General features: G+C 50.2%; 9 protein-coding genes across 26 annotated transcripts; 5 read left to right on the forward strand and 4 right to left on the reverse strand.

Moving 5' to 3' along the window:
* Nucleotides 1-30,282: 30,282 nt before the first annotated feature.
* On the reverse strand, nt 30,283-35,557 carry RGP1 (RGP1 partner of RAB6A GEF complex). 3 transcript variants are annotated; one of them, XM_027105554.1, is made up of 9 exons: nt 35,451-35,557; nt 34,756-34,890; nt 34,242-34,378; nt 33,869-33,952; nt 33,618-33,767; nt 33,197-33,343; nt 32,858-32,985; nt 32,461-32,650; nt 30,283-31,956 (listed from the first exon to the last, which is right to left on the reverse strand). In XM_027105554.1, the coding sequence occupies exons 2-9, from the start codon at nt 34,869-34,871 to the stop codon at nt 31,733-31,735; spliced, it is 1,176 nt and encodes a 391-aa protein (XP_026961355.1). In that variant the 5' UTR covers nt 34,872-34,890; nt 35,451-35,557; the 3' UTR covers nt 30,283-31,732. The 3 variants fall into 3 exon arrangements, with proteins under 3 accessions (XP_026961355.1, XP_026961356.1, XP_026961354.1); XM_027105555.1 differs by lacking the exon at nt 35,451-35,557 and adding an exon at nt 35,238-35,339; XM_027105553.1 differs by lacking the exon at nt 35,451-35,557 and adding an exon at nt 35,136-35,338.
* MSMP (microseminoprotein, prostate associated) lies at nt 30,530-31,618 on the forward strand. The gene is made up of 3 exons (XM_027105560.1): nt 30,530-30,659; nt 30,846-30,954; nt 31,328-31,618. Exons 1-3 carry the CDS (start codon nt 30,530-30,532, stop codon nt 31,506-31,508), a joined length of 420 nt encoding a protein of 139 aa, XP_026961361.1. The 3' UTR covers nt 31,509-31,618.
* On the forward strand, nt 35,418-46,531 carry GBA2 (glucosylceramidase beta 2). 3 transcript variants are annotated; one of them, XM_027105550.1, is made up of 17 exons: nt 35,418-36,296; nt 39,391-39,482; nt 39,779-39,894; nt 41,742-41,960; nt 42,267-42,506; nt 42,732-42,834; nt 42,993-43,146; nt 43,237-43,362; nt 43,562-43,734; nt 43,972-44,076; nt 44,286-44,393; nt 44,494-44,645; nt 44,768-44,874; nt 45,021-45,163; nt 45,243-45,358; nt 45,458-45,649; nt 45,945-46,531. In XM_027105550.1, the coding sequence occupies exons 1-17, from the start codon at nt 35,962-35,964 to the stop codon at nt 46,230-46,232; spliced, it is 2,769 nt and encodes a 922-aa protein (XP_026961351.1). In that variant the 5' UTR covers nt 35,418-35,961; the 3' UTR covers nt 46,233-46,531. The 3 variants fall into 3 exon arrangements, with proteins under 3 accessions (XP_026961351.1, XP_026961352.1, XP_026961353.1); XM_027105551.1 differs by lacking the exon at nt 45,945-46,531 and having other exon boundaries at nt 35,847-36,296; nt 45,243-45,391; nt 45,518-45,634; XM_027105552.1 differs by lacking the exons at nt 35,418-36,296; nt 39,779-39,894.
* On the reverse strand, nt 46,391-50,539 carry CREB3 (cAMP responsive element binding protein 3). Of its 4 annotated transcripts, none has more exons than XM_027105557.1 (10): nt 50,423-50,539; nt 50,074-50,211; nt 49,821-49,968; nt 49,677-49,744; nt 49,470-49,568; nt 48,154-48,260; nt 47,975-48,043; nt 47,244-47,328; nt 47,062-47,146; nt 46,391-46,983 (listed from the first exon to the last, which is right to left on the reverse strand). In XM_027105557.1, exons 2-10 carry the CDS (start codon nt 50,209-50,211, stop codon nt 46,667-46,669), a joined length of 1,116 nt encoding a protein of 371 aa, XP_026961358.1. In that variant the 5' UTR covers nt 50,423-50,539; the 3' UTR covers nt 46,391-46,666. The 4 variants fall into 4 exon arrangements, with proteins under 4 accessions (XP_026961358.1, XP_026961359.1, XP_026961357.1 ...); XM_027105558.1 differs by having other exon boundaries at nt 50,419-50,539; XM_027105556.1 differs by lacking the exon at nt 50,423-50,539 and adding an exon at nt 50,307-50,412.
* A 152-nt stretch (nt 50,540-50,691) lies between these two features.
* Nucleotides 50,692-82,582, forward strand: TLN1 (talin 1). 3 transcript variants are annotated; one of them, XM_027105546.1, is made up of 58 exons: nt 50,692-50,910; nt 56,875-57,042; nt 57,286-57,383; nt 57,648-57,777; nt 57,879-58,031; nt 58,296-58,438; nt 58,548-58,675; nt 59,401-59,461; nt 60,116-60,220; nt 60,548-60,703; nt 61,462-61,563; nt 61,733-61,809; nt 62,019-62,199; nt 62,374-62,487; nt 62,601-62,709; nt 62,899-63,107; nt 63,272-63,370; nt 63,775-63,825; nt 64,378-64,545; nt 64,736-65,030; nt 65,592-65,758; nt 66,601-66,729; nt 66,892-67,008; nt 67,111-67,224; nt 67,430-67,564; nt 67,730-67,858; nt 68,034-68,136; nt 68,274-68,482; nt 68,827-68,946; nt 69,151-69,348; nt 69,540-69,679; nt 69,857-69,950; nt 70,053-70,142; nt 70,257-70,379; nt 71,671-71,814; nt 72,303-72,464; nt 72,703-72,843; nt 72,937-73,118; nt 73,319-73,451; nt 73,669-73,770; nt 73,856-74,026; nt 74,112-74,261; nt 74,369-74,470; nt 74,550-74,669; nt 75,433-75,579; nt 75,750-75,916; nt 76,024-76,207; nt 76,298-76,423; nt 76,528-76,644; nt 79,500-79,685; nt 79,827-79,934; nt 80,460-80,565; nt 80,765-80,889; nt 80,991-81,116; nt 81,250-81,312; nt 81,423-81,605; nt 81,754-81,882; nt 82,012-82,582. In XM_027105546.1, the coding sequence occupies exons 2-58, from the start codon at nt 56,913-56,915 to the stop codon at nt 82,135-82,137; spliced, it is 7,677 nt and encodes a 2,558-aa protein (XP_026961347.1). In that variant the 5' UTR covers nt 50,692-50,910; nt 56,875-56,912; the 3' UTR covers nt 82,138-82,582. The 3 variants fall into 3 exon arrangements, with proteins under 3 accessions (XP_026961347.1, XP_026961348.1, XP_026961350.1); XM_027105547.1 differs by having other exon boundaries at nt 50,692-50,868; XM_027105549.1 differs by lacking the exon at nt 63,775-63,825.
* A 5,357-nt stretch (nt 82,583-87,939) lies between these two features.
* On the forward strand, nt 87,940-95,687 carry TPM2 (tropomyosin 2). Of its 4 annotated transcripts, none has more exons than XM_027105562.1 (9): nt 87,940-88,288; nt 88,726-88,851; nt 91,938-92,071; nt 92,170-92,287; nt 92,385-92,455; nt 92,595-92,670; nt 93,171-93,233; nt 93,392-93,461; nt 95,544-95,687. In XM_027105562.1, the coding sequence occupies exons 1-9, from the start codon at nt 88,175-88,177 to the stop codon at nt 95,624-95,626; spliced, it is 855 nt and encodes a 284-aa protein (XP_026961363.1). In that variant the 5' UTR covers nt 87,940-88,174; the 3' UTR covers nt 95,627-95,687. The 4 variants fall into 4 exon arrangements, with proteins under 4 accessions (XP_026961363.1, XP_026961365.1, XP_026961364.1 ...); XM_027105564.1 differs by lacking the exon at nt 92,595-92,670 and adding an exon at nt 92,915-92,990; XM_027105563.1 differs by having other exon boundaries at nt 94,429-95,672.
* Nucleotides 95,688-96,056: 369 nt separating this feature from the next.
* On the reverse strand, nt 96,057-103,245 carry CA9 (carbonic anhydrase 9). 3 transcript variants are annotated; one of them, XM_027105568.1, is made up of 11 exons: nt 101,904-103,245; nt 101,029-101,058; nt 100,604-100,774; nt 100,328-100,470; nt 100,154-100,246; nt 99,021-99,087; nt 98,021-98,178; nt 97,669-97,813; nt 97,512-97,538; nt 96,984-97,065; nt 96,057-96,852 (listed from the first exon to the last, which is right to left on the reverse strand). In XM_027105568.1, exons 1-11 carry the CDS (start codon nt 102,514-102,516, stop codon nt 96,786-96,788), a joined length of 1,596 nt encoding a protein of 531 aa, XP_026961369.1. In that variant the 5' UTR covers nt 102,517-103,245; the 3' UTR covers nt 96,057-96,785. The 3 variants fall into 3 exon arrangements, with proteins under 3 accessions (XP_026961369.1, XP_026961367.1, XP_026961368.1); XM_027105566.1 differs by having other exon boundaries at nt 96,057-97,065; XM_027105567.1 differs by lacking the exon at nt 100,154-100,246 and having other exon boundaries at nt 96,057-97,065.
* A 7,596-nt stretch (nt 103,246-110,841) lies between these two features.
* On the forward strand, nt 110,842-114,518 carry ARHGEF39 (Rho guanine nucleotide exchange factor 39). 3 transcript variants are annotated; one of them, XM_027105570.1, is made up of 9 exons: nt 110,842-111,185; nt 111,397-111,491; nt 111,758-111,878; nt 112,140-112,258; nt 112,858-112,928; nt 113,180-113,308; nt 113,471-113,700; nt 113,954-114,042; nt 114,229-114,518. In XM_027105570.1, exons 1-9 carry the CDS (start codon nt 111,021-111,023, stop codon nt 114,239-114,241), a joined length of 1,032 nt encoding a protein of 343 aa, XP_026961371.1. In that variant the 5' UTR covers nt 110,842-111,020; the 3' UTR covers nt 114,242-114,518. The 3 variants fall into 3 exon arrangements, with proteins under 3 accessions (XP_026961371.1, XP_026961370.1, XP_026961373.1); XM_027105569.1 differs by having other exon boundaries at nt 110,845-111,185; nt 114,226-114,518; XM_027105572.1 differs by having other exon boundaries at nt 111,070-111,185; nt 111,304-111,491; nt 114,226-114,518.
* A 260-nt stretch (nt 114,519-114,778) lies between these two features.
* On the reverse strand, nt 114,779-118,143 carry CCDC107 (coiled-coil domain containing 107). 2 transcript variants are annotated; one of them, XM_027105574.1, is made up of 6 exons: nt 117,539-118,143; nt 117,290-117,450; nt 115,503-115,563; nt 115,324-115,414; nt 115,115-115,227; nt 114,779-115,031 (listed from the first exon to the last, which is right to left on the reverse strand). In XM_027105574.1, exons 1-6 carry the CDS (start codon nt 117,642-117,644, stop codon nt 114,784-114,786), a joined length of 780 nt encoding a protein of 259 aa, XP_026961375.1. In that variant the 5' UTR covers nt 117,645-118,143; the 3' UTR covers nt 114,779-114,783. The 2 variants fall into 2 exon arrangements, with proteins under 2 accessions (XP_026961375.1, XP_026961374.1); XM_027105573.1 differs by having other exon boundaries at nt 115,503-115,566.
* Nucleotides 118,144-121,896: the final 3,753 nt, after the last annotated feature.

Here is a 121,896-nt window from a genome sequence, read left to right on the forward strand (position 1 = left end):
TTGTCTGTATTTGGTGGCCCTACTGCTACCCATACAAAGCCTGGGAAACCTAAAGGTCCTGCTGGCCTGAGCAGCACCCAGCTAGGAGCCAACTTTATCTCTGTAGGGTTGGTAATGCCTCTCACTACTTCACAGACACCATCTATAATTTCTTTTGGGACAGGGCCAGCCCAAACACCTCATATCTGATCCAGAACTAAACTGTGGAGCATCAATTAGCTAGCTGCTAGAAGCTATGGTAGTTTCCAAGTTGCCCTCTTCCTTAGTGCAAAGAAGTCCTGAGGCCTGTCACACTCAGGCCAAAGGATCCTCAAGACTCTTGCTGAGTTCTGAGACTGACATGGGATTCAGGCTCATGCCAATCTCCATGTCAAGCCCTGATGCCCCAAACAAACTCCCAGTTCAGTACTGAACTTGGAACCTCCCTGATTTCACAGCTAACTCTGGACCCTCCGGTTTGCTCTACACCAAGACTGTGCCTCCAAGCCTATAGGATTCCAGAGAAACAAAACACCTTACAGTCTTCTCTCTGCTTAACCAACCTGACCTGCAGAAAAAGGTTTTGACTTACATGTGATTGTCTCCTGCACACAAGACAGGTCCAAGAGAACTTGCCAACAGAGGGCAGAGAGCAGCCGCGGAAAGTAAGATAAAATAAGGCAGAAAAGATACATTTTCAAATGCAGCATTTCAGTAAGGGAGAGGGAGAGGCAGCATAAAAAAGAAACACAGTGGGAATTCCTTGGCGGTCCAGTGGTTAGGACTCCTCACTTTCACTGCGGAGGGCGCAGGTTCAATCCCTGGTGAGGAAACTAAGATCCCACAAGATCCCACAGCCACACGGCTGCAGCCAAAAAAAAATTTAAAAACAAAAACAAAAAACCAACATATTGAAACATATTAAAGGTAAAAAAAAGACCTTACTAAAATTCTGCATTATTTCTTTTAGCCCTAGTGAGGGAAAGAGAGACTCCTGGAAACAGGTCAAATCCCCATTATTGCTCATGTGGCCCACTCCCCTCCCCCTCCCGACTCCCCTCACCTTCCACACAGCAGCACACAGCATGGTTCTAGACCTTGGGTTCACCTTCTCATCATGTTCAATATCCCCAAAGAGCTGCTATTATTGTTTACAGGGTCAAGGGTTTTTCACTTTGAATTCACACACAGTTTTCTTGTATAAGTTAAAAAAGTTTTAAAATTTAAAATATTTTCAAATCAAATCCCAGCTTCTAACTTACCTGTCTGGATATGTATTCTGAAAGTTGAAATGATACATACTGTGAGGGCCACAGATAGCAGTTTTGTGAAAAGACGGTCCAGAAGAGCAGTTTTTTCCATGGAAAATGCTTCCTGGAGAGCCAACGATGCCTAGGAAGCAATTTAAGAACTGTCAGGAGAAGCCACCGTACACATTTATCTCCATGATGATTCAAGCTCCAGGTGAACCCATTTTTTCATCCATCTGCTCCCTCCAAGCCTGGACCAGCACCTCTGTGAGTGTCCAAGAAGGTCCCAGTGGTTCCCATTGCTCTTCCACACTTGGCCTGTTCTCCCAGGTTTATATACCGTTTCCCTATGTTCCTGTTCCCACCCTTCACCATTGTTAACATCCCCAGTAATGACTTACCACCCCTTGGGAGCATCTGATGCCATAAAGTCTTAAATATAATATTCTCGGTTATATTTCCTTCTCTACTCTACTTAAAATTATACTTTCTTCGCAAAATCTTTCACTGAGAAAAAGTGGCAGGTGTTCCCTCACCTTTTAAGTCCTGCTCAATTTACAAATATCTCACATAAAAAGAAGCAAAGGAAACATAATCTTCTAGATCTAAACAACAGCTTCTAGAGAATGGAAATGTATTAATCCCTATTTTAATCTTCTGCTCTGCTTAGAATTTTCTAGAGAAGCCAAAGACTGGGACAGGAGGAGAAATCTGAAGCAAGATTTAACAAAACTATACTCATTTTACATGGTTGAATTACGTCATAGAAAACAAAAAGAGTAGCTACAGTGGCAAGGTAGGATTGGTTGGCAGACAGACTGAAAGCAAGAAGATAAGTTAAGAGGCTCCTGGAGAAATCTAAGCTTGAAATGCTAATCACCTGGTCTAAGATGATGGAATAGTAATAGAGAGAGAGAAACAAATACAAGATGATTTGAAGGAAGAAACAACAGGACTTGGTGGCAGACTGGATCCACAGGTGAAGAGGAAAGAGTCAAAGATTCCTCTAAGGCTGGGGTCACAAAGGCACAGGCCCTCCAGGGCCACGCAGGAAGTGTAAATGTGAGAGGCAGCTGGATGGGGATTCACAAACCACGAAGGCCCTGCTCCATCTAAAGTGGATGCTGCCACTCTGGGATGGAGCCCAGAGTCTCCAGTTCTTACAGTTTTTCCTTTGGACTGTTTCAATGCCTCTGCGACAGGTCTCTGGACCTCCAGTCTCACCTCTCTCTAATCCATCCTCTGCGATGACAGGTTCAGATGCCAGAATGACCCTTTTGAAACAAAAACCTAATGATGTCACTTCTCTGCTTGAACTTCTTCAATGGTTCCCCATGGAAGCTGTGCTTTTCAAAGTGATATTTTTAGCAGCAAAACCCTTCCTTCAAACAAAAGTTTAAATGTAAAACAGAAAAGAAGCCCAGGTGCTCCAGGAGAAGTAGTAGAAGTGAGCCCAGAAATCCACAACCCCTGCCCTTCATGCCCTCTCAGAGAGAGCTTCTGAGCCCTGAACCTCTGGGCGGTAGCCTTCAAGCAAGGGGAGTACAGAAAGATTTTCCAAGGGCTATGTATATACAGATCGTTTCAAGGGAATCCATTTCCAGGCCCTAGTCTTCCATATGTGCTCTTTCCTAAAATTCATCTTCTGGAGAATGAACTTGGGCTCACATAGTCCTTCCCCCGCTTTACAAAAGAAAGGCATGTCCCTTGCCGCCAAACCTTACTATGATGAATTGTTCTAGAGTGTAAATACTGGGGCACCCAACAAAGGGATATATAAATGAAGATATTGGTTAGGGAAATGTTTAAAGATTAATCAAGGGGCCTTAAACTAATGGGGCTTCCTGCCTTCCTTACCATATACATATTTCTGTTAAGGGTAAAACGTGGCATTGGAAATGGGGTGTTTAGCCCATGCTGAGATTCTCTACAATTGGCACAGCCAAAGGAAAATACATTAGTGACATACTTTCTTTTAAAAGTAACTGGAGTACACATTTGAATTTTACCATATGTAAATTATACCTCAATAACCTGACTTTTAAAAAAATGTAATTGGAAAGTCTTACGGGCCATGAAAAAATTCAGATACACTGAAAAAAACCCATGGATAAAAAATTCAGTAACTTATTTCGTATTTGGCGTGCTCTATTCAATAAGACAGTTCAAAGTCTACTTTGTCAAATCATCATGAAATATTTTTTATGATTATAGTCAATCCTCAGCTTATTTCAACTTATAAAATGATTAGTATTTTCTATCTCCTGTTAACAATACATAAATGTAAACTTGGATAATAAATGTTAGGTTTCAACTTAAAACGGTGTGAGGGGGTTATTGTTATTTTAGGGAGCTCATGAGCAAAACATCTGAGCTCTGTGGCTCCAAACAACACTTTGGAAACCAATGGCTACATAGTGGCTCTCGGTCCTATCAGACCTAAGTCTCCATTATTCTAATAAATATTTTAAATAACAGCACCTTTACTAACCTAAAACGAAATTCATAGATAATACAAGCTATCTATACACATAATTTCAAAACACCAATAAAATGTCCTAAATCTAATGTAAAAGAGAAATAAAAAACAGTAACTTATAATAAAATAATAGGTATTTCAATACATAAATGATTGGACATGACCATCATAGAAGACTTACTGAAGCACTCAGATTCTTGCACCTAATTGTAGGAATGAGTAAGTTAGGGTTTAAGAGAAGTAAGATCAGAAGCCGTTCCTTTAAAAAAAAAAACAACAGATTAAACACCAGTGTTAGGATAAGTAACAACAGACCAGATTTATTTATATATGACACCCTATACAAATGTTTAGTGGAACATTCAAAAATCATGCAGAACTCAAGTCATTTGACATCCAAAATGTATTGCCAGTGTTGAAGTACAAAGATTAGCAAGATAAAAAGTCCTTCTCAGACTTCCCTTCGTGGTCCAGTGGTTAAGACTCTGCACTTCCACTGCAGGGGGCATGGGTTCAATCTCTGGTCAGGGAACTAAGATCCTGCGTGCAGTGCAGTGCAGCCAAAAAAAAAAAAAGTTCCTTCTCTCATAAAATACATGACCTAGTGGGGTAGGCAGGTATCTTCTTAAAGACAATATATTCTTTTTTGTTTTAATTTATTTTATTTATTTATCTTTGGCTGTGTTGGGTCTTTGTCTCTGCACGGGCTTTCTCTAGTTGCAGAGAGCGGGGACTACTCTTCACTGCAGTGCGCGGGAGTCTCATTGCGGTGGCTTCTCTTGTTGCAGAGCAGGGCTCTAGGTGCGCGGGCTTCAGTAGTTGTGGTGCGTGGGCTCAGTAGTTGTGGCTCGCGGGCTCTAGAGCTTAGTTGCTCCGCAGCATGTGGGATCTTCCCAGACCAGGGCTCGAACCTGTGTCCCCTCCATTGGCAGGCAGATTCTTAACCACTGCGCCACCAGGGAAGCCCTAAGATGTTGTTTTTAAAGCAGGTAGTTACTTTCTACCCTACCCGGCTAGTCTGTGTATTCTACAAGGGAAAAATTTCTTTCATGTTTAATCTTTGTACCTCAACAGGGGCAATACATTTAAGATGTCAAATAAATGTTTTCTCAACGAACAAACAAGAGTACAGATGGAGGGATTCACTTTACAGAAAAAGGAACATATCCTCTTAGACTGCAGGGGAAGATGGAACAATGAATTCAGGGATGGATTTAGTGGTAGATAAATGTAACTATTGGTTGAGCATTGAACTCAGCTAGGTATAAACATTGCCACCCACCCCATCACAGTCTTCATCTGTGCCTTGACATGTCTCCTTCCCACTCCTCACAATAGCACAGACAGATTCCACAGCTCTCCACTCCTTTTTAGTTATGTGACAATTCAGTCCAATCCAATTGATTTAAACTCCAGTCTCAGGTCCAACACAGAACTCGTCTCCTTCCCTCTTCCAGCGCAAGACTGAGCCATGGCTGAAGGAACCTGAAGTGGGGAGGAGAGCATGCTCCCTCCTGTGGCTTCTCCTCCTCTTCTACTTCTCTAGAAGGTTCTCTACAAGGGGTCTAGCTCTACAGGGGTTGGGAACCAGGAGGAGAGCAGAGAGGGAAGAGATAACCGTCTCCTCACTTAATAAGGTGTCTGTCATCACAAACCACTGTTGGCTGTGGATGACAGGCCACCCGAGCCTGTTGTTTGACAGATGTCAAAATGCCAGCTCTCTTATAGGGCACTTGTGAGGCCTCTCCACTGAGCTGTGCCCTGATGGAAACAATCCCGCTCCAGGTCACCTCCTTTAACCCTCCTAGCTTCTGTCCAGCAGGCAGCCTCTTGCATAGACTACCAGCAAGATGGCTCAAGCCCAGCTATCTTCCTCAGTATTCCCGGAACCACGAGAAACTCACATGTCCTTGCTAAGCCAAACAGAAGGAATACAGGCTATTCTACCGCTAAGTCCCTGTCTTTCACGCCTAATTGCCTTTCTTCTTCTCAGATAAATGCAGAGCTAAACAAGTCCACTGTCTAAACACAGAGTCTAGCCAGGGAATGAGAAATCAGCCTCTCTTTCCTGTAGACTCTCTTTGATACCCTCCTGCTTGGTTTGGGGGGGGCAAAAGGAGGGGGAGGTACTCCCTGGTAGGCTCATGACTCCCTCCCTTGAGTCCTCTTACACCTCACACAGACTGGGAACAAGGTGAGGTGATGAGGGATGGGTGGGGTTAGTGGTTAGAGGTACCAGGGCCAGTTCTGCTATCTCTTTGTAAGCCCTCGAGAGGGTGACTGACCCCAGCCATTAGCTGCTCTCTCCAGAATGTGTGGTGCTTAGTGTTTCTTTGTCCCCATTTTTAGACCTTAGTCACCAATTCCAGGGCAACAGGAAAAATTCGACTCAATATCTTCTATAATATGACAAGTTCTATGAAATAAGGGGCTCTACTACATGCCTTAATGAAGATGCAAAATCATCTTCTGAGTGAGGGACAGAACTAGGAGTTGAAGGTTCAGGCAGAATAAAGAAAGAAGACAGAGACAGGCTGGGGGTAGAACATTGAATGAAAGCCATGGACACGTTCTCTCCCTACCCCCCACCCCCAAAAGGCACATATATATATTACACACAAAAGTTTGCATATCGTTTTGGGGACACATGGACCCAGGATCTTCTGAGACCCTTGAAGGCCAAAGGACCCCAGATTAACAAATCTTAGTCTAAGAGAAAGGAAGCAGGAGGTGAGAGTCCAGTGTTCTCTATGTAGGAGGAAGGAGTGGTATTTATGCAGATAAGGCAAATCCTGAAAGGTCAGACATTTAGGGACGTGCATACACCCAGAAGCAGTCCACACCAGATGCCAGTTTTCTAAATGACATGTTTTGTCCAAACTATTCTGATTGGTTAACACGGTTCAACTTATTTTTTCCATATCATGCCATGATACCCACTTATATACAGATTTTTTTTTTCGATTAAATAGGTACTACAGTACTACATGGTTGGTTGAATCCGCAGATAAGGAACCACGTATGGAGAGCTACCTCTACAATTATACATGAATTTTAAACTGCCTGGAGGGCTGGTGCCCCTAAACCCCATATTACTCAAGGGCCAACTGTACATATATACATATTTGGATGAGAATACGGCTCTAAAAACAACAGGTGTGCTACATATGACTGCAAAGACCCCATGTCAGTAGATGAGATGGTCACTGTCTTCAAACACCTGCTAGGTCCCTGAGAGAGAAAAATGGAGCAGTAATGTGATGCCAGTCTCTGCCAACAAACGGCAGCTGAGAACATGTCCATCAGCTACTGAAAGTAACTAAACTATCTAACAAAAAGGGCCGAGAAGATTGCCCACTATCTGCGATTCAGAAGAGAAGAACCCTGATGTTTTTCTTTCAAATCTAAGCTTTACGCTAGTCTGACAGAGGACGAAGAAACGAATTCCAGGATCCCCAGATTAAAACCTACTTATGATGAAAATGAATGTAAAAGTACTTTGTAAGTTGTAAGGCATTATATAAATGTTAATTATTATGGTAATTATTACAGATATTTCCTACCTAAAAAGGAACGAGACCCCACCATCAGCAGTTTGAGGTCACAGTCTGGAAAGGTGAAATGTTTGAAGACAATGAGTCTGCTTGTTTTCATGGCAACTGTGCAAAGGTCTTCAAAATTTTCATCTCCTCACTGAAAAGTCTAAGAAGAGGAGCCAGTCAGTGATACATGCCCAAAAGAGAGTTTAGGAATTCGGTTAAATTCGGTTCAATGTAACAAATATTTATTGAGAGGACTTCAGAGGACACAAAAATAAGTCAGAATATAGTTGCCTGCCTCACCCACCCTGAAGAAGTGTACTAACTAGGAAGGGACAAAAGCCAGTTTATGTGGCAAAGTGGTGACGGGCTCCTTCCTGCGCCCACTGGCCCAACCCACCCATTCAGTCCTTGGCCTGTTTCTTATCAGATCCACGCCGTTCCCTCTCCAGCGAGGCTGACATTCACAAACTGAGCCCCTGGCTCCCGGATCCCTGCTGAATGCTGTCAGCGAGGGGCACTGACAGAAGAATGTCAGAAGGAAGCCAGAGCCAGTGTTTCCTCCCCTTCTCCCTCTGCCTTGGCCAGCATCTCCCGCAGAAGCTGTGTGTCCCCTGTGGCTGCAGCCGCCCTCAGGCAGGCGCTCCCCAGTTCCAGCTTCTAACTCATCCTTGTTCCTTCAGCCCAGGGATGATAAGACGATTCCTGCTGTTGCTAATCTCTGGGTTGCCTCGCCTTCCCTTGAACGGCTTCCCAGCTCTTCCTTCACTTTTATAGCTAATTTTCTGGATGAAATTGCCTCTGATTTAAATACTTAGAGTGATTTCTGTTTTCCTGGCTGGACCTCGAAATGTGGCAGCTAAGCCAAAAATGAACTGACTGCTATTGAGAGCAAAGACCCCGATTCCAACATTGCTAAATTCAAAGCTCACTGCTATTGGTGTGAGTTCAGACTGAGTTACACAGAGGAATGAAGAGACAGAATTGATTTTCCTCTTCTTCCAAAAGAACACAGGAAATCAGAAGAGAAAAAGAGTTGGGGAAAAGAGAGAGAAAGGAGCATTATGGACTCCCTACTTCCCTGTCGTCAGGATAATTTGGGGAAGGGGCCGCTGACAAGGGCAAGGACAATCCCGCCCCTTAAAATTCGGAGGAGTCAAAGAGGAGACTAGACCTGCACAGGGCCAAATTAGGGTCTTTAGAAACCCCAAACACTGAAAGATTATGGTATTCCACCCGCCAAAAAAATTAATAAAAATAAAATCAGTCCTTTACACTTACAATATAATACAATGTAAATATAAAGAAGTACAATAAATTTGATTTTTTTCCCACAGTAACTACTTTCACATTTAAAAAAATATATCAAAATCTTTTCCTCCAAATCTATTTCGTGGCCCTGCTTTGCCGGTGCCCTAAGCACACATCTAGTCTACCCTTTGGATCATCCAGTGATGGACCTGGGCAGCCTGCCTTGTCCAGAGCGCCAGTGGCCAGCCTCTCAGGGATGGTGCATGTACTATTATGGGGGGTACGAGATGCTGGAAGGCTGAGTCTCCTAAGGACCCGGGAGTGGAGAGAAGGGATTCTTAAATTCATATGGGCCCAGAGGGAACTGTAGGCTTTAGAAGGGAAAGTGAGCTGGAGTGCCAACCCTAAGAGTCTCCGAAAGAGCAAGAGGATGTGCAGGGTTCACCTGCTGGTGGTGAGGTAGACAGTGGACGTGGCTCTAAGGAGTTATCTATGCACCATCCATCAAAACCACCACTGGCCATCATCTTCTTAGAACAAGCGATTGGTACTCAGCCATAAAAAAGAACGAAATAACGCCCTTTGCAGCAACATGGATGGACCTAGAGATTTTCATACTGAGTGAAGGAAGTCATACAGAGCAAGACAAATACCATATGGTATCACTTATATGTGGAATCTAAAAAAATGGTACAAATGAACTTATTTACAAAACAGAAATAGAGTCACAGATGTAGAAAACAAACTTATGGTCACCGGGGGGTGAAAAAGGGAAGAGGGATAAATTGGGAGACTGGGATTGACATATGCACACACTACTGTATATAAAATAGATAACTAATAAGGACCTACTGTATAGCACAGGGAACTCTTCTCAATACTCTGTAATGACCTGTATGGGAAAAGAATCTAAAAAAGAGTGGATATATGTATAACTGATCCACTTTGCTGTATACCTGAAACTAATACAATATTGTAAATCAACTAGACTCCAATAAAAATTTTAAAAAGGACCAGCTATGGGGAGAGGAGAACGTGACAAGCTGTTGCAGAGGGAGGAAATGACCAAGATGAGACTCGTGACAAGGATACAAGCCTCCCTACAAGTGGCTGGCCTGCATCCTTGAATTAAAATTCTGAAGGATAGAACTAAACTGGTAGAATGCCCAGAGATATATACCTGAAATGTACAAGAGTAAGCTTTCCTCTCTCAGTGGAGAGGGGGGATACCAGTTCTAAAAACAAAAGTTAAAATCTCTACACCTCCAAGTCTGTGACTTGTGCAATTAATACCAATTATACATTTATCCACTTCCACGATTTTAGCTAGTGCCAGAGGTTGATAATACCCAGATTTCTATGTCCAGCTTTACTTGCCTTCATGCTCAGGTGATTCCTTCTGCCAAGAAAACCCTCCCCATTCCCATCCCATATTTCACAAATTCAAATCCTAACCCTTCTTCAAGGTCTGGTTCAAATATTGCTGCCATCTGTTAGAGAACTGTCCCTCACCTGAACCCTCACGGTGCTCTATCTGACCTCTTCTGCGAGGCTTTCGCTTTCTGCCTCATATTAGAGTATGAGGGTACATCTCATCCCTCCTGCGAGGCAGTAAGCTACTTGAAAACAGAAGACATGTTTTATTCGTTTTTGGATCCTCTCAGCACCTACGGCATTTGTTGATGGAAAGAACAGTATCCTTTGGAGTCTAGATGATCACTCCCAAGATGATGCCTTTAAAAAACTGTTTCTGAAACTTCACTTTTTTTTTTTTTTTTTTTTTTTTTTTGCGGTATGCTGGCCTCTCACTGTTGTGGCCTCTCCCGTTGCGGAGCACAGGCTCCGGACGCGCAGGCTCAGTGGCCATGGCTCATGGGCCCAGCCGCTCCGCGGCATGTGGGATCTTCCCGGACCGGGGCACGAACCCACGTCCCCTGCATCGGCAGGCAGACTCGCAACCACTGCGCCACCAGGGAAGCCCCTGAAACTTCACTTTTGATGCTGCCTTCAGCCGGTTTGAGACCACACGAGAAAATCAGGCTCATCAATGACTACTGCTAATATTTATTCTGTGCCGTATGCCAACTACTGGGCCATGCGTTTTGCATCTAGTTGTCTCATTTAATCTGCCTAACAACTCGCTAAGACAGGTACTATTATAGTGCTCATTTGGTAAAGACTCTGAGGCCTAGAGGCATTAACCAATTGCCCAAGACTGTCCAGTTAGTAAGTGACAGACCTGGGATATGGCCACTTCAGGGTCACATCTACATTCAGTCAAAAACTGTACTACCAAGATGGACCATTCACCTTGTTAAAACACTTCTGTTTTCATAAAATTTATCTTCGAAGAGTAAGTATTTGCCACCAACGAATATATATATATGCACACACACACACACACACAGACATAAAATGGCTATAAAACTGAAATAACAATGAAGGACTATTTTTTCACCTATAAAAAAGGTTTTTTGAAATATTAATACCTGACGCTAGCAAGTGGGTAGGAAAATGGTACTCTCACATACTACTAGTAAGAGTACAATCTGGAACAACTTTAGAGAGCAACTTGGTGATTTCCATCAAAAACCTTTAAAATATTTTTACCATTAACCCACCAATTCCACTTCAAGAATTTTAGCTAAAGAAAACAATCATAGATTTAGCTTCAAAGATACTCAATATAGCACTGTTTGTAATAATGAAAAATCAGGAAAGATCTTAAGTTTCTAATAATAAGACATTGTATAATTAAATTATGTTACACTCATACATTAAAATCCAAGCAGCCCACTAAACATTGTTTCAGAGATGTGTGATATCAAAGATTGTTCATGATATATCATTAAGTGAAAACAGAAAGTTGAAAAATGTATGGAATGAGCCCAGTTTCATTAAACACACACATACACACATATAAATACACAGTAGACACCTGGGATGATATAAATCAAAATGTTAAGAATCACTATCTTTTGGGGATGAGTCAGAATTTTACATATAACTGTATTTTCAATGATTATGTATCACTTTTATAATAAGAAAAAATTAGATGAGGATTAAAAAAAAAAAAAGGTATCACAGGGATGAAAGGATACCAAAAAATGTTTCTTCAAATGTCACTGAAATAGGTCTGTAGTTTCCATTTAACAAATATACCATTCTAAACTGATGGAGCTTTTATATACAAATTAACCAGTATATTTATTTAAAAAGACATATTACTTTAAAACACTTTCTACCTCTTTTATACAACCCCACCACAGTTAGTATGCAGCTCAGTAAATACTGTTTTGTTTTGTTTTTTTTGCGGTACGCGGGCCTCTTACTGTTGCGGCCTCTCCCGTTGCGGAGCACAGGCTCCGGACGCGCAGGTTCAGCGGCCATGGCTCACGGGCCCAGCCGCTCCGCGGCACGTGGGATCTTCCCGGACTGGGGCACGAATCCGTGTCCCCTGCAACGGCAGGCGGACTCTCAACCACTGCGCCACCAGGGAAGCCCTCAGTAAATACTTGTTGAATAGAATTGAATAGTCTAGTGTAAATTTTTTATAAATAATCGAGATGAGGAAGAACCCAGTGAAGTTTCTACTTTACAGGGGACAGTAAGTTCCTCCACTATACTTTGAACACATTTGACACTGTCAGCCAACACCTTCTTCTTAAATCTCTTACCATGGCTTCCACCACAGCTCATCCTCCTAGTCATCCTTCCATCTCAGTGTCCACTGATCGCTCACTGTGGTGTAGATCCTCTTCCTCCTCTGAACTGTGGCCATCCACCCCCACCCCCATCTCCCCACCAACGCTCTGGTCCTCTGCTTTTGGCATTCTTCTTCCCATAGTCATTTCCTCGGAGAGTTCATCCACGATCATGGCATGATCTATCACCTCAGTGGAGATAATTTCAGGTGGAACATGACCTTGTTTCCCTGGGTGTGGGCATGTGTGCTGTCATTGCTACATATATAAGGCATTTTGATATTGCACAACAGTAATGATTAGAATTTTACAGTATAACTTACCAAGGAAAGGACTGCTTGGAGGAACTGAGGAAGAGTTGTTGGCATCGATGGCAGTAAACTACTTCCCCCGTCCCATAAAGTAAACCAAATAAAAATACACAAATAGGGACTTCCCTGGTGGTTCAGTGGGTAAGACTCCACGCTCTCAATGCAGGGAGCCCGGGTTCAATCCCTGGCTGGGGAACTAGATCCCTCATGCATGCCGCAACTATGAGCCCGCATGCCGCAACTAAGACCTGGTGCAGCCTAAATAAATATATTTTAAAAATACAAACAGAAAAAGTCAGCAAAGCATGTGTTTAAAATTCTCAGGTTAACGGTATCATACTTTGTTTGGGGAAGGAAGAAACTAAGTAAATGAAATAATTAGCCTACAAAATATTTTTAAAGGTCCTAGATTCTATATTTATAAAACTCACTTATATGAACAAAGTACATATTTTTATTAAGCAGATCTTTGTTTTTTATTTTTCTGGTGATCAGTCCTAGTCAGCTGGTCACATTACTCTTTGGACTCAGCGTCAAGATGAATCTTCTAACCGCCTCCCTCCCCTTCCAATCAGATTTCTGCCCTTAAGCTTCTGTATAGAAATTACAAGCCACCACTGGGCTTATAGATTCATTATTTAGACCCAGGGTATGTTAATCATGGGTCCTGAAATAAGCTAAGGGCTACAGTCATCCCTCAGACCCAATACAAGGAACATAAAGGTTACAGACTTTTGGAATAGGAGGGTAGCAATTTGGGGCTAATTTTTGACTAATCCTGGCAGGAAAGAAAGCACATGGTAGAAAGCTCCACAGAATATTACTCCACAGGAAAAGCCATCAAAAGCCTTAAGGCCACGAACAAGACTGGGCCCAGATACTAGCCAAGTTTCTACTGAACTTGCCACTCTGATTCTGCTGCCCAGTTGGTTCCCCTTGGTTCTTGATCTTTGATTTAGTTTGGCTTGCTCTCCCTTTCTGAGGAGTAGCTTTCATATATACATACTTCTTTTTTTTTAATTTTAATTTTATATTGGAGTATAGTTGATTAACAATGTGTTAGTTTCAGGTGTACAGCAAAGTGATTCAGTTATACATACACTTGTATTCTATTCTTTTTTTTAAGGTAGAACCACCTTAAAATCTAGCTAATAAATATGCTTCAGCCAAGCAAAACAGAAGAGAAGGAGATGACTGAGAACTGAACTTCCAAGGCTCAGAGCAACTAACACCTCTAGAGGGGTAAAGGAAGCATCTACACTTATTTAGGCCTAAAACTGGGCTGTGCTCGGTGGTGACTGCTTATTACAAGCACAAGGAGGCAGCTTCCAGGGCCTGTCAGTCAAGCAGAGGGGTTATTAGAAGTATGTATATATATACACACTGCTGCATTTAAAATAGATAACCAATACTGTATAGCCAGGGAACTCTGCTCAATATTCTTTAATAACCTAAATGGGAAAAGAACTTGAAAAAGAATAGATAGATGGGGGGGCTTCCCTGGTGGCGCAATGGTTAAGAGTCTGCCTGCCAGTGCAGGGGACACGGGTTCGAGCCCCGGTCCAGGGAAGATCCCACATGCCGTGGAGCAACTAAGCCTGTGTGCCACAGCTACTGAGCCTGCGCTCTACAGCCTGCAAGCCACAACTACTGAGCCCGTATGCCACAAATACTGAAGCCCGTGCACCTAGAGCCCATGCTCTGCAACAAGAGAAGCCACTGCAATGAGAAGCCTGCGCACTGCAACGAAAGGTAGCCCCCACTCACCCCGCAACTAGAGAAAGCCCACACGCAGCAACGAAGACCCAATGCAGCCAAAAATAAAATAAATTTTTTAACAATTAAAAAAAATACTTAAAAAAAAGAATAGAATACAAGTGTATGTATAACTGAATCACTTTGCTGTACACCTGAAACTAACACATTGTTAATCAACTATACTCCAATATAAAATTAAAATTCAAAAAAAAGAAGTATGTATATATGAAAGCTACTCCTCAGAAAGGGAGAGCAAGCCAAACTAAATCAAAGATCAAGAACCAAGGGGAACCAACTGGGCAGCAGAATCAGAGTGGCAAAGACAGAAAAAGAAAAAAAAAAAGTTGAGGATACCCTTACACACTTCTAAGAAGTGATAAGAATGCAACCAAATCTGTGGGAGGGCTCAGGTCCATAGACTGGGATTCACTCTGATCGTTCCAAACCTCACCAGGTTAAAGGCAGAGGCTTGATGGTAATACACCTGTGTGAGAACCATTTCCTTCCTCTGAGCCCCTGCTACCTCCTGGAGTCCAGGTTTCTTCAGATTCGACAGGCAGAAGGCTGCTTGGTTATTAAGGTAGGTGGGGAGCTCCAGGTGTGCTCCTCTGGTCCTCTGTAGCCCACCCACCCCATCAAACATTATAGGTAACTTCAGCACCATCAGGAGTCCAGCCAAACGCTCTGACACATCTCTAGAGCAAACTGTAGTGGCACACCTTCTGTGACACCACACTGCCGGTTCCTTCCAACCAGTTCTCTCTGTCTCTGACCGACTCTTCCTTCTCTACCTGTCCCTTGGGTTGACTGGTGTTCCTTGAGGCTCTAGATTTTCTCCACCCAACTCTCTTGTCTACAATTATATCTATACGCATAACTCCAATGACCATTTCTATAGGCCAAGAATGAATCACCAGTCCATTTCTGTCAGCTCTAAACTAATATATCCAATTGCCTACTGGATCTCTTCACTTGATGGCCTTGCAAGCACTTCGAACTCCTGTGTCCAAAACCTGACACGTGATTTTCCCCCTAAATATCTTCCCACCCCATTGTTCTCTTACTCAGTAAATGACCCACCATCCACCCACATGCTCAAGCCAAAAACCTGAGTCATCCTTGAACTCTCCATCTCCCTTACTCTCCACATCCATGTCTTGCTGGATATACCTCCAAAATATGCCCTCAAGGCCATCCACTTCTCCATTGCCTCTACCCTATGGAGTCCAAACCACCATCGTCTTTCACCTGGACCAAAGCAACAGCCCCTTAAGTGGTCTCCCAGCATCTAGTGTTGATCCTCTCCAGTCTTCTGTCTATAGAACAGCCATAATGCAGTGCTGGCAACGTCATTCCTCTGCATAGAAACACTTGAATGGCCTCCATAGTAGGATGAACTACCTTATTATGGATTTCATGGTGCTCAATGATTTGGTCGCTGCCTATCTCTTCAGCCTCATCTCACATCACATCCCTCCCCTCCCCCTCTAGGCTCCAGATACACTGAACTTCTTTCATTCCTTTCATATCTGTCACCTTTGCACATACTGTTCCCTCTGCCTGAAACATTCTTCCCAGCTTTCACCTGATCACCTCAAAATCATTCTAAAGGTCACAACGTAAACATCACTACTTCCTTTGTAGACGAGGTCCCCCCAAAATGTGTATTCCAATAATGTTCTGTACTTTCTTAGTAATATTTTTCAAACTTAATATTGCTCAAACTTCATTATAGTTATTTGTGTTTATTTCCTTACCGCTACAAAATACTGTATCCTCAGTGCCTAGCACAGTGTATAGCATAACAGACTCAACTAATATTAGAATAAATGAGAAAATGAGTAAATGACAAAATCCAAGAAATTTGGATGACTCCCCAAAACATGGTCTCCTCAGGATGAGTGAGGTCAGATAAAAGGTAGAAGCCAATGGAAACAGCAGATCACAGGAATGTCCTCACAGGTTTGACCGGGCCAGGTGTAGTGGATGTGTTCCAGTCACATGGTTCTTCCTTGGCCATGGGTCCAGCCAGTGCTGGGACACTGGTGCTGCTAAGGCAGGTACACATGGGTAAGCAGTCCCCCTGAATCTGAGTGCACTGAGCATCCATCCTAACCTACCTCAGATGGGCCCAGTTAGCCCCTCTTGGAAACATGTGCACAGGCCTGCACATTCCTCACTCACTCCTGCCTTACCTCGTCAAAGGTGGTAGATGAGCTGACTGACACCTTCTACTCACATAAAGGTTTTGTACATCTTCACAGTTGCTGACACCACATCCTTCAGAAGTCCCTGAACCAGTCTAATGTAGTCAGGTCTGATCATTTCAACAGTCTTTAAGGTACTGCTCAGACTCTCTTGAATAAAACTTGCTCAGTCTCTCACATAGCCACCTCTCCCCTGCTTCTCTAGCTGGAGATGGATCTGGATGTACGAGGGGAAGGGGACTTTGTAGCAGCAGGAGAAAGTTGAACTCCTTGAGCTGGTGGTCCTCTGGCTTCCTAGATCTCCAGAGCAATGTTCCTTTGCCCCTGTTTGCTGCTTATTCTGCTGGCTGGTAAAACTCTAGGGTCTCTCCCAGCCTAGAAACGGCCTGAATGGCCCCCTCCAGCAAACTAAATTGCACTGTCTTCCCCGGCACCATCTTTCTTCTTCTTCTTATTTATTTTTTTGGCTGTGTCAGGTCTTAGTTGCTGCACATGGGATCTTTCATTGCAGCGCACAGGCTTCTCTACTTGCGCTCGGGCTCCAGAGCACGCGGGCTCAGTAGTTGTGGCGCACGGGCTTAGTTGCCCCACGGCATGTGGGAATCTTAGTTCCCCGACCAGGTACCGAACCCACGTACTCTGCATTGAAAGGCAGGTTCTTAACCACGAGACCACCAGGGAAGTCCCCTGGCACTATCTTTCTGAGCCTGGTTGTGATGCCTATCACACCCCTCAGATGCTTGCATTTTCAGCACAGATGCAACAGAAACCCTTCACAGTCTCTGTACCAAGGGCTTCCCGGTTGCACATGGGAGATGCCCCACATCTTAACCTCCAGGGTCAGACATTTTCACTGATACCTCTTTCAAAATATCTCTCCATTTAATGTCTACATTTTTTTTTCCTATTATCTAGTTCTAGTCTTACTGGGCTGTGTCCAGGCTCAGTAAGAATGAGTGCCACGATGGACTAATGACATTTGCTATGGCTAGATGATAGGGGAGTTATACCATGAATGGTGTATGTGCTGGTCCTTAATCTCTTTTTCCTCAAATCCATTAATCCAAATTAATCCACCCTCCTTATTTAATCCACCCTCTTTATTATCAACCAAAATCCTACTTAACTTTCAGGACTAGTTCAAGCTTTATTTCTTCTTTAAAGGTCAAGTGGGCCACAGTGATCTCATCCTACTCTGAATTAACACCACTTATTATCTGGTTATCTAATATTAGTACTAGTTTATAAATGTTAATAGTAAATGGCACTTATACTTGAGGTGGCTTGAACAATGGTGGTATATTTAACACAAATAAATTATGACTGGGTTTAAAGAACATACGAATGGTTAGTTATAGAAGATATCTGGCATTCTGGCTATCAGGAAAGAGATCGAAGAGTTCTCTGAAGATACCATCAGTGAACTCTTTTTGGCAAAAAGACATCAAAAACAGGATTAGAGGCAAAAACAAAACGCTTAGCTTAAACCAAGGAAGAGAGCATTAAGTCCAGTCACTATACCTCAGCAGTAACAGGAGCATGAGACCATTTACTACCATTTTCCATCCTGTACTGCTCCACCACTTCCCCTACTGCATTATAGCGGGCTGTGTGCAGCCCAAGATTCCCTTTTCTCTACAGATTAGTGACCCTTTGTGGAAGGAGGTTCCTGCTCTATCATACAATAAGATTAAGCAGATTGCCAAGGATCTGAAATACTTCCTTCAATTGAGGAATCACAGATAGAGGCAATGACATCTTCTTGACTTTGCCATGCATACAATGGATGCTCACTAAAACCCAACCTCTCCCATTAACATGTAAACTCCACAGAGCAAGGACAGTGTCTAGTGTGTTCATTGCTGTAACTCAAGTGCCTGACTCACAGTAGCTGATGATACATATTTTACTAATGAATACTTAATACATAGTATTAGATGAAGACAACAATATACAGAAGAAAAGTTTAATATTTTGTTCTACAATATATCTGCTTTTGAGAGAGGTAATCATCTTTATTTTAGATTCCCCCTTTCCTACTGCATCTGTTGTGCAGTGAGGACAAAGTTAAAGAAGTCAAAATGGATCATAAACATAAATAGACCTAAATGTGAAAGTCAAAACTATAAAACTTCTGGATATAGAGGAAAACACAAGAGAAAATCTTTGTGACTTTGATTTCTTATGCAGGGCACAAAATGGACTAACTAGACAAGAAAAAAGTAAGAAATTACACTTCACCAAAATTTAATAGTTCTGCTCTTCCAAAGACACCGTAGAGAAAATAAAAAGGCAAGCCACTGAACGTGAGGAAATATTTTCAATTCATATACTCACAAAGGACTTGTATCCAGAATATTTTAAAACCTTTATAATAACAAGAATATATAAAGAACTCTTACAATGCAATAACAAGAAGCCAAACATTCTAATTCTTTAAATGTGCAAAAGATTTAAAAAGACTTCACCAGATATAAGATACAGGTGGCAACTAAGCACATGAAAAGATGTTCAGTATCATTAGTCTTTGAGAAAATGCAAACTAAAACCACAATGAGGTATCACTACAGAGCTACTAGAATGATTTTTTTTTTAACTGATGATACCAAGTACTGATGGAGATGCAGAACACCGGAATTTTCATACAATGCTGGTAAATGTAAAATTGAACAGCCACTTTGCAAAAGTTTGGCAGTTTTTTCTTTATCAAGTTAAAAACATTCAATTAACACAGGACCTAAGATTTCACTCCAAGGTATTTATCCAAGAAACATGTGTACATATCCTCAAAGACTTGTATGTGAACGTTCACAGCTCGAAGTGGAAAATAACTTAAATGCCCATCACCAGGTGAATGGATAAACTAATTGTGGTATATCCAACAATGAAATACTACTCAGCAATAAAGGGATGAACTATTGGTATACACAAAACCATGGATGGATAGAAAAAACATAATGCTGAATTAAAGAAGCCATACACAGGATACATACCGTATGATTCCATTTACACGAAGCTCTACAGTAGGCAAAACATCTACGGTGAAATCTGATCAGTGGATATCTGAGGTGGGGTGGGGAAAGACTGACTGCAATGGGCAACAGGAGAATTTGGGGAGGGTGAGAGAAATGTTCTACATATTGACTGCAGAGATGATTACATGGGTGTAAAAATCTGTCAAAACTCAGTGATTACACATTTAAAATGTGTGCATTGGACTTCCCTGGTGGCGCAGTGGTTGAGAATCCGCCTGCCAATGCAGGAGACACAGGTTCGAGCCCTGGTCCAGGAAGATCCCACATGCCGCGGAGCAACTAAGCCCGTGCGCCGCAACTACTGAGCCTGTGCTCTAGAGCCCGTGAGCTACAACTATTGAGCCTATGTGTCACAACTACTGAAGCCCATGCACCTAGAGCCCGCGCTTCACAACAAAAGAAGCCACTGCAATGAGAAGCCCGCGCACCACAACAGAGTAGCCCCTGCTCGCCACAACTAGAGAAAGCCCGCATGCAGCAACGAAGACCCAACGCAGCCAAAAATAAAATAAAATTTTAAAAAAATTTTAAAAAATAAATAAAACGTGTGCATCATCTTGTCATTTCAATAAAGTTGAAAAAATAATTATTCTGCAACAGTTAAGGAGCTATTTAAGTCTTTTTTTGTTATTAATGGTAGCTGGCCAATAAGTCTTTACAGAGGCTAATCAGTCCATTGTGGTATAAGATTATCCCTGGTCCATCAGCCTTCTGAAACATACCAGAGGAATGGATTCTCTAACCAGCAGAAATAGAGTTAGGTCAGGGAATTTGCTTTCCAGTTCACAGAAGTTAGAGTGTAAATTTGCACACCCTCTTGTGATTAACTCAAGTTAATTTTCAAAAAGTCAGGCCTAAGCTATGTTAAGAGGTGAAGAAAGGTATTTTTTATCAGAAGGTTAATGCTTCAAAAGTGAAGAATCCCCCCGTGAGAAAACAAAATACTTTTGGCACATACTCTGATTGGGGTCTGGACCTTCCAAATACGGCAGACAGTCATCTGGTGTGTGTGCTGGCAGGGACACATACACGGGAGAGGGACAGAAATGCCTCCCTGGCCACAGTCTACATGACACAGGGGAAGAATGGCTCCTCCATCAGAGGAGCAGGTTGTTAGAACAGCCAGAGGGATAAGGTTTTTATTTGTAACTGGACTCACAAATGTTTATTATGATCATTTTTTAACTGTCAGTCACTGAAAAGGCTTTCTGTGCAAGCACAGGAAGGGGAGAAAGCAAAGTAAAACCTGCTAACTGCCCTCTACCTGCCCTACCTTACCCTTCTCCTCTGCCCCATCCCCTTAACTCACTGCCCCTCATTCTCTAGTAAAGGTTAAAACCACACCAGAGGGACTTCCCTAGCGGTCCAGAAGTTAAGACTTCCACAGCGGGGGGCATGGGTTCGATCACTGGTCGGGGAACTAAGATCCCACATGCTGTGCAGCGTGGCCAAAAAATATTCAATACATAATTGAGAAGTAAACGCTTCCATCTTAAAAAAAAAAAACTAACAAAAAAACAAAGCACACCAGAGGGCTTGGTTGAGCCAAAAGAAAAGGCAGGCCTAGGATCCAGATGCAGATAGGTGGGGGAGGGGTGATGAAGTCAGTGGACATTTGTCATTTCCAGCCCCCAGCATCCTAAGACTACTCTGATGTCCTTTCAGGCTACTGACTCTCCAGCTCTGTGTACAGCCTTGTTGGGAGAGTAAAATCAAATGTTTGCCCTCCCTCAACAGAAACCAAGGAGCTTCCCTAGGGGGTCCTTCCCCCAGATCCTTTCTCTCTATATCCTGATAGGGCCACAGATGGGCCATGACTTAAGCTTGACCAATCAAATAATCTCATGCGACTTTTATTTCTTTCAAAGAGTGATGCAAGAGGCAAAGAAATGGCTTGCAGTGGAGCCAGGCAAGACAACTAAGCAGTTCTTTCTCTTGTCAGTTCCAAGCCTGGTTCCTTAGGTTTCCCTTCCACTCTGTGAGGCTTTCCTCAGTGGAGAAATACTTATTTTAAGTTCCCACCTTCCTCCCCTACTTCCCAACTTTTCTTAATCCCCCTCATCAGAGTTAATGTCTGTCACCAGTTTGGTGTGTTTTTTTCCAGTTTCTATACATCTCATTTTTGTTTTTTAAAAATGCATGTGTCATATAAATTGGATTATATTATACGTATTGTTATACAACTTGCTTTTTATTAGCTGTGATCTTCTATTTCTTTTGTATCTTATCGTCATCCCTGATTAAAAATGTACGTAAAAATTCTACCAAAGTTGGAGTCTAGCGGTAGGGTGGGACTTGGTTAATCTCACTATTACACAGCCCGTAAGAGAATGCGCTCAAGTTCAGCTGGCTGAACAAGAATCCTAAGGAATGCTAGCTATGTGCCAGGCTGTAAAGTTCTCACAGGCGACATAAAGGTTCTTGAGCAGGGAAATCTCATAATGAAGACAATGTTTCATGAAGAGTAACTTGGCAACAGTGAAGATAATATAGGCAAGAAGTAGCGATTGGACAGCAGGGAGACTAGTTCAGTGGCTAACAGAGAAGAGGAGATCTGAAGAAATAAAATTCTGGATTACTGCGGTGGTCAGAAAAATGGACAGAAACTTTTCCTGAATTTTAAGGTAGACTAGTAGAGTGGAAGAAACAAATGATTGGAATTAGAAGAGTTAGATTTGAATTGCAGCTCTGAAATTTATTAGCTGTGTGACATTTGGTAAGACACGTCCCTGCTCCATATCTTTTCCCCTGTCAATAAGATGAAGAAACTGGAATATCAGGGCCTTTAAGCGTTGGGGTTTTTTTCCAGCAGAACCCCCGCTCCCTGCACAGGTAAAGGGCTCAGAGCCCCAGCTCTCCTTCATTACACCTCTCAGCCACCTCTGAGGCATTCCTGAGGAATCAACAGAGGACTAGTGCACAGCATTAGAGAAGTCTCTAAACACTCTACTACCAAATCTAATATTCAGTGACTCAGGTGGGTAAACTTGGCAGAAGTGTCTAGGAAAATCGTACTGACCACAATAGGTGGCACAGAATCATATTAGAAAGGGTGAATTGACTTCTGATAAATCTGCCTGTTTCTCTTTACAGGTCAAATCTAATTAAATGTCCAAAATCTCATCCAATGCTTCTGCAAATGGTAATCTGACCTCTATATAAACAATTACAGTCACAAATAATTCATTGCCTAACAATTCAGCTCATTCCAATTTGAGGTCCTCTAACTATTCAACTGTTCTTCCTTATTAAGTCAAAATTTGTCCGCCATCACTGCTATCTGAAATAAAGGTCCTTACTCCACCTTGTGAAGCTAAACCAAGTAAATCTAACCCCTCTTCCACAAGACAGTCCTGCAATTGTTTGAGAAGAGCTCTCAAGTCTACCTTATCCCCCCTTATTCTCTCTTGCTCTGGCCTACCAGGAATGTTCCACAGAAGTGGCCTGCTCCAGTTTTGGATCAATTCAACATTCTCTGAGCATCTAAGTACAAGTAGATCTGCACTTATTCACAGCTTTAAAGACTTAATCAAATCAGATGGTCTTCCTTGAAACAAATGACTAGCTTTATAATAAAGTGTAAATAGAACCTAAATTCATTATCTGGTAACCATTATTTTCTTACTAAACATTAACTGGTGCCAGTGTATCAGAAGTAGATTGCTAAATCTTTTAACCCAAAGCAAATTGTGAAAACATCTACTCAGGGATCCAAAAAGATCCAAGACTCAAGGTGCAATGTAGCAAGTATAAATAACATAAATAAAGCTTATACTCTCATCAGCTCTCAGGGGAATGTAATTCTCACTGGTACAAAAGTTAATTATCACCAAGGTGACTTGGAATATCAGTGTTAGTAAGAAAGCTTCATTCACCATTCCTCATCCCACCCACTCCACATTCCACCACCAGGTCTGCAAAATCAGGGGTCTGTGGCTTAGGCCTGGGTATCCTCCAGTCTGGGTAATTTGGGGATGGGGATTAGGAGGTGTGACTGAGTCCCTAAGGAGAAAGCGAGCTGGCACAGCCAGTCTGTGATGCCTGTGGGAGTGCTGAGCCTCTACGGTTTCCTGTGCCCTGGTTGTCCTAGTAACCTGAGGCCTCCCTATTTGTGTTGGCATCGTGGGGTCAAGAGCGGAAGCAAAGCTGAAGCACCAGGAAGACTTGCAGGGAAAAAATGCGGGTAATGCAGCAGTTATGCCACAGGAAGGTCAAGCCTAGGGCATAAGAATTACCTCTCCCTAAGGGGAGCTGGAGGACGAGGAGCACACCCAAGAACCCTTCTCCAAGGAGCAGGGGTCAGAGGTGTGCTCAAAGAGCATGGACGAGGAAGGCTCAAGGAAGAGGGGAAAAGACGTTTCTGAGAAGGAAGGGAAGAGAAGGGAGAGGGACTTTAGGGACTCTCAGGGAGAGAGATTAAATGAGTGATTTTTTTTAAGTGTTGCTTTTGAGATATGGGAGATGAGATATAGCCTTCATCTTCTACCCCTTCTAAGAAACTTCCAACAAAAACTGACATTACTCAACAGGGCTTTGGGGGCTGGATTTGTGTTTTTTTCTAGTTGTGACAACATGTAAGACTGGCCTCCAGACAGATCAAGAGCCCAGTTACATATGTTTTTACCAGGTCTGAGGTGACCATAAGATTTCTGGAGCAGCCAAAAGACAGCCCTGTGACAGTGTACTAACTCCTAGAGTTTACAGCTATGCTAACACAAGACTCACTCACCTCCTCCAACTATTTAAATTTAAATTAACTAAAATTTAAAATTCCATTCCTCAGTCACACTAGCCACATTTCAAGCACTCAATAGTCACATGTGGCTAGTGGCTACTGTTTAGACAGGACAGGTAGAGAACACTTCCATCATCATAGTAGGTTCTATTAAACAGTGTTGGAGTAAAGAAAAAAGCTTAGATAAATAGCTAACAAAATACAAACCCTTTCAAATCTTTAAAGAGCTGCCACATTGAAAAACAAGTAGACTTTTCCCATATGTTTCAAGGAGCAGAACTACGGGGAAAAAAATGAGATGCTATAGCAAGGCAGATTTAGCTGAACAACCTCTAGTACCTAAAGCTAGATGACAATAGAATGGGCCACCTTCACCACAGGTGGCAGTAACCCATTGCATTCAGTAGAGACAGTTAAGCAAAGACCTCCTTGGTCATATTTCAGAGATAACAAAGAACTAGATGCCTTCTCAGTATCTAGTTTTGAGTCTACAATTTTAAGAAAAGAGCAATTTACAAATGAGATAAAAGTGAGAGTCATAAACGGCATTTTAAAAGTCACTACTACCACAAGTAGACTGTGGGGCAGGCAGGCAAAATTAAAGCATATAAGTAGATAAGTAACTTAGTCAAAATTAATGATGGGTAGCCGGGGGTTAATTATTAGTGGTGGGGCTATCATTTATGTACCGATTTATAAGCAGAAAAAAATTAAAAAGAAAAAATTGGTAAGAATGGTTCTAATGGTGCAGAGACAAGGCCGGAAAACTTCAATACAGGTTATCAAGAGAAACTTGACTATAGTTGAAACCAGTACCACAACCCAAGAATCTTTTATATTCTCTAGCCAGAGAGAATATGAGCTGTTTGGGTACAGCAACTGTCTGTTCTTGGGACTCTGCCCCCTTCATCCCATCCTCCTGCCATTCACCACAGCCTTACAAGTCATCTCTCTCAACTCCTGAAACTCAGCCACCTTCAAACAGTTTCTTGATCTCCACAGGCAAGACTCTGTCCTCTCCTTCTCGTCTGAATACAGAATGCCAAAGGATACTGTCTCTTAACCTTCTATCCTAGCTATGAATTTACTCATCCTCATCTTCCACCCCAAAATGTATTTGGCTTGATTATAATGTAATATAGTGAATATACATATTCATAGTCATTTACTGACTTATGGTTCTATTATGTGTACTTTGGTGTGTATACATATGTGAGAGCATTCATGCACACACATGTGATAACATCCATTATTGGTAAGCATTTAGGAATCTGGCACCAGGATTATGAAATGCACCATTACAGTGCCTAGCATGACACCAAGCTTAAGTGGTCACTCAATGGACTTTACAATAGCCACGTCATGACTCTGGATGCAAACTGTTGGAAGACGAGACTGAAGTAGATGTGAATTTGACGACTTTTTTTTCTTGTAGGAAACAGAATGGAAGCATAAGCGTCTTGTGCTGTATATAGAGGAAGAATGTTTAATCACAAGGAGAAGGTTGAAGCCTTGCTGAAAGAAAGCATAATAAAGTGTACAAAGAGTCCAGAATAAGAAAAAAGTGATAGAAGAGGAAGGAAGGCAGAAGTGGATCATGCAGAATAAATAAAGCCTAACCTTTTAAAAATCCGAGGTCTTACCAAAGAGAAAGGAAGAAAAAGAGATTTCAACATAAGAGAGTTTAAGATGGAAAAGAGCCAGAAAGGGCTGTAGGCTTATAAGAAACAAAATCAATGAAGAAGCAGTGGTGTATGTTGGCAAAGAGAAGTGTAGAGTTGAGGGGAGGGAGAGAATTTATGGTAGAGGAAATTGGTGTGAAGTTTTCCTCTAAAGATGCCCAGCAGAGCAAAGAAGGAATGAAGGCAAAGGCCACTAGGAATAAGGTAGGGCTGGGGCTGAAACAGCACAGGAGAAAACAACAGGGCCCAGAGTGGGAAACTATATTCTTTCTAAAAAATTAACTGACCCAGATTTTCTTGCTTGGGGCCAAAGGTAACTGGAATTTAAGGATCTTGAAAATAAATTATAACAATCCTAATCTTTGCAATTGCCTTTGGCCCAAGATAACATCAATTTAAAAGATCACGATAGAATTAGCGTCAGTTTCTGACACTGTAGAGTTGATTTTAGAAGATAAATAAGACTAATAAATTGCTCTGTTTATAGAAATACTATCCTGAATAACAACTTTAGCTGTATCTCTCTATCAGCCACAGGGTAAATATAGAAACTTTATAGTTACATACATGTCCACAGACGATAATAAGTAACCTAACATATATGGTAAAGCTGGGTTACTTATCTTTCTATACTATAGCCCAATGAAATGTTTTACTGGATTTAGGATACATAGTGCAAGTTAAAGGGCTGCACAGACAAAAGTTAACATTTAAAGTAAAGACCGTAAGATGAGGGAGAAGAAAACTAGAACTGCTATGCTACTGACATAGAACTGAAGCATTAACAACACAAGAACTCCCACGCATCAGTGAGGGGAAAATGGCACAAAAGCAAGACAAAGGAAAAGACTCGATGCCATGTAACAATCTTGGTAGCCTCACTTTTGGGTTTTAAATCAAATACTGAATCAGATTCTTCAACGTTTCTCTTTTTAAAAATTCAACGAAATTACTTAACTCGTTTGATAAATGTAGTCATGCAATTTTAAATGACTATAAAAATTAGAGTATCAATGCCTAATCCTTTGGCAAAGACTGAAGGCGACAGTAGCGCTAGACACAGATAACCTTGCGTTTAAGCTCCTCACTACTGCTTAGAGACCATCTTCTGCCTGCGAGGCCAATCCGAATTCCTCATCTCGGCATTCAAAGCCTTTAGTGACCTCGCCACAACTGTACCCAAAGAGCCCTAACTCCCACTACTCCCTAACCTACCTCTCACTCTCGGCGCGCACGGCCTCTGGACAGACCTGATCTCTGGGGGGGAGGGGGGGTGGCCATTTCCCCTTTTCCGCCTGGGTGGAAGTCTCCTTCCATCTAAGGCTCTGGCTGGCCCAGGCCTATCCAGCACTCCAGCCAACCGCGCTGTCGCTCCGCAGCCACGCACTTCTCCCGGCCCTTTCCGGGTCTCTCCTCCCCGACTCTCTCGGTGTTGCCCCGGGGCCCCTCTCCCTCAGCTCCAGTGTTCCCCCGGGGACTCGCCCGCCTCCCCGGGCAGTCACAAGCTCTGCGGGTCGATGGGTGTCTGTTAGGTGCTTCGAGCCTGGGCGAAACCCAGACCCGGACCCCTCGGGGCCCTCCCCCCAACTCTTTCGGGCGCTTCTACGACCCTCCCCCGGCTCCCCACGCCAGCCCAGCTGCCCCTCGGGGCTCCGGCCCCCAGACCTCCCCGCCGCCGCTGCCAGTCCTTCCTATCCTATCCGGCGGGGGTCGGCGGTGACTCACCGAAGGGCCAGCGGCTGGGGGGTCGGAATGCGCTCACTTCCTCCCCGCGCGCACCTGCCCGGAGCTGTTGGAGCGCCGCCCAGCCGAGCCTCCGGCGGATGTTTTTCTGTCCCCGCGTGGTCAGCGCTCGCCAGCCGCCCCCTCCCGGCCCGAGAGCCAGCCGTCGCGCCCCCCTCGCGCCAACTGGCATCGCGGAGTTGAGCCCTGACCACAGAACCCCCAGCCCCCAACACACGCGGCAACCACAAGCGTGGCCTCTGGCCCCTGAGAAGCTAGGCAGATGCACACGCGAGCGCGCACACCCGCAGGCGTGCAAGAAACGGGTTCAACCAACACCTCCCCGCCGCCCTTTCCCCCACCCAACTTCTGGGAAAGGGCTCCTGGCTCCGCCCCAGCCTTTCTTTCCAGAAGACCCCTACTCCTGCCCCTATATGCCTACCTCATCTTCATTACAGGCGGTTAACTCTCACCTCTCCTGTCCCATGACCTCACACACACCAATCCCCATCGGGCCCCCCCTGCCTACAGCATGACCACCACCACCACCTTCAAGCTCCCTAGCTCCCCCCTAGTGTCCGCCCCCTATTGGTTTGGCTCCAGGATACAGGAGCAGAAGGTAGTCTATGGTCCAAACATCAAGGGTGTCAGCTGGTGCCCCACAAAGGCACCAGCAGAGCTACTGACCACTGACAAGACTTCTGGGCCCTTCTATTAGTCAGGCCTTCTAATCCACCTGCTCCAGCCCTGAGCAGTCCAAGGCCATGCCTCCCACACGCCAGCCTATATCCGGGCACCTTGCTGCTCTGTGAGTTTTCTTTTCTTCTCTTGGTGCTCCTCTGAAATGGAAAGGATATCAGACCTGACTAGGGGGAAGGTGCGGTGCAGTCCGCATCTCCAGCCACTTAAGCTGTCTTCTTGGAAGAAAACAGGGAGTTTGGGGCGGACTGGCGAAGTTGTGTCTGAATGGTGAGGAGGTGAGAGGAAGGGTATCCCTCTGGAAAAGTCAGCCAGAAGTAGTTGGATCTGAACCACTGGGTGGCAGGGAGTGGGAGTCTTGGGGTAAATGGAACTAGAGACTTACAAGGAAAAAAGAATAAATGCCAAAGTGATTGGCCCTGTGGGTAGGAGGAGAATAGCTGGAACAGGGGTCTTTGAAGTGTGAAAAAGGGAAAGAAATCCAGCTTGATTGGGGCAATTAGTACCAATGAGATGGCCAGCATTAGACTGGTCAGAAAGGAGAACTTGAGAGTTCACTTGAGTGAGGATGGGAAGAAGTGGATCAGAATCCTTACCAGAAAAAGCAGGAGTCCTAAAGTTAGCTAGAAGGATGGAAAAAGGATACCTCTTCCCAGGGTAGAAGTGAGGGTACTGACCTAGGAAAAGTAGGCTCATTAGCAACACTTTCTCAAAACAGACATTTAGAATTTCAAGCATACACCGACCAAAAGCAAAATGTTGCTGGAGGCAGGTTTTGAAGGCGGTAGGGATGACAAGAAGCTTAAGTGTGAAAGGGGCAGAATTCTGTGCCAGGAGATAGGAGATAGCAGCCCCAGCAGAAGCTCTCAGCTGTGCACACAGAGCTGCTCACCATCATTCAAAGAAAGGAACGTCTAGCACCAGCCACAGGAGTCACTCTTTTCGGAGGGCTACGTGCCAGGGACGGTACTAGGAGCATTACACGCATTATCTCATTTCATCCTCTTGACAACTCTATGAGTTAATATTGCTATCCCAATTTACAGATAAGGAAACAGGTTTAGAGAGGTGAACTAACTTGCCCAATGTCACACAGCTCTTAAGTAGAATCAGGATCTATATCCAGAGTCTGACTCTATAACCTATACTCTTAATCACCCATCTTTAGGTTCTCCAGAACCTGCAGGAAACCCAAAAAAAGGATGTCAGAGGATAAGTTCCTAAATTCTCATTCCATAATGTACAGGAGATAAGGGCGGTATCTCTGTGAAACTGGAGTGACCCATACCATTAGGGCATTTAGAGATGTTCTTCTTTGAAAGAACCATCCCCAGACACGGGGAGAACCTTTATTTGCAGTATGTTTAGGGGTGATGAACAATGGATAATCTCTGGGATGCCTGTAAAAAAGAGACACCTGCCCCCCAGCCCTAATCTCTGAGGGGCAGCCATATCTCTAGGATACTGCAAGGAGACCCTGCCCTAGGGTCTGAGAGAAACATTCTCCACTCCAGGTGCCTGTTCGCTCTCCTGGAGCCTCTGGCTGTCGCACCCTACTGCATCTCCTCGGTTTGGCTGGGGCACAGGATTAGCCATCCCCAGGAAATGCCTCCCTCCGGTCCAGGCAGGGATCCCAGCGTACACACCCCTGGAGTGTGTGTGTGTGTGTGTGCGTGCGTGCGTGTGCGTGCGTGCGTGTGTGTGTGTGTGTGTGTGTGTGTGTGTGTGTGTGTTACAGGGCGGGGGGAGATGGTGGAATGCTTCCTCTCCAGGCCAGGGAGGAGTTCTGGGGACCACCTGGGGGCCCCCACCCGTCCCACCTCCTTGCTGGGGAAGTGCCCAGTCCAGTGCCCCTTCCATGGCCACCTCCCTCCCCCTAGCTGTGTGGGGCATGAATCAGCTCTCACAGCTTGTTAAAGCTAGACCTCTTGTTTTCATGCCCTCACCTCAGGAAACAGAGTTACAGCTTTTCCAGCTCTACTCAGCAGGGGGCCAGGGTCCTCACTTTATAAGCATCCCCAAGCCTGTGAGAGGGCACGGAGATGGTGCGAGACAGGAGCCCAGGGGAGAAAGACAGAAACTAAGACTCGAGGAGAGAAACAAAGAAAAGCCAAGGAGACAAGACCAGAGTAGCCTGAACAGAAGCCAGGAACGGTCCGAAAGGGCCGTACTGCGGGAATGGCCTTATGGATGCTCTGGGCTGGACAGGCTAAGGGGACCCTGGGCGGCTGGGGGATCACCTGCTTGGTGATATCTCTGCTCCTCCAGCACCCAGGAGTCCACAGCAAGTGCTACTTCCAAGCTCAAGGTAAAGCTGGGTGAGGCGTTAAGGAAGGACAGGAGCAGAGGGCACTGGGAGGAAGGGGGCTCAGGGGTGATCCTGTGTCAGAAGACCCAGACCCCCCCGAGCTGGGAAACAGGAGAGGGTAAACGCGGGGGCGGCAGCACTTACTCCCTGCGCTCCAGCACACTAACATTTCCTGCTCTTCCCTAGCGCCCTGCCACCATGAAGGGAAATATTTCACCCTGGGCGAGTCTTGGCTCCGCAAGGACTGTTTCCACTGCACCTGCCTGCATCCCGTCGGTGTGGGCTGCTGTGACACGTGAGTGACCACTGAGGGCCAGAGAGAATGGCTCTGATGTAAGTGACTGAGAGATGGCCAGGTCATGACTAGATTGCTGTGGTGTGAGAATGAACAAAGTAGCAGTATGAAGCTGGCCGAACCTGAAGGTACCAACAAAAATGTGAGAGAGAAGGCTTCAGGCTACAAAGTAAGGGGAGTTGGGGTGGATCTGGAGAGAAAATATTCCTGCTATGAAACGAAAAATATCCATATATGGCAGGCAAGAGCTCGGTTAGGGGGGACAGGGGCACTGGGGGAAGATATGGGAGGAATGCTGGGAGGGGGGATGCGAGGCAGGGATAAAGGTGGACCTTCACTGTCCTGACTCCTTCCCCGTCCTTTGGTTCCCCAGGTCCCAACATCCTATCGACTTCCCCGCTGGGTGTGAGGTACGTCGGGAGGCAGGAACGTGCCAGTTCTCCCTGGTGCAAAAATCTGACCCCCGGCTGCCCTGCAAAGAGGGAGGGCCCAACCCAGAGTGGGGCTCAGCTAACACCCCTATTCCTGCGGCTCCTGCTCCCCACTCCAGCTAAACTCAACCGACCGCCCTTTTGCTGACTGCCCACTGCTGCTGCCACTTCCAGGGAAACCACTAGAAGCTGCCGATTTATTCTGAATAAATAAATTAATGCTACAGCTGAAAGCCTGCCTCTCATTATCTGTGCCACTGGACCCCAGGTGGAAAAAATGGGCCCTACTAGAGTCCAGGTGCTGAGTTCTCAGGATCCTGAAGAAAGTAGTGCCACGTGGGCCAGTTTCAGATGGTTATGGTGCTGGTGCTGGGGCCTGGGGCCGCATATGAGGCCAGGGTAGGGCTTGTAGGCAGCACCTTGATGGGGAGGTCCCAGCTGAAGGTGTCCACGGGCACTTGCTCAGGCCCTGTCCAGGTGACAGGCTCGGGCTGTTCCATGGGAGGTAGGAGCACCAAACCTGGTTCTCGGGATGTTACAAATTCAAAATGCAAACGCCACTTCAGGGATACTGTGGGAAAAAAGATAAAGGTAGAAGCATTAGAAGCCAGGAGTAAAACCCAATGACAGGATGTGGTTAGCAAATGAGAAAAAAAAAACCTGTATTCAGGAAGAGCGGGGAGGTGTGGGTCAGGGAGCTAGGATCGAGAGTTTGGCTGAAGAAATCTAGTGTGTAAACTGGAACCGTGACAGTAAGGATGATGGCATCAACTACCTAATAACCCAAGTGTGAGACAGTCAAGACTTCGTAGCTTGAAGTAAATGCAATGGCGAGTCAGAGATCAGTGCATCACAGGGTCCCAGTGGGTAGGGGGAGTGAAGATGTGCAAAGCTGTTAAGAATTTAGGGGTCAGTGCACCCAGGAAACAGGTTGAAGGTCTGAGAAAGTGTTAAGGGTCACAGACTGGATATGGGTATGTCTGGGAGTGTGTTAGGAATCAGGATTCATTATACGCTACCTAAACGCAGCATCTTACCGTGCCCCCCCCACCCCCGGTAATAGTCAGGGTCTCACCAACGGCTGTGCAGAAGCCTGGTGTGGAGCTGAGAGGGATAGGGAGGGAGAAGCTCGTTCTGGTTGTATGTAGGCAGGACTCCTGGTGCCGGGCATGAGTGACATGAGACACAGAGGGGGCACCCCCTGCCCCGCGGCGCCGCTGGTACTCAGGCTGCACACGCTCCTCCGTCTGTAAGCTCACTGAAAACTGGGAGCAAGAAGAGAAGTGCGTGCTGGCAGGCGCTGGGATGCGCTGACTCCGGGTGGGAGGGCAGCCCAACCTCACGCTGTTTTACTAGAGGGATCCTGGGTGACCTCACTGCCCATTTCTACCTGCCACCCCTCTTTATGCAGGCCCTCTCTTTCCACCCAGACCTTCAGACCCAGTTCCCCCAAAGTCCCTCTCCTTTCTCACCTGCAAACAAGCTACAGTTCCTTCCCCTAAGTTTAAGGTCCCCACCACGTCCTCGCCAAGTCTGTATACAGATTTGAAGATGCCAAATGTCCCAACTTTTCCTCGGCCATCACTGATGTTGTACAGATCTGGGGAGAATGGGACACAGTAAGCCTGGGGTCCGCACTGGGGAATGTCTAGGGCTGGAAGCCAGAGGCCAAAAGGTGGGGCTTTTCCTTTAGAATCTGGGGTGAGGTATCACTGGATCCTCAGGAGAATGTGGCAGCTAGAAGACTCAATCTCTGAGACAGGAATACTATGAGGGGAGGATGGGGTGGGACAATGTGAAGGGCTTCTCACGGAGGCTGCGGCAGGATGTGGCAGCCATGAGGCGCTCCCCAGCCAGCTCAGCGAGCCATGAGTCCTTCTTGCCACATTCATCCTCTTCCAAGAATGGACTGGATGGGGCAACTGCCTCCTCCTGGGGAAAGCGGACATCTTGAAGGCCTGGAGAGAAAATGAGTGGAGAGGTGGTGGGAGAGAACAGAGAGAAGAGTAGTGGGTAGGGTTTTAGACTCCAACCTGAGAGGGCTGTAGGTAAGGGGGGCCACGGCTGAGGTACACATCTCACCTATGCTCCAGAACCTTCTCTCCCCAACCCCCTCACACCTTCACTAAGACCAGGAAGCTTCCCTCCAGCCCCTCTCACAAACCCTCTAAGGATCATTTCTGCTTTGGTGAGGCTCTTCTCCAGCCCTTCCCTCCAGGAACCCTTACTTACCAGTCAGCACAAGAACCCTCAGAGGGACCCTGAGTAAAGTGATGGGTGAGTTGACACGCTGGCAGCCAATGGTCAGTTTGTAGACATACTTGACTGACTGACCCCGAAAGGAGGGTGGTCCCTCTATAGGCAGCACTTCGCTGTAGGAGTCTGGTTGGGAGGTAGTAGTCAGGGCAGCCAGAAGCAGCCAGAGAGGTCCTCCCTCCAGGAGCCTTAGAAGGCAATCGAGGGGTCAGGGGGCAGTCACTCACATGACTTCGACTCTCCAGGGTCTAGCCTCAGGTCACAGAATAGGATTTTTGGTGGAGTGGAAAGGATACACTGACCCCTCTCACCTAGAAAAGATAAGACTGCAACTTAATAACCCCATTGTCTAGTACTGGAGAAGGCTAGCACAGCAAGTGGGGGCAGTAAGCACTGCCAACAAAGGGCAACCCAAACCAAGCCACTCCTCTTTTCTCGTTGTGAAATAGGAACACTTTTACGCCGCCAAAGCAATAACTACACTCTTCCACATCCCCAGTGCAACAGAGACTATAATGACCCACCAGAACAATCTGACAATTTCACCCTTGGGTAACAATGATTCCATCCCCCTCCAAAGGCAAATGCCCCATCTCTAACCTCGGTGTGGTAGAAAGACAGTCTGGCTCTCAGGCTGGACATCTGGCTGACTGGAGTCAGGGGGAGGCAGTGCTACTCGACTCTCACTGGCATGGAACTGGCAGTGGATTTGGGCACTGGCCCATGCCAGAGCCTCACTGTGGGAGGAGGAAAAGAGGACATCAGAGGGCAGTTCCTGACCTCACAAATGCTCCCCCAAACTCCGTACCACACTGAGAAGACCAACACAGTGAGGCGGCTGTCCTCTGGATCAGAGAATCCAGAACCCCAAAGAGAAACCATTAAACAAAGAGAAGTATACTGGGTAAAAGGAGGAGTGGGGGAGGAGAGAGGAGAGGAGAGTGGTGGGCTATGTCACCCACATCTTAAATGTTAAATAGCCTTTCCTACAATGAGATCACAATGAGCAAGAAGGTGGTGCTGTAGTCACAGGACAACCTGAGCTCTGGCTCAGCACTATAGATACCAGACTTCCTCCCAGAAGGACCACCTTCTTCAGTACCGGCACCCCCACCTGGATGCAGAAGTGGCCGTGGGGGGCAGGGGGTTGGTGACGGTCACCACACACTCCAGCGTCTCCCCTGCCAGAAACACAGGACCTCTGCTGAGCTCTGCTACCACTTCAATCATGGCAGCTCCGGAATCGGATCTAGAAGGAAACAAGGGGTATCAGAGGTCAGTACCACGGCCCGGAGGGGTGTCTCAGGTGAGCCTGGGGGTGAGGACCCGGGGAATGGACGTTCAGCACCAGGGTGTCAGAGGGAAGCGCCCAGATTTGGGATGCGGGAAGGCGGAAGGGAGGTATGGCGGCAGCTGACTCGGCACTGCGGAGAGAGAGGGAGTCGCTCTGGATCCCAGCCCCCAGCCCCGCTCAGCGCCGAATATTCCCCCTACCCCGCCGGGACCCCCAGGCCGCCTCCGCCCCCTTCCCTCGTGGTTCCACGTCCCAGCCCAGGGCCACGGCCGCCCGGCAGCTCGCGCCCCTAGCCCGGACACCTCGCACGGTCGAAACTGGGGGCTCGGTGCACCGAGGCCCTCGGTCGCCCGCCCCACCGGGCCGGGACCTAGTGCGTGGCTGCGGCCGCGGCAGAGGCGGGACTTCCCTCCCCCCCCCCCCCCAACCTCTTCCCCCTCGGAGCCCCTTCCGGCCGGAAGCGCCGGGCCGGCAGGGCCGGAAGGGGCTCGAGTGGTCCCGCTACCCTGGGTCACCTTCCCACGGGCTGGCACCCGGGTACGAGCGCCGTCCCGGATACCGGCCGGCGGGACCCGGCGCCCACTCCTGGGGGGGCCTGGTGCCACGACCCAGGGACTGGACCGGTGCTGCCGCGAGCTCCCAGGCCGGCCCCGGGGGCGGTGCCTGGCGGGCTGGTCCCTAGGGCTCCTCCCCTCTCCGCGGGCCCAGTCGCCCTTTGGCAGGGCCAGCTAATCACCGCGGCCCAATGACGTCGAGACCCGATCCTTCCCGCCCAGGACCCAGAGAGAGGACCGAGGGGGAGACCGTGGCGGCTTTATTGCTGTCGCCGCCACCGCAGCAGCAGCAACAGCTCCCCGGCTCCACGGAGACACCAGCTCACCTCAGCTTTCCCCAGAGGCCGGCCCTCCGAGAGAACACCTAACAACAATCCGCGCCCACATCTGGGCTTGGCTGGCCAGATACTTTGTACCAGAAAGCTCGGGAACCGAGACCACCGAGGTCGTGGGGACCCAGAATCCAGGGAATATGAGAACCGGAGTCCCAGCCTCGGAAGAGACCAGCTGTGCCAAAGGGGATCCACGGGCTTATTGCCCTGAAAATACTGGAGGCACTGAGGCTGTGCAGGTTACAGACTGCCAGAACCCTGAAGACAGTCAACCCCAGAATGAGCAGGGCTACAGCAATCCGCAGGACTTTGGGCCGCTGATGGCTTCCTATGAGGGTAAAGCCAAGGGCTGCCAGGTGCCTCCCTTTGGCTGGCGCATCTGCTTGGCTCACGAGTTTGCAGAGAAGAGGAAACCCTTTAATGCCAACAATGTCTCGCTAAGCAACCTAATGAAGCATTTGGGCATGGGCTTGAGGTGAGTAGATCCCATTGCCTAGACTACCTTATTATACCTCACTTTGTTCCAGCAGCGGCAGGAAAGGGTGAGAAATAGGTGGATACCTTGTCCTAGTCAGGTGGCCCCCATTCCCAACGTAATTCTTAAGCCCATGGTTTTGGAGGGTGAGACCAGGTCACATCTCTTTGCAACCCCCTTCCTTCCAGTAACTTGTCTTTTTAGCAAGAAAGAGCAGGAGCATTTGGGCCTTGTAGTCATTTAGGCTCCCTCTCACATACACGCTCTTTTCCAGAGATTGCTCTTTGGGATTAGCTGTACTTTGTGACAAGGTAGGAAGGGATACTCTGGCAGCTGTGGTACTGATACAATGTTGTTTTCTGGGGAGGGGGTGGGATTTCTCAGCCCCAGATTCTCCTGAGCAGCTGGAGTATTCATTGAACCTTTTTTAGGCACAGCATTTAATAGTCCCAACACCCATCAGCTTCTTTCCTCAAGCTTTGGCTCCAGGGAAAGGGTGAGAGCCTTCCTGCTCTCAATCATAAGGAGAGAGCGATAAGAGGTGCTGTTCACTCTATTCCAGAATAGATGGCCCGTTATATAAAAAGCAAAGACCTTTGACCAGAGAGGCACTGCCTTAGGTGTCCCCAGAGCTTAGTAATAATCTTCCAGAGCATTTCCTGGTCTCCCCCTACACAAGGGTGGCAGACACTCCAAGAGCTTATCCTGGGCTGTAGAACTCCTCCAGATTCCTCTAGATCCCCACTGAATTCAAGGACTAGTGATGGGGCCAAGACCTATTAACAGGAGCAGGTGGATGTGAGAACAGAAAGCATCACCCAGAGGTCATCCTGAGTCAGTCCACACAGTAAACACAGAGCTGGGGAGGGAGGCTTAAAGTTCGGGAAACCCAGGCCTGGCAACCTCTTAAATAGGGGCTCCTTCTCTTCCACAGTCAGTGCTCTGGGGCTGGGGTGGGGAGCCCGTGTACCTAACCCAAGCCCTAGGCAGTGGGAAGGGCCTGTGGCTGCCTGGGTATCTGACTTCTTTGCCAGCTCCCCTGGGTGGCCTGTACCAGACAAAAATAATCCCTCCAGGCTGCTTCTGAAATTGACCCGGCCTAGTTTTGACCCCAAAAGGCTTTGGGTCAAAATAGGATCTAGGGCTGGGGTACTGAGAGCAGCACATTGGGGTGCATGTGGTGGGGACGTGGAGGTCAAGAACCCATCTGTAGGCATCCTACCCCCCAGTCCCTAAGTATGAGCCAAATCACAGAGGCCTGAAGCTGTGTTCAGCCCCCTGGACTTGGCTCTGCATCCCAGGACAGGGTGGGGATCACTGACACAGGGGTTTTGGAATGAGATGAGGTCCTGCATTGAGGAGAAAGCAGGGGTGAGACAAAGAAGAATTCTGAATGATTATTCTTAAGTGGGGGCTGAAATTATGGAAAAGGCCAAATAGGTCAGGAATGGCCAGCAGCTAAGTGGAGTGAGAGAAAGGTGGGCTCTGAGAGGAAGCTGAACTGGGGGTGGGTACTGTGATTAGGAGCTCCAGCAAGACAGAGTTCTCTTGGCCTTGGAGCGGTAAGAACTCAACTTTGGTTGCTCTCCCTTTCAGCCAGAATCCATTCATTCAGTAAATATGTATTGAGTGCTTGTTCTGCGCCTGATACTCCTTTGTTCTGCCTATCTTCATATCTTGCATTTCTCCCTCACTGCCCTAATCCGGCGCTGTGCCCTCCCTCCCTTCACCAATCCTTTGTGGCCTCCAGTTTCAAAGTCCAGTTTCCTCTAAGCTGGCAAGGAAGATCTGCCTTCCAATCATCCCATCCTTCGTCTTCCCTCCCTCTCCTCTCACCCCCAGAATGTACCCTCCCTGTTCTTTAGTCAGATTTTCCCTCCCGTTGCTCCTGTCCCTGTTCATTTCTCTTATGCCCCATTGTCTGTACATACGTTCTTTGTAAATTCAGCAAATAGTTACTGACTGCAGACCATGTGCCCTGCCCTGTGCTTGAAGCTGTGGGTAATAATCAACTAGTCTTTGTCACTGTCCCTTTCCCCAAGAAACTTAAAAGTATGTCAGACTCACATGAGGAACACTAAAATAACAGGACAGTGTCTTACTGGGAGCTGAGACAGTGTATGCACAGATATTCCACTTTGTGGCTTTCCTATCTACTGTGCCATTTGCCCTTCCAACCATTCCTTGAGGTAGGAAGGGCAATAGGTATCCCCATTTTGTAGATGAGGAAACTAAGCCTCAGCGGGGTTACCCAATTACATGGTTACAAGTGGTGTGCTTGAACAATGTGTATAAACTAGCTGGTGAGGGAGAAGAGTGGAATTGGGAGAGAGTTTGGCAGGGCAGGGGTTGCTTAATGAGGACCCACTCTGAATGGGAATTTGTAGGAAGGAAGATTAGAAAATAGACTTGAGAGAGATGTCAAAGCCTTGAATCCCAAACAGAATCTTTTGCCTATTGGATACAGAGCTGTGATAAGACCAGGAAAATGTTGGGGTTTTTAGAACGCTTTACTGGGATATTATGAGAGAGCAAAATTAGAAAGCTTATAGTTTAAATGCTGAACTTAAAAGAAAAAGAAAAAAAAAAAGAAAAAGACTTAAAAGGAAATGCCCCCAAATGTAAACACTGGTTGTATATAGGTGGGATTTTTTTCACCTTCCACCTAGTGCATTCTCCAAATTTTCACCTTTCATAATCAGGAAGAAAAATCATCATTTTAAAAAGAAGAAAGTTATCGCAGCAGCCTATGCCTGTATGTGGGGTGGGAGTGATTATAAATCAGGAAACCATAACTGGAAAGTTCCTGGAGTAAATTAAAGCAGTGGTGGTGGAGTTAGTGGTGTGAAAAGATCAGAAAGTTCCTTCTAAGGAGAGTAGAGAGGAGAAACAAAGACAGTCACATACTGTGACCTGGGGTGACTGGGAAGATGAGAGGACCTTGAATTGTAGAGATGTTGAGAGTAGGAGAGGTTTGGAAGTGAAGGCGATGGGTCCTCGGGACATTTAATGGGAAGTCACAGCTGGGTGTCCAAAGAGAGGCCGGTGACTGCCGCCCGCCGCCCCTCCACTCACACTGCCCCTTGCTCCTTAGGTACTTGCAGTGGTGGTACCGGAAGACCCAGGTGGAGAAGAAGACACCTTTCATCGACCTCATCAACTCTGTGCCCCTGAGACAGATCTATGGTGAGCCTCACTCCAGCTCTCCCCAGTCACAGAGGGCCCAGCGTCCAGGCCTACTGCAGAGCTAGGCAGAGAGGCTTTCAGCTTATTTAAGTTGCTCTGACCCATCCCCTAGGGTTTTTTCCCCAGCTTTATTGAGATATAACTGACATATAACATTGTGTAAGTTTAAAATGTACAATGTGTCGATTTGATATCCCCATGGTGTTTAGAGGAATCCATCTTTATAGTCTAGAAAGTGAGAAATGGGCTCGTTTTCCTCTCTCATGCCCCACTAACCATCCTGATTCTTTCTCTAGGTTGTCCCTTGGGTGGCATTGGGGGAGGCACTATCACCCGAGGCTGGAGAGGCCAGTTCTGTCGTTGGCAGCTTAATCCTGGAATGTACCAGCACCAAACAGTCATTGCTGATCAAGTAAGAGCCAGGAGGTGGAGGAGAGGTCCAGGCAGTACTTCCCAGGCCAGGAAGGGTCTCTTTGCTAGTGTAGGATGTGGCAATTAGAGATGTACATGATTCAGTCCAGTAAGTACTTTCAGGATGCTTTCTGTGTGCCCAGCCCTGTGCTAGGATGTACTATAGGAACGAGACACTCAGAGCACACATTTCCTGAAAGAAAAAAGGTACCCCTGTGCCCTTCATTTTTCTAGTAAATGCCTCCTACCTACTTTGCTGCCCCAGTTCCACTAGCTGAGCCAGTACGCAGCCACAGAGAGTCAGAGAATTCCAGGATCACTTAACCTGGTTGAAAGATCAGAAGGGAAAACAAACCAACAGTCTACAAATGCACAGGAGGACAGGATGCAGAGCGCCCACTGCTCGCCCTGATTTGCCAGGCTTCAGCCAGAGGCCAGCTTCTCTGCTGGTGGTCACTCCTCTGGAGGTCTCTCTGGCTGGGGGCCTGGGAAGCCCCTCTCCCAGGCATAGATCTCCAGACTTCTTCCCTTTTCTGAAGCTTCACTTCTTTTCGCTGTGTTCCTTCATCAAGGAGTGATGAAGGCCTTTGATTGCCAGAGGCATGTGGTCCACCTTTCATCATATCTCTCTAGTGCCCTCCCATGTTGAGTTGTCCACCAAGTTCCTATTTCCTGTCTGAGGGAGGCCTCCAGCTTTCAGCTTATCTTCAAAGGAGAAATGACTAGCAGACCTTGAGTCCTGTTAATGATAATGCCCTTCCTAGTTCAGGTTTACCAGCCTTGCCCAATGGCCCAGGCTTCCTCTGTGGCTCATCCCTGAGGTATCCCGGGGGAATGTCTTCCAGCCTTGTGACTCTTTTGTATAATATTTAATATTTAAAGACAATCCTACAAGGGAAGTACCATTATTAGGCCCATTTTACACATGAGGAAACTAAGATTCAAAGAGATTTAGTAACGTGCCCAAGGTCACGTGGTTGGTAAATGGAAGCACAGGGATTCAGAACCAGTTTTCTCTGCGGTTAAAAACCTGTGGTCTTAACCATTACCTACTATTCCAACAACATAAAAAAATTATTTGATATATACACTAAATATAACAGGCATATATACATTAAAGATATCAGGCATACTTTGAACCAAGGAAGAGATATTAATCCCTCATAGCCCTCCTTCCAGAGGAGTCAGGGAGTCAGAATGTGAGCACATTATAACATGCTAGACTAGAGGGGTAGGGGGACACACAGCAGAATGACTCACTGCTTGAGGAGAGGAGATGGCATTTGACCTAGGCCTTGAAGGATGAGGGGTTTTACCAAATGGAGCATGAACATGAGCAAAAGCGTGGAGGAGGAAATGTAGTGCTCTCAGGGAACAGTATTTGATATGAGCAGAATATAAGGGCTCGAACAGGTAATGAGTCTGATGGGCGGGGAGAGGCCACATCAAGAAGGACCCTGAAAGCCAGGTAGATGAGTTTAGACTTTAGCCTGAGGGCCACGGGGAGTCACTGAAACATTATAAACACAGACTAACATATCTTGATTTCTCTGTAAGAAAGGTCAGTCTGAAATCCAAATTTCAGAAGAGGCAGAAGAGTAAAAGCAGAGATGGTGAGGGCCTGGCTTAGGGCACTAAGACCACATTAGTGAAGGGAGATAGATGGGGGAGGCACGACTCGGTGGTCACTCCGAGCCTGGGGGGGAAGGCCTGGGGGATGAGTGAGGCTGTGGTGCGTTGGTCGCCACTGCGGGCTCTGGCAGGGCAGGAGCTACTCTGAGGAGAGGGAGACTTGTTTGAGGTACCTGTGGGTTACCCCGTTCCAGCCCATGTACCTTCTTGGTTTAGTTCACAGTGTGTTTGCGCCGGAAAGGGCAGACTGTGTACCAGCAAGTCCTGTCTGTGGAGCGCCCGAGTGTCCTGCAGAGCTGGAACTGGGGCCTGTGTGGGTACTTTGCATTCTACCACGCCCTGTATCCCCGAGCCTGGACTGTCTATCAGCTTCCTGGCCAAAATGTCACCCTCACCTGCCGCCAGATCACACCCATCTTGCCCCATGACTACCAGGTGAGGCTCCCCTTCTGTGTTTCCTCCATTGCTCTCCCTTCCCCAGGATCTGTCTCTCCTGGAAGTTCCATGACCTATGCAAGAGGGGGTGGAGAGTGAACATCATGCTGGTTTCCCAGGACCACCACCCAATTGGTCTTCTGTCTCCTGGCAGACAGCCTGCCAGGCAATATGGGGAGATGCAAGTGGAAGATAGAGTATATTGCCGGGTATTTGAGTCAGATCATCGGTGCCAAGGACTGATCCTGGGGAGTGGGGCCAGAAGGGATACGCTGGGACCATCTGAGTCTGATCTTCTGCTCCCAGGACAGCAGCCTGCCTGTAGGAGTCTTTGTGTGGGATGTGGAAAATGAAGGGGATGAAGCCCTGGACGTGTCCATCATGTTCTCCATGCGGAATGGACTGGGGGGTGAAGACGATGCCCCGGGGGGGTTGTGGAATGAGCCCTTCTGTCTGGAGCGTGATGGGGAGACTGTACAGGGGCTGCTTCTGCATCATCCAACCCCTCCAAATCCCTACACGATGGCTGTGGCTGCACGACTCACGGTATGGAGGAGGCTGCCCCATACCATAGCCTCTGAACCCCTACTCTCAGCCTGGCCCTAGCCCAGCCCCCATGCCACCATGGTCTCTTCACTTCCTCACCTCCTGAGTCCCACCCTCACCACCCTAGCCTCTGGAACTTGGAGGCGGGAATATATTCAGGGGAGTTAGTCAGGAGCCAGCGTACCTGTGGAGTTTCTCCTCACAGAGTCTTTGGCCCCTTAACAGGCAGATACCATGGTAACCCACCTCACAGCCTTTGACCCTGACAGCACTGGGCAGCAGGTGTGGCAGGATCTACTTCAGGATGGACAGCTGGACTCCCTCGCTGGTAATGGGGGGTCTGACAGGGAGGTGGTGGGAAGAGAGGTTGTCCCTGTCTTGGGAGCAGGGGTGGGAGGCCTGGTAATAAGCAGGCTTTAGTCCCATGTTAGGGACCCCTGCGGCTGAAGGGGGTGCCTGTACTGATTCATCTTGCGCTTCTCTCAGGCCAAAGCCTCCCCTCGCAGAAAGGAGTAGGCATCGCTGGGGCAGTGTGTGTTATGGGCAAGCTGCCACCTCGAGGCCAGTGCCGCTTGGAGTTCTCACTGGCTTGGGACATGCCCAGAATCATGTTTGGAGCAAAGGGCCAGGTCTACTACAGGTGATGGGAATGAGAGCGCACAGGGTCCGTGGTGCTGGGGCTCTGAGCTGGAGCCCACATTCTCATCCCTCCCCTTTCTCTCCACCCCAGGCGGTACACAAGGTTCTTTGGCCCAGATGGTGATGCAGCACCCACCCTTAGCCACTATGCACTGTGCAGATACGCAGAATGGGAAGAGAGGATCTCGGCTTGGCAGAGCCCGGTATTGGATGACAGGTGCCAACGGGGCCCACCTCTTGCCTTTCTCCCAGGCACTCACACCTCAACTGGGACTCCTTGATTCAGTCTCCACCCACCAAAGTCAGCAGAGTTGGGCTGGGATTCACTTGGGACCCCTACTCTGCTGAACCCCAGAATCCGTCCTTTCCTGGGAGGTCCACACTCACTGGACTGTTCCCTCCTCCTGACTCCCCAGATCCTTGCCTGCCTGGTACAAATCTGCGCTGTTCAATGAACTATACTTCCTGGCTGATGGGGGCACAGTATGGCTGGAAGTTCCTGAGGACTGCCTACGAGAGGAGCCGGTGGGGAGCATGTGTCAGCTCCGCCCCCTCCTACGAGAGTATGGTCGATTCGGCTACCTTGAAGGTATGGGCCGCTGGTGTACGCAGTATGGCAGGCCATATCCATGAGGCCAGTTGGTGCCCTGCCCCCAGGCGGGATGATGGGTTTTGCCTATCCCAGGGTACTGGTTGGGATGAGGGGTAAGTGTCAGGTATGGAGTGTGACAGTGCCCCACCCCCAATGCTAGAGGAGCAGCTAGGCAGGGCAGTATGAAGGATCAGCAGGAATCCTGGCAACAGTGTGTCTCCTTCATTTCTCCAGGCCAGGAATATCGCATGTACAACACATATGATGTCCACTTTTACGCTTCCTTTGCCCTCGTCATGCTCTGGCCCAAACTCGAGCTCAGCCTGCAGTATGACATGGGTGAGGGTCCCTTTTGTGCCTCTTCCGCCCTCTTAGCTCCCCACGCCCCTGAACCTTTGTGGTCCCTCACACTGCCTCTTCCACCCAAACATAATGTGGATCCTGCGTATTGGTTCCCCTCTGGAGTCATACACACACAGTTCTGTGCCCTACCCCAAGCCTACCCATTCCCTGCCCCGCGCCCCCCGCTTGTGTATCTGCTCCCCCAGCTCTGGCCACTCTCAGGGAGGATCTGGCACAGCAACAGTACCTGATGAGTGGGATAATAGCACCTGTGAAAAGGAGGAACGTCGTGCCTCATGATGTTGGGGATCCAGGTAAAAGTCCCTCCACCACAAGTGAGCTTCTCTTCCTCGATTTTTGCACCCTCTACCCTACCCTGCAGTGCAGATGAAACAGGTTTTCTCCCCTCCCCAGATGATGAGCCATGGCTCCGGGTCAATGCATATGTGGTCCATGATACTGCGGACTGGAAGGACCTGAACCTGAAGTTTGTGCTGCAGGTTTATCGGGACTATTACCTGACGGGTGACCACTGCTTCCTGAGGGACATGTGGCCTGTGTGTCTGGTAAGGGATGCATGTGCAGTGGTCATGCCAGGGGCATGCTGCCTGGTGTTTGGGGAGAGCCCGGCTGGCTACTGTTGTCTTTTCTTAGCATCTAGGTCTTCAGTATCTTGGTCCCTCTCTAGGCCGTGATGGAGTCTGAAATGAAGTTTGACAAGGACCAAGATGGACTCATTGAGAATGGAGGCTATGCAGACCAAACCTATGATGGATGGGTCACCACAGGCCCCAGGTTGGGGGGTAGGGATTTCCAGGGGCCTGAGGTGGGGAACTGAGCATCAAGGGATTGTGGACTTAAGGACGAGTGACTGCCTATTATTTCTACATGGGAGTGGCTAGAGCTGCCAGGCTAATCCCTGAACCTGTGTCTCTGATCAGTGCTTACTGTGGAGGACTGTGGCTGGCAGCTGTGGCTGTGATGGTCAAGATGGCTGCTCTGTGTGGGGCACGGGAGGTCCAGGATAAATTTTCTTCCATCCTTAGCCGGGGCCAAGAAGCCTATGAGAGACTGCTGTGGAATGGTGAGTTGGGGGATCCTAAAGAATCTTAAGGCAGCTCTGGGGAGGCAAGGAGCCCTACTTTGTCCTTCCCCTTCTCCAGGCCGCTATTACAACTATGACTGCAGCTCTCAGCCTCAGTCCTATAGCATCATGTCTGACCAGTGTGCTGGCCAGTGGTTCCTGAGGGCCAGTGGCCTAGGAGAAGGAGACAGTGAGGTGAGAGACTAGGAGGAGGAACCGGAGAGAAAGGTAAGGGTTTTTCCTGGAGGTGGGAACCAAGTTTAAGAGACTGTGTTTCTTCCCTTGCCCCATTAGGTATTTCCTACCCCACATGTGGTCCGTGCTCTCCAAACTATCTTTGAATTCAATGTCCAGGGCTTTGCAGGAGGGGCCATGGGGGCTGTGAATGGAATGCAGCCCCATGGTGTTCCTGATAGATCCAGTGTCCAGTCTGATGAAGTCTGGGTGGGTGTGGTCTACGGGCTGGCAGCCACCATGATCCAAGAGGTAATTCACTCCCTTCCCCAACTCTCTGCAATCTGTACCTTGGCCTAGCAAACTTCCTCAGCCATCAAACTTATGTACAGCCTGATTCAATGTCATCTTATCCATCCAGAGAGCCTCCCCCTTTTCCCTGGCATGCATTCTATCTCCTGCCTTCAGGCTTCTGCCTGTGAGTCAAGTTTATCTCCCCCACTGGCTGGGAACTCCCTGAGGGCACAGACCCTATTCTCTCCATCTGTCCAGCTGAAATAGCTACTCAGAGGTTGCCAAGTAATATGACTGCCATCTCTCCCGACAGGGCCTGACTTGGGAGGGCTTCCGGACAGCTGAAGGCTGCTACCGTACTGTGTGGGAACGCCTGGGCCTGGCCTTCCAGACGCCTGAGGCGTACTGCCAGCAGCAGGTGTTCCGCTCGCTGGCCTACATGCGGCCGCTGAGCATCTGGGCCATGCAGCTGGCCCTGCAGCAGCAGCAGCATAAAAAGGCCCCTGGGCCAATCGCCAAACAGGACACGGGACTGAGCACCAGGCCCAAACTTGGACCAAAGGAAGCTGTGGCAAACCCAAGCCCAGAGTGCGCCTCGTGAACTGTGGAAGGAGGCGCTAACAGCCCAGCCTTCAGCCTGGCCCTTCCTCCTCCTCCACACCCACCCCCACTCTCCTGCAGCCCTGAGCCACCAGGACAATCATGCCCTCCCTTCTCCCCACCCAACCGCGCCAGTAAAGAGGGGTTGAGGGTGACCCATGCGTCAGAATCACTTATTTATTTCTTTCTTCACCCCATCCCCTCACTGCATGAAGTGTTCAAGGAGGTCAGTTGATTCCCCCAGGCCCATTCATGGGGTGACAGACATACATGGGTACAAATAAAAGACCCAGAAAGCCAGTAAGTGTGGTGTGTTTGAGTCCTCAGGCTTCCTGACAGGGCACCAGGACCTGAGGCGAGCCCCCTCCCGTCCCTTTTCCTCTGAACACAGACTGGGGGCTGCAGACCATGACTGAGGCCCCCACATCCTCACACCTAGCCTGAATATCTGCCCGGCAAGATAACAGACGTGGAGCTGTGGGTAGAGAGCCATCCTCCCTCACTTGTGAGATTTGCATGCAGGGGAGAGATGGGACCTGGGCAGGAGGACGCTGAGAAACTGTCAGGCAGTGTTAACTTCAGGGGAGGCTCTGTGCTAGGAGCTTGAGGCATGTGATAGAAGAGGCAGCAAGAATTGCTAGGAGCCTGGAGCTCATGGTCCAAGCTGTCTTTTGGTACCTCTGACTGCAGGGCAGGCAGCTCCAGCTGGGGAGGGTCCTCGCTGGGGAGGGCACGAAGCTGGCGGGACAACACTGAGGAGACAAATGCCGTTCAGGGCAGGCTGGGCTTCTCCCCTAGCCCTTCCTTAATGGTATCCTCAAGGATCTCACCTCCACGCTCAGCTGGCAGACTCCCCCTTGTGTCCGACGAGTACATCACAGGTACGAAAAGGAGACAGAAAGAGAACAGCAGGACCTAGAGTGCAGGAGAAACGAGATGAAGAAGGGCTTTGCATTGCACCCCTATCCGTGCCACCTGAGAAGAGAATCTCTCCTTCCATCACCATCCTCACCAAGACACAGGTGCTGCCGCTGCTGGCTTTGTTTGCTGTCTGAATCATCATGGCCTGGAGTCTCCTCAGCTGATCCAAAAGGGACCTAGAGGAAGAGAGGGGACAGACAGCAGGCCCTGGCCTGGCACCCTGACATACAACAAAACCCTCCTGTTAAGTTCATCCCCTCCACCTGTGCACTGGATCCTCTCTTACTTTTGGACCTATTTTTGCAAGTGATCTCTTCCTCTCTGTGAACAAAATGCCTGACCTCACTAAAACAAACACACACGTCTCTGCCCTGATTTAAACTCCTTCTGCAAACCCCTTCAGTGGTTCTACACTGCCTGATCGGCTCTGCACACAATCCTCACTAGGGATTATACGTTCTCTACCTTCCAGCCCAACTCACCCGTGTTAGGGTTCCAGCCAGACTGGACTATGCTGTGTTCTCTCTGCCTAGAATGCTCCCCACACCTCCACCCCAGAATCCTATCTACTATCAAATGCCATCCGCCACATGAGGTCTTTCTTATTCCCTCCTTTCTCCTTCTTGATACTTATCCACAGTTACTTGCAAATTTATTCCCTGCTACTATGAGCTTCTTAGAATCAGAGACCCACTAAAGGCCAAGCACCAGACCTTACACGTGGGAGCTGCCTAATTAGAAATCAAGTGTGGAGCAAGAGAAAGACTGAGACAGTATTAAATGGGAGGGATGAGAAAGGACTGATGTCGAAGAGTTGCTTACAGATTCTCCTCCTCCAGGAGCTGTACTTTGTTCTGTAGCTCCAGATTCTGGGCTGTGTATTTCAGAACCCTGGAGGAATAACAGGGATGTGGGGGCATGGCCTGTATCCACCCTTAAAAAACCTAACACTTCCAATTACCTCTGTTCTCTCCACCCCCGAGTTCCGCTCCCTTTTATACCTGCTCTCTAAACGCCCCACATACACCTTCTTCTTTCTGCGGCTCTCTTGAGCAGACTTTTTGTTTCGAATCTTCCTCCGCACTCGTTTCAGAACTTGTTCCTCCATCTGAGAGAAGACAGGAAAAGGGGTATCATCCGAGGAACATTAGACCAAAGAGTTTGAAGGCAACTGAGTTCGATCTTCCCAATGTGGAAATTCCTTCTACAGCTTCCCTGACCAACAGGCACTCTGCTTCTGTCTGAGTGCCTCTGAGGACCAGTTGTTAATGCCCTCACAAGCCAAGCCACTGTAACAATTTTATTAACTAAAAAAAAACTTCCTTATTGTGAGCCAACATCTGCCTCTATTATTTCTACCTATTAGACTTACCTAGCACCTGATCTCTGGGGCTGTAATAGAACAAAGGTCTTTAGCTATTTAAAAGCACTTGACATTTATTCAGAGTTTAAAAAAAACTGGGCAAAAAACAACTCATCATCTTATCTACTCTTCGCAGGATGGACTGCATCCTCTTAATATCTGTAAAAGATCGGGGCTCAAAACTGGACACTAAGATGCTTTCTGGCCAGTAAAAAGGAGAGCAAGATGGTTACTGCCCTTCTAGCAGCAACACTGTTAGTTTACTGGTATCCGACGATACAGCTTCCAAACTCCATTCACTTTGTTAGTAGCCATATCACACTGTTGACTCAACCTGTACTTTTCTTTTTTCACAGCTTGTGGAATCTTAGTTCCCTGACCAGGGATTGAACCCTGGCCCTCAGCAGTGAAAGCACAGAGTCCTAACCACTGGACTGCCAAGGAATTCCCTCAACTTGTACTTTTAAGAACTTAAAATTCTTTTAACCTTTCTGTTAATGAACATTGATTTCATCACAGTATCACAATGCTGTGCATGTGAAGCCACCACTCACTGCTTGAAAATCGGGATTTTACACTTATTCTTGTTATACTACTCAATCCAGCCTTGATGAACCTTAATACTTAATTCTACTATTCAACTATAGGTAGATTAGTGCTAAACCAGTGAAATATAAGTGTCAGGGACCCATGCTTGCACAGTTCTTTCCAAATCCCTTTACTAATATTACCTTGATAATTCTGAATTTTTACTTAAAAAGCACACCAAACTTTGTACAAGCCCTGCAAAACCACCATCTGCCCTTGCACCCAGCACACTAACTACATGCTCCAGCTTCCTAGTAACAACAAATGTGCTAATCTCTCACCTCAGTTCTTTTTCAAGTTACTGATATAAAATTAACAGAACTGGCCTACTTGGGACTCACAACCCTCCTCCAATGGAAGTCTTACCTTAGTAAGAGGAAGCGTCCCAGGCAGGGTAAGCCCCTCCTTCTCCAAGAGCCTCTTCTCCTCCTCAGTCAGTATTAGCCTAGCAATCTCCTGGGGTTCCTGAGAGGTGGGCAGCAGAGTGGCAAAGGGATGTCAGAAACGAATGGGGAATCCTGCCCCAACCCGTGCAATGCGGGGAATAATCCTCCTGTAAATCAAGTCAAGTACCTGCTCTGCCGGCTCCTCCACATGCAATGGAGTCATCTGAGCCCCCTCTTCTCCATATCTCTCAGTATCTGAAAAAGGGAAAGTATGAATAGCCAGGCCCGTGAGTCCTCTCCTCCCCCAAAACTTCACTTATTACAGACTTACCTAGATCTATGGAGACATGCTCCCGTGAGAGAGAATAGGTGTGATCATGGTGGACAAGACAGGGGTTAGAATTGCTGAAAACGGTCAACGATGCTGGGGGACTCGGCAGGCAGCTCAGGAAATCCTCTACGTCCCAATTGCTCAGAGCCTGCATAGGGTTCAGATTAACAGGCTTTAACCTATCACCTCCCACTGCCTCAGGGACACACCCCACAACCGGCCCCGGGCCTCCCCGACTCAGACCCCTACCCACCTCAAAAAGTGGCAGCTCCCAACCCAGCGGAGCCTCCAAGGCCTCATCGGGCGCCGCCACCAAACCTCCGCTTTCCTCTAGCAAAAAGCCCAGCAGGTCATGGTCACCCGGGTCCAACGCCAGCTCCATATGAGACATCTACGGAAAGGATGTGCAGAAACGCAGGAGTTCACCCCTCCACCCGGCCCCAATCCCCAACCCTACGCGCGACCCGGACCGTCAGTCGACCCCACCTATAGGCTCCTCAGCGGGGTTTTCCTCTTAGCTGCTAGCAGGCTCTCTGAAAACGGACCCGCCTCCCAGCCTCGATTCCCCGCAACTTCCAACACAACACAAGTGACGCACCTACCCGAGAGGCATTCCGGGACTTGGAGTTCCCCCCGACGCGGAAGCGGCGTCGGTGCGCGCCACGTCCCGGGCGCTATGCAAATAGAGGGTACGTGCCTGCCACCCCCTCACTCCCTGGGGGCGGGCATTCTGGGGAACCGACCCCGCCTTCTCCCCGGGCTAGAAGAAGGAAGGATTAGAGCCTAAAAGGGAACTCCGGCGCAGTTCGGGCGCCTTCTCTGGCTGCGCCGCACCCTCGCTTCCTGCCGAGGAGGGGCTGCCGGTAGTCGGCGGGCTCCCGAGCATCGAGAGCTGGAGCCAGAGCAGCTTCCTGCAGCCCCCGCGACCATAGAGCGCGGGCCCAGGGCGCCGCCCGCGGGTGGGGGACGTTCCCGGGACGGAAGTGGCCGAGACAGTGTCGAAGAGAGGGCGAGGCCGGAGCCTGAGAGCCACCCGGAGAACGAGAGGGTTAGCGGACCAGCGGGCGGGGCACAGAGCCGGGCAGCGCAGGTAGGGAGGACCGGGCGAGCTGGGGCTTCAGGGTGGGGCTGCGAGGCCAGGTCCGGGAGGCGGGTGGGCGGGCGGGGCCGCTGACTCTTCTGCGTCTGTTTCGGGTCCTGTTGGAGAGATCAGCGTCCAGTGTATCTCCGTGCTCGGAGTTAAATAGGCCGTTTTTCAGGAGCCAGGCCCTTCCTGGGAGCAGATGAGTTTGGGGGAGGGCGAGGAGTGGATGGCAGTGTGGCGCAGGGCGGGGATCGGCTTTGAGGTTAGTTGATAGCGGGTGAGTAGGAACACATTGGGTGAGTTGCGGATTAGGTGGAGTTGGGTTTAGGAGTTAAGGTTAGCTTTTGGAGTTATAAAACCGGGGTTAAAATTTAGATTTATTAGCGTGAGTCAGGTGTGTTTTGTGTAGGTGAAGTTTGGATTAAGAGCATTATTTTGTTTTCTAGGATGGCCAACATAAGTCAAAGTTAGAGTTCAGGGTCAGGTTAAGGGTCACCAACAGGAACTAGGTTAGAAGTCCAGTTTTAGGGATTAGAGAAGGTTGGCATAGTCAGTATTAGGGATAAACGGAAGGGGTGAATCAGGAATCAAGTGACAAATGAGCTTTAGGTTTAGGGGTCAAGATTTAGGGTTAAGGTCGGGATTTGGTGCTAAAGGTAAAAATTAGATCAAAATTAGGGATCAGGGATTGGATTGGATTCAGGTGTGTGCTAAGAAAGAGATGAGTGTCAAAGCCAGTACTGGGAATCAGGAGACAAATTAGGGTCAGGGTTAATGTTAGGAATCTCGGGCAGTTCTCGGTGTTGTAGTTGAGGTCAGGGTGGTTGACCTCGGGCAGGTAAATTTAAGAGATTGGCGGTAAGTAGATGCCCTTGTTTTGCGGGGAGGGCTCTTATGCCTCTGTAGTCACAGGGGCTTCTTTGGCCCAGAGAAATGACAAACTAATTTCAGGCAAGGGTTCTGGGCTTCAGCTAGAATTGCAAGCATCTGGGATTCCAGCTTCATTCTACTGTCTAAGCCTAGGGCTCTTGCTGTGACCACCACAGTTGAGGGGCAGGGGTTCCTGGACCATGCTGTTTAAAAGATAGGAGGTGGGAAAGGGTTAGAGACTCAGGAGGTGTACAAGGCTTAGTAACAAGTGGGGGACTGCCTAGGGGAGACGGGATGGTGATTAAGGAGGAAGCAGACCAAGGAAACTGCTCCCATGGGAGAAGGGGATGGCTTAATCCTCTGAAAGTTCAGCCCTACTGCCTCCGTCTTCCCTCATTCCCTGGATATTAAACCTTCCCCTCCAACTCTCCTCCCTGGCCCTGCATTTCACACCCTTCAGGCCTACCCACTTACAGAATACTTCCCTTGCCTTTAATGCTCCCGTGTTGTTCACCTTACCATCCGTTCTCAGTGTCAATTCTGCCTCCCTTCCCACCCCTGAATCCGCACATCCTTCTCTCGTGCAAATCTGAGCTTTCCCATCATTTTAAAGCACTCTCCCACCATTTTCACCCACTCATTCAAGTGCATACCTCCAGGTCATCTGCTGAATACCCCACCACCAGTCCAACACTACTGCCAGGTCTTTACGGTCCCTGCTATGTGCCATTCCCTGATTCTAAGCCTCCTTAATTTCTTGGTCTAGTTATAGATCCCCTTCCCCCACTGCCCCAAGAGAAAAGAGGAAATGAGACCCAAAGAGGAAACTGGATCTTGCTGATCCCACGCCCAGCCAGGCCACTGACCACACCCCCATTTCACTCCCAGCCTGACCCTGCCACTGACCACAACACTATCCCCTACCCAGCCTGACCCGGCCACTGGCTGCATCCCATTCCCCTCAACTCCATCTTTACTTAGACACTGCCAACGTCCCTTCACTCTCTCCCCCATCCCACTAATGTAGCCTAATTTAGCCACTTACCACATCTCTTCTCAACCTCTTGCAGCCTGACTTGGCCTCTGACCTCACTCCATCATTCCCTGTCTTAGCCACCATCCACATATTCTTCCTCTTCCCCCAGCCTGATCCAGTGACTAACTATAGACTATTTTTCCTACTGTTATCTTCCCAGTCTTTCTTTACACTTTGTCTTCCCCATTTCCAGCCTGATAGAGTCACTAACCCCATCCCTTCTGCCCCTACCTGGCTGCTAACCACATCCCCTAACTGCAGCCTCATCTTCACATTCTCAGCTCCATCTGCTCCTTTCATTCCCCCTTTCCCAGTTCCTTGCCTAAACTCAAGCTCTCCCAGCCACTCTGAGTGCCTACTGATGACGCGAAGCAATGGGACCCCAGCCTGACTTTGGGCCTTGGTTCCTGAGGACAGACTGTCATCAGCTCCTGTCAGTTCTACCTCTTAAAATTTGTAATGAGTGATGTCCTCCTCTCCACCATTCTAACTCTGGCTTCATTACCTCCCACTTGTGCTAATGCAGTGTCTTTACAACCAATCTTCAAGGTAGATGCCAGAGTTATTTTCGTAAAGTTTAGTTCTGATTATGCCCCTTCTCTGATCAAAGCCTCCCTTTGCCTCCTGTTGCCCTCCGGTAGGTGAAATTCCGCATACTCCTGCCGAGTTCTCCCCTGCCTTTCCACCCTAACCTTGACTTCCCCATCACTGCTCACTTGCAGGTACGCTGTGCTTCAACCAGCCTGCCTCCTCACTTCCCTGAATGCCCCTCCGTGATTTTCTGCTTCTCCACCTTTGCTTATGCTATTCTCTCTGCCTGGAATGCCACCCCTGACTCATCTCCGGCTGGCTGGAATAGTGGAGAGAGCTTGGGCTTCGGAGTCAGAGACCTGGGTTTGGATTCTGGCTTCACAACTTATTCGTTTGTGTGACTTATTAGCTGTGTGACTTGTTCAAGTTAAACACTTGAACAAGTGCTTAACTTCTTTGAGCCTCAGTTTCCTAATCTGTAACAATGGAAATACCGACACCTACCTTGCAGGGTTGCTGTAAGGATTAAATGAAATTATGTACACAAAGAAATTGACATATAGTCAATAAAAGATAGATCATTGTTATTTTTTATTATCTTTATTTTTTTAAATCCTAACTTCAGATGACACTTTTCGTGAAGACATTTTAGTCCCCCTTCCCTGACCTAAAGGGATCTCTCCCGTGAGCACATACCACCTGGTTCTTACCACATCCTGCCTTCTGTAACTTTGTATGTAGCTCATCCACTCTGCTGACCAGGAGCCCATTGAGGGCAGAGGCTAGGGCTTACCCGCCACTGAGAGTTTGGCCCAAGGCCTTCCCATAACACGCCCTCGAAAATGCTCACTGGATGGATGGAAGGAGAATGTCTGTATAATGAGAGGAGAGGTGCTGGGGCCGAGTGCTGTGTGCTTGCCGATAGAGGTGTATTTGTACGTCCCAGCTGTGTGCGTGGGGTGGAGTCCATGGGAAGATGACGTGGTTGTGATGGATCTGTGTAGGGCTGTGTGTTTGAGATAATGTGTAGGTAGAGACTGTGTAAGTAGCTTTGTGGGAAAGAGCTCTCTGCATAGGCTGGGGTACATCTAGGGAGAATGAATATGCATGGATCTGGATGTAGGTGGGGAAGGGTCGTGCTGGGGGAAGTCAGGTCCAGCCCTTCAGCTGCCCAGTCCAGCCCTAAATGAGCCTCCAGCAGCCTGAGGCCGGATATGTCAGTCTCACCCACAACCCTCCCCTCCCTCTCAGCGGTTACAGACTCAGAGGCCAAATTTGGTAACAGACTGTTACTCCCCCAGCCCTCTTACATTCTGACTCTGTCTTCAGCTTTCTCTCTCCCTTTGTCCCTCTCTGTAACTCCCTGTCTTTCTGCAGCTCCCTTTGTGGGTACCTGCTCTGACTGTATTCTCTATGTACCCCAAATTCCTTACCCCCAGTACATTTACATTCCATTCCTTGCTGGGATTTGACCTCCTGTCCTCTATTCCCGCCCCCCACAATTGCCCAACTCCTCTGGAATGTATCTCAGGAATGTCTTGAGGGAGGAGGAGTTCTCTGGGAGGGGGACACGGGCGGGGGGGGGGGGGGCATTGTTGCTGTTCCATAAAACATGATAGAAAGGGGAGCAAAGTTCTCAGGCCGGAACAAGAATTGGATAGCTTCTCCCCATACTTCCAGGGGCCTGGTTCTGTGTTATCATCGCCCCCAACTCGCTCAGTTCCCTTTCCTCCCTCACCCTCTTGTAGCCATGTGGATGTCCACTGAGGACCAGCCTGAAAGTGAGGGTAGCCATGACTCAACTCCCTTATCGGGGTCTCACCAGAGGTTTCCGTGCTTGAGGAAGAAGGGGGTGTCCATATGTCCGGAGGAAATGGGGGGAGACATGCAATTTCAGCTTAGGGTCTAAGGTCTTTTCAGTGTGCCCTCAGCTTCGCAGACCTTCCAGCGACCCAACAGCCAGGTCTGTCCAGCTATGGGGAGAGGTGCTCCAGGAATGGGGAGGGGAGTAGAAACCTAGTAGTGGGGAGACTGGGAGAGTCCGCTCTTGGGAGTAACGATAGAGGACGAGCTGTGGCTGTTGCTTTTTTGAGACTCTGTACTATTTATAAGGCTAGAAATTGTCTATCATATCCCTGGTCCAGACCTTTCCCACATCTGCCTCCTGCCTCCTGTTTCTACCTAGATTTTCAATCCCTCCTAATCTCTTAACCCTCCAAAAACATACCCCTTGCCAAGTTCCCTGATCCTCAGCTGCTGTTTCCTAACACCCCCACCTCTGCTTCCAGCCTTCTGTCTAGTCTGCTTTCTCCCCTTTGGGGCTAGCAGTTTGTAGAGAGGGCAATGGGCAGCCTAGATTTGCTCACTCTCTTAGGTAAGAGGCACCAATCTCTGTGCGGAGCTGGGTCACATCATCAGCTGCTAGGCAGACGTGTGGTCTGGTACACTCTGCACTGCCTGCCGCCTCCACTGAGAGGTGGTGCCGGGAGGGCTCGGTGAGACTGGTGTCCCCGGCCGCAATGAAAATACTGTCAGGAGAGGCAGCTGAGATGGAGGGCAGAGTTTCAGAAGGACTAACTGAAGATGAGAGAGCATAGGAGGAGTTACCGTGAGAACTGAGTAGTAAGTTGGTGACTTAGAAGGAGCAAGGACTGAGTTAGAAGGATTGGGCTCTTTCTCTGACCTGCTTTGAAACACACACACACAGAGACACACACACAGACACACACAGACACACAGACACACAGACACACACACACACACACGGTCTGATTCCCCTTCAGCAAAATTAAAGAGTTGATTAGATCACTTCTGAGATCCCTTTGGGTTAGAAAATCATGATTCTAGCTTGACTGCTGGGAAACCAAACATGGGCCAAGCTCCTCTGGGAGGCCCCCAGCACGTCAGGTTAGAGGAAAGCTGAGACAAGTGGGCCTGGATGGATTGAACAGCAAGTGTTTGGCCTCCCTGCCAAACTAGCTAGAGACAGTGTTTGCAGGTCTCAAGAGCCCTTGGGGATTATCTAATATAACGTCTTCATTCTGCAGAGGAGGAGGCTAAAGCTGTGAGAGGGAAGATCATATGATGAGTCAGGGCAGAGCTCTGAAAATTCCAGACAGGAAGAAGCCAGCAGGGTATAGTAAGAGACAAAGAGGGAAGAAGACTGAACCAGGAAGGATGAAAACAGGGCAGAGGCGGGGCTGGGAAAGGAGGTGAGCAGGGACAAGGGTAAGAGAGAAACACTTGGAAGAAAAAAGGGAGGCACAGATTCCAGTGCTGGGGGCGGGGCAGTGTCCTCGGGTAACACTGCGTTTCAGACCTGCTTTTGTACCTTGCAGATCAGCCTCTCCTTCAGATGTCTTAGACACCTTAGGCACCCATCTGATGCAACTCATCTTTCATTCTTTAAAATTATTAAATAAAACAAAACCAACTTCACCGCTATCTGCTTTGGTGACTCCCTTTCCTGGGCCTCCATCTGGGGGGCCTCCTCTCCTCCAACAAGGGTGTATTCTAATGCCCTGATGCCACAGGTCAGGTATAGCCAGGCTGGAGAGGAGAAGCCGCCACCATGGTTGCACTTTCGCTGAAGATCAGCATTGGGAATGTGGTAAAGACGATGCAGTTCGAGCCGTCTACCATGGTGTATGACGCCTGTCGCATCATCCGTGAGCGGATCCCAGAGGCCCTGTCTGGCCCTCGTGAGTCTGACGACCCAGATGGCTGGGGCGGGAGTCCTCGGTCCCTTCTCATTCCCAGGCTCTTGGCCTTGGGGGATGACTTTCTTGTCCCCCAAGGCTTTTCATCTCTCAGGTCTGTGCTCCTTGGTTCCCTCCCTCCCCTTTAGGCCCCAGATCACTGAGAAAATAATAAGGGGCAGTGGTGCAGCCATTCAGCCACATTGGGGTCCTTATAAGTCTGAGGTGATCCATCCTCTCTTTTAGCCAGCGACTTTGGGCTATTTCTGTCAGACGATGACCCCAAAAAGGGTATATGGCTGGAGGCCGGGAAAGCTTTGGATTACTACATGCTCCGAAATGGGGTGAGTATGACTTCATCAAGGACCACCAATATCCTCTTCCATCACTTCCCTCCTTCCACTTCCTATTTTCAGCACCCGCATCTGTTGTCTCTGACCTCCCCCATGCCTTCTTTCTATTACAGGCAGTCATAATACCCTGCTTTCGAGCGAGCCACCATAGTCTTCCTTTTAGTAATCTACTTTCCTTCCGCCTCTGGCTGCCTGAAAAGGAAGTAATACCTTTAGCTTAAAGTGGGCCCCTGCCTCCTATTCCTGCCCCAATAGGACACCATGGAGTACAGGAAGAAACAGAGGCCCTTGAAGATCCGTATGCTGGATGGCACTGTGAAGACTGTCATGGTGGACGACTCTAAGACCGTCACTGACATGCTCATGACCATCTGTGCCCGCATTGGTAAGGGGCTAGTGGGGCCGGAGGTGCAGGGGGAGGCCCCAGCTCTGCCGGAAGACCTGGCTGCAGTGCCTGGGATGCTGCCAACCCACCCCCTCCCCCAGGCATCACCAACCATGATGAATATTCACTGGTTCGAGAGCTCATGGAAGAGAAGAAGGAGGAGGTGACAGGGACCTTACGAAAGGACAAGACGCTGCTGCGAGATGAAAAGAAGATGGAGAAACTAAAGCAGAAATTGCACACAGATGACGAGCGTAAGCAGAAAGGGACAGAAGAGGGCATTCGAAACAAGCAGGGTGGCAGGGGCAGCTGTTTCTGTGTTATTTACTGAATACTGGCTTTTGCAAGGCACTGTTTAAACACTGGGGATGCATCTGTAGTAAAACAAAGTCCTACACTCACGGAACTTAACATATTAGTGAGAGAGGGTAGGAAATGAAGAAACAAACAAAAAGCCAGAGATTAGATGGCATAGGGGCTCTAGGGGCTAGACATTGAGGGGACTCTCTGTGTCCCAGTGAACTGGCTGGACCATGGCCGGACGCTGAGGGAACAGGGAGTGGAGGAGCACGAGACGCTTCTGCTCCGGAGGAAGTTCTTCTACTCAGACCAGAATGTGGACTCCCGGGACCCTGTCCAGCTGAACCTTCTCTATGTGCAGGTAGGGAAAGGACTTGCCTGGCATGGGGTGGTAGGGAGAGAGGCAGAAGCACAGTGGGGGTATCTCTGTACCCCAGACAACATTCGCCTCCTTTCGCTGTGCTCTGCAGGCACGAGATGACATCCTGAATGGCTCCCACCCTGTCTCCTTCGACAAGGCCTGTGAGTTCGCTGGCTTCCAATGCCAGATCCAGTTTGGGCCCCACAATGAGCAGAAGCACAAGGCTGGTTTCCTCGAGTGAGTGACCCTCATCCCATACCCTGGCAGGGCCCAGGACTCCCTGCCACTGTGGCCCCAGCACAACGGGCCTGTCTCCATCCCAGTCCTTCTCCCCTGTTTCCTCTTCTCAGGTCCCAGGGTCTGACCCATGTGGGTACCTTTTCAGCGTCCATCGTCCGTTTGTCTCCTCCCTGGCCTCATGTGGAATATAAATGTAGTCCAGAATCCCTGCCCCTGCCCCCTACCTCTGAAGTGAGCATGTAACTTTCCTGAGATGCTCTGAAGAATTGTACTGCAATAGCCAGAGGGAAAGTACATTTTCGTCACAGGGAACATCAGATTTCCAGAGTCTCACAGGTCTCATCCACTGGTGTTTCTCAGAATATCTACAGTTTGGTGTGGCTTTCTCAGCTTCCTACAAGCATGGTGATCCTTCTTGTGAGCTCCTTCTGCCCTTGGTCCCCTAAAATTGTGCTCTCGACCCTCTTTTCCTGAAGGAATGAGCCTCCGACTCAAGTTCCCTTAGTCTCTTTCCCTGTAAGGAGGGACACAGGCTGTATTCAAGAGTTAGTACGAAGTCACCTCGATTTCAGGGACAATCCAGACTCTAGTCCCTTGAGTCTTCTTTCTCCCCAAAGATAATACTCTCCTAGACATCTCCTTACAACCCTAGGCCCACAGTCCATGGCCCACATAGCCCTGATGCTGTCCACTACATGCTGACCCTCCCTTTTCTGGTGTAGCCTGAAGGACTTCCTGCCCAAGGAGTATGTGAAGCAGAAGGGAGAGCGTAAGATCTTCCAGGTGAATGGGGATGGGGAAAGTGTTTGGGATGACCCGGGAGCTTTGCTGCTTAATCCTACTGACTAAATGGACCCCCGCCCCCTCCTTATCACCCCTACCTTGCTTCCACCCTCCAAGCTGTTGTCCCACCCCTCCTGCACCGAGAAAGCAGAAGACCTGGGCTTCTGGTCTCCACCTGCACACTGCATCTGCTGTGGAACTCAGTTCAGTAATCTTGTTTTCTTTTCTTTACCTCTAACATGGGATAACTATCTTCCCTGAGTAGGATTGATAGGGGAATCAAACGAGGTAGTATGCCTAAATTACTGTGAAGAGTATATATCTTCGTACAGACGGAAGGTGTTATCCCCACTCTTTGAATCCTCAGCCCAAAAGGCCTTGTATTTGACCTTCTACTTCCTAACCATCCATTCACGTCTACAGAATGTCTGCAAGTTCCTTAACTGTATCCCTCGCTTCTTGAATAATTGCTTCTGCATATCCTTTATCAGCCCCATCCCCTCACCTTCTCATTTTTTATAGTCTGCATCCCCCTAACTTTTCCTCTGTTCCCATCATGCTCTCCCATCATAGTTCACATCCCAACTTAACTCCTCATCTGCGATATCATCCTCCCCACATTTTGCTAAATGTTTCCCCATTTCATACTCGAAGGCACACAAGAACTGTGGACAGATGAGTGAGATCGAGGCCAAGGTACGCTATGTGAAGCTAGCCCGTTCCCTCAAGACGTACGGCGTCTCCTTCTTCCTGGTCAAGGTGGGTTACAGATACTTCTCTCTGCCCGCCGTTACTTCCACTCTTACCCTTTCCTCTCTGAGCCTCTAACCCTGCCCCCAGTCACATTTCCCGTTGTTCCCCAAGAATCTCATTCTCTTCCGTGTGAAAACTTGCCCCTTTGTCAGTTCTCCACCATCACTTCCCTCCTTACCCTGCATTTTCCTTCCCTTTACCTTTATCCTAACATAGCCTTGTCCCAGGTCCATCCATAGACACCCTGGTTCACCCCTGCCCACCTCAGCACCCCACTGTGGTCTGGATCTGATCCCCTGACTAATAACACCAATGACAACCTCTGCCCTACAGGAAAAGATGAAAGGAAAAAACAAGTTGGTGCCCAGGCTTCTGGGCATCACTAAGGAGTGTGTGATGCGAGTGGACGAGAAGACCAAAGAGGTGATCCAGGAGTGGAACCTCACCAACATCAAACGCTGGGCTGCCTCTCCCAAGAGCTTCACCCTGGTGAGCTGGGGTCTCGGGGGAGAAAGGGCTTTGGAGTTTTCAGAGAAGGGGCAGCCACAGAGGTCTCCCCCGCACCCCTGCTCAGGGGTAGGTGCACTGAATGCAACTCCAGAAAAAAGGAAAACTTTGGAACTATTGCAGGAACGTGGAGATTAGAATAGAGGGGAAACTCTCCTGGAGAATGAGGAAAGCTTAAATGAAACATTTCTTTTAAATCAACGGAACAAAACTGTAACCAGCAAGCTGAGATCACAGGAAACTTGGGGAGAGGGAAGAAAAAGGTGACAGAAAAATAAGCCTCCCCTCTTTCAGCAACAGCTACTTACAGTAGTTTCCTCCTCTAGCTTTATGTTTTGGCATTATGAATTGAAAACTGATCCCACCTTGAGGAAGTGCCCCACTGAGAAGGGAAATTAGTAAAGGTGGTTTTTCCATTTTGGGTACTAGTACTAATCCTTAACTATGGTCATTTAATGATAAATGATAAATGTGTCCTCCCAATTCAGGGTGAGAGAAGAGGGATTTCCTAAATGCCACGCATTTGAAACTGTAGCATAAAGAGCACTCCTTGGAAATAAAATATTTCCCTCCAAGGAAAATAAAGAAATAGAAGATTAAAGAAAGGCTGTTGTCCTAGAGGCTCTTGGCACGGGGCGGGGAAGCGCCCCTCATCAGCTCAACCTTGGGCTCCCGCCCCACCCTTTCCCATCCTGGGTGGATTCAGGCTTTCCCACTGAGTCCCCACCTTGTCCCCCTAGGATTTCGGGGACTACCAAGATGGCTACTACTCGGTGCAGACAACCGAGGGGGAGCAGATCGCACAGCTCATTGCTGGCTACATCGATATCATCCTTAAGAAGGTGAGCACTGCCTGACCCCCACCTTCTCCTTCTCCTCCCTTACCTTGTCCCCAAGCCGGTCCTTTAGAAAGGGGAACCCAAGTTCCGGAAGATGGCTGACTGCGGAATGAAAAGGCTGCCTTTCCCACTTCCCTCTTCTTTAACTCTTGTTCTTTTTTTCTCCCTACAGAAAAAAAGCAAGGATCACTTTGGACTGGAAGGAGACGAGGAGTCTACTATGCTGGAGGACTCAGTGTCCCCCAAGAAGTACGAGGGGAACTGGGCAGGGAAGGCAAGGCAGGACCCCCAAGGACTGTGGGAGGTGGGGAGTCCTTAGGATGCCTCTAACCAGCCGCAGGCTGTGGTGAGACCTCACGCACCGCCCAGACCACAGGACGTGCGGAGGCTGTAGAGCGGGGTGGGAAGGGATGAGAGGAGGAGGTCCTCGGAGTGCTCCCCGTTCGTCCCCTCTCTAGGTCAACAGTCCTTCAGCAGCAGTGTAACCGGGTGGGGAAGGTGGAGCATGGCTCCGTGGCCCTGCCAGCCATCATGCGCTCCGGAGCCTCTGGTCCTGAAAATTTCCAGGTGGGCAGCATGCCACCTGCCCAGCAGCAGATTACCAGTGGCCAGATGCACCGAGGACACATGCCTCCTTTGGTAAGAGTGCCCCCACTGCCGCCATGATTCCGGGCCTAGCCTCCCTTGGCTGGGCCTAGCCAGGAGTTCGGCAGTCTTTCCCGTGTCCCTATTTGTCTCCTTCTCGGCCTCAGGCTCTCTTTTGCCTTCTCTCTCCTCTAAATGTTCCCTGTTACTTCTCTCTTTGACTCATAGACGTCAGCCCAGCAGGCACTCACTGGAACCATCAACTCCAGCATGCAAGCCGTGCAGGCTGCCCAGGCCACTCTGGATGACTTTGACACTCTGCCCCCTCTGGGCCAGGATGCTGTGAGTATGGGACGGAGGAGAGGCCGGTGGTGCTGAAGCTGGGACTCCAAGGAGCAGGGTTGGGGTTAACTGCAGCAGAGCAGGTCCTGAGGTTTGTTCCTCTTTTCTCTCAGGCCTCGAAGGCCTGGCGTAAGAACAAGATGGATGAATCAAAGCATGAAATCCACTCCCAGGTAGACGCCATCACAGCCGGTACTGCCTCCGTGGTGAACCTGACAGCAGGTAGGCCGGATGCCCAGCCCTCTGTGTGCGGTGGTGGAGGGGAGGGCGAGCATGTGCAAGCGTGAGTGTGACTGGCTCGGTGTGACTGCACCTTGACTCACGGAAGGGACTTCGTGTGTACGTCTCTCTCAGGACGTGTGTGTGACTAACTGCCTGTGACTGGCCTCCTCTTCTTCCTTCTCCCCCCAGGGGACCCTGCCGAGACAGACTACACCGCAGTGGGCTGTGCAGTCACCACAATCTCCTCCAACCTGACGGAGATGTCCCGTGGCGTGAAGCTGCTGGCTGCCCTGCTGGAGGACGAAGGTGGCAGTGGCCGGCCCCTGCTGCAGGCAGCGAAGGGCCTGGCGGGGGCGGTGTCAGAACTGCTGCGCAGTGCCCAGCCGGCCAGTGCCGAGGTCAGGGGCCAGGGGTTGGCACTAGGGAGAGGGGAGGGTTTGAGCCCAAGGAGAAGGGGGCGGTCCATGTTGCGGGATGGAAGGGTGAGACCCATGGGCGTGTAGGACCCGTGGACATGTGGGCAGGGATTAGGCAGCTTCTGACCGGTGTTCACTCTCCACAGCCCCGTCAGAACCTGCTGCAAGCAGCTGGGAACGTGGGCCAGGCCAGTGGGGAGCTGTTGCAGCAAATTGGGGAAAGTGATACTGACCCCCACTTCCAGGTTGGTGACTTACCCAACCCCCAGACCCCAGCTTCTAGGAGGTAACCTCTGATCCTGAATCCAGCTCCTGTCCTGCTACTGTAAATTGACCCCTCAGAGCCAACCTGAACCTCTGTTTCCAGGGATGACACTGGGAACCCCCAGTCCCTTTTTTGGGGATAAGAATTCAGAACCCCTGAATCCAAACTTAACCTGTTAGTTCACCCTTGGCCCTTATTGGTGATACGTTTTTGGCTGCCTGTCATCTTTCCCGTATGTAGCCCTCACCCCAACTTGAGGGCGTCTTGAACCCCCGCTTCCAGTCCTGTGGACCACACACCCAGAGGACGCTGTTCCTCTCGCTCCCCCTTCCCGCCCCATGCCCGTCTCCTCAGCTGACTTGTCATCCTGGATTTCCCATGCAGATCTGTGCGCCCAGAGGGGCTGGGGTGCCATCTCCCCCCGATCCCCCCACGGTAACGGCCTCTGGCCTGGGCCTTCCCAGCTTTGTCCTCTCTGAGCCGCATACACTCGCTCTGCCCCCTCCCCTGGCCTCCTGGGGGAGCAGAACATGACGGGAGCTGGGGAGGCACGGCCCAGGCAGGACTTGAGAAAATGGGGTCCGAAGGGTAGTACAGGGACTTGTTCCCAAGACTCCAGGGTGACTGCTTCCAACCAAGATTGAGAAGAAATGGAGAAAAGACGCTGGGGGTGGGAGGGACCCCTCCCTCCATCCCATTGTAACAGCGCTGCCCACCCTCCCTCCCCATTGCCGTCCGAGTGTATCCGCCTCATGCGTTTCTCCCTTTGGTGTAGACACTGTTTCTCTCGGTGTGGGTTTGTTCCTTGGTGGGGGTTCTGTCCCACTTCGTGCTCGAGGCAGGGGCTTGGGGTAGGTTCTGGTTGCTTCTGCGCACACTGTTCTGTGATTGGAGTCGGTGGGACTAATGAAACAGCTTGTGCCTCTGAGAAGGGTCCGTGTATCCCAAGCTGGATCTCAGGCCATGCTGACTGCTGTTTTCTCACAGGAGGTGCTCATGCAGCTAGCCAAGGCCGTGGCAAGTGCTGCAGCTGCCTTGGTCCTCAAGGCCAAGAGTGTGGCCCAGCGAACAGAGGACTCAGGGCTTCAGACCCAGGTTATTGCTGCAGCAACACAGTGTGCCCTGTCCACCTCCCAGCTGGTGGCCTGTACCAAGGTGAGCCCCAAAGGTTGCTGCAGCCTGTGCCTAGGGGTGATGCTACCACACACACAAGAGCCTCTCATTTAATCTCTTTGGCCCCCAAGGCCTCACTACCCAACCTAATAACTATTGTGAACACCACAGACACCCCTACCTCACGACTCCTTTCCCTCGCCTACATCTCTGACACTCACTTTGCCCACAGGTGGTGGCTCCTACTATCAGCTCCCCTGTCTGCCAAGAGCAGCTGGTGGAGGCCGGACGACTAGTGGCCAAAGCCGTGGAGGGCTGTGTGTCCGCCTCCCAGGCTGCAACAGAGGATGGGCAGCTATTGCGGGGAGTAGGAGCAGCGGCTACAGCTGTCACCCAGGCCCTGAATGAGCTGCTGCAGCACGTGAGGGCCCACGCCACAGGGGCTGGGCCTGCTGGCCGCTATGACCAGGCCACTGACACCATCCTCACTGTCACCGAGAACATCTTCAGCTCCATGGGTGATGCTGGTAAGGACAGCCCCCCTGGGAAGACAGAGAATCCCAGTGAGGTTCCCCGAGTCCACTGGAAATTCCCTTGCAGACCCATCACCCCCCCACCAAGCACTCAGCACAGTGGGCTGGGTGTTTAATCTCTGAAATCTCCAGTTCCCCATCTGTAAAGCAGGAATATGATATCCACTCTGCCTTCCTTGGTGTATTTAAAGAACATACCAACGTGTACACAAAAATAGATATAAAATGATATTATTAAGAGATAGCCATCCCCAGTCTACTCCCTAACCCCCAAAATCCTTCACAAAGAGTCTCATCCTCTCAAGACTACTTATGGAGAATACCCCTTGGAGACTGCCCCCGGCCCCTCCTCCCATCAGAACGCACCAGGAAATCTGTTCCTTTCCAAGATCCTAAACCCAGGAAACAGTAACTCCAGGGAAATCACTTCAAGAACTTCTGTGTCTCCTTACTGTCCCTAAAAGCCCTACCCACCTTGCCTGCACCACTTTCCTCCACCCCCAACACCCTCTCAGTGTCTCTGGCTCCCCTCGCTGACTGTGCCTACGCTCTCAGGTGAGATGGTGCGACAGGCCCGCATCCTAGCCCAAGCCACCTCTGACTTGGTCAATGCCATCAAGGCTGATGCCGAGGGGGAGAGTGATCTGGAGAATTCCCGCAAGCTCTTAAGCGCCGCTAAGATCCTGGCCGATGCCACAGCCAAGATGGTGGAGGCTGCCAAGGTAGAGAGCCTTCTGTGCACACCCCCAGACTGGGCCCTGTAGGGAGGTAGAAGGGTCCAGATAGTCACCCTCACTTATGGGAGGTGAAAAGCAGAAGATACAAGAGAACAAATACAGGAGCACTGAGGAAATAAATGCGCCCCTAGGCGGTGAGTGGATGGCGCCAGGCTTCCAGCCAGTGTGACTCCCAGAGTCCTTGCTGACTGATAGGAAACTGTACCCTTTTTCTTCCTCTAAGACCAAGGCCTGCGGTTCCTACTTTGCCCTACTTTGCTGCCACCACCTGTCTGCTTCCTGGTCTCCTGTGAATGCACGCGGGCATTCAGTCCCAGGGGATCCGCTGCTAGCAGCACAGAGAAAGACAAGGCGGTGGGACACAGGGACACAAGGGTGCAGCGGACTGTCAGGAAGAAGCCAGTAGATTCCCAGGCTCCCTGGGCTCTGGGGCTCTTCAGGCTGCAGGAGTAACCAGGGCCCCTGCTTTGGCATCCCTGAGATCCCTGCTCTAAACCGCATCCTTGTCCCAGAGAGCCCTGCTCACCCCCATTTGCTAGTGGTGTTTTGTGGGGAGGGGGGAAGAACTACGGCTGCTTCCCCAGAGAGGGGAAGCAGAAACAGTTCTACCCAAGAAAGGGATTTCAGCATCCCAGACGGAAGCCAGAGCCCCTGGAGGCTCCCCTTTTGCCTGCCTGAGGTAGCTCGTCTCAACTATGATTACCTTTCAGTGCGGGTAGTTAGAAATGACTTCAGGAAGATACCTCTGAGTTTGGAGGGGTCAGGGAAGAGCTTATTTAGGGTCCACAGGGACGCAGGGTGGTAACTGTCCCCTCGCCACCTCTCAGGGAGCAGCCGCCCACCCTGACAGTGAGGAGCAGCAGCAGCGACTGCGGGAGGCAGCTGAGGGTCTCCGCATGGCGACCAACGCAGCTGCACAGAATGCCATCAAGAAGAAGCTGGTGCAGCGCCTGGAGGTGAGGCCGGGAACCAAGCCAGTGTAGGTGCTCTAGGAGGAATGAAACTGGGAGGGATGTGCGGGGACGCTGATGTTTCCCTGGGGGATAGCACGGGCAGGGTAAGCCAGGGACAGGGTATAGGAATGTCTGGGCCTCGTCCTCACTATTCTGTCCTTAAAGCACGCAGCCAAGCAGGCTGCAGCCTCAGCTACACAGACCATCGCTGCGGCCCAACATGCAGCCTCCACCCCCAAGGCCTCTGCCGGCCCCCAGCCACAGCTGATGCAGAGCTGCAAGGTGAGACGCCAGGAAGCGCGTGGGGGCGGGAGGAGGCATGGAAGATGGGGGACTTTCCCCCAGCCTGCGGAGAGGTGGCCCTGATGACATTTTCACCTACAGGCTGTGGCAGAGCAGATTCCACTGCTGGTGCAGGGCGTCCGAGGGAGCCAAGCCCAGCCTGACAGTCCCAGTGCGCAGCTAGCCCTCATCGCTGCCAGCCAGAGCTTCCTGCAGGCAAGGCATCTTCCGCTCACCACTCAGACCAGACCCCTCCCACTCTTCTATGAGACCTTTAGATTTAATCAGTTTAAATCTCTGCCAATAGCCTCTCTCCCAGTACTGAGCCCCAGTGCTCACCACATCCTGACCGTCATCAGTCCCTGTACCCAAGCCCAGAGGGCGTATGGTACACTTCATCTGCCTGCCTGTTCCCCAACAGCCAGGTGGGAAGATGGTGGCAGCCGCGAAGGCCTCAGTGCCAACAGTTCAGGACCAGGCATCGGCCATGCAGCTGAGTCAGTGTGCTAAAAACCTTGGCACCGCGCTGGCTGAACTCCGCACCGCTGCCCAGAAGGTATAGGAGCTGGCTACCTTTTTGGAAGATGAGGGGGGAGTCCTAGGATGATGGAGAATCTGTTCAGAATATCCTAAAATGGGTAATTGTGTAACCTGAGGCGTGAATGAGACACAGTGTACCTCCTACACCTCAACCCCCTCCCCGCCCCCCATATCTTTGTAGGCTCAGGAAGCATGTGGGCCTTTGGAGATGGATTCTGCTCTGAGTGTGGTTCAGAATCTAGAGAGAGATCTGCAGGAAGTGAAGGCAGCGGCTCGAGATGGCAAGCTTAAGCCCTTACCTGGGGAGACGGTAGGTATTCGAAAGACCTCATTCTTTCTCAAACCCTGAGGTCTTCCTTCGCACCCGTGCCCCAGAGCTGCCCAGAACCTTCACTCAAACTGCCAGCTGTCCCTGAATAGCTGCTCAGGTTCCCTCTTCCCAGTTCCTCCTGCACCTGATCCCGAGTCTCCTCCTTCATCCCTAGATGGAGAAGTGTGCCCAGGATCTGGGCAACAGCACCAAAGCAGTGAGCTCCGCCATCGCCCAGCTGCTGGGGGAGGTTGCCCAGGGCAATGAGAATTACGCAGGTACGTGGACAGGGCTGGGAATGGGGCATGTGGTGAGGAGGATGGGGGAATGGGAGCTGTACGGAGGAAGCCACCGGCATCAGGGCCTGGCAGTGACGGTGCCTTTTCCCCTCCTTCCTCTCTCCTTGTTTCCCCAGGTATCGCAGCTCGGGATGTGGCAGGTGGGCTGCGGTCACTGGCCCAAGCCGCCAGGGGCGTAGCTGCCCTGACATCAGATCCTGCGGTGCAAGCCATTGTGCTTGACACAGCCAGTGATGTACTGGATAAGGCCAGCAGCCTCATCGAGGAGGCAAAGAAGGCAGCTGGCCATCCAGGGGACCCTGAGAGCCAGCAGCGGCTTGCGCAGGTCAGGTATTGGGACAGGGCCGCTCCCTGCCTCTCCCCCAGATCCCATCAGAAGGCCCACCCTGACGGGGGAAGAGTCTCATCGACACCGCAGCTCCTCTCTGGATTCCGCCCTTCCTTCTCAGTCTTAGTAGAAGTGTCTTAGCTAGACTGAGGCAGGGGCCTAGCTGAAAGCCACATTTGGGGAAGTTTGGTCACCATCGCTTGATACCCTAACGTGATACCCTGGCCTATTCAGCTAAAACACCCCTTTTCTGCTTTCACTTTCAGAGTCTCCCATGGGTGGAGGAGGGGATCTCCCAGTTGTTTCCATTTTGGCAACCCCTGTCTCCTTTCCCACCTCAGGTGGCCAAAGCAGTGACCCAGGCCCTGAACCGCTGTGTCAGCTGCCTGCCTGGTCAGCGAGATGTGGACAATGCCCTGAGAGCAGTGGGAGATGCCAGCAAGCGACTCCTGAGTGACTCGGTAGGAGGACAGGGGTGTGGGGGGAACACAGGGAGGATGAAGGACTCCAAGCTTCTACCTCTGGACCTCTCCTTGACCCTGACTCCCAGATGTATCCCCTTTCATTGCCCCCAGGCTCTGTGCCCACCTCTCAGCGCTCCTCTACCAGACTCTCCCTCACGTCATTTCCCATTCTTGCACCTGACTTTGTCTCTGACCCTGCAGCTTCCCCCCAGCACCGGGACTTTTCAAGAAGCTCAGAGCCGCCTGAATGAAGCCGCTGCTGGGCTAAATCAGGCAGCCACAGAACTGGTGCAGGCCTCTCGGGGAACCCCTCAGGACCTGGCTCGAGCCTCAGGTCGATTCGGACAGGACTTCAGCACCTTCCTGGAAGCTGGTGTGGAGATGGCAGGCCAGGCTCCGGTACGAAGAGGCACTGGGTCCTGTTCGAGGGTTAGATCAGAGGCATCTCTGTGACCACAGAGTCCTCACCTGCTCCTGGCTCACTCCCCTCCCCAGTCTCTAGCAGTACTTGAGTGTCTGGGACAGAAGATTCCTTTTAGAGACAGATAAGAAAGGACTGGACAATGTGTTGACCTTCTTGCCTTCAACAGAGCCAGGAGGACCGCGCCCAGGTTGTGTCCAATTTGAAGGGCATCTCCATGTCTTCAAGCAAACTTCTCCTGGCTGCCAAAGCCCTGTCCACAGACCCTGCAGCCCCCAACCTCAAGAGTCAGCTGGCTGCAGCTGCCCGGTACGTGGGAGCTGGGAAGCCCAGCCCTAGAATGTTGAAGAGACTGGGGAGGGGACATCTCATGAGAAGTCCCTGGCTTAGGAGTTGTTCCAGGCAAAAGAGAAATGGCTAGACTTCCTACACGTACAGGATGCAGAAATGATGACCTTTGCGCTCATTCACTTGACTTCCTCCCAGGGCAGTGACTGACAGCATCAACCAGCTCATCACCATGTGCACCCAGCAGGCGCCCGGGCAGAAAGAGTGTGACAATGCCCTGCGGGAGTTGGAGGTGGGCCCTGTCAGGATAAATGGGGTTGAGGTTGAGGAAAGGGTTCTTGGTTGGAGGGTGAGGGGGGTGTCTTGGATCTCACTTCACCCTCCCCCTCTACAGACGGTCCGGGAACTCCTAGAGAACCCAGTCCAGCCCATCAATGACATGTCCTACTTTGGCTGCCTGGACAGTGTCATGGAAAACTCAAAGGTAAGTGCACCCAGGAACCCAGGAGGGCAGAGGACAGGAAGATGGAACTAACCGGGGGCTGCTCTGTCCCTCTGAGGACAGGCTCTGACTCTCTTGACACACTGTGTTCCTCAGGTACTGGGTGAGGCCATGACTGGCATCTCCCAAAATGCCAAGAACGGAAACCTGCCAGAGTTTGGGGAGGCCATTGCCACAGCCTCCAAGGCCCTCTGCGGCTTCACCGAGGCAGCTGCACAGGTTATGCTCCTGAGATGGTCCCTGGAATGCCCCTGCTTCCCCTCCCCCACCTCCTCGCAGCCTGACACATGCAGAAAACTCAAAAAGTTATGCTTGCAAAGCCAACTGTATGGAAACCGGGGGTCTTTCCCCCTCCTAAAGTAGAGATATTTGTCAGCAATCATAGAACACCAGCAGTTCTGATCACTGTCACCCCTGAGCCCTGGTGCTTTGAGGTATGGTTACACTGTCCAATCATTGGGCTGTTTCCAGACCCAGTTTTCTTGGTATATGCTGATTAGCATATGCAAATTATTTTCACATAATTATTACTTGGGGGGGCGGGGCAGGGGGGTGTGCTGCAAGGCATGTGGGATCTTAGTTCCCTGACCAGGGATCGAACCTGGGCTCCCTGCAGTGGAAGTCTTAACCACTGGACCACCTGGGAAGTCCCCACATAATTGTTACTTTATTAGAATAGTACCAGGGACTAAATTTCCAGTTACTTGCGTCACCACTTAACTTTGCCTTTTTCTACATTATGAAGTGTAAAACGACCTATTAGCTCAGAGTATTCTGCTTTCGTATATGAATCCTTAAAACAAACTGGCTTGAGAGCTCATCATCTCAGACTGTGTCCCTGAAGGCCTATCATCCTGCTCCTTCAGTCGCCCTACCTCCCCGTGTCCTGTTCTGTTGGGTGGCCTGCGGTATATGGTTTAACTTATTTCTGGAATAGCATGAAGAGGAAAAAGCAAAGCTACCATGTGTTGGGTGAAGTAAGAATCAAACCTTATGATGGTCTTCCAAGCAAAAACAGATTTTGGCAACCATTATACCCATCCCTTCCCCCTTTCCAAATCTCTGAAGCTTGGAGGTATCGTAAGTGTTAATTAGCCTAACACCCTCTATAGTTTTACAACTATCTCTAAAAGAGGTTTTGTGTGTGTGTGTATGGGGCTTTCAAACTTTTTTTTACTGCCACTTACAGTAAGCAGTACTTTTCACCTTAAGACTCAGCATATAAACACATACATATAGAATTTTAATAAAAACCTTATTTTGTGTCTTTCCTTTTTTTTTTTTTTTTTTTTTACTTTTTTAATTTTCTGAAATGTTTGAACAAATTTAACAAAACAGGAGAGGTTTTTTTCCCTCTTATAGTGTAACTATAGCTAGCTAATATACCTCCACTCACATAGAACCCTGGCCACTAAACTTAGCCCTGCTCCCCTTTGTCCCCACTATCGCTATTCGAGTCCCACCTAAGGAATATTCCTTATTCCTCACCCCACCTCTTCTCTCTCCCCAGGCTGCATATCTGGTTGGCGTCTCTGACCCCAACAGCCAAGCTGGACAGCAAGGGCTGGTGGAGCCCACGCAGTTTGCCCGAGCAAACCAGGCAATTCAGATGGCCTGTCAGAGTTTGGGAGAGCCTGGCTGCACCCAGGCCCAGGTAACTCAAAGGGACAGGCACCATGGACAAGCCTGGGAAAGGCTGCTGAGCCAGGACAGACCAGCCCTGTGAGGGGGAGAGGGAGATGCAGGACATGTGGGGAAGGAGAGGTTGGGGCCCCAGCTCTGACCCCCCTACCCACAGCATCTCTGGGTCATTGTCTTCTCCTGCCGTGCTTCTCATTGTTCCTTCACTTACTGCCAAGTTCACCACCTCTTTATGGATGTTTGAGCTCACTCTCCTACAGAGCCTGTTATTATTTCTCCATCAGTGTGTCGGCTTTTCATCTTTCTTTCCCCCGCACCCTGCTCATGCTCATCTTTGGGTATCTCTCTCTCCCAGATCTTGACTTTTCAGGTGACTTTGTCTTTCCTAATTAGACTTCCAAGGGTATTGCTATACATCCCCCAAGCGAAAGGGGCTGCTCCCTGGAGTGGACACTTCCCTCCTGCCCTCACTGTGGCTCTTCCACGTTTCTGTCTCCTCAGGTGCTCTCTGCAGCCACCATTGTGGCCAAACACACGTCTGCACTGTGTAACAGTTGCCGCCTGGCTTCTGCCCGGACTGCCAATCCTACAGCCAAGCGCCAGTTCGTACAATCGGCCAAGGAGGTGGCCAACAGCACGGCCAATCTTGTCAAGACCATCAAGGTTCCCGGTGTTTGAATTCTCAGCCTCTCCCTGACCTATCCAGTTTTCTCTCCCCTGACCCCCTGTCATTCCCTGAGGCTTTCTACCAAATCCCACCTGCCTGAGCCCAAGGCCTTTCCTATCCAGGCTGGTCATCACCAGCCTCTCCCCACACCCTTTAAGCTCAGGAGGGAGACCTGGGCTGCACCGCCTTTGTCTCCAGTCCGTCCTGAGGGCCTCCCCATCACTCCCTTTTCAGGCGCTGGACGGGGCCTTCACAGAGGAGAACCGTGCGCAGTGCCGAGCAGCAACAGCCCCGCTGCTGGAGGCTGTGGAAAATCTGAGTGCCTTTGCGTCCAACCCTGAGTTCTCCAGCGTTCCCGCCCAGATCAGCCCCGAGGTGAGGCCGGGTGAAGGCAGAATGGATGGGCCGTCTGCCGCTTCATCTTCCCAGGAGTCTTGAGATTCACCTCCCTGCTTCCCCTCTCCCCAGGGCCGGGCTGCCATGGAGCCCATTGTGATCTCTGCCAAGACAATGTTGGAGAGTGCGGGGGGCCTAATCCAGACAGCCCGGGCCCTGGCAGTCAATCCCCGGGACCCCCCACGCTGGTCGGTGCTGGCTGGCCACTCCCGTACTGTCTCAGACTCCATCAAGAAGCTCATTACAAGCATGAGGTACAGGGGGCGGGCTGGAGAACCGGTGTGACTGGGGGATATACGTTGTGACAGAATGGAGGGGTGGGCACTTAGGTGCAATGAGATGGGATGGTGTTGGAGAACACCTGTTGTCCAAGATTCGGGGGATACAGGGAAAGGCGGGCTAGCCTTATGTTAAAGGGACGTTCTTGGTGTTGGAGCCTGTGATGTGTCTGCAGGGACAAGGCTCCAGGGCAGCTGGAGTGTGAGGCGGCCATTGCAGCTCTGAACAGCTGTCTGCGGGACCTAGACCAGGCTTCCCTTGCCGCAATCAGCCAGCAGCTTGCTCCCCGTGAGGGAATCTCTCAAGAGGTAAGGGGGAAGGGGGTTCTGTGAAAGGTGTCTGGAAGGAGCGATGGCAGGCTTGAGGAAGGTGGGGGATCTGGGAATGGGCTTCATAGAAACATCGAGGGTATGGAACATGCCAAGGGGGTTAGTTAGTTGGATGTGGAAGGAAGAGTGGGGTTCTGTGCAACTAGAGGGTCCCTTTGCAGGTCACAGTCAGAGCTAAAGTTCGCTTCCTCCCCAGGCCTTGCATACCCAGATGCTCACTGCAGTGCAGGAGATCTCCCATCTTATTGAGCCACTGGCCAGTGCTGCCCGGGCGGAAGCCTCCCAGCTGGGACACAAGGTACCTGGGGAGACACGTGGGGAGACCGGGATAGGGTAAGCAAGGGTACCTGGCCCGGCTGACCCATTCCAAACCCTTGCCTCAGGTGTCCCAGATGGCCCAGTACTTTGAGCCGCTCACCTTGGCTGCAGTGGGTGCTGCCTCCAAGACCCTGAGTCATCCTCAGCAGATGGCACTCCTGGACCAGACCAAAACCTTGGCCGAGTCTGCCCTGCAGTTGCTGTACACAGCCAAGGAGGCTGGCGGTAACCCCAAGGTACTGAGGGCCGGGTTGAGAGGCTGCTGCTACAGTAAGAGAAGCAGGAACAGCTGGGCCCCAGCTCACTCAGTCTGCCCCACAGCAAGCAGCTCACACCCAGGAAGCCCTGGAGGAGGCTGTACAGATGATGACAGAGGCCGTGGAGGACCTGACAGCCACCCTCAACGAGGCAGCCAGTGCTGCCGGGGTTGTCGGCGGCATGGTGGACTCCATCACCCAGGCCATCAACCAGGTTGGAGTCTTGGGGTGCCCATGGACAGAGCCTACTGTGGACCAGGGTCCCTGAGCCCAGTGGCAGAGACCAACAATCTTTCCTCTTCCCCCATTCTCTCCCCTTAGCTAGATGAAGGACCAATGGGTGAACCAGAAGGTTCCTTCGTGGATTATCAGACGACTATGGTGCGGACAGCCAAGGCCATTGCTGTCACCGTTCAGGAGATGGTGAGTTTGGGAGAGAAGAAGAGGACTGCTCTTGGAAAGTCGAGTTTGGACATAACTTCACTTCTTCCACTGTCTCCAGGTAACCAAGTCAAACACCAGCCCTGAGGAGCTGGGCCCTCTCGCTAACCAGCTGACCAGTGACTATGGCCGTTTGGCCTCACAGGCCAAGCCTGCAGCTGTGGCTGCTGAAAATGAAGAGGTAACTCGGAGGCAGTTGTGACCTTCCCCAGCGCCTCACAGGAAACCCCAGAGGCATGCCCCTTGTTCCATCATGTCAGGCTCTGGGGCTGTCCCACCCTCGCCCCCTCTGATCTTTCATAGAAAGGGGAACTCCTCCTCAGGGCCACTCCACGAAAGAGTGATCAGGGCTCCGCATAGGGACAGCATCAAAGCCTTCGGTCACAGGCATAAAGGAGACAGCCCAGGATCTAGAGCTTTCCTGGTCTGCCGCTGTTTCTCTGCTGACCCTCTTCTGGGCCTGTGGCTGCTTTTCTGCTGTGCTGCAAGCCTGTATTCCCTTCCTGGTTCTTCTGTTGTAAAGCCCTGAAGCGCTTCCTTCCCTAAGCTCCTGGCTTTCCAAGAAAGCAAGTAAAAATGGATCTTAGCGTGACACACCTAATCCCCAGCCCCAAACCCCTCCACAACCGCACCGCACACGGGCCAAATTGTAAGCCGTGGCCTCTGACTCAGACACCCCAGCATGAAGTGCTTCTCCCCTCCTCCTCACCGTGCTTAACAAGGTCCTCACAGCTGGTGCCCACAGGCCAGTATTTTCCATGTGTGGGAGGTGGCCTCCTGACTAAAGGCTGTGAAACAGGACAAGTCTGTGCTGGGCGCTTTTTCTCACTACCTCCTCAGTCTGCAGTGCGTGGTTTCTTAGGTCCTTAGTGACTCCTCCGAGCGCACTGGACGTACCCGAGCGCCTCTCGTAAAATCCATCTCCCTCTTTCACCTGCTCACAGATAGGTGCCCACATCAAGCACCGGGTTCAGGAACTGGGACACGGCTGTGCTGCTCTGGCCACCAAGGCAGGCGCCCTGCAGTGCAGCCCCAGTGACGCCTACACCAAGAAGGAGCTCATAGAGTGCGCCCGGCGAGTCTCTGAGAAGGTGACCGAGCTCATCCCCACGGACTGAGGGCCAGGCTCCCCAACCCTGCAGCCTTTCCCATCCTCCTCCAGCCTTCCCAGCCCTCTCCTCTGTCCCTTCTCTCAGACACCGGTGACCTTTCCCTTTCACGGGACACCGGCCACAGTCGCCACATGACTCTCCTCCCCCAGGTCTCCCACGTGCTGGCTGCGCTCCAGGCCGGGAATCGTGGCACCCAGGCCTGCATCACGGCAGCCAGTGCTGTGTCCGGCATCATTGCCGACCTCGACACCACCATCATGTTCGCTACCGCTGGCACACTCAATCGAGAGGGCGCTGAAACTTTCGCTGACCACCGGTGAGAGGGCACTGGGCCTCATGGAGGCAGGGCGGGGTTTGGGCCACAGAGGCTGGAGGGGCCGGGGGAGGCCTGAGAAGAGCTGACTGGGCCGGACCCTCCCCCAGAGAGGGCATTCTGAAGACTGCAAAGGTGCTGGTGGAGGACACCAAGGTCCTGGTGCAGAACGCAGCTGGGAGCCAGGAGAAGTTGGCACAGGCTGCCCAGTCCTCTGTGGCCACCATCACCCGCCTCGCCGACGTGGTCAAGCTGGGTGCAGCCAGCCTGGGAGCCGAGGACCCAGAGACCCAGGTATCCAACTCACACCCCTAATTCTGGCCAGAACCACTTCCTGTTCCCCCTTTTCTTCCCACAGACCAGAGCCTCTGCTCCCCCACACAGGTGGTGCTGATCAATGCAGTGAAAGATGTGGCCAAGGCCCTGGGAGACCTCATCAGTGCAACAAAGGCTGCAGCTGGCAAAGTTGGGGATGACCCCGCCGTGTGGCAGCTCAAGAGCTCTGCCAAGGTGGGAGGAAATGAGAGCTGCTTCTGGGGAGGGAGCGGATCGTTGTGCTTCCTCCTGTTCCTCAAAATGATCCCTCCTTCCCTCCCTCCTCTGATGCTCCCCAGGTGATGGTGACCAATGTGACATCACTGCTTAAGACTGTGAAAGCTGTGGAGGATGAGGCCACCAAAGGCACACGGGCCTTGGAGGCAACCACTGAGCACATACGGCAGGAACTGGCGGTGAGTGCAAGTCTGGGGCATCGGGGACTTGGGTTGGAGAGCAGGGTCGTGATAGATGGTGAACTTGCGCCGCACACACGCACACACACACAGATGTAGATACACAGTCTCCTGCTCGTTGCCAGACTTCTTACACGAGCTGCACTCTTGTCTTCCCCTTCCTCACCTATTTCCTCCCTAGCGTTTGACACCTCCCTTTCATCCGCCCACTTTCTCTGGTCACCAATGGCCTCTTAGTTGCCACATGCAGTGGCCGCTTCTTGGCCTTCATCTTCTTCAGACATTTCCAAAGCAGTTGACTCCCTTAGCAAGCCTCTCTTTGAAAGCCTTTCTTCCTTTGGCCTTCTTGACACTGGCTTTTCTCTTGCCTCCCACGTCTCTTCTGTAGTCGTCATTGAATCACCTTCAACCTAGTAGACGGAGAGGCCTTCCCGGAACTGCACATATCGCCTCCTTACTCTATCCTCCTCTTTGGCAAGTTTAACCACTCTCTTTATTGTTCTCTAACAAGTTGAATTCCAATTCTGAGTTTAGTTATTTCCAACTGCCTGTTTGACGTCAGCACCGAGATGCAGTGCCTCCCAACCAGCTGTTCTTCCTGACGTGCTGCTTCCCACTAACGATGGTAACAGCCTCCCGGTCCTGAAGGTTCCCTCAGTCATCTTTGACTTCACTGCCTTACTCACCATATTCAGGCCATCGCCAGGTCCTGCCAGCCACCCTCCTCTGTTCTCTTTTCCTTTCATCCCTCCTCTCCGGGCCCACTGGCAGCACTCTCCCTCACTTTGACTGCTGTGCCAGTTTTCTACCTGGTGTCCCTGCTTTCAGTCTCTGTCACTTTCATCTTTCCTACTCATCTTTCTAAGTTTTTTTTTTTTTATCTATCTATTTGGCTGCGTTGGGTCTTAGTTGAGGCATGCGGGATCTTTCGCTGTGGGCTCCAGAGCGCATGGGCTCTGTAAGTTGTGGCGCGTGGGCTTAGTTGCCCCACAGCATGTGGGATCTTAGTTCCCTGACCAGGGATCGAACCCACGTCCCCTGCATTGGAAGGCGGATTCTTAACCACTGGACCACCATGGAAGTCCCTCATCTTTCTAACTTCTAAATTCGTCTTTCTCATCTTCTGTTTTCGCCTCTCCTTAGAGATGTCTAAATTGAAATTCCTAACTTTCTGCTTCCCAAACCTGATCATTTCCTCATCTTCCCATATCAGTAAGTGGCACCTCTTAGTAACTCAGTTCCTAAAGATAGAAACCCAGCTCTAACATCTTTCTCTCGTTCCCTACATCTGAGCCCATCAGCAGTTCTTTTAGTGCTCCCTCCAAATAGATCTCATTTGCCCTTTGCCCCATCTCTGCTACCACCACCTTGTCCAGACCGTCATCGGTCCTTAGCTGTGTTTATGTGATAGTGTCTGTCTAATCTCCCTGCTTCCCCACTCCACTCACCCCCTCCAGTCCATCCTCTCTACACGGTAGCCAGAATAATTTTTTTTTTTAGGCCGTGCCTTGCAGCTCGTGGAATCTTAGTTCCCTGACCAGGGATTGAACCTAGGGCCATGGCAGTGAAAGCGCCAAGTCCTAACCACTGGACCGCCAGGGAATTCCCAGAATTATCTTTTAAAAATATACATCAGGTTATGTCACTTCAGTGCTCACAACCCTTTAGTGACTGCCCTGGCGTCTGTGGTAAAATCCACTCTCCTTACCATCGCCTCCCAGGCCCCAGGGCCCCTGCTCTCCTCCCCTTCCAGGCCCCAGGCCCACTGCATTCTCAGCTCTGCCCACTGCAGGCCCTTGCTCTTGCTCTCTTCCAGCTTTTTGAACATCTGGTTCCTTCTACTCCTTTAGGCTTCAGCTTAAACATCCCCTCCTCCTGAGGCCTTCCCTGACCACCTTTATGAAAAAGGACTTCCTTTTTCTTTCTCATCACAGCACCCTCTTTTTTTCCTTCACAGTCTAGTTTCTTTGCTCGTTTACCTATGTATAATCTGTATCCAAAACCAGATTGTAAGCTCCACGAGAACAAGGGCCTTGTCTACCTTATCCCCCATTGCATTCCTAGCACCTCACACAGAATCTGCCACGTAGCTGATCTTTAGTAATTTGTTGGATGAACACATACATCAAAATATTTTTATGACTTTTACATATTATATGAAATTCTAACTTCCTTATTTTGATATTCAAGACCCCAACAATCTTTTCTCCTTCATCCGTGTATTCTGGAACATTCCTTGATACTCTCCCACTTGATGTCCTGGTTATTCATGCTCTACCACTTACCTAAAATGCCCTCCCAGAGCTTCCCTGGTGGCGCAGTGGTTGAGAGTCCGCCTGCCAATGCAGGGGACACGGGTTTGTGCCCCAGTCCGGGAAGATCCCACATGCCACGGAGCGGCTGGGCCTGTGAGCCATGGCCGCTGAGCCTGCGCGTCCGGAGCCTGTGCTCCGCAACGGGAGAGGCCACAACAGTGAGAGGCCCGCGTACCGCAAAAAAAAAAAAAAAGCCCTCCTGTTATCTATATTTCTTAAGACCTGGCTCCTTGCCCACCTTCACCACTCACCCTGTCAAGGCTTCTCTTTACTTTACGAATGAAAACCCAGCTCAGAGGTACTTCTTTAATTTCAAACAGATAAATTCTCCCTGATCACTTCAGTCAGAAATGACGACCAGCTGCCTTCTATTATATTAGCTGTGAACGTGTGAAAGTCTCCAAGCACTTGACCTATGATAAATATTCAGTGAATGCTTGTTGAGTGAACACATGGATGAATAAACCAATCACATGACTGCTGTGCTATCTTACAGCCTCACTTACTGTGGAATTTTTCTTCTTGTTCTACCCCCAACAGGTCTTCTGTTCCCCAGAGCCACCTGCCAAGACCTCTACCCCGGAAGATTTCATCCGCATGACCAAGGGTATCACCATGGCAACAGCCAAGGCTGTGGCTGCTGGGAACTCCTGTCGCCAGGAGGATGTCATTGCCACAGCCAATCTAAGTCGCCGTGCAATCGCAGATATGCTTCGGGCTTGCAAGGTAGACATCCTTGTGGTGAGGCAGAAGTTTGAGGCAGTGAGGCAGCTTTAGGGCAGAACATGGTAGGGAGAAACTGTAGGGACTTGGGGGACTGGGAGCTCCCAAAGGATCCTAAAGCTAACCTATTACCCGGTGGTATAGGAAGCAGCCTACCACCCAGAAGTGGCCCCTGATGTGCGGCTTCGAGCCCTGCACTATGGCCGGGAATGTGCCAATGGCTACCTGGAACTGCTGGACCACGTGCTGCTGGTAAGGCGGGAGTTGTCTGCTCCTCACACCAGCCTCCCTAAACACACAGTGCTCTTCCCACAGGCCTCAGACCCCGCTCTCTAATTTTTTGTTCAAATCTCCCCCCCAACGCCACCATCTGTTCCCCAAATCTGTTCTTATTTCCAAGTCTCCTTTCCACTGGGGCCCCATCAGTCTTAGCATCTTTGGTTCTCCCACTCATCTCTTCCTCTTTTTGTTTTCTCCTCTCTTCCCACCTGACCTTCTCCTTCTCTACCTCGTCATCTCTTCTTTCTTCTCATTTCATCATTCTCCTTGTTCCTTGTCAGCCGGTGAGTGACACACAGCCCAGCCCCACTGTCTTCACCATGTGTGCCATGTGATGCCTGGAGTCCACCTGCATGGGCTGTGTGGTGTTTGAGGCTGTGGTGTGGAGCGGTCTAGGAATGGGGGCGGGGTGGGGAGGGTTTTGATCTGCCCTTTTTCAAAGGTCAAGGTAGACGCTAAGATCTGATGTTCCCTGCTCCCTGCCCCCGTCTTCCCCAGACCCTGCAGAAGCCCAGCCCAGAACTGAAGCAGCAGTTGACGGGGCACTCAAAGCGTGTGGCTGGTTCAGTCACTGAGCTCATCCAGGCTGCTGAGGCCATGAAGGGTGAGGGGCGACCAGGGGCAGGGAGGGAAGGGAGACGCTTGTCCCGGGGAGACCTCTACTTCCGGTAGTCTGCTCGGAGCTGGCCTCTTCCCATAGTCCTCACAGATGCCAAGGCCCCGGTGCTAGTAACCGTGCTGCCCAGTGCCCCTGACCTCCCTGCTCTGCCTTAGCCTCTTCCTTTCCCACTTCGTCCCACTAGGAACAGAATGGGTGGACCCAGAGGACCCCACAGTCATTGCTGAGAACGAGCTCCTGGGAGCTGCGGCTGCCATTGAGGCTGCAGCCAAAAAGCTGGAGCAGCTGAAGCCCCGGGCCAAACCCAAGGTCAGTCCTGCTCCCTCCCTCTCCCCTACCCTCAGAACATCTGCACCTTCAGCCCCTCTTACTTTCCATCTCTCTCTGCAACCTTCGTCTGTTCTTTGCAGGAGGCGGACGAGTCCTTGAACTTCGAGGAACAGATACTAGAAGCTGCCAAGTCCATCGCAGCAGCCACCAGTGCCCTGGTGAAGGCTGCGTCAGCCGCCCAGAGGGAACTGGTGGCCCAAGGGAAGGTAAGGACTCCGACAGCCAGCAGAAAGGGGACGGCAGCAGCTCTGCCGTCCACACCTGCCTGCACTGTAGCTGGGAGGCCCTTAGGACCTGCGGAGAGCACAGGTCTAAGCAGGCTCCCGCCTTCCTCCACAGGTGGGCGCCATTCCAGCCAATGCACTGGATGATGGGCAGTGGTCCCAGGGCCTCATTTCTGCCGTGAGTGTATAACTCCCCCTACATCCCTCTGAGCTTCAGAGACTTGAGAAGGCTGGAGAGGGCATGGACCAGAGCAAGAGGCATATTGTAATCTAATCTCCCTGTTTCAGGCCCGGATGGTGGCTGCAGCCACCAACAATCTGTGTGAGGCAGCCAATGCAGCTGTCCAAGGCCACGCCAGCCAGGAGAAGCTCATCTCATCAGCCAAGCAGGTCGCCGCCTCCACAGCCCAGCTCCTCGTGGCCTGCAAGGTCAAGGCAGACCAGGACTCTGAGGCAATGAAACGGCTTCAGGTGAGGAACCCTGACCCATCCCATTGTACCTTGAGCTGTGCTGCTTTAAACTCACCCCCGAGGCATGCTTTCTGTGAGGGAGTTGAGGGACTCTTTCAGCTGGGACCCTACCTGAGTTCTCAACTCATGCTGCCTTCTCTCTACCCAGGCTGCCGGCAACGCAGTGAAACGAGCCTCGGATAACCTGGTGAAGGCGGCACAGAAGGCTGCAGCCTTTGAAGAGCAGGAGAACGAGACAGTGGTGGTGAAGGAGAAGATGGTTGGGGGCATTGCCCAGGTAAGCTCTGTGCCAGACACTCTGAGGGACACTGTCAGCAGGGCGGTCCCAGTGCCCGTGCCGGTCTCAACAACCCTAAACCCTAAGGCACATACGCACTGACCTGAGTCCCTGATCTCCATCCCTCAGATCATTGCCGCCCAGGAAGAGATGCTTCGGAAGGAACGAGAGCTGGAAGAGGCGCGGAAGAAGCTGGCACAGATCCGGCAACAGCAGTACAAGTTCCTGCCTTCAGAGCTTCGAGATGAGCACTAGGGCAGCTGCTTCTGTTCGACGCAGACCCAGCCCAGAGACTGTGCCTGCCACCACCAAAGCCTTCTGGGCTGTCGGGCCCAGCCTGCCACCCCAGCACTGCCCGAAGTGCCTGCCAAACCCCGGGCCTGGCCCTGCCCAGTCCCACTGCACATCCCCTGTCCCCTCCCGGATCCAAGTGCCTTCATGCCCTAGGGCCCCCTAAGTGCCTGCCCCTCCCCAGAGTATTAACGCTCCGAGAGTATTATTAACGCTGCTGTACCTCAGTCTGAACCTGCCAGGGCCCCAGCCCGCTGCACCCCGCCAGCAGCTTCCAGCCAGTCCCCACAGCCTCCGCTCTTCTCCTCCTTTTTGATACTGGCGAGCCCCACCCCCCAGCTAGCTGTGGGGACCGTGAGGGTACAAGCCCCCAACAGGTCATGCTCCAATAAAGGTGATTCTGCCTGCAGCCTCTGCCTGGCTTCATGAGGAGGTTCCCCCAGGGCAGGGCAGAGAGAGTGGGATTCAGTTCTGTACCCACTTGATCTGGCTCAGAAATGGAGCGGGGGCAGACCGGCAGTCTGCCCCGAGGCCCCTTCCTCCTACTTGCACCCAGATCCCTGAAGTCATCCTCGTCGGGAAGCTGTCCCCGAGGAGTCGCACTCCTGTTGTCCCCAGCTCACTGGCCAGCGCCTACGCCTCACCAAGTGTCATTCTTCTGTTGCTGGGACAGCAGCTGCCGCTGCTCTTTGTGGCTGCAAGGGACACTCTGTGCTTCATCACTGCTCAGAGTACGTGAACAAATCCAGTCCCTCGCCAAATCCGAATTTTCAAAAAGCAGCTTTGCTGAAAACAGTAAGCCTATGGATACAAGTGTCTGGGCCTAAGAGAATTGTGGCCACAGATTTGGTTGAGGCAGTTAGCAAGCAAAAATCCAACCTGAGGCTGCCTCAGGTAGGCTCAACTGTTGACTGGGTTGGGCACTTCCAGGCCCTCCCAGGCCTTGCTGCTGCACCGGCCTAGAATAGCGCTAGAACAAAAGTAACTGAAAAAGCCGGACCCAAGTGTGAGGCCGCATAATCAGAGACCAGAGCTCCCCTAGTGGCCAGGCGGGTGCTCGCAGCCCTGTTCCAGCTGCCCTGCTAACCTGTAGGTTGAGTGGGCGGAAGCGGTCAGGGAGGTGGGTGCTGTGTGCTTCCACTTCCTTCCACACCCGCCCACGCTGCCCACACTGCCCACACTGCATGGACCACCTGGCAGTCCTCTCAGACCTGCCGCTACTTTCATGCATGATTCTTTAACCAGCCCTGGGGCCCAGTTATTTCCTTGCTTCTCCCTCCAAGTAGAATACAATTACCGCCCATCTGCTGCTACTCTTGTCACCTCCTGTTACCTCCTTGAAGCCATGACATCCTCTACTCCTGTACCATTAGGGTAAGTTTAAAGTGGACAGAATGAGTTTGTCCTCTCCAGGGCTGCCCATTAGGGGAGGTGCCAACTTCCTACCATCACTCCTGTCGCCTGTGAGTAATTCATTCAATATTTACTAAGCCATGCCCATGCTAAGCACTGGAAAACAGAGACGTATTATCACCTCTCTGACGCAGACTGGCAACTGCAGTACGTACTGCTGTGGCCCCCTAACCCCGGATACAATGTCCTAGCATCGTTGAGGACCTTAGAGATCAAACCCCTTTTAAAACTTCCCCAACAAGTGGTAGTCCAGACTATTTGAACTCCTCCAGCTATGAGCCCAGGACAGCTGCTGACTCCTGCTACCACTTCCCTGCCATATCCTCAGGAATTGTGACCAATCACGTACCTCTCACTAGTGATGCCTCAGGGAGCCTTCTGGGGAGAGACTTGAATACCCATTAGATCAGCAGTTCTTAAACTGTGGTTGGCCCTCCGGCCCCTAGAGGTTCCCAAGACCCTTTCAGGGGTCCATAAGGTCAAGATTATTTTCATAATAATACTAAGACATTATTTTCCTTTTTCACAGTGTCAACATTTGCACTGACGGTGCAAGAACATTGGTGGATAAACTGCCTTAGTACAAATCAAGGCAGTAGCCCAAACTGTACTACAAATAGTCATTGTAGTCTGCACCACCATGCACTAGCAATTTAAGAAATAAGTGCTGGCTTCTTACTTAAGAATGTCCTTGATGAGGCAGTAAAAAAATATTAATTTTATTAAATCTTAGTCCTTTAGCAACAAGTCTTTCCAATATTCTGTGTGATGAACTGGGAAGTATGCATAGAGCACTTCTGCTGCACACCGAAGTATGGTGGTGTCTAAAGGAAAGCACCTAGACAATTCTCTGAGTTGTGAGCTGGACTAGCTGCTTTTTTCATGGAGCGCCACATTTACCTGCAGGAATGACTGACAGACAAACCATGGTTATCAGACTTGGGTATCTGGCAGGTCTTTTCTCGAAAAACAATACAAAAAACCAGAGTGTGTCACTTCAGGGAAAAACCCGACGGTACTTGTTGCCAATGATCCAATTCAAGCTTTCAAGTGAAAACTAGAATTTTAGAAAACTTGTTTCTGCCATGAGCTTTACAGCTTCCCCACACTTAAACTCTTCTGTTGAAACCATCATGATTTTTTTAATAATATATAATGAAATGTATTGACATTTGAAACATCTGCATGGCTCAGTGAATCATTTTCCAAATGACCAGTGCTTGATGTTACACAATTATCCCTGGGTAAAAGATCCAACCAAAGTGCAATACAGACTAATTGGTTACAATGAAACGTTGTACAAAAAGGTTATTGATATAGTTTCATTGCAACTAACCCTTAAGAGCATACCATCTGTCAAGTGTTGATGTAGCATCAAAGAAGAATATCCAGGATCACACAAAAAGGCTACAAATACCAATGACCCTCGAACAACATGGGTTTGAACGGCACTAGTCCACTTATATGTGGACTAGTTTATTACAGTACTACGTGATCTGCGGTTGGTTGAATCCAGGGTTGCAGAATCATGAAGACGAAGGAACCGAGCATACAGAGGGTTAAGTTACGGGTTTACAACTTCAGAGACCCCTGTCTTGTTCAAGGGTCAGCTATATACTATTCTCTTTTCTAACTACGTATCTATGTGAAACTAGATTCTCTTCCTATACGGTACTTTAAACAACCAATACATAGCAACCGATAGAAAGCTCAAGTAGATTTTGAGAATCCAGTTGTCCTCTATTAAGTCAGATATTAAAGAGATTTGCAAAAATGTAAAATAACTGCCATGCTCTCACTAATTTGGGGAGGTGAATATAGTTATTTTTCATTAAAAGTATCTTAACATGGTAATGTGTAATGGGTTTGTTTCTGTTACTTTTAATGAATTAATCAATATTGAAATTTTTTCTTAGTTTCCATTTTAATATGGTAAGTATTGACAGATTGATAGATATGATAGATATGACTCCAACAAAAGCTTTTTGGATCTTCAAACGCCACTCTCAATTTTTAAGAGTGTATGGGGGTTCTAAGATGAAGACGTTTGAGAATTGGCCCACTAGACCATGAGTTCCCCTAGATCCACATAGTATCTTTGTGAATTCTGAACCTGGTGCACAAAAAATTGACCCGGCAAATGTTTACCAAGTGCCAACTCTATGCCTGATGCTATGCTACACTGGGGATTCAGAATTGAAAAAGACAGTCCCTGTTCTGGAGATCAGTGAAGGAGGCAAACAGGTACAAGGACAGTTATAACAGGGACTATGAGAATGTCAGTTAGGAGCCTTCACCAAAAACATGCACCTATTAGGTGGAAAGGGTGGTCGGGACAACTGGCTAGGGAAGGCTTCCCAGAAAAGCTGCCACTTGGTCTTTACAGCCACCAGGAATCAGCCAAGGGAAGAGCATTTTAGCGAGAGAACAGAAAGGTGGAAGCTTCAAGAGAAGTATGGTGATTTCCAGTTCCTGCACTTAGCTCAGTATGAATGCTGCACAGAAGTACAAGTCTGTGTACTGGGGGTGAGGTTGGAAATGAAAGGAGGTAGAGCTAGAGAAGTGGGCAGGAGCCAAAACAAAGGGCCTTATATACCATATTAAGAGATGTGGATTTTTCCCATCAAAAGAGGGAGGGCGAAGGGAGGGGTTTGGGAGGATTTTAGGGTCCTATTTGCACCAACTTTAAAAAAAGACTTTTGTGTAACAATGTGGAGGAGAGCTGGGGAACCAGGAGTAAGACCACAACAGACCCAGGCAGGAGGTAATATAAGGAGCTGCCCAAGGCAACCCCAGAGACTTCAGAGGAGGAACCTCATTTGTAGGAAGTAGAACCTACAGGATTAAGTGGATGTGGGAAGTGAGGGACGGGAGCTTTTGATTACCAGCCAGGGGTCTGGCACTGGCTACAGGGTGGATGGAAGCGACTCTCACGAGTTTGGGGAAACAAGGAGACGGAGTGAACACCGCGAGATCAGTTTTGTTCCGTGTGTAGCAGCAGTCGCCTAAGCAGATCTAAATACATTTCAGAGCCCCCTCCCTCCCCGCCCCCATCTCACCCGGGGCCCGAGACCCATGGTTCCCACAGTTCCCGACCCGCCAGCAAAAGCCAGGCCTCCCGCCCCTCTGCCCCTGGGGAGCAAGGCTTCCTCCGCCTGGTCTCCCCTTTCCCCCCTTCCAAGGCAGCTCTCCACTTCCTCTCCCCCCACCCCACCCCGAGAAAAACGAAAACAGCCTGGCGCCCGTGCCTCTGATTTCCCGACCCTAGGCCCCAGCTCCCGGAGCTCTTTCTGGTGGCCTCGGTCCGAGAGGACACCGCACCCCCAGCTCCTGACGCCCAGCAGCTCAGTAACTCTTACCCTCGCCCCTGCCTTCCTCGCCCCAGCCCGGCTCCGCCTCCCCACGGGAAATATCCCAAAAAAGGGCAGAAAAGAAATTTCAGCGTAAAGCTGGCTCACAAGGGAAGAGAGGAGAGTCCGCCGGGAGAAGGGGAGGAGAAGGGAGGGCGCACGGGGAGGTTAGGCGAGAGCGGGGGTGGGTGGGGGTGAGTGGAGGGGCGGTGGGGCCGGTGGAGCCCGGAGCGGGGCAAGGAAGGGACGCAGAGGGACGCGTTCCGGGAGGGGATGGAGACGGGGGAGGGGAGCGCGCCGCGTCCTGCCCGGCAGAAGCCGCGTGGAAAATATGCGGGGCACGTGGGGGTGGGGCAGGCGGGGCACGGAGCTGGGTTCTGAGTCCCGGCGACCATGGAGGAGGGGCCCTGGCTCCAGAGGCAGGGGCTGGAAGGGGCTGGAAGGGGGAAGAGAGGTCAGGCCCGCCCTCGGGGGCAGCCAGCCGGGCCTCGCCCCGCACTGCGACTGGGTCTCTGGGCTCCCCTCCTGACTCAGTTTCCCCAAGTCCCTGGAGAGACTCTCCGCTATCACTGCCACGTCGGTAACGCAAACCCAGAGTCTGGGACTCAGGGTAAACTGAGGCACTCGAAAGGCGGAGGAGCCCCGCCTTCCAAGAGACATTTAATCCGAGGGGATTTACAGGAAACTTCTAAATTAAGTGCAGCGGCTGCTGCAGCTGATGGGGGGGACACTCCGGTCCTTGCGCCCGGGCAGCTGCCGTGAGCTCAAACCCCGAAATAGCCCCAGGGCCCCCAGCCGCAGCTGCCACTGGGCTGGGCTGTCACTCAGAAGAAGCGCGGAGCCCCCAGCCCCAGGGTCCCCTCCCCTCTGCAACGCTACGGTGTTTTCTTTCGACAGACTCTCCATCTACTTTCCCTTCAGACGGCCGTGGGAGGGGGTTGTTGGTGGGGAAAGGGAGGGGGGAGAGGCGGAGCCCCGAGGGGGTGGGCGCCCGGGGTGGCCGCGCCCCCCGACCCTGCAGCGCTTCTGCCCCTACAAGGTTTGGGCTGCGGTGGGGGAGGGTCCTGGCCCCCGGCTCCGCCCGGTCCCTCCCCGCCTTTTAGGCGCCCGCGCGGCTGGGACATCCCAGTCCCGGTTGGTCCTCCTCGCCTGCCACCCGTGCAACCACTTCGCGCAGCCAGCCCAGTCAGCCCGGTCCACCCCACAGCCCGCCGGCCGGCCGGTCTCCCACCGCAACCATGGACGCCATCAAGAAGAAGATGCAGATGCTAAAGCTGGACAAGGAGAATGCCATCGACCGCGCTGAGCAGGCTGAGGCCGACAAGAAGCAAGCTGAGGACCGCTGCAAGCAGGTGGGGGCCCCAGGCCCGGTGCATCCCCTGCCGCCACCCCACAATGCGGGTGGGGTAGGCCCTGCCCGGTGCCCCCCAGCCTCTGACCTGCTGTCCAAGGCTCTCTACTGTCCAGTGTGAGGGCTGCTGGGCCTTCACGGTACCCCTCAGGGCCCTAGCCAGAGCCACGCTTCATCTCACCCACCATAGCCTGGGGAGCCCCGGTCCCCCCCTTTCCACTCCTGCCCTTGCAGAGCCATGATGGCCCTTGCTCCTTGGGGTCGGAAGCTCTCTCTCCCCTCCCGCCAGGTCCCTACAACACCCCTGGCTGCACTGTCCCTCCTCTGCTATCCCTCTTCCTCCCTGACAGCCGCTACATATCTCTTAGTACCCCCTCGCACGCACCACTGCCTCCTGCCTGGGCCTGGGCCTGGCTGACTGAGGCTTTTCTCTCCCAGCTGGAGGAGGAGCAGCAGGCCCTCCAGAAGAAGCTGAAAGGGACGGAAGACGAGGTGGAAAAGTATTCCGAATCAGTGAAGGATGCCCAGGAGAAACTGGAGCAGGCTGAGAAGAAAGCCACCGATGTGAGTGTGGACCTGGGGGATGGTGGGAGAGTTAGTGCACTGGGAGGGGTCCCAGACATGGGGATGGAGGGGACCTTCAGCACCAGGACAGAAACCGTTTCCTCGCAGGAACCCAGGCTAGGGCAAAAGCTGGCACAAATAATCCAAGACAGTGGGTAAATCAAAACCACTTCCCACTTCCCCCAGAGGACACAGTGTTGTAATTTCGTTTGGTTCCAGCTCTTAGCGTGTACAGTGACCAAGCAATGAGTCACCGCGGGGGTGGGTGGTACAAGAATTTACCATCCATCTCAACTAATCCCCCAGCTGAACATGGAAAGGAGCCTGCAGCTACCTTTTCGGGGTGCGGGGCAGGGGGAGGGGAGAGGAGTTCAAAGAGGGGCCCTGACTTGAGCTACACCCCCGGGGGGGCCATTAGAAATTCCCTGGCCTTGACTTCTGGCTCCAGCGGCCCTGCTGTGCACTGGGACGCCAGCTCAGGTTCTGTCGGTCCCTCACTTACCCTCATTAAGCTCTTGGCCTTGAGACCATGCCAGGCCACGGGGCAGAGGGACAGAGCCACAAACGCCACGGCAGCCACCTTGGCAAGTTCTGCTCACTCGGAGATTCCTCTGCCCACCCCCCACCCGCTAACCAGACTTCTCCACCTCCTGCCATTCCCACCCCTCCCCCCACGAGGTAGGAGAACGGCCATCAGACTTTGGACATGGTACTTTCTCTGCCTCATGCTCCCCGTTTGCCTTCCACCCAGGCTTAAGTTTAAGATGAGCCTGCGGTTGGGTGGATGGGGGGATTCGCATACGCACGGTCTGAACATCCGAGATCAGAGATGACATTACTGTTCGTATTGACCATTATCCTTGTTCCCCATCCCCCCCTAGCCCCAAGGTTGGTTTCTCTGACCTCCAGCCTTCGGTTTTGGTTCTTCACCAGCCCTGGCACTTGGGAGGGAACTGACCTGCAGCTGCTAGTGAAGACGACCCTGGGCATCTGACACTCTATAAATAACTGAGGCCCAGTGCAGCTGGAGTAAGGACTGGAAACCCAAGGAGCTAGGTGGGGGCTGGAGGGAGGAGGGGAAGACAGGGACAGAGCTGGGGAAGCAGGGCAGCAGCACCAGTAGAAGATAGGAAACGGTGCCCAAACTTATTGTGTGACCTTGAACACAGCACTTAACTTACACGGTGCCTCAGTTTCTCCTTTCTCTCTTGCTTCTCATTTGTGCAGAGGGGACAGCACTGCCTGTCCTGCAGTTAGAGGGCAGCATCCGTAACTGGGAAGAACTTGAGAAGCAGAAAATGGCAAAAGTCATTCCTGTGATGCGGGCCCCAGGACTTCCCAGATTCTCCAGAGTCATGTCACCCCACTACCATGAAGAATTTCCCTTTTGCAGAGTCTCATGTCTCTCTAGAATAGACCTCCAGTGTCCCCCAGAGTCATTCTTACCAACCCCAGTGCTGTCCCAGAATCCTTCCACATGGAGTCATATGGCCCTGTGCCCAGGATGGGCTCTTGTCACTCTAGGTGGCCTTCAGCACCTGGAGGATAAGCTGCAACTACTTTCTATATATGGTGTTATTTCCCCTGTCCTACACTATCACTCAGGACCTGCTTTCTACTCCCTCTACCCCCAGTGCTGCCACCCATCTCTTCCCTGTCACTCTCTTCTTCCCCTACACTGGTCCTTTCTCCTTTCCAATCCTAAATCTCGCGGTTTCTGTGTTTTGTCCTTGAGGGAGAGACAAGGGATAACCTAACGTTTATGGGGTGTGGACTCTGCAGGCACATATTCAAGTGCTTTCTGCATATTATTTTACTATTTCCCAAGATTGCTTATCATCAGAATCCCTTGGAAGCTTTAAAAAAAAAAAAAAAAAAAAGGGCTTCCCTGGCGGCGCAGTGGTTGAGAGTCCGCCTGCCTGCCGATGCAGGGGGCACAGGTTCGTGCCCCGGTCCCGGAATATCTCACATGCCGTGGAGCGGCTGGGCCCGTGAGCCATGGCCGCTGAGCCTGTGCGTTCGGAGCCTGTGCTCCGCAACGGGAGAGGCCACAGCAGTGAGAGGCCCACATGCCACAAAAAAAAAAAGATGGAAAGATTTCCAAGCCCCTGCCCTGGAGATCTCAGTTCAGTGGCTCCAGCATGGAGCTAGAGAACCTGGTATTTTTTATACACCTCCCAGATGATCCTGTTATTAATCCAGTATTAGAAGCACTGCATTATCTCAGAACAGCCTACAAAGTAGGAACTGCTATTGTCAACTCCAATTTAAAAAGGAGGAAACTGAGGCTTAGAGAGACTAAATAAGTTACCCAAGGTCACACAAGTAGCTCAAAGACAACAGTGTCACTCAGAGCTGACGCTCTTAACACCAAGTTGCACTACTTCTCTCATTTTCCTTTATTGGGGCCCTTCTTGCTCTGTCCTCTCTTTCTCAAGGTATCATCTGTTTCTGTGCACGTTCTCCAAAACCACCATGATTTTGCCTCTGTACTGCAGGATCAGTGGCTGATCTGCCACTCACACTGCCCTCGCACCGACCTCACTTGCCTCGGGCATTGGCAGGGAGTACCCTTGGTACAGCCTAGGGTGTCCTAAATAGGCCTGGCTTGCTTCCGGAGCCTCCCGCTAGGGGTCTGCCTGGCAGCGAGTGACATCACAGAGTTTGATTCTGTGATTGGCGGTTTTTAGCAGCACTGCAGTCTGGTTGGCCTGATTCTTCCCCACCCCTTGCCTGGGCCAGGCTCTGCTGAGGAGTCGTCAGGGCTGCCTCAGACCTGGTCCCAGCAGTTGGAGGGCTCTCAGGAGGGATGGAGGGATCTGTGTGCAGATAACCATTGGAGATTATGCACCGTGCTAGAAGAGGCCCTGTAGCAGGGGAGTGGAGCTTGTCCAGGAGGGCATGTTTTGGGCTGGAGCACAGAGTCTGCACAGAAGATGGTTGGTTTGGGGGAAAAAAAAATAGGTTGAAATTCTGGAGGTCAGGAAACCTAGGTTCGTTCTGACAAGAATCTTAACCATCCTCTGAAGCCTCTCTGATCCTCAAGGCAGACAAAGCCTCTCTGACCTCTGACCTTTGACTCACAGGCCGAGGCAGATGTGGCCTCCCTGAACCGCCGCATTCAGCTGGTAGAGGAGGAGTTGGACCGGGCGCAGGAGCGCCTGGCTACAGCCCTGCAAAAGCTGGAGGAGGCTGAGAAGGCAGCTGATGAGAGTGAGAGGTGGGCAGGGGGGTCCTCAGAGGGTGGGCCGGGGAGGGGGCTGGAAGCCTGTCTCTGCTGGTCCTAACCCGACCCCTACTCCTCTCCCTGACTCTCAGAGGAATGAAGGTCATCGAAAACCGAGCTATGAAGGATGAGGAAAAGATGGAGCTGCAGGAGATGCAGCTGAAGGAGGCCAAGCACATCGCTGAGGATTCAGACCGCAAATATGAGGAGGTGAGAGCCCTGCCCCACTTTCTTCTCACTCCCGAGTCCCAGACACCCCCAGTCATTCACCATGGATCTCCTCCTCCTCTCTTCCCCATCCCCACAGGTGGCCAGGAAGCTAGTGATCCTGGAAGGAGAGCTGGAGCGCTCAGAAGAGAGAGCTGAGGTGGCTGAGAGGTGAGGACACCACAGGGTGGCAAGTGAAACTCGGCTTGAGCCCATGGCTCTGGGGCACTCTGCACAGTGGGGAGGCAGTTTCCCAGGCGTGGGATCACAGGGACGGGTCCTGCCTCTGACCCCTACGTGCTGCCCCCAGCCGAGCCAGGCAGCTGGAGGAGGAACTGCGAACCATGGACCAGGCCCTCAAGTCCCTGACGGCCTCAGAGGAGGAGGTAGTCACCTCTCTGGACCTTTCTGGGCAATGGCACCTTCTCTAGGCTCACCTTCCCCTCCATCTCAGGCTGCTCTCCCTCACCTGCTGGGGGCCGGGAAGGGCCTGGGGCTCCTAAACTCTGCCTGCTGTCACTCTCACAACTTTGCTCTTCTCTTCTCTCCTCCACCCCTCCCCCACTGTGCCATCTCCGCTGTCTCCCCCACTGTGCCCTCACACCCCACCCTGCCACACACCCCCTGCAGTAAATGTGGGGACCTAGAGGAGGAGCTGAAAATTGTTACCAACAACTTGAAATCCCTGGAAGCCCAAGCGGACAAGGTAGAGGGGGGTAGAGGGGCAGTGAGGATGGGGTCCTTCAGGGGAGGGAGGCGATGGGCCCAGGCAGGGCAGGGCCGGATGTTTGATGGAGACAAAATCAGGAGTAGCCTGTGGGGCTCCGTGGAGAAATGAAGGACTTGTGGAGGCGATGAACTGATGGCATGTGTCTGTCCCTAAAAGTATTCCACCAAAGAAGATAAATATGAAGAGGAGATCAAACTGCTGGAGGAGAAGCTAAAGGAGGTGAGAGTCCTTCCAGTCCAAATCCCCCTCAAGCCCCCCAGTACCCGCCAGAGACCTCCTGTGGCAGGGAATCTGGGGACAGGGACGGAAGAGAAAGTTGATAGCGTCTGGGAGGGCCTAAGCTCCTGTCATTTTCCCCATCTTGCCTTTATGCCCAGGCTGAGACCCGAGCAGAGTTTGCCGAAAGGTCGGTGGCAAAGTTGGAGAAAACCATTGATGACCTGGAAGGTAAAAGGGATATTCCTCTGTACCCCTGAACCTTTTAAAATAGGTCCATATTCCCCATGACTTATCTTCCCAGCCCATGATACTTGCCAGTGGTAAATTAGGGTTGGACCACCTAGGACTCCACAGACTCTGGCGGTCTGTGCCTCCCATCCAAGTAGATGTAGCCCCGTCCACTCCAGTGCTTCTCGAGCTTGAGTGAGCATGGAAATCCCCTCAGAGTTTTTAAAACACAGATTCCTGGGTGCTGCTCTGAAGCGACTGCTGACTTTGGGCTGAATCTGTGTCTAACGAGCTCCCGGGTAATGCAGATGCTGCTGGTCCTCACACCACACTCTGCGTAGCACTGATCTAGACAATTCTGTGTCCAAGTGCAGCACCTTCTTCATTAAATAGAGAGCTATTTGGTTTACTATCTAGGTTTTCATGATAACATTAATGGAAAATACTTTTTGAAGCTAGATTTGGTGAAAACAAGCATCCAGGCATTTGCTAGTCTGTAGCTGCTTCTCCCTGTTACCGACAGCGTTGTGCCTAAAGCTCTTTCCTTTTCACTTCACTTTCATAACTCCCTCTTCTCTTGCTTCCAGCCTTCTCAGGCAAGCCTCAGTTTTCTCTCCAACTTTAGGACTTTAGAACTTTGTGGCTTGAGCGCCCTCCCCTTGAAGCAAGCACTCCTGCTTATGCAAAGCACTGTGCCCCCAGGCCCCTGGGGGAGGCAGGAGTTCCTGGGGGGAAGCACCAGTTTGGGGTACAGAAAAGAGCAAAAGACATAGGGGTAAAGAGAGGGGAGGAGGGGGCCCTGACAGCTGTCCAGCCTGTTCTCTGGCCTGTCTCTCTCACTCCATCTTCGTCCACCTCTCTCTGATTCTTGTTCTCTCTTTCCATTACCCTCTCTCCTTCTGTTCCTCTTTCCCTCTATTCCCTGTCCCCATACTCCCACCTGGCCCCACTCCCCTGGACCCCCCAGACGAAGTCTATGCACAGAAGATGAAGTACAAGGCCATCAGCGAGGAGCTGGACAACGCACTCAACGACATCACCTCCCTCTGAGCCTCTCACCAGTGTAGCCCGCGGCCCCTTCTCTCTTCTCCTTTTTATTCTCTGTAATGGGGAGGGGGGCAAGCAGGAGGAGCAGAAATTGCCAACATTGCACAGCCAGGCTGGACGCAGCCTAGGAGAGCCCCCGTCACAGCTGCCGCCCACCCTGACATTTGCTTCATCCTTCTATATCCATCCACTCCTCCCTCTACCCGCCAGCCTCTCCCGCTCTCTGCTGCTTAATAAACTCAACTTGGTCTCCATGCTGTTTTCCTGCCCTCCAGAGAGCACTTCCATCACCCCCACAGAGCACTGGTTCACTGCTGAGACCCTGGCTCCTACGGGCACCCCCGATCTTGTGACCCACCCCTCCCCTACTGATCTCACCCACAAACCACTGTGGCCCACACCGGAACCCTCTCTGCATGACTCTCACTGCTGCATGTGGGCACATATGACCACGTCAGTCAACCACGGGCCCTCTGGTGCCTCTGAGACACACGCCCTTCTACAGACCCAGGCATGTCACTGCCCTTGGAGCATTCAAGCTGTGATTCCAGGATCTAAAAGAATGACTGGAAGGGAAGTGGAATGGTGAGGTGCAGGGGAGGGGTGAGAAGGTTGTGAATGGTCTGGGATGAAGTTTGGAGAGACACTGGATGGCAGCACCATGGGGCTTTCCCTGCAGGTCTGTTTTCTGCCTCAAGTCTGTCTGTCTGTCTGTCTGTCTGACACTCCCTTTCCTGGCTCAGTCTTTGTCTTTCCTCCTGCTTCCAACTCTCTTCAACCTTTTAAAGAAGGAGGGTAAATTAGTTTATGACTCAGGCCTTCCCATCCCACCTCCACGGCCCCAGAGCCTTGAGTGAGGCATCCCTGTCTGACTTGTTCAGTCCATCCATTTGTCCCACCCACAGGGTCCTCAGATCCCTGAATGTTTGGGTCTTCCTGTGCCTCCAACCCACTCCGTGTCTATTTGTCACATCCCCTGTCCATGCCTCCCCATGTTTCTCCCCCACCAACCTCACGGGTTGCTTCCCCCCACAGAGACCTTGGCCAGTGCCAAGGAGGAGAACGTGGAGATCCACCAGACCCTCGACCAGACCCTGCTGGAGCTCAACAACCTGTGAGGGCTGGCCCTGCCCCCAGCCAGGCTGTAGTTGCCACTGAATAAAACTGATGTTACCAGTATCATGGGGCCCTTTAAGCCTTTCTTGGGTGTTGGGGATGGTGGTGGTGGTTTTCCAAAGTGGAGAAGGTAGAGAGGATGCCCCAGGGGAAGAGTGGAGTTGGAAGGACCCCTGAGTGAGCCAGAGGGGTGGGGCACTGGGCTCACTGAGGAGGGGTTGTGAACAGGCTGTGTGAAGCAGAGAAGCCTGGCAGGGCTGGGGGAACATCTGGCCCTTACTCCCCACAGAGCAAAGGAGCTGCTCTCAGCGGCACTGCCCCATTCCAGCAAGTGGCTGGGCCGGGCAGCACGACTGGAAGGCAAAACTGCAAAGCTACATAGGTTTTACTTGAGCAGGGTGAAAACCCAAAAGCCTCAGTGTGATTTTAAGCCTAAAGACCGAGCTTGTCCACACACACACACACACACACACAGTCATTCCAACAATATCGGTCATTTCTTCCTGCTTCCTGATAACATCTACATGAGGCAGAATCATGTCCCCCCACCAAAGATGTCCATACCCTAATCCTGTGAAATGTTACCTTACATGGGAAGGGGACTTTAGTTAAGCTAAGGATTTTGAGATGGGGAGGTTATCCTAGGTTAACTGGGTAGGCCCAACATAATCGCAAGGGTCCTTATAAGAGGGTGGCAAGAAGGTTAAAAGCAGTTGTAGGAGATGTGACAATGGAAGCAAGAGATTGGAGTGATGCAAGGAAGGGGCCACAAGCCAAGGAATGCTTGGCTTCTAGAAGCTGAAAAAGGCAAGAAAATATCCTCTCCTCAGGAGTGTCCAGAAGGAACCAGCCCTGCCAACACCTTGACTTTAGCCCAGAAGATTCATTTTGAACATCTGACCTCTAGAACTCTTAAGAGGATAAATTTCCGTTACCACTGTCTGTGGTAATTTGTTACAGCAGCAATAGGAAATGAACACACCATCCTGTTGATTTGGGGAACAAGGATACGCCTTCCACAGACTTTATTAGAAATATTTATTTAAAAAATATATCTTTGGAGGCTTAAAAGGAAGTAGTGTAATGGGCAGGACAAAGTCTCCAGCTCCCCCTCAGATTCCTCTGGCCAGCTTCTCTGCACATTCTCCAAGTTGCAGGCCTCTAAGCAACAGTCTCCGTGACCTCTGCCGGGTGGTACCTGACACTTCCTTTGGTCCCACTTGGGTGTCTACACAACAGGGAACCCTAATCAGAAATCTCACCAAGGATGAGCTCATTTGCATGCAATTTGCATGAAGCTGTTCTGGACTCCACTTGGGCAGCAGGGGCTGGGCCTGAGGGAGAGGGTTAGTAAAATACCTCTGCTGCCTTCTCATTTGCACAAGGAAGGCGATGCTGGTAACTGCAAAGAGAAGGCCAAAAACCAGGGCCAGGATGTCTCCTGGAGGGAGGAGGAGAGAGACTGCCTCAGGGAGTGAAGAGGAGTCTGTAGGTTCCCTCAGAGCCTCTTCCACCTGAACCCCACCCCTGCCCCAAATTCTCCAGCTGCCCCCAGCATCTCCGAATCCAGCAGAGGCCAGCAAAGGGATGGGGGTGGATACACAAGAAGGGGTAAGATGAGCACTTTTTTCCTCTCTAAAAACAAAACGAAAGAGGTTGTTTGGGAAGGAGGATGCAAGGAGATTTCTGGAGCTTCATTCTGACCAACTCTTGCACTGGGGACAACAGGGGAACCCCCCTGCCTTGATCTGACGCTATCCTATTGGGGTTGGAGTGTGCTCTGCAGAAATGGAGAGGTAGCAGTGGTGGTCCTGACTAGCTCCTGAGGCTGGATGGTGCCAAGGGATGCCCCCAGCCTCAGGAACCAGAGGAGGGGCACAGACTCACCAGCAGCGAGACAGGAATTCAGGTGGACTGAGGAGAAAAAGGAGACATTAGAGCCAGGGGTGGTGATCACCAGTGACAGACAAATGAGGACACATGGGGAGGATGAGGGACCTGTGGCTGGGGGCAGGGGGCATGGCATCAGTAGACAAAGCTGCACCTGGCTCAACGGTCCCAGGGCTGCTGTCCACTCCAGCAGGGAAGGAGGCCTCAATTATTCGCCCATTCAAAGGCTGTGTAGCTCGGAAGTTCAGCTGTAGCCGAGAGTCATCAGGTCCCCACAGGGAGTCAGAGAGGGCATGGAGCTAGGGAGGTCAGCAGACAGTGGGGGTGGGCTCATGACACAGAAGCAAAAGGGTCACAGGCTTACAGCCAGCACCTCAGGGACCCACTGTCCACGTCTCCCTCATCCCCAACACGGCCACTTCATCTCTTTATGCCTCCTCTTTCTCACCTCCACCTACAACCCTTTCCCCCTCATCCCCTATGTCACCACCACACCCCAGCCCCACCTGCTTAGCACTCAGCTTTACTGTCTGGTTGAACACAGTCCAGATGACTCCCTGGGCACAGGGGGGTGTGGTGAGAGACCCCTCATATCGGAAGTAGCGGCTGAGGTCAGAAGGCAGCAGGGCAGATACATCCAGTCCTGGGACCCAAGTCTCAGAGTCTGTGGAGAGGACCTGTGCTGGAGTCCCACATAGATTGACCCCCCTGGCCATACACACAACAAAGCTTTGGGGTACAGGAATACATTTTTATCTCCCAGAAGCCAAGCTGACTCAACTCCCAGAAACCACTTCTTCACTGAGTGTGTCCCTTCCCATAACTCAGCGCAAGACATGACTCAGGAGGTAGTAAAAGGCTTTGGGGCGCACAGAGTGAGAGAATTGCTCCCCTGGCCCTCCCTCTGAGTCTTCACTCTTAGTTTGCACACTGTGATAACACGCTGGAATGCAGATTTAAGCCCAGAGTAAATCAAAAGAGAAAATGCGTTGAATAACTTGTAAATAAATACCTATAACTTTAAAAACACACAAAACTCAAAAAACACAGTTCTCTCTAGTTTAGCAAAACTTAAGGTCCAGCTGGGCAAGTGAAGTTTAAAATGACCTAGAGTGACTGAGAAGGAAAGAAAGATTTCCAACAAAAGTATTAACAAATTTAAAATATTTGATGCTTATGAAGGAGTAATAGACATCTCTCAGAAAAATTTTAGACTCAACCAGACTCAACCCCTGAAAGTTCCAAACACTATTTTTTTGGTCTTATTTGGTTTTTGTCTTAGTTTCTGTTTGGTTTTTAAACATAAAGCCTGTAGCCAGCAGTTTGCCTTTGTCTGTTTGCCTGTGTTCAGCTTCATAGTTATTATCAAGGTCACAGTAGGCCAGTTCACATTTCAACCCCTCTGTGTGGGAGGGAGCCCTTCTCCATCCTCAGACCTGAGGCTCCCCAAGGGCGGTTCTTTATGAGCAAGGGTATCAAGGGTAGTGGCCAAACCAACAAACTGACCTTCCTCAGCGATTTCTCCCAAATGTGACAGCAACTGCTCGTAGGCGCTGTTTTCTTCGGGGCCTTCCTAGGAGATGATAATGCAAGATAGATTCATACATGTATTTAGGGTTATGGCTGGAGGCCTGAAGGTGAGGTGGGTTCCCATAGTCCTCCCCCAGTTCCCAGCTCTGAGAACGCTGGGGGAACACAATATCTCATGTATTATTATTCAAGGTCAATATACTCCTACTTTGCAAACTGACGTAACTAGGCAGACTAGTTTTCAATGGCAAATTGGAGGAAGAGGAGGATGGTGGGTCACTTTACTAGGATACAAGGTTCTCAATGATGGGCTCCACTTACTTTTCCAATCTCACTCATCATTAACTCCACACCCATTCTATGTCCCCACCACAGGAAACCCCAATAAACTTTGTATTCATGTTAGCTCTGCATTCACCTTAATAATTCATGTGTTTGAGTTTTGGAGCCAGGACATGCTATTTCCAAGGTGCTTCTCTGAGCTTTGCGCTGTGAGGCTGGCGATCATGAGTCAGGGAGGGAGTGAGCCTAACAGGTGTTTCACCATCCACAGGTGTCTCACCATCCCTCCAACCTACTAGCCTCCTCTAATCATTGTGTATGTACTCCTGATCAGTACAGGTCCAAAGAGGTCACTAAATGCTTCTCTAGACAATATGGCATTTTGCAAAGGGGAAATTATGGGTTATAAGAGTATTAGACAAATGACTCTTCCTTATGTCCATTCTACTGCATCTGCCATTCCCCAAATGGGCCATATTCTGAGTCTTTACATGTACCGTTCGCTCTGCATGGAATATCGCCTTTTCTTTCCCACTAGTGAAGGCTTCAAGTTTCACCTCCTCTGTGAGGACTTCCCTGACTACCTTGTTGACTCTGCGTCCTGTGTATATGTCTATCCTGTCAGCCTCCCTCACTGGCTGTGGGGAGACAAGGATCCACAGTTTCGGAACCTTTTGTTGGAGCCCAGCTCACAGTGGGTGTTAATGAAAGAACTAATGAGTAAATGAAGATGATAGCCAGGTGCGGGGTGGGGGTGGGTCTCTGGGGCAAGATACTCTGAGCCCGAGGGCTGGGGAAGCAGGGGTGGGGGTGTCCAGGGCTGGTACCTGCAGAAAGGCAGCCAGCACGGCCAAGCCCCCCGGGCGCCCCAAGGCCTCGTCAGCTTTGGCAAATGCAGTGCTGAGGTGAACCACATGGATCTGGAGAGGACACGGTAGGAGTGGGCGAGATCCCCTACCCCGCGCCCCACTTCGACCCTCCGCGGACAGCTGCGCGCTCACCTCGGCAGGGAAACGGTGACCGCCAACCGTGTGCTCCGAGCCCGGGCGACCCGCAGCCCCCCAGTGCAGATGCAACTGCAGGGCCCGGTACTCCTGCCCGGGACCTAGGGCCATCTCCAGCCCGGGAGGCAGACTCAGCTGCACTGCGTGGTGAGAGGCAGGTGAGCCGGGCCCGCCCCTCTCTCCGCAGAGCGCGAGCCTAACTCCCAGGGACAGTCCCTCATCCCCAGCTAGCCTCCGCCCCTTCCCCGAGGCTCCGCCCCGAGACCGCCTCACCGGTGTGGCCATTGTTGCGCAGGCGCAGTTCTGGTTGTGGCGGGAGCTCAAAGCCAAGGAGTTCCAGGGGTGGCAGGGCTGGGCAAAACGCGGTGAGTTCTGGACGGATATCTACCGGGGACTGAAAACGGCCAGCGCAGGTGGGGGACACCTGGGGCCATGGCGGAGCGCCTGGAGTGGGAGAGTATGTACAGGAAGTTTGATGACAAGATCAGGAACTTTTAGGGAAGCTGAGTAGAAAAAGTGATGGGGTCGAGTCAGGAGGCATCCAGACAGGAGATAGAAATAAGGGATGTGGAGGGAGAGAGGCAGCGGGTGGTGTCAGGGACTGGCAGACGCGGATGCGGGGGGAAGAGGGCGGGGGGTGCAGGCACTAGCAGAGCTGAGTGCCCACATTGGGTCTGTGCAGGGGGTGGGTGTCTCACCTCCATAACGCCAATGACTGTGGTCATCCCCTGCATAAATAAGAAGAATGAAGAAGCTGATCTTTGAGCCCAGTCCCTCCCCAGCGGCCAAAAGGTGGTGGGTCTCCTTCACTAGCAGAGGTTCACAAATTCAGATGTCTTACAGAAGCGTAGCAGGTAACAGAAATGCCTGAAGCAGGCCAGGTGTAAAGCACTATAGATGGCAGCCAAGTAAAACGCCACAGCTCGACGGGCCACACAAAGATCCTGCTGGCCCCGGAGATACCAGTTTGCGACCACTGTCTCAGGGTCTCTAAAATGGGTGGAGGCCTCAGTTCCCAGGCCCAAATCAGTAGACCTTTTTCTCCCTTATTCATCCCTCCTCCCCACTCGTCCTGTTCCCTTTCTGGTCTCCAGCTCGTTTTCCAAAGTTCCTGGCTTGAGAGTCAAGATACCAGGTTCTCCTACCTGCTGTTTCCTTAGTCCTAGGTCTCAGTTTCCTCATCTGTAGGCTGAAGATGAGGTGATTTCTACAAGCCCTTCCTGCTCTTCCTCTGGTACACCCCCGTCCTTCCTCTTCTCTCCCCTCATACTCTTACTTCTCTCCACCTTTGTTTTCTCTCCACATTCCTATCTTTCTCCTCTCCAGCCTCCCCCTTTCTTCTTTCCCGTCTCTTCCTGCTTACCTCTCTCCATCTGTGCCCCTTTTTGTCTCCCCATCTAGCTCTGAAAGGGGGTAAAGGGCTAGTGGCATGGGAGCCCCTGGGGTTGGGAAAAACTACCATCAGAGTACAGGCTCCTCTCCTTCCCTGAATAATCCCTACCTGGGTTGGGGTTTAATGAGGGGAAGCATCAACCTCCTGGAGCCTAGATTTGCAGAGCTGATGACCACTTACCTTTTTTGTCTCTGTGGGCATTATTCTGGGGGCCTTGAGTATCCCTGGGAGTCTCAACAGTAGGTAGATCCTCTATCTTCAGAGAATCCTCTTCTCCTGCTTCAGTCTTCATTCCAGGTGGATCCAACTTTCCAGGTGGGTCCTCCTCTCCAGGTATATCCTCTTCACTGGGCAGGTCCTCCTCACGCAGTGGATCGTCTTCCCCAGATGAATCTCCTCCTGTGGTGGGAGCCCCCTGCATCCAGAGCAGGCTCTGGGGATGGGCAGGCACCAGGAGGAGCAGTAATAACAGCAACTGCACAGCGGGGCCTGGGGCAGGGGCTGGGATCCACAGAGGGAGCCAGGGGCTGGGGCACAGGGGAGCCATGCGGCTGACTGTGGGGTGTCCTGGGACACGGTGTGTACGGTCTGTACGTGCATGAGAAACAGGAGCTGGATGGGGGAGGAGCAAGCCTGGAGGGGAGCAGACTGGCTCACAGAAGGCCCTTTTGTAGAGATGGAGCCAAAGCCCTGCAGGTCTGTCTGGCCCTGTGCCCCCTCCCTGATAGCAAAGTTGGGCATGGGGTGGAGTGAGGGGCAGGTATGTGCGCAGGTAGAAGGTTATCAGGGTCATGGGCTCAGCTTGGAACCCAAGGCACCACCTGGCACTATACAGGTTCTCCCTGGCACCGCCTGGCTGCTCGCCAGCCAACCTCAGCTAACCCTGGCCTGCTTCCCAGTTTTAGGCAGCTGGGGACCCCACGTCCTCTGGCTGAGAGGGGAAGCAGCCCATATATACATCCCTGGCCCAGCCAGGGAGCAGGTGAAGGGGTAGGGCAAGCTGTGGGGGGAGTCGGGGGGTGGGAGGGTGGATGGATGAGTAGGTGGGAGGCGAATTTGAGTATGAATGGAAAACTGTATATATTTATTAGAGAGTCTGATAGGTTTAAACTAAATGTATTATTCATCATATTACACCTTTGCTCAAAAACCTCCATTGGCTTTCCACACTCTACCAAAGTATCTTCTATCTGCCCATCTTCTCCCTCTAGTTGACTTCCAAGTCCCCTCAAAATACTACCAAAGAGACTTTTCCATCTTTTCTCCTACTACTCTCCCTCATACCCTAGCCAAATTAAACTATTCATTTTTTACCCAAACCTTTGTCCACCTTTGTTCATTTAGTTCTCACTGCTGGGAATGCCTTTCACTCTTCTATTTATTTAGCATCTACCATATGTCAGGCATTGGGCTAATAGACTAGATGTATGGAAATGAATAAGATGCAGTCCCTATCCCGAGGAGCTTGCTGTCTTGTGAGTGAGGGCAAAAATCATCATAATATTTGGGGGAGAGAGATGAATTCTGCCTCAGAAAGTAATACAGAAGTAGGCAAAATTTGATCAGGGCTTAAAGAAGTAGCAGTTCAATTGGTTTAAAAAAGAATGGGGGAGGGGCTTCCCTGGTGGCACAGTGGTTGAGAGTCTGCCTGCCGATGCAGGGGACACGGGTTCGTGCCCCGATCCGGCTGGGCCCGTGAGCCATGGCCGCTGAGCCTGCGTGTCCGGAGCCTGTGCCACGACAGTGAGAGGCCCGCGTACCACCAAAAAAAAAAAAAAAAAAAAAATGGGGAAAATGGCATTCTGGGCAAAAGGGAGGCACCAAATACTTTGAGCAGAAGAATGACAGAATCCAAATCTCATTCTAGGTTATGTTGAAGGGTAGTGTGGAGTACGAATTGGAGGGGGAAAGTGGGTGCAAGGAGATGAATAGTGAGAGGACCCCAACAATGGGCTGGGATTCCCAGTCTGCCTATTCACTTAACATTTGGTAAGCTTCCTCTAGTCCTCCAGGCACTGTTCTAGACCCTAGGGATGCAGCATTGAACTGGAGAACAGCCTCTGCTGTTCTACAGCTCACATTCTAATAAGGCCCCTATGGCTTCAACAAACCAGAAGAGAGTAAGGCCATCTCAGGAGATCCTTATCTGGGGCTAACATTCAGTAGGTACAGACACCAGTATGGTTGTATAGGTAATTAAATATATTGAAATATTTATAATCTGGTTTGTAACTAGTCCCTAACTCCAGGGTGCTCCTGCTACCCCACTCCTACCTAGGGACTGTCCTGACCTTATGAACTCACTAAAGAAGTAATGCTTGACACAGCAGGGGCTCCAGGACCCCACTTGAATGCCCCAACCAGTTTCCACTCTGGTAGGTCAGTAGTTGTGCACGAATGCACCCACTAACATGTTAAACAGCTTTACTATCTCCTCTGTCTAAATCCCTTCTATTATTCAAAACTCAGTTCATACAACCACTATGGAGAACAGTATGGAGGTTCCTTAGAAAACTAAAAATAGAACTACTATATGATCCAGCAATCCCACTCCTGGGCATATATCTGGAGAAAACCATAATTTGAAAAGACACATGCACCCCAATGTTCATTGCAGCACTATTTACAATAGCCAAGACATGGAAGCAACCTAAATGTCCATCGACAGAGGAATGGATAAAGAAGATGTGGTCCATATATACAGTGGAATGTTACTCAGCCATTAAAAAAGAATGAAATAATGCCATTTGCAGCAACATGGATAGACCTAGAGATTATCATAGTAAGTGAAGTAAGTCAGACAGAGAAAGACAAATACCATATGATATCACTTATATGTGGAATCTAAAAACACATGATACAAATGAACTTATTTACAAAACAGAAACAGACTCACAGACTAGAAAACAAATTTATGGTTACAAAGGGGAAGGTGGAGGGGAGGGGTAAATTAGGAGTTTGGGATTAACCTATACACACTACTATATATAAAATAGATAACCAACAAGGACCTACTATATAGCACAGGGAACTCTACTCAATATTCTGTAATACCCTATATGGGAAAAGAATCTGAAAAAGAATGGATATATGTATATGTATAACTGAGTCACTTTGCTGTACACCTGAAACTAACACAACACTGTAACTCAACTATACTCTAAGATAAAATAAAAATTAAATAATAAAAAAAAAGACTCAGCTCAAAGGCCATCTCTTCTAGGAGGTCTTGCTTGACCAACTTTACACCACAGGAAGAGATTTCTGGTGCCTCTGAACCACCACAGTTCTTTGCCCTCACTAACAACCTTGTCTAGCATCCAATTCATATTAAGGTGATTTATGACATTATATCTGCTCCAATAGCCTTGAGGTCCATAAGGGCAGGGTCCAGTATTTGATTGATTGAGTCTGTCTTTTGTTCAGTATTACTTTATTATTGATCATTTTTCTCTCTGCAGATCACCGAGACAGGGCTTGAGAAAAACCAAACTAAATGCCTTCCCTGCCCTCAGGGAGCCCATTGTCAATGGCCTGTGTGTTTCAAACCGCAATTATTCCAGGAGCAGGACATCACATTTCTACAGCACCCCAAACTGTCTGCCTTGTCAGAGTGACTGTCATACTGTATGCCAAAACTTGTATGGCTGAACAAGCAGTCTTCTTAGGAGGTAGTCAGCCTAATGATCTAGGTTGCCATTTCTGGAGCTAAATTAAGAGCCATCCATGGCAATCTGATCCAGTGTGAACTCCTGATGGTCAGCTCATTGTCTTGGTCAGCTGTGTTGTCAGAACCTTGGTTGGACCCAGACACATGGAAAGTACATGGTAATATCTAAACTGGATGGGCCTGGACAAGACAGAATGTGGTAACGACTAATCTAGTTGAGGTGGAGGAGGTCATGGGAAGCATGGAGGACAGAAACACCATGCTAACTGAAGTCTGGAGTCTGTATGTCTAGAACTTTCTCCAACACCAATCTTAGTTTTATTTCATTTTCCCTCTTTCCAAATGTTTTGAATGTTTCCACCTTTTTCCTTTTTAGATCTCCATCAGGGTCTCCTTGTACAATTCTCCTTGGCACTTCTATGTGTCCACATGTCTCCCCTCCATCTCTGCTGCTTTTTCTCAGTATTTCAGAGTCCAGATTGCATCTAGGTACAGCTCTCTCTGTATTACAGCTCCCTAATTTCCCAAGTGCCATTCTCCATGGTGCTGTCTCTTTCTTGAGCTCTCTGTCTCTGTGTGTGACTATGTCTCTGGTCTGGGTGGGGAATGTGGACTCTGACCCAAGATCGTGCTTTTGCAACTGGGAGTCTGCCAAACCCTAAAACAGGTTTGAGCTCCCAGAGTCTTGTTTCCTGAGTCTCCTCAGGGACAGAGTGTACTCAGGACTGATTGACTAAGGACACCCCCTCCCCCCACCCCGGCCTGACACACGACCTCTCTGTGGTTGTTTAAGGCCAAGTTTTTGGTCATTAGGGTCTATGTCTTAAGACATCGAGGGCCATGTCTCTGCTTATCCCAGGGCTGCAGAGGAGGGAGCTATTTGCTGGTGAAGTAGGAGGAAAAAGAGCCCCCTATTCCCCAGACATGGATTGGAAGCAAAGACAAATCACAGCCCTTCTGGGGCCCTGGAGACTCACCTGTAGTTCTGGCCCAGCTCACCATCAGTATTATTTTCCTAGGACTGCTGTAACAAATTAACACAAACTGGGTGGCATAAAACAACACAGATTTATTCTTTCACAGTTCTGGAGGCTAGAAGTCTGAAATTAAGGTGTTGGCAGGGCCCTGTTCCTTCTGAAGGCTCTAAGGCCTCTTCTAGCTTCTGGTGGCTCCAGGCATTCCTTGGCTTGTGGCTGCATAACTTCAGTCTCTGCTTCTGACTTCACATGGCCTTCTTCTCTTGTCCTTATGTCTTCTACTGGATGTCTCTTACCATTGGATTTAGGGCCCACCAGGATAATCCAGGATGATCTTAAGATTCTTAATTTAACTACATCTGCAAAGACCCTTTTTCCAAATAAGGTCACATTCACAGGTTCTAGGGGTCAGGACATGGACACATCTTTATGGGGGCCACCATTTAGCCCACTACACCATCAGCCATTTTGGAACTGAAGTGGGTGCACGGGATGAGAAGGAATGAGCTTGTGCTGGGGACCTTCATGTCTTCTGCCCATATCCCTCTTCATGTCCTTTGTAGGCAGTTTCATTTACTCCCATAGCTTCTATACTTGAGGACAGCCAAGTATCCCCAGGTTGGACTACCCCATGTCAGATCTATAACCACCCGCCAAATGGATATCCCCACTTGGATGTCCCACAAGTATCTCAAATTCAACAGGCCTGTAGCCGAATTCATTTGTCCCCAAAACCTCTTCTTCCATACTCCACCAAGTGGTCTAAGCCAGGAGCCTGGTGCCATCTTTCATCTTTTCCTTCACGTCTGAAGGAAAGTCAAGTCATCAAGCACTATGGATTCTACCTTCTAAACTTTTCATCCTCATTTTTCATCCTAGTCCACACTTCCATCACCTCTTACCTGGGTAACTGCACCAGCCTCCTAATGGGTCTTGCTGAGTCCAGCTAGCCAGGGTGATCTCTCTAAAATGCACATATAATCTCACTCCCTATTTAAGACCTCTGAATGTTTCCCATTGCCCTTAGGATAAAGTCCATAGTACTACTTGACATGGCCTTCAGAGGGCTGCCATTGCCCTGTTCTCCTTGATGGGTTTGCAACCTAGGTGGGTCCAGTCAGAGTGAAGCTCTCTGTCTCAAGTATTTGATAACTGAGGGAATTCACTTTCACTTTGTCCAGACATGGATGAGGAAACACACAGCCTCTGGAACTGTGGGCAGCCACCTTGTAACCCCAATGGAAGCCAGCCTTAAGGTGATAAAACCATGGAAGGCAGAGTAGAATGGTAGAAAGCAGTCCTTGGTGATTTGACTGAGCTGCTGGATTAAGCTAACCCAAGTCGTCCCCCCCCCCCCCCCCCCGTATCTGGACTTTTCAGTTGCATGAGCCGATAAATTATCTTATCTTATCGTTTAGCCACTTTGATTTACGATTACTTGTGACACAGTCTTACTGATATAAATTCCCTCTATGGTTTGGCCTGTGTCTACCTCTCCAGTTTCCTTTCTCATCACACTTTCCTTTGCAATCTGTGCTCTAGTCTTATTAAACTTATAGCAGTTCCTTGAATGCATTGCATGCGTGTGCATGTGTGTTTTATCTCCGAGCCTTTGTCCATGCTATTTGTCTCTCTGTCCACCGCACCCACATTGCCGGCCCTGCCTAGCCAGGTTTTGTTTTGTTTATCCTCCTGGCATCCTTCAGTTCACATGTCACTTCCTCCAAGAAGCCTCCCTGACTCCTAGGCTAGGGCCAGTCCCTTCACTCCTGCATGCATAGAAGCCTATATTTCCTTTGTAACGTGTATCTCACTTTATGGTGACTCCTTACCATGTGTGTCATGCTGGATTAAAAGCATTCATAAGGGCAGGGGTCACATTTCTCTTGTCCCCCCTTTCATCTCCATGCCTGGCATAAGACCTGGTGCGTGAGAGGCATTTAATTTTTGTAGAATGACTGGTAATTATTATTCAAAGCATCCCTAGGGCTTCTCCAGTGAGTTGAAAGCAGAGGTTGAGGGTAATTAAAGGACAGAGGAAATAAAATTTTTTTTGGCCGAGCCACGTGGATTGCGGGATCTTAGTTCCCTGACCAGGGATTGAACCTGGGCCCCCAGCAGTGAAAGCACCGAGTCCTAACCACTGGACTGCCAGGGAATTCCACCCCCCCCAATTATTTTTATTTTTAAAATTTATTTATTTATTTATTTGCGGTACGCGGGCCTCTCACTGTTGTGGCCTCTCCCGTTGCGGAGCACAGGCTCCGGACGCGCAGGCTCAGCGGCCATGGCTCACGGGCCTAGCCGCTCTGCGGCATGTCGGATCTTCCCGGACTGGGGCACGAACCCGTGTCCCCTGAATCAGCAGGCGGACTCTCAACCACTGCGCCACCAGGGAAGCCCTAAATTTATTTTTTTTAATTAATTAATTTATGGCTGCGTTGGGTCTTTGCTGCTGCTGCGCGCAGGCTTTCTCTAATTGTATTGAGTGGGGGGCTACTCTTCACTGCAATATGAGGGCTTCTTATTGCGGTGACTTCTCTTATTGTGGAGCACGGGCTCTAGGAGTGCGGGCTTCAGTAGTTGTGGCTCAGGGGCTCTACAGCACAGGCTCAGTAGTTGTGGCGCATGGGCTTAGTTGCTCCACAGCATGTGGGCTCTTCCCAGACCAGGGCTCGAACCCGTGTCCCCTGCATTGGCAGGCGGATTCTTAACCGTCTTCCCTGGCCCCTCTTTCCTTTGGCTTTAGGGGAGAGCTGCGGGCAGAATATGGTGTGCCTGACTTGCTCTGTGGGACACTGGGTCCCCAGGGAATCAGTTGTCTCCAAGTGTCCTCACTGTGTCTTGCTCAGCTTTGCCCTCTTCTTCCTCAAAAGTTGAGTGATTTCCCAACCTGAGCTCACAGCAGGCTCTATTCCCCTGTCCTCTTCCATCCACCTAAAGCACGTTCGCACACTGGCAGGATACCCAAACACACCCATCACTGACTGCGCCCTGGGAGTGTGCTCTGTTCCCATTACCTGGGCTCATGGTGATACCAATTGTCATGAGATTATCTGCCCCCTTCCACCCTTGAGCTCTTAGTGTGGACTGTCCCACATTCACCTGAGACAGTGTAGCCAGTCCTCCACCTATGTGGCATCACCAGTTCCCCTGTGACCTGTCCAAGGTACAGTCTGACCCAAACTCTCTCTTGCCTCCATCGAGCCCTTCAAGTTTTTCCCTGATCTAAGGCCAGCATTTCTCCTTCCTCAGCATACTTAGAATGTCAGAGAGCTAGAGGCGGCCTCAGAATCCTGACAATACCCTGGTTCTTGGCTTCGGGCCCAGATTCTTAGGAGTCCTCAGTGGTAGGAATAGGGTCTAAAGTTTCTAACATTTTGCTTTTTAATAGCATTTTTTTCTAATTACAAAGTAATGCACGCATGCTCAAGCAGAAAACTTGGAAAAAGCAGAAAAGTATAAGGGAATTTTAAAAGTCACCCTATTTATCCCATTCACCCCCTCAGTGGGCCAGTGCCTGGAACAGATTTGGTGCGTAATAAATATTTGTTGAATGAATTATCTTTGATCCCATCACCCAGAGATAAAAGCCACAATCACCTTTCGATTGTTTATCCTTCCAGTCATAGATATGTTATACTACCTAAATAAGATCATATTGTACACAGTTTTATGGCCTGCTTTTTTTCTCTCGTCAATACACTATGTGTTTTCCCATATTGATAGCTTTTTTACATCATTAATGCTTTCATATTATTCTTCAAATGGCTCTACCATAATTTTCCCAGCCAATTCTCTACCATTGGGCATTTAAGTGATTTCCAGTTTTCTGTTGTTACAACATCTTGCCACCCAACCTAGTACATATGTTTTTGTCCACATATCTATTTTTTAGGATGCATTCCTAGAAGTGGAATTGCTGGGTTAGAAGAGTAGGCACATTTTAAGATATCTCATGCATACTGACAAAATGGCACTGCTAATTTACCCTCCAAGGCTATTGCCAGTTTTCAAAAAGACCTAAGTAAGTAAAGAAAATCTGGTACATTTTATCTCTGGACTAGGTAACACAGACTCATCAACTCTAAGCTTTTGGCCAGAATTACAGCAATTCCGACCCACCATGTTATTGACACTTGCTGACCGGAAGCTAACTGGCTATCAGGTTTTGGATCAGTATGGAAAGAGAAAGCAAGTTAGTGACTTAAAGCCTATCGACTTTTCCGGGGGCCAAAATATTCAAAACCTGGTGACCCGTGAGGATTCCTAGTAATAAAAGCATTGGGGACAACTGGACCCGGGTGTCTGGCATGGGCCCAGGACAGAATCTTAATTCTACAGGTGGGGCACTGCGACCCTGCCCGTGTCTAAACGCCCAACTCTCCTGACTCAAAGTCCACGCTGCTGCCCCAACTTAGTGCTACTCAAAGGAGGGCCACCCACTTGCCCCAACCTGCCCTGCCCCGAAAGGTGCCGCACACCGGCAGCGCCGCCCTGGCGGTGACCTGATGCGGTTCAGCTGGCAGCTGCGCATGCTCCGTCCTGCGCGCAGCCTCTAGGCGCCAGAGGGCGCGCTCCCCTCCAAGGCCCCGCCCCCACGGCCCCGCCCTCTGAGCCGTTGGGATTTGAATCTCCGGCGGGCTGCGGATGGAAGTACCGACCCTCCAGTCAGGCATGGAAAGCCCGGGCCCCAGCATACGGTGCCCGGTGCAAGAGCAGCGTGCCCGTTGGGAGCGGAAACGCGCCTACACTGCCCGGGAGCTGCTGGAGACCGAGCGGCGCTACCAGGAACAGCTGGGGCTGGTGGCCACGGTGCGGGGCCCGCACACCCTCCCGTAGGGGCGGGGACCCCTGGGTGTGAGAGGGTCCCTACGAGGTCGGTGACCCTGACTGGGGTACCGTGGGTCCTGACCTGGACGCCTGCACGTAGGGACCTCAGGCCGACTTACACAGTTTCTAGCGGCGCCTTGGCACTGGCTTCATGTTTCTGCGGACTGCATGCCGGTATTCTCTCCTTCCGCAGTACTTCGTGGGGATTCTGAGAGCCAAGGGCACCCTGCGACCACCAGAGCGCCAGGCCCTGTTTGGACCCTGGGAGCTCATTTACGGCGCCAGCCAGTGAGTAGAAGGGGCGTGGGAAGAGAAAGGAGGGAGAGCTCTGGCCTCTGGCGGTGCACGGAGCTCAGAGTCGGAGCGACCCCGGTTCACATTCGGAGTCTGCCAGTTACCTCACTTGTGGTCTTGGCCCAGTGCCTTAATCTGCCCCAATTCTCCACCCGTAAAATGGGGTAATAGCACTACCTCCGGGGCAGGGGTAGGAGAATTAAAAGAGGTGGTGCTTGAGTAGTTCTTGGGCTGCTCTTTTATTGTCCTGACCTACGCAGAGAGCTGCTTCCCTACCTCGAAGGAGGGCGCTGGGGACAGGGGCTGGAGGGCTTCTGCCCCCACCTGGAGCTCTACACCCAATTTGCTGCCAACGCTGAGAGGTCCCGGACCACCCTGCAGGTAACCTGAAGATGACCTCAAGTCCTCCTTCCCCTCTTCCTCCATACATTGCCTCTTCATCTGCAGACCCAAACTTCACTTATACTGTTCCTGCATTTATAGAGCCCTGTGGGTGTCCAGCTCTGTACTAAGTTCCCTGTAGGAAGACGGCGTTCTCTCAGGAGCACACAGCTTCCTGAGGGCTGGGGATGTGTACACCGAAGAATACAATAGTAGGAGAGGCTTCTCTCCTTGCTGCCAACTCTTTCCCCGTCACTCTAGGAGCAATTAAAGAAGAACAAACGTTTCCGGAGGTTTGTGCGACTTCAGGAAGGTCGCCCTGAGTTTGGGGGCATTCAGCTCCAGGACCTGCTCCCTCTGCCTCTGCAGAGGCTCCAGCAGTGAGTGAACTCACCCTGACACAGCCAACTTCTCTTGGAATACTGAGTCTGTATGATTGCTGCTCTCAGCTTTGTGGGATTCCATGGGATTTGTCCCACTGTGTCTCTCCTGGGACAAATTGCTCCCAAAAACTTTTTGCAAGAGTAAATGTGAACCCACTGGAGTACCTGGGCTGTGCAGCCTCAGGGCCTTAGCTGGGATTGTGGAACTTACACTGAAGTGAGGGGCCTGTAATAAGGTTAGCAACAGGGTTTCTGGAGATGAAAGGCTCGCCTAGCTTAGAATTTGTCCCTGCGGATGAGTTAAGAACTTAGTTGTCTGTAGCATCCTCCTTAAGTTGATTAACTTTCACCTTGGGATCTGGCCTCCTGAACCTTGGTCAGTCTGCCCCTCTGACTCTTCAATGTGGAATGGAAGAGGGCCATGTGGTGTGAACCCAGGTTCTGAGTCTCAGATGAAAGAGGGGGATAAAATAGCCACAAGCAGGTCTTTCCTGGCTTTGCAACTGAAGTTTGTACAGGGGGTGATCTGTGTGTCAGGCAGAGGAAATTTTGCCCAGCTCTACTTCCCCTCGTAACTTCCAACTGTCTAATTCCAGGTATGAGAATCTTGCCATTGCTTTGGCTGAAAACACAGGTCCCAACAGCCCTGACCATGAACAGCTCACAAGTATGTTCTTGCTCCTCCACAGCAGTCCTTGGAGACTGCTTCTCTTGTATCCATTTCTGGTTCTGACCTCCAACAATGTCTGATATGCCCCTATCTTCCAATGACTTGTATACAATGTTCCTATCGCCCTACATACTCTTTAAGAAGTTAGACTCTGACCCTGGTCCTCTCTGGAATAGCCTGTCTTTCACCACCACCATTCACCCAAAGTCAAAGTTGTGTTGGGAGTGGGGCATGGAATATTATTCCAGGGGCTGCCCGGCGGATAAGTGACACTGCCCAGAGAGTCCACACCATCAGTCAGAAACAGAAGAATGACCAGCACCTCCAGCGTGTCCAGGCTCTGCTCAGTGGACGGCAGGCAAAGGGGCTTATCTCAGGTAGTCTGTGTGCTTCCCCTCAATCCTCAAACTACCCTTTTCCTACCCCCCATCCTCTCTTTTGCCAGCACATACCCCCCATTTCGTCAGCCTCCCTTTCCTTCTATTCCGTGCATCACGGTCCTGAAGCTGCACCAGAATAACAGCTCTCCCATCCCCCAGGTCGCTGGTTCCTACGCCAGGGTTGGCTGCTGGTGGTGCCTCCCCGAGGGGAGCCTCGGCCCCGAATGTTCTTCCTCTTCTCTGATGCACTCCTCATGGCCAAGCCTCGACCTCCATTGCATCTGCTGCAGAGTGGCACCTTTGCTTGCCAGGCCCTCTACCCCATGGCTGAGTGTCAACTCCACAGGGTCTTTGGCCACTCAGGAGGCCCCTGTGGTGGACTGCTCAGCGTAAGTAACAGGCGAGAGCCCTAGGTGAGGTAGGAGAGGCCCAAAATATACCTCAAGTGCCTGTGCACCATTCATCTCCTAGGCCTGGGCCCCCCTCACAGGAACTGAGCCACCTACATTGAGAGCATAGTAGGGCTTGGGGTTCATACCTGGTTCTCACTTCAGCCCTAAATTACCTCAATGGAAACAGCAGGGCCTTTAGCTTAAGGCTGGACATTTCTGAGCCATGTGCTAAGAGGTGGTCTCTCCCTAGCTGTCCTTTCCCCACGAGAAGCTACTGCTTATGTCCACAGACCAGGAGGAGCTGTCGCACTGGTACCGCAGTCTGACTTTGGCCAGCAGGTAAGTTATTTTCCTTCAGAAGAGTGCTGTGGTGAGGCCCACGAGCTGGAAGCAGCAGTTTGGGGCCTCTCTCACGTCTGGAACTCACTCGCACCCCTCACCCCACTCCTCCATCCAACACCCTGGGTGGTTTTGTCAGAATAGAGTGCTCATGCCAGTGCCTGAACTATCTTCTCTCCACAGCAGCCAGAAGAACTAGAGGAATCTTACAAATTCGAGTCCAGGATACCTCAGAGTCGGGAGTACAAAGGAATCTTCTTCAGTACTAACAAAACACAGACTCTTCACAGTTTGAGAAGGGTCATTCTGTGTTTGCGTGAGACCAAGACACGCCATGTCATTTGAACAGCTCTTGAGAATCCGGACACCAAACCTGACCCAACTGAACCTCAGCTGAACGAGCTATTTTTATGTTGTATGTAGTTTCTATAATTTATTTTCCCACAGGATTTTAGTAAAGTTTTTTCTTTTTTGGAGAAGCTTTTTATCTCAGCTATGCAATATGAGAAAAGGGGTTTCTGTGCCCTGAAGGCTGGCATGACGGCGGCCTCAGGAATACAAAGAGAAGGACTGGAGCTCCCTCTGTCTTCTCAGCTCCTGCACTGGAAGACAGCCTCTTTATGTCCTAATAAGGGAAGCTTTTCAAGAAGGCCCAGTTGTTTTTAGGCACCTAGTATGGGTGGGTGTGTGTGTGTGTGTGTGTGACCAGCTGGAATGGAAAAAGCACACAGGATCATCCAGTCACAAGAACAGACTCTGTTTTACTAAACTGTCAGCTGTTGTCCCTCCTTCCCGGTGGGGGCTGTGACTGGGGCCCTTTGCTGCAGCCTTCCGGCATCTTCTCCTTAGCCCCTGCTCCATTTCCCTGGGAGTAGCTAGGTTCCTCGTCCCTGTGCTCCAGTTTAGGGGCTCCTCCCAGGCCTGACTGTCACCAGCCTCTTCCTCGTCCTCCTCTATAGATAAGTCCTCAGGAAAGGGTGTGCTGGCCTCTGTGAAGAGGAAGATCAGGCATGTTCCAGTCTGAGAGGCTTTGTCTCTACCTCCACCAGACTCTCACCTCCCAACCCTGTACCTGGTTCTGGAACCTCCACACCCTTGTTTGGTTTGCTCTCTCGTAGCAGCTGGTGGATGGCCTGTAGCTTCATGTGCAAAAGCTCCTGCTGGGCTCCAGCCAGGGTAGTCACACTGCAGATATGTCCACTCAGAGGCTACCCAATCTCTGTGCCCACCTCTCCCACCTACCACAAGTTCCCCTGGCCACAGGGTCATTGCTCTGCTTACCGCTCAAAAAGGGGCTCCAGCTGGGCCATCAGACTGTTCAGGTGTTGTTCTGTCTGGGCCAGCTGTTGTGTCAGCTGGGCCAGCTGTTGCTCTGGGGTAAGGGAGAAAAGGAGAGCAATGGTTACCAACCTTCTGCTGTCCCTTAATCCCCCCCAAGTACAGACTTCTGCAAAACCCACCTGACTGGAGTGAATCCTTCTTGCCTGCCTCCTCTTGGAGAAAAGTAGCCTCATCTTTCCCCTGCTGTGGAAAAAGGCAAGGGCAATGAGGTTCTCAATAACCTCAGTCTTGGGGCTTCCCTGGTGGTGCAGTGATTAGGAATCCGCCTGCCAGTGCAGGGGACACGGGTTCGAGCCCTGGTCCGGGAAGGTCCCACATGCCACGGAGCAACTGGGCCTGTGCGCCACAACTACTGAGCCTGCGCGCTAGAGCCCGTGAGCCACAACTACTGAGCCCACGTGCCACAACTACTGAAACTTGCACACCTAGAGCCTGTGCTCTTCAACAAGAGAAGCCACTGCAGTGAGAAGCCTGCACACCTCAGCAAAGAGCAGCCCCCGCTTGCTGCAACCAGAGAAAGCCCACGTACAGTAACGAAGACCCAATGCAGCCAAAATAAAATAAATAAATTTACAAAAAAATAAGTAAATAAATTACCGCAGTCTCCAAAGCCAGAAGGAGGAGGAGGACAATTTCAGGTAGACAAAACTAGTGGGTTTTTACCTCAGAGAATCATAATCACAACTAGTCCAGCTCCTCAGCCAGGACAGGAAGCAACATGTCAGTATGCCCCACACGTGGTTGTTTAGTCTACTGAAACACTTCCGGGAAGGAGCAGCTGTCATCAGTTTGATAAAGTTCTGGTTGTTAGTTTATACACAAAGCCAGAAACTGTCCTGTGTGCATCTTCTTTTCATGGTACTGATCAGAGCCTTCCAAAATCATATCTTTTCAACGTGATAGCCCCTCAGGAATTTGAAGAAATTGGTCATACCCCGTCTTCTCTGGTTTAATAGTGCCAATCTTTTGCAGTCAGTGCTCATTTGACACGGTTTTCTCTAGTTGCTTTACTCTGGTTTGTTTTAAGAGCATGTACTGCTCTTAAAACAGTGCCCTCAAGAGAGTAACATTCTCCAGGAGTGTTCTGATCAGAAAATAAAGCACAATACCTCCTTCCTAGCATTGATTTGGGAAGTGGGTTATCACATCACACAACTGAACTTTGTCAAATAATAAACTGCTGCCAAATTATGTTTCTTTCATACTATACTTGGGTCCAAGAATAGAATTTATTATCTATCCTTGTAAAATTTCATCATTATATTCAGTCCCTCATTCTAGCCTGTCAAGTCTATTTTGGATCACGATTAGCCATCCCTTCTAGTTTCATATCATCTCCAAATTGGCTCAGCCCTCTATATTCCAATGCAAGTAAGTGATAGGGCCAGGGCTAAAGGGAGAGCCCTGGGAGGTACTACTTTCCATTTCAACAGTTTCAATCCACCACAATATACTGTCAGTTCACATTGCAGGGCCTCCTTCCCAAGGAGAACTTGAGACTGCTTGTTACCTCGAACTCTAAAAGCACTTTGGCTACAGTAATCAACTGCTCGTGCCAAGGCGGGAATCTCACCGGGAACTGCACTTACTGTAGTATGGACATTTGCTGGGTTCAAATCCCAGCTCCACCAGTTACTAGCTCTGGGTGGTCTTGAGCAAGTGACTAAACCTCTTCACTGGACTGTTGGGAAGATTAAATGTGATGATCATTATTTATTTACAATTTACCAAGGGCCCTTCACATCCACTACCACGCTGGATGCTCAAAATAACCCCATAATCTTAGAAAGCCAGGGAACTCTTGTCATTTTACAGACTGAAGGGAAAATGTGTCTTCTTCTTGGTACCATAGCGTCCCCCTGGGAGATTCAGGCTCGGGGTATCCCCACCCCTGGTCGTCCCGCACCTGTAAACACTTGTACAGCACAAAAGCCACGGCGGCTGCGGTGTACAGCGCTCCCAAGGGCAGTGCCCCGGCCCAGGCCCGCTCGCGCTGGTTCTTGGGCGGTGGCGGCGGCAGCCGCCGCCGGGTTTCCGTGGCCCCAGGGCCGACCTGGGCGGCGTCCCCTGAAGAGGAGGGCAGAAGCGGTCAGTACAGCTGGGGTTTGGGGCCTGTGGGCAGTCCCAGCCTCCCTCCAGCTGCCCTCGCTGGTACCTGGGTGTGCCCGGTGGTCGGGGCTGGTGCGGTCTCCGAGCACCTCGGGCAGCGCTGACACAAGTAGCAGCCCCAGCGAACCCGCGAGCGACACCACGCTCGCCATTGCAGGCAGACACCGCGAGAACCGAGGCGGCGCCGGCGTAGGTCGGACGCACCCGAGCGCTCCCGAGCCCGTTCAGCTCTGGGCTTCCCAGGAAGGTCACGCCCACCCAGTGTGTGGGCGGGGCCAGGCCTATTTGCATAGCACTGTGGGTCCAGCTTAGTTCATTTAAGAAATTAGTTCATTTCTTACCTCTATATAGGTATTCTGTTAGCCAGGATGTCTCCAGAAGCGTACGGTCTTAGAAGATTATAACTGGAAGTGGTTTTTATTTGCCACGCCACCAATTTCGTCACCCTAACCGAAAAATAAATTTCCCCTTGGAGCTATAAAAGGTTAGACCGCGAGACCCACAACGTAGCTTGTGCTGAAGGCCTGTTTCCTAGGCTACGAACTGGGGACTAGTTCCTTCTTTGCGCCTAGGGGAAAGTCCCCGGACCTCTGGCAGAGAGTGCCGCGTGCGCATGTACGTTAGACCTTCCCTGCTTCTCACGGTTAAGGCCGCCAAGAAGCGATCCCGCAACTGGTGGGAGAGCCGAGCGGCGTGTTGGTGGGGGTGTCATCCGTCTACTTCTATAGTTACGCAGGCAGTGCGCCATCGTGCGCACCAACCACACGGGGCTCATTCTCAGCGCGGCTACTTTTGTACCTTGCTAGAAAGTAGCAAGTTACACCCCTGAGCTACTTCTTATTCCTCCCCTTAACTACTTGTTCCTCCTGTGGCCTAATACATCACTGTATCATTTTTATGCAATTCACATTTCGTGCGACGGCTTCCTCTTCCCCACCCTTTCCATCTGGCAAGTGCCTGTAATAGCCACCATTTATCGTGTAGCATGGTAACACGATAAATTTTTTTTTTTTTTTTTGCTGTACTTGGGCCTCTCACTGTTGTGGCCTCTCCCGTTGCGGAGCACAAGCTCCGGACGCGCAGGCTCAGCGGCTATGGCTCACGGGCCCAGCCGCTCCGCGGCATGTGGGATCTTCCCGGACCGGGGCACGAACCCGTGTCCCCTGCATCGGCAGGCGGACTCTCAACCACTGCACCACCAGTGAAGCCTCACGATAAGGTTTGATCTCTGCCTGGGCTAGAATCCTGCCTCTCCTATTTGACTAGCCGACCACCCAGAGGCAGCCTGGGCTGCAGAGCAGAGTAGTCCAATCCTCGACTCTAAGCCAGTTGACATAATCAATGTAAATAAGTGGTTCAGGCCAGGTGTAATAGGATAAATGGGCCCCAGCTGATTGTTGCCTTTAGGGAATTTGGGCCCACTATTGCCAGCTCTTCTGATTTTTTCCCAATAGATCAACAAATCGGGATTTCAAAATTTGGAAATCTCCAGTTTTTAAATGTTGACGAGGAATCAGTGGCAGACTTAGCATATTTGACACCTGAGAGATTTTTAAAAAGTCTCCTCTTCTATATAACAAAATTATTTTCAGTAATAATCAGGAAATGAAACAATAGTGTCCAGAAAAGAAACTAATAAGGGCCAGAAATTCAAACAGTGAATTATTTCTTTTGTTGAACTCTGTAGATACAATCTTGACGATATAAAAAAAATAGTTAAAATTAAATATACATTACAGAACAAGAAAGGGTAATGGGTTAATATTTCTTAGTTACATTATTGTATTTTTTGAGAAAGGGGCAAAAAACTTATACTTACATTTAATCTGAGTAATGGATAACTCTAATTTCTGTTTTAAAGTTAACTTCTGCAAATTCGTCAAAAGTAATTTTTGCATATTCCTATTTAATAGAGAATACAGCTAGATTTGTCAATCTCCACGCACAGTTGATTAAAGAATGCCTTTTACTAATTTTCATATCAAAAAAGTTTCTTTCACATGAAGCAACAGACATACAAATAGGAAAAGAAAGTCTTAAACATAAAGATGTTTGGCAAAGATTCATTAAAATTCCATTTGTCAGTAAATTCCAGAAATTTTCAATACAAATAAAAACTAAGTGGTCACCTAGAATGACAGAATTAAAGTAACTCAACGTCATTTTATTTGACTTTTTAATCACTGTGCTACCATTGTTCATTGTAAATCTACTGGTTAAATGCAGGACTGTGTAATATCATAGGAGACAGAAATTGTGCCCAAACCAAAGAATAACTCCAAATGGTTAAGAACTAATTCTGGCTATAAACACATGTAAAATGAACCTGTTTGTGTCAGGAGCCAGTTGTATAACTGGGCGTTCTACAGATTAACTTCCATGTAGATTATAATAGTTTTTTTTTTTTTTCTGGCCGCACCACACCGCAGGCAGGACCTTAATTCCCCTGACCAGGGATGGAACCCTCATCCCCTGCAGTGGAAGCATGGAGTCTTAACCACTGGACTGCCAGGGAAGTCGTAGATTAGAAAACTTCTAAAGGATAAGTAATATAAATGTGCTAATTTGAAGCTTATATAGTAGTATTAAAACTCATCAGTAACTACAACAATTTAGAATGTAGATCTACAAAATATTTTTGAGAAAGGAATATTTTATCACTGACATTTTTTAGAATTGCTGAAACTTGGTGATAATAAAAAAGGACACTGATTTTTAGTCAGTTTTGTTTTTAAATTCTCTACAGACAATACCCTCTTATTGCCTGGAGGGGCAGGATCTCTCCTGCCCATCCCCATCCTTGGCACATTACTGCAATGATTTTAAATTTTTAAAAAACATTGTATGGGCCAGACAAAACAGATCTCTGACCTCTGGTCTAAGGTTTATATTTGGAACTTAAATCCCTCTTCCCACATCAACAGCCTCCCATGTGGTTGGGCTGTTTCTGGGCAGGGCAGGTACTCTGCTGCTCCCTGAAGCAAACAAGTGGAAACACAGGGCTGTTTCCCAGGACAGATCTGGGGCAGAGGTTGCTCTAATTCAGCTAACTTTTTTTTTTTTTTTTTTAAGCCATCTTTAAATTTATTTTCCAAATATGAATCTCAATTAATGTTCATACACTGTCATTTAGCTTCAGGCTTTTTTAACCTAGAAAAAAATTCTCTTTTAAAAAATACATCTGGGCTTCCCTGGTGGCGCAGTGGTTGAGAGTCTGCCTGCCGATGCAGGGGACATGGGTTCGTGCCCCGGTCTGGGAAGATCCCACATGCCGCGGAGCGGCTGGGCCCGTGAGCCATGGCCGCTGAGCCTGTGCGTCCGGAGCCTGTGCTCCGCAATGGGAGAGGCCACAACAGAGGCCCGCGTACTGAAAAAAAAAAAAAAAAAAATACATCTATTGAGGTATAACTGACAAACAATAAAGTACAAACAAAGGTGCACAATTTCATGATTGCTGACATATGTATAATGCATGAAAGCACAAGCATCACCAAGGCAATGAAAACATCCATCAGCCCCCACTCATCTTCAATCTAGAACACTGCTCCTGTCCCTCCCCATCTCTGTTTTTCATGATATTGACTTTTAGGAAAGCTTAAGGTCACTTGTCTGGTGGAGTGTCCCCCATTCTAGATTTGCCTAATTGTTTCTTCATAATTTGATTCCCACTGAACATTTTTGTCCAGGACATCACATGGGCAATGTAGAGTTCCTCCCACTGCATCCCATTAGGGACACAGAACATCACTTTGGGCACTTGGTTCAAGAGGTGTCTGTGAATGTCATGATGAAGGTCCCTTTCCCTGTCATCATCACAAGTGGTCTGTCTCTGGTACCCTGTTCCTTAACAAAGGCTTTGACCACCCGTGAGGATTCTTGCTGGCTCAGTGATGGCATTGTGGGTAGCAGATGGTGGTTCTCTAATTCTGCACAACTACACTTCACAGTTGGCATCTTCTCTAAAGAAGACCTTTCCTTCCCTGACTCCCGCTCCTGTGTTTTTAAAGTCACCCTTGGGTTCATGAATTCTTTTCCTCCATCCAATGTGTGTAACCCGATATCTTCCTTTTTGAGGTCCAAAGTGTGCTGCAATGTGCCAGTAGAGCCCTTCACCCTGCCTCTGCATCCTTCTGGGTCCTAATTAGTTTTCAAGTACATCACTGCTGTCAGATATGAGCTTTCATTCTACTTCTTTCCTGAGAGTGGACCCAGAGCCAAGCATTTCTCCATGACACCCTGACTGTCTTTATTGGTGAAGGACATTGAAAAATCAAGATCTGGGGAAGTAAACCCTTTTCAATGTTTGATGTAAAACATTTGAGGGTGTACGTGTTAAGAACTATGAAGGATCTGAATCAGCTAACTTTTGAGCTTGACAGCTCCTAGGGACAGTTTGGATGAAGT

This window comes from Aethalodelphis obliquidens, unplaced genomic scaffold (genome assembly GCF_003676395.1).
Source record: "Aethalodelphis obliquidens isolate GAN/ISIS:26980383/991018 unplaced genomic scaffold, ASM367639v1 scaffold7, whole genome shotgun sequence".
NCBI lineage: Eukaryota > Metazoa > Chordata > Mammalia > Artiodactyla > Delphinidae > Aethalodelphis > Aethalodelphis obliquidens.

Coding starts and splice junctions, on each gene's coding strand:
- MSMP (XM_027105560.1), top strand. CDS start 30,530: ATGGCCTTATGGATGCTCTGGGCTGGACAGGCTAAGGGGACCCTGGGC. Junction 30,660..30,845: donor GTGCTACTTCCAAGCTCAAG/GTAAAGCTGGGT, acceptor GCTCTTCCCTAG/CGCCCTGCCACCATGAAGGG. Junction 30,955..31,327: donor GGTGTGGGCTGCTGTGACAC/GTGAGTGACCAC, acceptor TTGGTTCCCCAG/GTCCCAACATCCTATCGACT.
- RGP1 (XM_027105554.1), bottom strand. CDS start 34,871: ATGATTGAAGTGGTAGCAGAGCTCAGCAGAGGTCCTGTGTTTCTGGCA. Junction 34,379..34,755: donor ACGGCCACTTCTGCATCCAG/GTGGGGGTGCCG, acceptor CTCCTCCCACAG/TGAGGCTCTGGCATGGGCCA. Junction 33,768..33,868: donor CCCTGGAGAGTCGAAGTCAT/GTGAGTGACTGC, acceptor CCTCCCAACCAG/ACTCCTACAGCGAAGTGCTG.
- GBA2 (XM_027105550.1), top strand. CDS start 35,962: ATGAGAACCGGAGTCCCAGCCTCGGAAGAGACCAGCTGTGCCAAAGGG. Junction 42,835..42,992: donor ACAGCTGGACTCCCTCGCTG/GTAATGGGGGGT, acceptor CGCTTCTCTCAG/GCCAAAGCCTCCCCTCGCAG. Junction 43,147..43,236: donor AAGGGCCAGGTCTACTACAG/GTGATGGGAATG, acceptor TCTCCACCCCAG/GCGGTACACAAGGTTCTTTG.
- CREB3 (XM_027105557.1), bottom strand. CDS start 50,211: ATGTCTCATATGGAGCTGGCGTTGGACCCGGGTGACCATGACCTGCTG. Junction 49,569..49,676: donor TGGAGGAGCCGGCAGAGCAG/GTACTTGACTTG, acceptor CCCACCTCTCAG/GAACCCCAGGAGATTGCTAG. Junction 47,329..47,974: donor CTCCTGGAGGAGGAGAATCT/GTAAGCAACTCT, acceptor CTCTTCCTCTAG/GTCCCTTTTGGATCAGCTGA.
- TLN1 (XM_027105546.1), top strand. CDS start 56,913: ATGGTTGCACTTTCGCTGAAGATCAGCATTGGGAATGTGGTAAAGACG. Junction 58,439..58,547: donor TGAACCTTCTCTATGTGCAG/GTAGGGAAAGGA, acceptor TGTGCTCTGCAG/GCACGAGATGACATCCTGAA. Junction 60,704..61,461: donor CTCCCAAGAGCTTCACCCTG/GTGAGCTGGGGT, acceptor TTGTCCCCCTAG/GATTTCGGGGACTACCAAGA.
- TPM2 (XM_027105562.1), top strand. CDS start 88,175: ATGGACGCCATCAAGAAGAAGATGCAGATGCTAAAGCTGGACAAGGAG. Junction 92,456..92,594: donor AGAGCTGAGGTGGCTGAGAG/GTGAGGACACCA, acceptor TGCTGCCCCCAG/CCGAGCCAGGCAGCTGGAGG. Junction 93,234..93,391: donor TGGAGGAGAAGCTAAAGGAG/GTGAGAGTCCTT, acceptor CTTTATGCCCAG/GCTGAGACCCGAGCAGAGTT.
- CA9 (XM_027105566.1), bottom strand. CDS start 102,516: ATGACCCTGATAACCTTCTACCTGCGCACATACCTGCCCCTCACTCCA. Junction 101,059..101,903: donor TGCCCACAGAGACAAAAAAG/GTAAGTGGTCAT, acceptor TTATTTATGCAG/GGGATGACCACAGTCATTGG. Junction 99,088..100,153: donor TGCTGGCTGCCTTTCTGCAG/GTACCAGCCCTG, acceptor ATCATCTCCTAG/GAAGGCCCCGAAGAAAACAG.
- ARHGEF39 (XM_027105569.1), top strand. CDS start 111,021: ATGGAAGTACCGACCCTCCAGTCAGGCATGGAAAGCCCGGGCCCCAGC. Junction 112,259..112,857: donor CCTCTGCAGAGGCTCCAGCA/GTGAGTGAACTC, acceptor GTCTAATTCCAG/GTATGAGAATCTTGCCATTG. Junction 113,701..113,953: donor CCTGTGGTGGACTGCTCAGC/GTAAGTAACAGG, acceptor GTCTCTCCCTAG/CTGTCCTTTCCCCACGAGAA.
- CCDC107 (XM_027105573.1), bottom strand. CDS start 117,644: ATGGCGAGCGTGGTGTCGCTCGCGGGTTCGCTGGGGCTGCTACTTGTG. Junction 115,567..117,289: donor TGCTGTACAAGTGTTTACAG/GTGCGGGACGAC, acceptor CTTTTTCCACAG/CAGGGGAAAGATGAGGCTAC. Junction 115,032..115,114: donor TGTGGAGGTTCCAGAACCAG/GTACAGGGTTGG, acceptor TCCTCTTCACAG/AGGCCAGCACACCCTTTCCT.